Source organism: Phoenix dactylifera, chromosome 11 (assembly GCF_009389715.1).
Source record: "Phoenix dactylifera cultivar Barhee BC4 chromosome 11, palm_55x_up_171113_PBpolish2nd_filt_p, whole genome shotgun sequence".
Taxonomy (NCBI): Eukaryota; Viridiplantae; Streptophyta; class Magnoliopsida; order Arecales; family Arecaceae; genus Phoenix; species Phoenix dactylifera.
Genome location: NC_052402.1, coordinates 3,804,131 through 3,942,961, shown reverse-complemented (window position 1 = coordinate 3,942,961; position 138,831 = coordinate 3,804,131). Strand labels below are relative to the sequence as shown.

General features: G+C 39.8%; 14 protein-coding genes across 29 annotated transcripts in view; 9 read left to right on the top strand and 5 right to left on the bottom strand.

Annotated features, from left to right (window-relative positions):
• LOC103721236 (tRNA (cytosine(38)-C(5))-methyltransferase 2) overlaps window positions 1-1,880 on the top strand; it is a 5,755-nt gene extending 3,875 nt beyond the window's left edge. For 2 of the 4 annotated variants that reach the window (XM_008811391.4, XM_008811359.4), the window contains exons 10-11: window positions 567-756; window positions 970-1,880. In XM_008811391.4, the coding sequence (XP_008809613.2) occupies window positions 567-592 (26 nt within the window). In that variant the 3' untranslated portion in view covers window positions 593-756; window positions 970-1,880. The remainder of the gene's footprint in view (window positions 1-566; window positions 757-969) is intronic. The other 2 variants (XM_008811375.4, XM_008811401.4) reach the window with 1 other exon arrangement.
• Window positions 1,881-5,217: 3,337 nt separating this feature from the next.
• LOC103721202 (transcription initiation factor TFIID subunit 7-like) lies at window positions 5,218-10,448 on the bottom strand. 6 transcript variants are annotated; one of them, XM_008811342.4, is made up of 7 exons: window positions 10,230-10,448; window positions 9,618-9,790; window positions 6,500-6,633; window positions 6,309-6,428; window positions 6,176-6,239; window positions 5,661-5,832; window positions 5,218-5,555 (listed from the first exon to the last, which is right to left on the bottom strand). In XM_008811342.4, exons 2-6 carry the CDS (start codon window positions 9,730-9,732, stop codon window positions 5,669-5,671), a joined length of 597 nt encoding a protein of 198 aa, XP_008809564.1. In that variant the 5' UTR covers window positions 9,733-9,790; window positions 10,230-10,448; the 3' UTR covers window positions 5,218-5,555; window positions 5,661-5,668. The 6 variants fall into 6 exon arrangements, with proteins under 6 accessions (XP_008809564.1, XP_008809541.1, XP_008809558.1 ...); XM_008811319.4 differs by having other exon boundaries at window positions 6,176-6,428; XM_008811336.2 differs by having other exon boundaries at window positions 5,218-5,832.
• Window positions 10,449-12,246: 1,798 nt separating this feature from the next.
• On the bottom strand, window positions 12,247-15,159 carry LOC103721195 (subtilisin-like protease 4). The gene has a single exon (XM_008811298.2). The coding sequence runs from the start codon at window positions 14,859-14,861 to the stop codon at window positions 12,528-12,530; it is 2,334 nt and encodes a 777-aa protein (XP_008809520.2). The 5' UTR covers window positions 14,862-15,159; the 3' UTR covers window positions 12,247-12,527.
• An 11,090-nt stretch (window positions 15,160-26,249) lies between these two features.
• LOC103721181 (potassium channel AKT1-like) lies at window positions 26,250-34,249 on the top strand. Of its 2 annotated transcripts, none has more exons than XM_008811269.4 (11): window positions 26,250-27,064; window positions 27,679-28,044; window positions 28,222-28,279; window positions 28,363-28,680; window positions 28,779-29,024; window positions 29,129-29,227; window positions 29,392-29,424; window positions 29,530-29,718; window positions 29,860-30,057; window positions 30,154-30,229; window positions 32,738-34,249. In XM_008811269.4, exons 1-11 carry the CDS (start codon window positions 26,871-26,873, stop codon window positions 33,652-33,654), a joined length of 2,694 nt encoding a protein of 897 aa, XP_008809491.1. In that variant the 5' UTR covers window positions 26,250-26,870; the 3' UTR covers window positions 33,655-34,249. The 2 variants fall into 2 exon arrangements, with proteins under 2 accessions (XP_008809491.1, XP_008809499.1); XM_008811277.4 differs by having other exon boundaries at window positions 26,252-27,064; window positions 29,533-29,718; window positions 32,738-34,012.
• A 160-nt stretch (window positions 34,250-34,409) lies between these two features.
• LOC103721173 (boron transporter 4) lies at window positions 34,410-40,789 on the bottom strand. Its single transcript, XM_008811256.3, has 14 exons — window positions 40,574-40,789; window positions 39,710-39,844; window positions 39,531-39,613; window positions 38,982-39,174; window positions 38,732-38,870; window positions 38,480-38,645; window positions 38,227-38,393; window positions 37,851-38,024; window positions 37,575-37,670; window positions 37,361-37,480; window positions 36,477-36,799; window positions 35,840-36,140; window positions 35,454-35,597; window positions 34,410-34,934 (listed from the first exon to the last, which is right to left on the bottom strand). Exons 2-14 carry the CDS (start codon window positions 39,811-39,813, stop codon window positions 34,899-34,901), a joined length of 2,046 nt encoding a protein of 681 aa, XP_008809478.1. The 5' UTR covers window positions 39,814-39,844; window positions 40,574-40,789; the 3' UTR covers window positions 34,410-34,898.
• Window positions 40,790-43,161: 2,372 nt separating this feature from the next.
• LOC103721163 (A disintegrin and metalloproteinase with thrombospondin motifs 7-like) lies at window positions 43,162-49,756 on the top strand. The gene is made up of 6 exons (XM_008811246.4): window positions 43,162-43,421; window positions 44,684-44,842; window positions 46,025-46,192; window positions 46,417-46,574; window positions 48,313-48,482; window positions 49,263-49,756. Exons 1-6 carry the CDS (start codon window positions 43,328-43,330, stop codon window positions 49,315-49,317), a joined length of 804 nt encoding a protein of 267 aa, XP_008809468.1. The 5' UTR covers window positions 43,162-43,327; the 3' UTR covers window positions 49,318-49,756.
• Window positions 49,757-52,135: 2,379 nt separating this feature from the next.
• Window positions 52,136-54,489, top strand: LOC103721157 (EG45-like domain containing protein). The gene is made up of 3 exons (XM_008811234.3): window positions 52,136-52,366; window positions 52,454-52,754; window positions 53,976-54,489. Exons 1-3 carry the CDS (start codon window positions 52,255-52,257, stop codon window positions 53,980-53,982), a joined length of 420 nt encoding a protein of 139 aa, XP_008809456.1. The 5' UTR covers window positions 52,136-52,254; the 3' UTR covers window positions 53,983-54,489.
• An 8,814-nt stretch (window positions 54,490-63,303) lies between these two features.
• On the top strand, window positions 63,304-70,828 carry LOC103721143. Of its 2 annotated transcripts, none has more exons than XM_039131305.1 (6): window positions 63,304-63,802; window positions 65,809-65,894; window positions 67,708-67,854; window positions 69,067-69,190; window positions 70,085-70,245; window positions 70,467-70,828. In XM_039131305.1, the coding sequence occupies exons 1-6, from the start codon at window positions 63,628-63,630 to the stop codon at window positions 70,557-70,559; spliced, it is 786 nt and encodes a 261-aa protein (XP_038987233.1). In that variant the 5' UTR covers window positions 63,304-63,627; the 3' UTR covers window positions 70,560-70,828. The 2 variants fall into 2 exon arrangements, with proteins under 2 accessions (XP_038987233.1, XP_038987232.1); XM_039131304.1 differs by having other exon boundaries at window positions 63,314-63,802; window positions 70,085-70,371.
• Window positions 70,829-73,767: 2,939 nt separating this feature from the next.
• LOC103721128 (protein YIPF1 homolog) lies at window positions 73,768-79,957 on the top strand. 2 transcript variants are annotated; one of them, XM_008811195.4, is made up of 6 exons: window positions 73,768-73,949; window positions 74,030-74,069; window positions 74,170-74,250; window positions 74,380-74,587; window positions 77,999-78,266; window positions 79,485-79,957. In XM_008811195.4, exons 1-6 carry the CDS (start codon window positions 73,797-73,799, stop codon window positions 79,698-79,700), a joined length of 966 nt encoding a protein of 321 aa, XP_008809417.2. In that variant the 5' UTR covers window positions 73,768-73,796; the 3' UTR covers window positions 79,701-79,957. The 2 variants fall into 2 exon arrangements, with proteins under 2 accessions (XP_008809417.2, XP_008809425.2); XM_008811203.4 differs by having other exon boundaries at window positions 73,769-73,949; window positions 74,398-74,587.
• Window positions 79,958-81,489: 1,532 nt separating this feature from the next.
• Window positions 81,490-99,726, top strand: LOC103721104 (structural maintenance of chromosomes protein 3). 5 transcript variants are annotated; one of them, XR_606271.4, is made up of 31 exons: window positions 81,491-81,633; window positions 82,273-82,307; window positions 82,436-82,511; window positions 83,733-83,771; window positions 83,909-83,976; window positions 84,078-84,149; window positions 85,513-85,592; window positions 85,690-85,768; window positions 85,884-86,001; window positions 86,080-86,255; window positions 87,529-87,774; window positions 87,861-87,982; window positions 88,079-88,223; window positions 88,766-88,938; window positions 89,027-89,126; window positions 89,546-89,682; window positions 89,774-89,975; window positions 91,511-91,598; window positions 91,679-91,828; window positions 92,683-92,834; window positions 92,960-93,151; window positions 93,249-93,432; window positions 93,515-93,585; window positions 93,660-93,811; window positions 95,606-95,774; window positions 95,864-96,010; window positions 97,767-97,862; window positions 98,567-98,741; window positions 99,095-99,288; window positions 99,362-99,482; window positions 99,612-99,726. XR_606271.4 is itself a non-coding variant. In XM_008811162.4 (30 exons), the coding sequence occupies exons 2-29, from the start codon at window positions 82,293-82,295 to the stop codon at window positions 99,283-99,285; spliced, it is 3,615 nt and encodes a 1,204-aa protein (XP_008809384.2). In that variant the 5' UTR covers window positions 81,491-81,633; window positions 82,273-82,292; the 3' UTR covers window positions 99,286-99,288; window positions 99,362-99,580. The 5 variants fall into 5 exon arrangements, 3 of the variants coding, with proteins under 3 accessions (XP_026666016.2, XP_008809384.2, XP_038987231.1); XR_606269.4 differs by having other exon boundaries at window positions 99,362-99,500; XM_008811162.4 differs by lacking the exon at window positions 99,612-99,726 and having other exon boundaries at window positions 99,362-99,580.
• A 725-nt stretch (window positions 99,727-100,451) lies between these two features.
• LOC103721099 (probable N-acetyltransferase san) lies at window positions 100,452-112,898 on the bottom strand. Its single transcript, XM_008811151.4, has 3 exons — window positions 112,501-112,898; window positions 110,976-111,098; window positions 100,452-100,993 (listed from the first exon to the last, which is right to left on the bottom strand). The coding sequence occupies exons 1-3, from the start codon at window positions 112,637-112,639 to the stop codon at window positions 100,776-100,778; spliced, it is 480 nt and encodes a 159-aa protein (XP_008809373.1). The 5' UTR covers window positions 112,640-112,898; the 3' UTR covers window positions 100,452-100,775.
• A 1,506-nt stretch (window positions 112,899-114,404) lies between these two features.
• On the bottom strand, window positions 114,405-122,125 carry LOC103721092. The gene is made up of 7 exons (XM_008811145.4): window positions 121,453-122,125; window positions 119,885-120,192; window positions 118,778-119,500; window positions 117,744-117,872; window positions 117,153-117,356; window positions 115,440-115,640; window positions 114,405-114,798 (listed from the first exon to the last, which is right to left on the bottom strand). The coding sequence occupies exons 1-7, from the start codon at window positions 121,718-121,720 to the stop codon at window positions 114,676-114,678; spliced, it is 1,956 nt and encodes a 651-aa protein (XP_008809367.2). The 5' UTR covers window positions 121,721-122,125; the 3' UTR covers window positions 114,405-114,675.
• On the top strand, window positions 121,719-130,423 carry LOC103721663 (GDP-fucose transporter 1). The gene is given in 8 exon segments (XM_008811959.2): window positions 121,719-122,026; window positions 129,615-129,708; window positions 129,710-129,784; window positions 129,787-129,839; window positions 129,841-129,903; window positions 129,905-130,121; window positions 130,123-130,188; window positions 130,190-130,423. Coding segments are annotated over 8 exon segments (1,110 nt in total).
• Window positions 130,424-132,598: 2,175 nt separating this feature from the next.
• On the top strand, window positions 132,599-138,343 carry LOC103721087 (ADP,ATP carrier protein 2, chloroplastic). Its single transcript, XM_008811132.4, has 5 exons — window positions 132,599-133,562; window positions 134,184-134,450; window positions 134,534-134,677; window positions 134,813-135,160; window positions 137,601-138,343. The coding sequence occupies exons 1-5, from the start codon at window positions 132,711-132,713 to the stop codon at window positions 138,033-138,035; spliced, it is 2,046 nt and encodes a 681-aa protein (XP_008809354.2). The 5' UTR covers window positions 132,599-132,710; the 3' UTR covers window positions 138,036-138,343.
• The last annotated feature ends 488 nt before the right edge of the window (window positions 138,344-138,831 follow it).

Below are 138,831 nucleotides of genomic sequence, written 5' to 3'. Positions count from 1 at the left end.
TTTCCCTCCATGCCAAAAATATCAGTTGAACATGAACTATTGTTTGCATTGGGCAATATATTTGATAGAGCTTTGTTTTATGAATGAGTGTTGGCGGTTGCAATTCATTTTTTAAGCTACAGTTGTTGCCTCTAGAGCTATCACAGTACTAAAACTTTACAACTTTATAATCCTCTTAAATAATTATACCATATCAAAGGGCAACTATGAGAGAGAATGGGAACAGCTTATGACAATGCAATACTGAAAGCTAAAAATAATGCAAAGAGATATACTAGGTGTTGTGAAAAATATGCACTTTGTACAGAAAAAAAAAATGTCAACTTTAGGAGCAACTTCCAAACCGGAGCTTAAATGGCCTTGTATCTCTAAAAGAATACTGATCCTTGGTTTGATTTCAAATATGTACTACATAATAGGTGCCACAAAAAAATGCCCTTTCACAGCAGCATGCTGTGCATAATTGATAAAAAATTGGAAGTTTGTGTGTAAGAATGAAAAATTAATAGGAATACAGACTTACTGATATAGCATTGATACATGGCTACTCACAATTCTGTCTGCAGGTATGCCTTGTTGGGGAATAGTCTAAGTGTAGCAGTCGTGGCTCCCTTGCTCCAGTATCTATTCACTGAACCTACATAAATTGCAAAAAATGCCTGTTTTAGCAAAGGGCAACTTTGAGCTTGTTTGTCTCCGGAACATTGATGATGAGTCTCTTCCTGAAATTTAATATCCTAATGACCAAGCCGCAAGGTTCGTTTTGTTGTTTAACGAGATGTTGTGTTTTGTCAGTTTATTATTTTCATTTTTATCGTTAAATTCGTTTCTTAGCAAGAATCTTACCACCACAAGGCTATGAACAAGATCAGTCAGTTGGGCATGCTGTCCTGTATCTTTATTTGTGTTATATTGCTTGATATATGATTCTGGCAGTTTAAATTAATATTTATGGTGTAAACATTGCAGGATAAACTGAGACAGAATTTTGCAGACTATTTCTGGATTATCTTTATGGTAAACATATAAGTGCTGCCCCTCAGATCCGCCAATAAGCAGTTAACTGCGCTTGTCTGACATCCATGCAGGTTTAAGTGCAGTTCGATTGGTATCTGATAGGCTGGCCGCCATATTGATTTGTAATGTGATCTACAGATGCATACTGCTAGACGAAAAGAAAGCTACATTTGATAGATACATCTTTGAGATAGTGGCTAATAGTGAAGATATAGGCAAAAAGTTTCTTTTTCCTACGTCTACTGCATGGAGTCATGATTTGCTGATTCAGCTGACTACCCAACTTTCTGATGGAAGAGGTTGTTCAGAATCCATCTATCTCTGCAAATTTAAATGTTAAATTTTGCTGAGAAGCTCTCTCTAGGAGCACATCAAGAGATGTTTGAGGTTCAAAATCATTCATACTGTTGGAGGCAGCTATTTATGTTTTTGTATTCATTTAACTAGCTATTGTGACATTTGTTGGATCCAAATCCAGTTGTGGATAGGCCCCTTTGCAGGAGATTTTCTGTTTGAGCTTCTTGTCGTATCATCAGTTGTCTGTTTTACTTGGTGAAGATTGTGTGCATCTGTGCCCGCATGTCAACAGCATGTGCTTTCCATGAATACAGGTCAGAGAAAGGGTTTGGGACTGGGTCTTTGCGGGGGTTGGGACCGTGGAAGTATTAGTTTTCCTTGGAGACGAGACTGCACTCCGGGATGTTATTAACTTATTATTTGAAAGCTACATTTGCGTATTTAAAACTTTTTAACTGTTTGTTTTAACGATCATCTGTTCCACTGTAATTGGATTACATGCAATTCAAATACAGGCTGTAATTGACATCTAGTTGGAAAAGTTATTCATGTTTAGTTGTTTGTAATTGAAACCATAAATGCCGGTGGTTGTATGATCCTGAAAGAGAGATGATAATCCTGTAAACAGTAAGGTTACCCTCTTGGAGGTAGGCTGTTATAGTATTGTAATTACTATTTTGTAATAATAATAATAATATATTTTAAAATATTTACAATATTTAAGTATTATATAAATTGATATTAAACTAATGAAATATATTATTGTAATAAAAATGTATCTTCGTAATATAAATAAATAATTATTATACTATAATTTGGCTCTTTTTATAATATTATTTAGATTATAGTAATAATTATTATTATATAATAGTAATAATAATGATAATCATAACAGCAGCAATAATAATAATAATAATAATAATAATAATGCATAAGTACTCTGTTCTGTTAAATGAATATTATAACATTATAAAAAAAGTTATCATGATTGTATATGTTTTCACTGTAATATAAAATTATCTTATTATTTCATCATTTCACTATGAAATATAATAATAGTGAAGTATACTATGATCTTAATTATAATAGTTATATTACTAAATGATTATCTTAACGTTATAACAATAGTTATTTTGATACCATATTTTTTTCTTACAATACAGAATTATCATATTAGATGTAGAATTTTAATAGAGCGGGTAATATTATTATTAGATTATAGTAATGTTAATTTGAAATATTCCATTATCATCGCCAAAATATTCCAGTTTTATCCGTCTAAATCCAACGCTGGTTCAAACTAACCGATGGAAGCATCTGCGAGTCTTGTGGGGTTTATCGGCGATGGTGAGGAAGTATGACGTCAAATATTTTTTACTTTATCGCCTGTAACTATAAACCGTGGGGACCGTGGGGCGTGGGGTGGGTCAATTTGACGCATCGTTGGAATGGAGGCATGCAATCTCTCAAGCCCTTGTCCTCTCCGCCGCAGCCGGCATCCAATCCACCGAGAAAAAACTCCCGCGAATCCGGATCTCGGTCGCACGAGTAGATAAATTCATTTATAAGCAAAAAGGCAAAAGGAAACCCGAACTCACAAGGGACGCTGGCCCCAGGCTGATGCAAGATTTGCTGTCTCCTACCGCCGAGGTCGTTCCTCGTCGGTCTAATTATGCAATTTTAAGAGAACAAAACTTTAAAGTTTGTAGAAGCAACACTCCCTTTCTACCTCCTTCCAAATTCCAACCCTAAATTTCTTCTTCCTTCTCATCTTTACCACTCACTCCCCTCGCTCTTGTTCCTCTCTCTTTATTTAGCAAGGTAGAGAAGAGAGAGAGAGAGAGAGAGAGAGAGAGAGAGAGGAGATGCAGCGATCGGGAAGCACGTCAAGGGCGTCGGAGGAGTACTACACGAGCATGACGGCGAGGGGAGGAGGGAAGGGGCTGTCATCGTCCCCCGGCCATGACGTGGACCACCTCCCCCTCTCCGATGCCGCCAAGAAGGAGGCGCTGCCTACCCGGTTCGCCGACAACATGGTCCACCTCATCCCCCTCGTCCTCATCCTCTGCGCCATGGTCTCTGCGCCGGAAAACTTGGGAGTTTCATTTTAAATATTGCGAATAAATCAATCGATCAGCCATGTCATCTTTCTCGGAGCACCTTTTTCTTATTTTCACTTCTAACTAGAGGATGTTTGAATCTTGCAGGTAGTTTATGTGATTATGGTTTCTTTTCTCTTTAGTTATTATTGATTAGCTAGCTGCCGTGACTGGTGAATTGCGATGCACCTACTTGACCCCTTTTTTCTCTTCTTTAATCTTATATTCTCTTTCTTTTAAGCCCCGTTTTTTTCTCTTTTATCTTACTTTTTTCTTATATTTAAACCCAGCTTATAATCACAAGAGAAGGGTGTCGAGTGACTCTTTTATCCTGTACGGAACGGTGCAATTTAATCCTGATTAACTCGTGAAAATAGAAAAAGAAAGGAATATCACATCATGCATGCTTATAGATATCTATGTGGGGCTGATGAGTTCATTTTCTTCAGGCATCTCTTGGTACTGTAATAAGCTGCCTGTGTAGATTACTCATCCACCATGATAACGAGGAACTCAGCATTGCCGCTGTTTATGTTGATTTTTTAATCATACAACTTTTAGACTTCCTCTTTATTCTAATTATGCCATTTCTTCAACTAAATTTCCCCAAGGTAACTGCAAGGTTTAAAATAATGGTCATCAAAAGTTTATCATGTTATGATTATTGTTCAAGTGATTTGGGAGGTCCCTCGTTGCATTCCATGGAGTTTTAGATAACAACTGCTATTTAGTTGTCATCGTGTTATAGGGACTCATATTATAGAAACGGCCATTATTTAATAGTTTTTACTTATCGTCTAATTAGATAATTTTAAAACTCGAGCCTTCAAATCGAGTCAAGAAAATGAGATTTTATTCTGCAATCAGAGAAATTATAAAATAACATCACCACTTTATTGTTTATCCATAATTTTCTATCATGACAAATGATAACTCCTATCGTAAAAGAAATTATTTTATTTCTCATATTATTCACCCCAAGGTTAAGACTAAGCAAGAATTGGTCATTATTTTGACCATTACGGAAGATGTCAGATGGTATAGAAAATTGCCCAAGAAGATTGATAGACATATAGACACCCTTTGAAGAAATACAAAATTACCATTGCATAGGCATGAAATAATGATTTTTTTTCCTTTCCCGACGACAGGTTGCATAGATTTTCTGAGCCTGGCATCTCCTATGTAACCACAGGCAATTGAACTTCAACAGCACAAAGGCAGCACAAATGGTTTCTAGAATGCAGTATATTCATCTCCACATGGCTAAGGATCAAGACATACTTTTAATGGCCGAGGTCTTCCACATCTAAAATTCAATTCCATTGATGATATGGTCTACTCCCTGAATTTGCCTATATGTTAAACCAGTCCGTCGTGGATGTCTGAGAAGAATGTACTTTAATTGTCAGCTGAAGCAGGGAAAATCAAGATTTTATCAGGACAGAGGATGGAAGTTTTACTAATCTCTCACTGCCCTGCATTGCAGAAACTATTGGTTAAGCTCCTCATCAGAAACTCCACTGGCAACGGCAACTATTGATTAAGCTCTTCAACAGAAACTCGAGTCTGTAGGAGATATCAAGAAGGCTAAATAAACATCACGGCCAAATTTTGAGGAAATTGCATGGCCATCATCACCCTATATAGCTTGAAAGGAAAATTACTACCAAATTTTGAAAATCAACTAGCATGAATATCAAAAATAAAATATCCCGATAATCAGATTTATTTCCCTTGCCTTTATCACATAGAACACATGCACAACGTGCGCTCGGATCTTGGTTTGAGCTAGTGCAGCTACTTTGACAACAAGCATGGCACAGCCTCTTTCTTTAGCTAAGCTTCATACAGGCAACCAAAAAATTGGCATTATCCAATGCAAAAGGGCTACAAGAGAACTGCCTTTGAGAAAATGTAGGATTGTAACAAAAAAGCGACCCGGGACCAGTTTTATTCTCCTCCAAAATGAGGTTTTTGAAGTTCCAAGACAGGCCAAGAGAATTTAACGCGAGTTTTTTTCCATGACAGCATAAGCACTTGTAAAACCTTATAGAAGTTAATGGGCCAATTTAGCATGCTTCTTTTAGAGGACAAGCTGGGGGCCTTTTCCTACAACCTCTCGGTTGTTGCAGCCAAAGTCTGCAGGAGATCAGCACAATTTGCACCTCTATCATGCACTTCAGAGGGCTAAAGTAAAGCTATGAGAAGCCTTAGTAATGCACATTCTACCAACCAAGTCAGTACCTGCTACCCTAACTTTCAGGCTCCAGCGAATCATCAGAGTCACCTCTTTCGCGTTCGCCGCCCCCATTAGTAGCAACCTCCAAAGGAACATCTTCTGGCTTTGCCACAGGCGTCGGAGCATCTTTCTTGCGCTCACCACCTGCCTCAGGCCCAACCATTTCAACATGCAAACCTAGGAAGCAGTCAAGGAGCCATTTCACCATAAATAATTGATACATCTGCGTCTTACATGGAAAGAAGTGCGTGGAAATTTCAAATCTAACATATAACCGAGCTTAAGACATAGAGGTGTTTCAGATAGGGAACAGGAATCAAATTGAAAAGAAATGCACTGTTAGTTCACAGTTCATTACTGCTGGAGAATAAGAAGGTGAGAACAACACTGGAAAATGAATACAAATGGTCACATGCATGCATGCATGAAACGACCTCCCAGGAATTCATCTGCACGCACAAGTTCCCAGTTGCATGAAAAGCAATGATATCTCTGCAACGGTATCATCCAGAAAGGATATTCTCTACTGTCCCACCAGACATGATATTGAGTAGATCTTTTTCAACCCGCTGGACAAGCTCCGGCTGCACATGCAAAAAGATGTGAGAACTACCAAAAATATCATAGACAAAAGTTGCACCTAGGTACAGTACATTAAGATCAGGTTCTCTGCGGAATCGCCTTCTGCGAGCATCCCTCATTGGTGGGGTAAGGCCATGCTTGTACTCGATCCCTTCTGGAGCAGGATCGCCTTCTTCTCTTAACGTAATAATCTGTTCCATTTAAATAGCTCAAGTACTAATCCACCTTTAACCATGCAAAACAGTGGACGGTCATCAATTACCTGACCAATATCAGCAGTTTTGATTAACACACTATCATCATAAGTTTTATAAGATTCAACTATGCAAGGAAGATCCAAGAGGGAGGCAGGAAATCTTTCATTGCCAATCATAAAAGTACCAGATCTTCCATCCTCTGCATGAAATAGAACTTATTAGAAGTTCACAAAAACAATCAAGAGAAGAAACATATGAACTCAGAACCAAACATCATACAAGAAAATGCTTGGTGCATGCAAGATGCAACATAAACAACATAAGATAAAAGAACAGGTAGGCATTAGAACACCATAGAAGGAACCAAATTTTCTTTTTAAATTATGAACTACAGGTCACTGCATCCAGAAGAAAAACCAGATGGATAATTACATTAACAACATTAATAGGTTGAATCTTCCTTTACATTATTGGAAGGTATTCCCTGTAAAAGGGACACTTAAGTGCCTGGGAGGGCTCATTATGAGGTTAAAGTAGAACCACTCTGTAGTTAAAAATATTTATCTCTACCCGTATCATGCTCAAGTAATAGGTCCACAATCCATCCGCACTATCTTCCCCCACAACTTCACCCCTTAAGATATCTTTCCTCTTTTAAGCTCCACTCCACAAACAGTTTTTCAAGCACATTCTATTATAAATTGGATAAATAGAGAGAATCAAAATGCTATTATTATATTTTCGTGCTATGACAATGATAATATTATTTTGAGAAAAATAATGATATATCATCTCGTAGGAACCTTGGAAAGGAGCTGAATCAAGCACTCTGCTCTTTCTTGTCAATTTTTTATTTGGCTAATTACCTCAATATAATCTATTTAGGAGTGAAACATAACCTTTTTTGATAGTTTAGAATCACTTCCTTTGCTAATCAAGTATCTCTCCTTGTGATTTAGTTGGAAACCACATCACTTCAAAAAAAAAAAGCAACAATTTCTACTTGGAATTCAAATAATATAATATGCACTAGAATTTAAGAACATGGCAAAGCAATTATTAGAAAATCAAAGACAAAATCAATAGTAACCATGAAACTTTAAGATTAAGATTAAAAATAATAATTACATAAGTAAAACTTTTTTTTTTAATCCATTCACATACAATGATACTAATAAAATGTAAACACTATGCAATTAAACAAGTTCAAGCCATTAGCGAAGTTCAATCACTGGGCATCATACATATCTACTTCTTAGAAAAAAATAATAAAACAAAACAAAACAAACCAATAAGAAGAAGAAGAAGTACATATAAGAGGGAGCACCATATTATCTTTATCCTGTTATAAATATAGACTTGGACGTAGTCAAAGAACTAGGGCAAAGGTGATGCATAGACTACCCTGTTGCCTTCCTAATGTGCCAATGATGATGGTCCCATGTGGGGCATTGATGGGATGATGGGTTCAACTGTCATGAAGCCTCACTCGTCTAAACATTCTGTGAGTGGCGGTCCTGCTGTGGAAAACATTGCCTATCTTGGGTGATCACTGATGGCCTCAATCAAGGGTGACAAGGATGATGGGTTCAACCTCTGTCACGGACATCTTTTACCATCCAAAGATTGCAATGAATGGTGGCCTGATGTCAATGAGAACGGCGTCATTGATCTCTGGTGGCAATCACAGATGGCCTGGCTAATGCCATGGCAGAGAATGAAGACATGGCCAATGATGGTGATCCCTTTGATGAGGGCACTAGAGTCATGCTGCAGAGGAACCTTTAGCCAAGGGGATCAGCAAGGTGGATGTTGGCGGGCAAAAATCTCGAGAGAAAGATAAGTAGCGAGAGGGAAGAGGGATTGTGGGTATTTTTGGGATAAGTAATGGGCCTTGATCCTGGAATAAAGGAATCCACCTCTCCTAATAGAGTAGTTTATTCCAGGTTTACCAGGGTAATGGAAAGTTTGACTGGAGTAATTTACTCCACATTAACTAGAATAAAGTTCTCTTGTTTGGCAAAATAGTTGGTTTAGTTGATATTTATTCCACGGTATTTTGCTTCCAAACATAGCCTAAGAAATCAACAATATGCAAAGCAATTAAAAAAATGATCATATATTTTAAAGATGGGGGAAATCCAAATTGCAATGTCTAAAACACACAAACTGCATCTGATGAATATACTACCATGGTATCAATAATAACGAAATCTTCTGAATAAGTCAAGATGAACTAACCTCATTTAACAAAGGAAAATAACTTGGAACTACTTTAGACGAACATGACAATCAAGTTCTCGTGCAAGCATAACAATGTGACATGCAACTGTCGACAGATTGCAACTAGCAATAGCTTTAAATTGCCAGAAGCTAACTCCCACACCATCCATTATTTCAGAGAGCAACCTTATCACCTCCTCTGAACTGAAGCTCATACCAAGATTCTATAATTTATCCCATCCCAAACCCATGACTAACATATTAACCTCCCTATTCCAATCAACTATCCAATTGCAACGCCTATATCTTGATTTATAATGCTTGTGCTTGAACTATAATCATATTTATACATCATATTGCATAATTCTCGACAAGTTTTGAAATGCATGAGCTACAGTTGACCTAATATTCTGGCTAAGAAAAGTTCTAATATATGAGAAAAGATGAACAGGATTTCAGAGCTCTTGCACTCAAAGAGGTATATATCCTGGTTAAGAAAATTCGATCTCCTAAATGGTTTATTCGCTCTCTCCTGTACATTTTTTAGAACTGGTTAGCATTCTCCTAGATCTGTCTAGGCAAAACTTCCAGAACTACCTTCTGTGAGGTCCACACCATTGGCCCCACAATTTGTCGTAAGAGAGTGGTAGTGTGACAGATTTTCTTACAGGAAACCCCATCAGCCCTAGTCAACTAAATAGGAATTACCATCACCTTCACACGCAGGTCTTGTGATCTCCAACTATGCCTTCATGAAAAGTACATCATAAGACTACAACTTTGCATGAAAAGTAGTGAATCATGGGTAAGGAGAAGAGATTGCCACAAGCGCACCATTACAGTTTGCAACGCAACTCAAGCCATTCAACAATTATCAGCAACAATCAGGTGTGAGCTAGATTACCTTGCAGGACTATTTTAAAAATATGGAAAATAAAAGGCATAGGCACAGGGAAATACCTGAAAAGGACAAATCCAACGAACCGTCTTCTGAAGAGGAAGCGTTCTCATTGAAAAGGCGTTCTATTCGTTCAGACACAGAAGGGGGGACCCGGAGTATGAATTGTTCTTCCATCTCCCAGACGCTCCCAACTCAAGCGGTGCAAACTCCTTAGGAAAACAAATCTCCAACCCTAAAGATGAAATGAAAACAGCATATAATACCTCTCAAAAGGAATTGAATAATATAGCAACATATCCATGATGCCGAACCCGACACTTCACCAACTACTATGCTTAAATTTGCCCTGAATCCCATCAGAATTCAGCAAAACCCTAGCTTGCACAATGAGAATATCGATAGGTATAGCCTTGCATCCCAGAAGAACCACTCGTGCAACCCATCAATTATGAAACCCTATAATAAATTAATCAGAAAAATAGAATATAATGGGGTTGGGTGGGGGAGCGACGAGATTACGACTATATTCGATCGAAAAATCCTCAATAAGGTAGTCGTGAATTGCAAATCAAAGATTAATTTATTAAAAAGAAAGGGATGCATGAAAATGGTTGAAAGAAAAGCATCAGGGGAAATTCAAAAAAAGAAAAAAGAAAGGAAGAAAGACGCACCGAGTGGATCCCAAAACCCCACAACGATCACAGAAAAACCTGTCCCTCGTGAGCGGATATACAAATCGAAGAATACAAAACCCTAAAGAACACGGATATTAGGAAAGGAGAAAAAAAGCCATTTTTTGCGTCGACCGGAGGAGGTTAGGAGAGGGTTCTCTCTCGCCCTCCTTCCCCAAGAGCTCAGGAAGGGTTTCGAATGGGACGAGGGAAGAAGGAAACCTGGGGAGTCGGGGTATTTATAGGCGCGGCGCTTAGCATTCATTTAACGCGACCATTTGGACCGTTCGATTTAATCGCGCTCTGGCTCAACTGTATGAGCATACACGTGGCAGGTAGCAGCGGCGTCGTCGATGGGGAAGGGAAAATCCATTGCTTTGTCATTTATTATTTCTAAACTCTGTTGGCTTCACTAAACTAGTGTAAACAGTCGTTCTAACTAAAATAAATAATAATAATAATAATAATAAAAGTTCTGCTTGAAATTCTAAACACCTTGTCTATTGATTGGAAAATTTTTACTAAAAAAACCAGTGGGTTTTTTCTTTTTTTTTAAACTTGCAAAAACGAGTGGGTCAATCTAAACTATAGAATAATAATAAATATGTAAGTTGGAGAGAGGGATGTGAATAGTATCAAAAAATTTGATAACACGGTTAGATTATTTTACAATATTCATATATATATATATATATATATGTATATATAGACACACACACATATTCAAATTAAATTTTTGATAATCTTATGAAATAGAACTTGGATTTTATATTTAGGATTCAATTGCCTAACTCGAATTTACAATGTTTGAATATGAAAACTTGATAACTTGAAAAACTGAAGAATATAGATGTATGTGGTATATGTAAATACATCAATATAACAAAAAAAATCAATTGTTCATCTCCTATGTCATGGTTATTTTCTGATGCAATTTCTATTGTAATAAGAATTCTTTTAGTTTTGAAAATTATTAACCTTCATAAACTTGGCACACTAAAATCATATAACAAATTGAACATCAAGAAAAACTTGAATCCAATTACTAATCAAATTTGGATGAGAGTTTTTGTCTTACTGTTTTTTATGAATTCAAACCGGGCCCAAACTTGATCTCTTAAAAGTTGGCGCACTAGAATCGTGTATTACATTGAATACCAAGAAAAAAAAAACTTGAATTTGACTGCTGATTAAGGTTGATGGGAGTTTAAATCCTAATCTTTTTTTGATGGATTTGAATTCCAATCCCAACTCAATTTTTCTTATTAAGTTCAGATGCGTATATAATATGGATCTTACCAGAATCCTACCCATCTAAAACCCTAGTTTTAGGGATAGTATTACGTTGGATCATGTCTAGGTTTCATTATTCTTGAACTATACCCGCTAGGACCATGGGCTTATTCTTTGTAGCAATATAGTTGGACCATCTAAATCCATTAAGCAGTTATATTACCGTGTTATTATCACATGATGGCTGCTAAGCATTGTCCTTCTTAAATAACACTTCTCTAATTCAACTCGAGGGAGAGAAAGATATCAAATCCCAAGACCACCTATCAGCCAAGCAATTTGGAGTTCCAAGGGTGAAGAGCGATCCGGACATCAACCATTAAAGAGTGTGTTTTTGCTGCGTGCATAGAGATATAATTATACATGTGAATGAACAAACATATGAAAAAAAACGATCAGGGCAATGGCAAGTACAAAAATCTTGATTCAAAATCTTAAACATCTTATCAATTTTAATAAAGCGAGGGTTTATGGGAAAGCAAGGAACCAGCAACCCGACCTTCTCAGCGACCCAGCCCATGAGAACAACCTGTACGCTTGTCAAAGAGCAGGGCTCGTAACATGGCTGTCAGCTTGACACATCCAACCGTTGCACATACATGGACGTGAAATAATCAAAATCGGCCAGTAAATATTATTACTATTATTGAGGGGCATGATATAACAGCACACAGATCCGAAAATCAAGAACCAGCCAATTTAAAGAGCGAGCGTTTATGTATGCTTGAGTGAAGGGTGACAGGCTCCAAAGTCGGAATTTTCTTTCTTTGGAGGGTATTATATCAGTGGCTGAGGCCATAACATATATTGTACGAAACAACTAACCGTGCAAGATTAAATTAGCCAGCAAGCCTCAGCAAGATTATATTTATTTTCGCAACAACGATCATTATATATGTATATATATATATATATATATGTTATATGTTATTGTACCCCAGGAAGTAGAAGAAGATGGAGAAGCAGCAAGCAAGCACACGTCGGTCGTAGCTCAGGCATCGGCAATTAAAACGCGACAGAGATGGGACTCCTGACGACGTGCTTCTTAGAAATCCAACGGAGCTGTCCTTCCGAGTACCGGCCTGGAGACTTTCCGTTGGTGCTAAACTCGACGGTATAGCTCTTCTCTTCATTGAGACTGGAGAACTGAAGCACCTGAGGAGTTACTTTCACGCTCACCCCTTCTGGTTGATCAACCTTCGCCGAAAAAACTGAGTTGGCCTCCCCAACGTTGGTCGCGGTTCGACTTACGGTCGTCGTCGTCGAAGACACTCCAGGCTTGTTAAGGGGCGATCTTCCAAGGTTCACCGAGATTGATGGCAAATTTAGCTGGTCAGCTTCGATCTTCTTGACAGCGGAACACTGGATTCGACGTCCGACGACCGTAGAAACCTGGGAATCGGAGTACTTCAAGCCGCCACAAAGGTAGCCAATGTACTCCTCTGGCTGGATGTCGTAGATCAGTCCTGGATCGTTGGCTTCGGATGGATCGACATGTCCGGCACCCATGGCGAAGACGCTAGCGGGAGCCATATTGCCGGATGCTTCATCAGCGATGGGCTTCCCTTCACGATCTACCGTGTGCGCCGTCGTCATGATTGCTGATTTAATTGCAGCTGGCGACCAGTCCGGGTGGGAACTGTTGAGCAGCGCTGCGACTCCAGCTAGATGAGGCGTGGCCATGGAGCAGCCAAATGCAAAGTTGAATATCCTGTCCGTCTTCCCAGAGGGGTTCGGTCCGACCTCCTCGTGCCATGCTGATAGAATATCCACACCGGGACCGATGATATCGGGCTTCAGAATACCGCCGTTCACCAGGCTCGGCCCCCTCGAGGAGAAGGAGGCAACTGCTGGAGCTCGGCGGGCTCCGTATAGCGTGCCTTTGAAAATTATGGTGGCCGTCGGGTTCTTTTCCGTAGAGAAGTAGTTTACGACCTTCAGAGAATCTTCGTGGTTCAGATGGGCAGCTGGGATGACATGAGGATCGGCTCTAGTGGTGAAATTGTCCCACCTCTGGTTCAGAACTATGAGGGCAGCCCCTCCGGCGGCCTTCACGAGCTCGCCCTTGTTCACGGGGTCGTTGAATCCTTGCCCGCACAGCACGATCTTCCCTCTTATGTTCATGCCGGCGAACGCCCCCTTCTGGCAAGCTTTCTTGACATCTGTATCTACGACCCCAGGGTAGGCGATGGGCATCATCGTGGAGCCGCTGAAGTTCCCCGGTTGGTAGGCAGATTCTCCGTCAAATTCCATCCCGTTACCGAGCCTCACGGTCGCGCTCGCTACCCTGTCCATGGAGCTTGCCCCCACGGTCAGAATCCACGGTGCATCATTACCTGTGCTGCTGGGGTAGGGCCCTTCATTTCCAGCGCAGCAGACGGAGATGATGCCCTTCTCCATCGCTCGGAACGTGCCTTGGGCGATGCCGCTTTTGTGAAGTGCGTCCCCCTCCTTATAGATGGACATCGAAAGCACATCGACGCCGTCACCGATGGCCTTGTCGATGCCGGCTAATATGTCGGTGTCGCTGCAGCCGGTTTTGTGGAACAATGTGCGGCACACCTTGTAGACCGCCAGGTGAGCTCTAGGGGCCACGCCGGCTGCGGTGCCCTTGGCTTGACCGAGTACTTGAGCACCATGGACGAAGCTTCCAGCCGCGATGCCGGCAACGTGAGTCCCGTGCCCGATGTCATCGTCCGGCGTGCGGCTGAACCCGAAGGCCGCCGCACCGATGAGCTTGTTGTTGCAGGGCTTCGGGACCCACCTGTTGCATCTGGTATTGTTGAACTCGCAGCAGCCACGCCATCTCATGGGGGGTTCCGGCATGCCCTCGTCGTCGAAAGAAGGATGAGTGGGAACGATGCCGCTGTCTAGCACCCCTATGATGACCCCCTCGCCCTGCCTGGACTTCTTCCAGAGGCTGCTGTATTGGTCCAAACCCAAGAATTTTGGAGTATAGGTCGTGCCGAGACGAAGGTGCTGCTCGGGTCGTGCGGACACGAACCCCTCCATCTTCTCCATGGCCTTCACTTCGTCCGGGGTGAGCCTCCCTGCAAACCCACTGATCGCACGGTGGTACGAGTAGACCAGCCTCGGCTCACCCGAGTCGAGGGTGGTGTTGGGCAAGAAGGATTTGTGCCAGTTCTCAAGTTGTTCAGCGCCAAGGAGCTCGACGTCCTCGGGGGGGTAAACGTGAACGATGTACGTCTGGAATATTTGGCTGCCATTGCCGCCAACTGGATCGACTATAGGAAGAAGCTTGCTGCAAGTGGGGACCAGAACATTCCATGCTAAGAAGAAGGCGAGCAAGGAAAAGCCCGTACCTCCTAGGCTCGCCATGATCAGAAAGGATGGTAGGGGACTGTTGATTGGGGAATATTAATTGTACAGAGGAGAGAGGGAGGTTGGCCTTCTGAACTGATGATGAAGCTTAAATAAAGGGAGACGCGCGGGAACTTTGGATTCCCTATAGTATCCAAACAAGCTTGAACGTAGAGCATTCGTGGAAGGGGGCAACTCCAGCTGCGACCGAACAGAACGGGCGGCAATCATGGACTGCCTGATGGACAACTAGTGGCAATCATGCACTACCTGATGAACAACTAGTGGCAATCATCAGAGCTTCTTTAGCTCTGAACCATGAAAGGGCTAAAGTTATTGGATCAGGGTTTATCTTTAAAGGCCCATTGTTTAATGGATGAATATTATGAAAATGTTGATCAACTTCTTTTTTATTAATCAACTTATCCATATTATTATGCTTCCCTCCATGGATAAATTATTTTTTCTATAGGTTGTATTCGCCCATCGGAAGGAAATCTTATCCACCAAAGAGAATGATAAGTCATTTTTCCATCGGCCAGAAAAATAACTTTTTATTTATTTTCTAAAATATCCCTAACTCTATAATAATAATATATAATAATATTATATATTATATTATACTATACTATATATAATATAATACAATAGTATTATTATATAATAATATGTTATTATCATATATGATAATATTATTATATAGTGAAATTTATAAAATAAAGGATATTATGAAAAATATAGATAGATCTCAGCAACTTATCCGGAAAAGAAGTAATGAAAAGAACATGGGTAAGATACTTCGGAGTTTTTTTTTGTATGCATAAAAGAACATGTGTAAATTATTTTTTTCTCTCTAAATATTATCAGAAGAATACTTACATAGAAAAGTATAAATCTTCGAGTAAATTTTTTAACCTCTAATTAAAGAACAAGTCCTAAGTGACTTTGCTATGAGAGGTCTTATCCAGATTTCTCATTAATAATGGTGTACCTCATTATTCATTATGATAAGCTTTTTTGAAAGAAAGATTCTTTTCATTAGTTGAAACAAAAAAAAAAAGAGAGTTAGCTAAATCTTCCTGAAGAAATTGAAATCAACGTCCGACAATACGATTCTATCTTTCTCCAAAGAGCTATCATCCCAATATCGCCATGTTTAACTGTCGTATTAAAATTGTGATAAGAATCATTCTCATTTGTCGTTTTCGTCCAACTCGGAGAGGGGCCAAAAGCGGGGCTCTTTCTTTGAAAAGGGACCGAGCTTTTATTTTGTCTTCCTTTGATTTGGAAGAAGGTCTGGGTAAGAAAGAATAGAATATGAGAGCTCACCAACGAACCTATCTCACATAGATATTGGAGAAGTATGTATTGTGCATGATTTTCTAATATGTTACAATAGTATAGCAATTAGTTTAACAGTTTTGAATCCAATGCATGATTTAAGTTTGGATAGATGGTGCATATTCTGTTATAAAAGATAAAAATGGATGTTCAATCTCAAAATGCAATTTTTTTGAAGTATGTCCTTTTTTTAAGGAAATTAAACATACCTCTTTTTCTGGTAAATATAAGCATAACTTTTTTTTTTAGTGAATCATAATGTTTCATACATGAAACATATATATTAAGGTATATGGCTCCAAAAAAAGTCTGCTCCTACTTTTATTATGCAGCGATAAGCAGCCATAATGATGGTGTTGTCAAAAACCTCAGTCGTAGGCTACTTAGGGTTAACAAGAGAACTACGATGGGCGTCATTTTTCGTTAAGAGAAAAAAAAAATCTTTCCTTGGGGCCTCGTTGATATTTTTCGTTAAGAAAAAAATATATTTTATGTAACAGCTATTTTCTCAACAAACCGATTTATCTTTTTGGAGTCATGTATAATTATGCATTGGTGTAACATGTTCATTGGCTTCTACTCGCATGCTGCGCAATTGTTGGGTTATTACTATCTACAACTTGAAGATCTAGAGCGCTGCATTAGGGTTCTGAATTTTTGGCACACTGAAGATGTTGCATAAAGTCATAAAGATGTTTTAGATGATGTTGCATTTGTAGCTCTACCATATCTCATTGTAGATGGCAAAACTACCAACTCTAATCGAACAATTATTATAGGAGGATAAGTTGTACATGTGAATGTGCCAGATTTTAAAATTTGAGATTTTTTTTTTGATCTTTTTACTTAGATTTGTGTATTTTATTTTCTAATTTTTATAAATATTTTTTTAGTAATTTAAATCATCCGTTTAAAAAAAATGAGGCTATGTGTAAATGTGAAGAGCTCTGCCAAAATTATTATTACTTTTTGAATGAAAAGGAAGGTAAAAACCATCCAGCATTCACTGAATTTAATAATTTAAGGTAGAGAAAAGAGATGCCACTGCAGACAAAGGTTTTCAGCCAGCAAAGTATGGAAGCAGAACACGATTGAGGCTTCCAGGTAAAACTGACACCGAACCAAGTTTAATTGATGCGTAAGAGTTATATGAGAATTAGTGCTTGCCTTTTCATACCTTTAGTTTGTAATACTAAATACTTGTTTAATTTTAAAGAATTTTTTCTTCCTTTTAGGTAGACAAATGAGGGCATTGCCCCCACAATTACATATGCTCAACACAACTCCTAATGGATCTACCATTATATTATAATGGAAAAAAATTACCTTCATCCATCATAGTTACCAAGATAAATAGGGAAAGTTTTGTGTTCATTTGCGACTATCTTTTAGCCAAGTCTTGGTGTAACAAATTTACTATACTCTTACAAGATGTAGCACTACTATCTTTAGTGCAAATACTCCATCCCTCCACGAACATTCATCACCACTTGTGGATCCACCAACTTGAGAGCAAGGGATCCATACCTTGGTAATCAAAGAAAAGAAGGCAAAGACAGGACGAAGCATAGTGGGAGGGCAAGGGGAGGGTCTTGGGGAGGTAAAATAGCATTCAAAGGAGAAGCATGGTAGAATGGTAATCGGGAAGGATGACGAGGCAGCCAATTAGGATATCATAACAATTTGACACCCTTCTAAGGAATAGGCTATACTTGTATAAGAAAATTAAGTCTATTCTTAGCCATGTTTCTATGCTTGAATGAAATAGGATAGATTAACTGGATTATTCCATCCCTATTCAGCCATCCATATTGGAGCTAAAATTTCCCCCATTTTTTATTTGAGCATATTGATGGAGCCTAATTATGTCCAACTATATGGACAAATTATATCTTATACTCACTGTACCAGCTTAGCAGTACATCGAGCCAACAATATGCTGCCGCGTGGATATTCTAGCCACCTCAATGCAAGGAAAAAAAGGAAGTGAATTTGGCCGAGTGCTCCACCCCATCTCTCGAGCCATTGGAACCCTAATCGAGCACTCCATCCTTCTCTTCCAAGCAAATGACCTCGCAAGAAATTATATCCTCCCTCACTTTCTATCCTCCATCGAATCAGATTGCTACCAACCCGTCTTTACTCGATCCAACGCCACATATCTTCCCATATGTCCTTCCACCTCCATCTCTGCTTCCGCCTCTGCTCCCCCACAATGTCGTCGTCTACCCTGACACGAACCGTTTCATCCCTCCTATTTCCAGCACCTTCGTCGCTGTTGGTGGTTGTGGTTTCTCCATTGATTCTAGTACCTCCCTTTCGACATCAAAATACTCTTTGATGGGACGGTACTCTCTCTCTACTCTTCTGTCGGCTGAATTTCCTTACCATACCAGAAAATCGCCACAAAGCCCCTCCAACATCCTTTCCCCTTTCCCTCCTCTGCTGCCACCGCCCTCCGCTACTCCCTCCTGCACCACTCTCAATCCTTGTTCAACATCTTCTGGAAGCATGACACTTTCAACGATCCTGGCTCTAACCCTGACACCATAGACTTCCTTTTGCCACCACCTCCACTACCAATGGCAACCTTCTTTGGGAAGATCTAGATGTGTGGTAGTTAGCGGGAGCTCTGGCCATCATAGCTAGAGTGGTGGATATTGCCGAAGAGGCTGATGATTGGGGGCTTCACCTTGAGATTAGTACAGAAATGCAAAAAATTCAAAGCCATGCATGCAGATTAGCATGGTTGGACTTGGGCTTGGTGCTTCCCTTGGTAGAGTCCTCCCGATCGTATATAACATTCATGTTCATCCATTCGATCTCATCCTTGATTGGGACCACGAAGGTCTCCGCCAGAAATTTTGGCCCCTTCAATGCTGCTGGAGATAAATCCAACGACCGCTTTCCTTTGCCGCTGGCTTTTTTCCTTACTTCGAGATAGTCAGAATGTGCACATGGCAACATATTATTGGTTTGGTATACCGCTAAGCTAGTACACTGAGTGTAGGCTAGATTTTTCTAGCTATGTGGGATAGCTTGTTCGATACCATGAGTTGGATGTCTCGGTGGAAAAATAATAAATGAAAGAGGAGTGCATTATTGGAATAGTAAAATAAGCATGCTTTTCCTTCTTCTTTTCTGTCCTTATAGAGACGACCAATCTCGATAGTTGGTTACTGATTGAAATCCATTGGGCATTTCTTCCTATCCATTTATTCTTGTTTTATTTTTGAAGAACATAGAGGGGGGAGGGGGAGAGAGAGAGAGAGAGTTCTAATTTGATCTTTCCTCCTTATAAATTTGCTCTCATGATCATTTAAGGTTTTAGTAGGATGCAAAAGGTCTCATACAATTATCTTCAAAATGGAAGTATAAACACATTCATGATTATTTTTGTTTTTCTTGTTGGACAAGTTAAAAAGGGACACTAAAAAAAGATAATATTGGAAAAGTATTCTAGCACTTTTATTTCTCCGTATTTTGGAGATGGCTAATGTCATTGGGCTCTTCGAACCAAACTTGAAAACCTATTAGAATGCCATTCAACCTCTAGCACGCTCCTATCTAACAGTGCTTGATCTCTCCTTCTACAAGATCATCTATAGGAAGTTCCTCTATAGACTGGGCTCTCCATTCCAGGCAGTCTTGACTCATCCTACATGAGAACCTGTGTGGTTGTATTTGATACCATATTGATTGTGCATTGGGTAAATATTAAGTACTTATACAAAATCAAAGAATTCAAATAATATTTTTCAACTAGTTTTTTCTTACAAGGTTTTAAATTATAATAAAATGGTATTAGAGTGGATCCAATCCATTGCCCATGCAGACCAACTAGCCCTTTTGGATGAGGTACATAATTGTTACATTCCAAATCTCAGTTAATTTTTTTAAGAGTTTGTTTGGATGATTGAGTTGAAAATTCTATAAGATTAGTAGATTAGGCGAGTACAACGAATAAGATCATAAAATTACAAGCTGAGTTTGGTATGTATTCATAAAACTCAAGAATAGCTATGGAGTGGGCAAGTCCGAGCCCCTAGGCAGAAAAAAGAGAATTGTTGAGTTTTTTTTTCTTTATGGGAGTCGAGCATGTCTATTCCAAAGCTAATTCTAGGTACTTATGAATATAGGCTTAGTTCAGCCGGCAATTCTATGATTTTGCTGATTGTACTGGCTCAATCAACAAATGCAGTAAAATTTTTAGTCCAATCAACCATTAGACCTCGAACAAGAAATTTGGGATTCAGATCTAATTTTTAGAAGCAGCTTCACCCTTGAATTTTGGGTTTTATGCGATTTATCATTCTTTTTTATTAGAAGTCGGAACGCGGGGACCCTAGACACCGGGCCTCGTAGAAGCCCGATGGCGATCGAGGCTCAGGAGCATGGGACAAGCAGGGCAGTGCGAAGAAACTCAAATGTCAAAGCCCCTCGTCCAAATGTGAAAAGATGGAAATGACTTTGAAAGTACGGAATATGGAATAAAAACTTCTTTTGTTGTATAAAATTAAGTCCTCCCTTAAATCCGCAGGAAGAAACGTCCAGGGGGTTGGTTTCAACGGAAGTGCAGGAGGAGGCGGAGGGGGCTTTAGGTTTTTTTTTTTATTATTTATTTTTTTTTTGGATAAAAGCAGCTACTCATCTCATATAGATCGAATGTGAGTACAGCTATCCCGATCACAGAAGGCTTTGGGCTTCGCTAGAATTTATCTTTCCCCAAAAAATGGATTCAATGGATGGACGACTTAAACCATTTAATAAACTGTCTCACAATTTGGTCCCATAAGAAGGTTTAACTGCTTCTCTCTCTCTCTCTCTCTGTCTCTGACATTTTATGCGCAGATTTTATCTCCAATATTGAGCATCAACGTCTCGCCTCGCGAAGAAAGATGAAGCGCAGCTTGTGCCAAAAAAATAAATAAATAAATAAGGATAAAGCATAGCACCTAAAATGATGAGCCCTAAAATGATGGCTGGTTATTATTGGGCCACCCAATTTGCTAGAAAGTGATTGGAAGCTCGAGGCAGAATTCAATGTAATGATAGGCTGCCCAGACACCTCGATGCAGGCCATCATGCCTGCCCGGGAAATGGGATGCATTGGCTTTAAAGGCTGCAACAATGAAGTGCAGGCTTTGGAAGACCGAATTTTGGGGCGCGTGAACATCTAGTGACTGACGTCCCGGAAGTCCTACAAACTGTGGGACACCCATGCCAAAGCCCGTCCCTGCTCCAACTGCAACCAATCTCTCCGGCGCTTCACATGCATACAGTGAACGGTGTTTTCGAGTCGGTGCATCTTTATACATTTTTGAATAGCCATTTCATCGTCTATACAAAAAGGTCAATAGCTAGCTATTGCAGCTCTTCAAAAAAAAAAAAAAAAAAAAATCACATCTTAGGTGCTAAATGTGACATGTTGCAGTAGCCATCTATCTTCAAAATAAGTGATATAAAAGCTATAGCCGTCTATCTTTAAGATAAATGATATAAAAATAACTCCACAATTTCTGAGGACCCAATTACGCAGCATAGATTCTTTTTTTGATCTTTTTCATCTACAGCTATAAAGTGTTCCCCATATTTATGTCATAGCTTGGGGAACTAAAAACAAAATAAAAGGTGGTCCAAGAATGGCCCCCACCGCCTAAATAATGGCCCTTCGCATCTAGATCTTAAATAGATATATAGGTAATATAAATATATCTTTTATTAAATAACAAAAAGAAAACAAACTTTGCTTACATTTTGACCTCCATTGGCCAATTTTGTGGGCAGGGACAGAGTATCAAAGTTTACACGAGCTTAATTTATTTGAACAAAATTCTGGAATAGGAAACCTGCCCACCGAATCCAATGCAGCGACTTGGAGGTCATGTGATGTGATCGAAATACACCACCTTTTTGGATCCACGCAAGTATCGTGTGCAACTTGCACTTATTTTCCCCTTTTTTTCCCTTTCTTTTTTGACCCTTTTGGAATTTGCGAGTGCTTCCGTGCCTTAATTATCTTCTTTTCACGTTTTAAAAAGGCTTCGTGGGTTTAGTGGGATCCAAACTAAAGACGTTCGTGGGTTTAATTTGCTCTCTTGTGAGCCCTCTTTTCTTTCTTTGGGGCGGCCTCTGACTTCCTTTTCAAAGAATCCCAGTAAAATGACCTTTCTTGAAGGGATTCATCCTGGATCCTGTCCGCCATCGCATCGGACTTATAAGAGTTATGCTAACCAGACTCATGCTTACACGTGGACCGTCACTGCCGTTCAAAACTTTAAATCATGCATGATTCCTTTCTCAAGGAATCATGACAAAGATTTGCTTAAAGAAAAAACATACAAAGGAGGAAGAAAAAAAAAATCAAAGCATGATAGGCGCAAGCCTCATGGGACTAGCGGAGGCCACTCTTTCCAGTGTTCTGGCATGAACATGTAGTTGCACCCACGATGAACTTTGATCCCTCACAAATCTAGTCTCCGGAAATTTTGAGAACTCCGTTAGAGATTCAGCCTATCTGCCTGATATGTAAATAACTCGTTTTGAACACTCTTAAGAACAAGTACTTTCGTTGTTCTACCTTATTTATTTTAGTTATCCGTTTCCTGCTTTGGCAATTCTGTTGTACTAATATTTAGGAGAATTATTATAAATTTAAATTGCATGCTTTAATTTAAAATCCATACTTGGTAATAGAATATAATGATAGATGGCGTTGCCAGTGGACTTTGTTATTTTAGAGGGTGGACCATGGTGAGCAGAAAAAGGGTGATACCTCCTCAAATTTTTTTAAAACAATGTTGAGTTTGTTATTTTAGAGAGTCTGAAATGAAATTTTCTTTTGATCTTTCTACAGAGAGAGAAAGAAAAAGTTATTGTTTAATCAAAAAAAGAGAGGAATAGATAGAACATGAGGAGTAATACAGTATCCTGAAAGTGAAAAAAATTGGAGAAGCAAAGATTGCATGCAATGATAGTAAGACAGCTCTATAACCTTAACCTTAAGGTCTTGATCGAATTTATATGATTAAATATTTCCTCATGTTGAAAGCTTGTAATATACAGTATAATAGATTTTTTTTTCTTTTGACTGAAAGGGAGATGTTAACCACCCCGGCATAATAGGATATTTTATACACAAGGGAGGAGTTGGGTCCATGCAGAGCAAAGGTCATGACCTATTTTCCTGAAAATGTTGGAAGAAACTCAAACAGGACGCTACTGAATATTGAAAGGATATTTCATCCATTTCATGATTGGCACAGCCCACTTACTAGGGACAAGCTTGTTAGAGAGCTTAATAACTTGGTCCTTGTTGAATTGGTTGTGCCTATCATGAATGGTTGTTAGGACCGATCCTTATTAAATAGGTAGTCCTTATTAAAGCTCATGACTCGTTTTTTTAAAAAAATGATGGAAGAAACTAAAAACAAGATGCATGTGAATATGGCAAGGGCAGATCAATCATTTCACGATAGGCAGAACCTATTTAATAAGGACTAGCTGCAATATTGGGCGATGTCTTATTCTTTTTATCTAAAATTTACATATATGACTCAGAATACCAAAATTACTACAAGTGATATCAAGACGGAAAGATATATGTATATATATATAAAAGAAGTCCAAGGAATAGGCTCTTCCAATTCAAGTACCATGGCATATTCTCAGAATTGTTGGAAGAAACCCAATCCAAACGTTACGGGGATTTATTTATATAGTAACCTGATCAAGTATCTGAAGGCGCCAAGCTATTGTTTTTGGTATATATGTCCATATTTACGAGGTTAGTTATGAATCTAGCTTGGAGGCGTATAAGGATAGAAAGACGGACACTGTTTGGATTTTTCTTTTTTTTTGATGAAAAGGAGGCTAAAAAAAGCAGCCACCCGGCTTTTATTAAGGATGATAATATATTTACAAAAGGAGTGAGATCAGGTGATAAGTTACACGGGCGGAGAAAGGATGAATGGAAGATGGAAGCATCTCAAGCATCATTTAACATCAAATGTGTAAAGCCGCGAGCAATCTCATCATTCTCCAAGAGGTTTCCAAGTCAAGCTCTACTTCCCTCATAGCCCCCAACCAGTTGAAGATTCTGTTTCACAAGCATCGAGGAACCAGCCGGGTTTGTTCAGATCTAGATATCAGGGAAGTGGAAACGGGAGAGTTATGGAAGTATGAGAAGCTATCCTCAAACACTGACTTGCCAAGAAGGCCCGGAGGAGTAGCGTCACAACTCGAACTCGACACCTAGATTCGAAACAAGACATAGCTACATACTCTCTAAAGTAGACCTCTAGAGAATATGCTAGACTTAAAAATTTATCACAACTTCAATATACGTAAACCAAAAATAATCTCAATTGATAACATATAACAAATCTATTTAAATTACAAAATTTAATCATCTAACCAATATTAGTGATGCTCTATCTAATCATTTTTTCCACCCATGATTTCAACCATAGCCATATACTACGCAACCTGCAACTTTGAAAAAGAAAAAGATGAAAAAGGTTGCAAGCTTTATAGCCTAGTAAATATCCGAAACTGCTATACCATAAGTAATAAAAAATAATTAATTAATAATGCTAGATGAATATTGTATCAACGGTCAGAAAAACTCATAAATATTGTGCACATAAGTTCTTATTATCATCTTTTCAAGTAGCATATATATATATATATATATATTACTAATTGTTCAACTTATGTCATGTTATTTGTTTCTCATTAACTTGATTTTCAAGTTTCTTATTAATTTTTTTTGGTTTTGGACTAACTAAGATCATGACCTAGCTCGAAGCTGATACCATGCATAAGCTCGTGATGGCTTTATGACCCAACTCGAGGATGATCTCACATGTAAGCCCATGGTGGTTTCATGACCCAGCTCGAGGCTGATACGACACATAAGCTCATGATGGCTTTATGACCCAACTCTAGGCTGATACCGTGCATAAATTCGTGGTGGCTTTATGACCCAGCTCAAGGCTGACACCACACATAAGTCCGTAGTAGCTATCCAACCCACGTTATAGCTCATGGTGGCTTCCCATGTGTTAGCAAGAGTAGTCAAAACCATATCTCATCCGTCTGATTTGTCTGTTACTCTTGTCAAATCAATTATCATATATACAATAATTTTATCAATATAGCACCAACTTATTTTGTATCAGTCACTCTCGCCATATTAATGAATCAATTATTCAGTAATTACCTAATTTTATAGTTCTAGTATTATCCATATTCTCTACTCTCCTTTAGTTTTAAATTAAGATAAAAGGTTGGGGCCTTACCTCAATTAAGAAATTAGGGTATAAAATCTTGTTGGGCTTCTTCTTGCCCGGATGACTGCATATATAAAAAATAGTTTTGTATAGAAAGATATACTAGGCCAGTTAGATGACAACGACCAATTATATGAATCGGTAAGCACAACGTAACTCAATCCATCTAATAAAAAAATTATGGATTCAATGGTAGCTGACAATATCCGAGTACATGACGGACATGGTCGACTAGGTAGCACGGTATGATGATTCAGGTCGGTTCGCTTTAACCTATCAAGCCAATCAACTCAGGAAATAAGAAACAAGAAACGATAGGGCTATCTTATGAATATATCCCCCAAGAAATGGGATTTATGTTTGAATTCGCCTAGCGGTGCATCGGGCCCCCTGCCCCTTGCTCGTAGTCCCAAAAAAAAAAGCATGGCTCCATCCTCCAGCCCTTGTAGAGCCAAGGGTTCAAAGTTTTGGGCCATCCAGGTAAGGGAGTCGGAGAGATGATAGCAAGTCAGATTTCCAGCAGCGGAGCGAGGAATTCGGAGGAGCCAACAATGGCAGCTTCAGTGCAGCTGAAAAAGAATTCAGAATATAGCGATGGTCAGCTGCTGAGCACAGAAATGGACAACTTAGAATGAGTCTGGCACGCAGCTCATGCATAGACATCGACCTTTTCCAGTCTTGACAAGAAGAAGGTCAATTTCGGATCCTCTGCGGTCACTGATACCCGCCACGGCAAGAGTTGGAAAAAAAAGGGCAGCCGCACGTCTCTAAAATTATTGATGCGGCGACTATCCGCGAAGGTACACCACTGCGGTGCAAAAGTACCGCCAGGATCCCCATTCAAATTTCACGCTTGTTTCGATCCTAGCCCATGACAATTCCCACCCGTAGCCGTAGCCGTAGCCGTAGGGGTAGCCGTCTTTCCTATCGCAGGTGAGCTGGGCCTGCCAGACGGAGAGACCGTTGCCTGCGTGCGCTCTCATCCCCTATAAAAGAAGCAAACCCCTCGAAACCGAGCGCCAGCGAGCCATGGCGGAATTTGGGAAGGACTTTTGCTAGGGTTTCCAAGCTCTTTCGAGCGATCTATTTCGTATAGCAGACGGGGAGAGAGAGAGAGAGAGGGGGGAGGAGTGGTGATGGGAAAAAAATCGGGAAAGAGGGATTACGAAGGGTGAGATCGAAGGGAGACTTCCTTTAGCGTCGGTGGCGGTGGTGGTTGGAAATAGATTTATTGTTCTTTAGGGTTTTCTCTTATAAATAATAATAAAGAAGACTTTTTTTTTTAATTATATATAAAAGAAACAAGGGAGGCGGAGAGAGAGAGAGCGTTCAGAGAGACGCTGGAAACAGGGGATAGAAGAAGGGTCTGGACTGCGGAGGCGGAGAAGAAGAGATGGCGGCGAGGAGGAAGAAGGGGGTGTTCAATATGCCGGTGATGATGTGCGGACGGGAAGCGGAGACGGAGCTGTCGAGGGACGGGAGCCATTACAGCTTATCAAGCGGGATACTCCCCTCCCTTGGGGCCATGAGCAACCGGAGGGTCAAGCTCCGCAGGTTCATCGTATCCCCTTACGAGCGGAGATACAGGTTATTCTTTCTATCCTCTTCTTGTTCTTGCCCTTTTGCTTCGCATCGTTCGAGAGAGATCATGGGCTTTTGCTTCGCTTAAATCTGTGGAAACTTGTTTGTTTCCGTACTTGGCCCCCCTGTTCTTGCTTGGGCTGTGGACATTTGGAAAGAGAAACGGGTGTTTTGATGAGATGTTTTTCTCTATCTTTTTCAAAGAACGGCGGAGTAGAAATTTTGGTTCAAAACCTTATTTGAATGGGTTTTTCACCAAAAGAAACTCTTTTGCATTTTTTGTCTCATCGAGTCGTTGATATTGCTAATTTCAAATATGTTAAATCGTTTTTTCTTGGGAGAATTTTTATGAATTAGAAACGTGCTGACATGGGACTGCAAATAATAGAGAGCCAATAAATTTGATGATTTTTTCCTCCCTTCCCGTTTTCTTGTCTTTACTGTTAATGGATTTTAATTTTACTTGCGTTTTACCGAAGAACGAGCCATGCTAAGTGTAATGAGTTTTGATTTTTGGAAAGCGATAGAGAGGAAACCAAGGGAAGCTCGGGTACCAAGATGACATATTTTTGATGAAAAAGATATCATGCGAATGCTGATGTTAAAATTGGTTCATGCAGATATTGGGAAACATTTCTGATCATTCTGGTCATATATTCTGCCTGGGTATCTCCGTTTGAATTCGGGTTCCTAGTGAAGGAAAACGGGGCTCTAGCTATGATTGATAATATTGTTAATGGGTTCTTTGCAATCGATATTATTTTGACCTTCTTTGTAGCCTTCATCGATAGAGCAACATATCTTCTCATAGATGATCCCAAGCAGATTGCTTGGAAGTACATGACCAGCTGGTTTGTTCTGGATGTTGTTTCCACCATCCCCACAGAACTTGCTCGGAAGATTCTGCCTCCAAAGGTTCGGTCCTATGGATTCTTCAACATGCTTCGGCTCTGGCGTCTCCGAAGAGTTAGTGCGCTTTTTGCTCGGTATGATTGCATGAGCATTCTCTAGCGTTTCAATCCTTCATTTCAGGATATTTAAATTCTCTCTCTCCTTTTCATATTTCTGCTAAAAGGTACCGAAGGATGCAGTTTCAACTCTCGTGGCAAACTTTTCATTTTTGTACAAATTTTTAAATTTATTTTTTAATATCAATTGTCCAGGTTGGAAAAAGATAGGAACTTTAACTACTTTTGGGTTCGATGCGTAAAGCTTATTTGTGTGAGTATCTTTACTTGAAAACTGGTCCTTTGCGGTAATTTCATAGAAATACCTCACTCATTCATCTCATAATGATCTTATAGGTGACTCTTTTTGCTGTCCATTGTGCTGGGTGCTTCTATTATCTTCTTGCTGCAAGATACCACAATCCCAGCAAGACATGGATAGGGGTTTATATGCCGGATTTCCATGAAAGAAGCTTGTGGGTCCGGTATGTAACCTCTATGTACTGGTCAATCACCACTCTAACAACTGTAGGGTATGGAGACTTGCATGCAGAAAATACGAGGGAGATGATCTTTGACATCTTTTATATGCTCTTCAACCTTGGACTAACAGCATATTTGATTGGTAATATGACCAATTTAGTTGTTCATAGGACAGGCCGAACTAGAAAATATGTGAGCTCTTTTGACTTGTAGTGCAATCTTATCTTTATAAGCATGGAAGTGAATGCGATAAATGTTTTGTCTGCTTTGTGGTTGATGTGTTTCTTCAGAGGGATACAATTCAAGCTGCCACAGGTTTTGCGCAAAGAAACCAGCTCCCAGTTCGTCTGCAAGACCAGATGATCTCACATCTGAGTTTGAAGTTCAGGACAGACTCCGAAGGGCTTCAACAGCAGGAGACTCTCGATGCCCTTCCCAAAGCCATCCGATCCAGCATTTCGCACTATCTATTCTACAATCTTGTTCAGAAGGTTTACTTGTTTCGAGGAGTTTCCAATGATCTGCTTTTCCAGCTGGTACAGCAATACGAATGTTCTCTGACCTTTTTTAACTTTTCTTCCTTTAGTGCTACTTGAGCTATGCTCTCACCTGTGTGCCTTGTTTAACTAAATTTTTGGAGGTCTCTGAGATGAGAGCTGAATACTTTCCTCCAAGGGAGGATGTTATCTTGCAGAATGAAGCACCCACAGACTTCTACGTACTAGTGACTGGCACTGCTGTGAGTATAAAGTCTTTGTTCATGAAGTAATTTTGGCACAACCTGTAACTACATCACATGAATTAGGATTTGCTTAACTTGTACACAACAAGTTTAAAGAACTTCTTCTGCATCTTTTAAACATCAATCATGTCTTGAGGCTGATGCATTGAACTCCCGTGTAGGAACTGATAGATCACAAGAATGGAATTGAACAGGTAAATTTTTGATTGATTTAAACATTTGAGAGATAGGCTATAGTGGAATATTTCACATTAGAGATTTGTAGGCAGACAATTTGCTCAAAAGTACTGATCATTCAGCAGATTTTGCGGGTGGCCAGGGCAGGCGATCTTGTTGGAGAGATCGGAGTTCTTTGTTACAGGCCCCAACTATTCACAGTTCGAACTAAATCACTGTGCCAGCTATTACGTTTGAACCGTACCACATTTCTTAGTACCGTTCAGTCAAATGTTGGAGATGGCACAACAATTATGAACAATCTACTTCAGGTTCATAAACTTGATAGCCTTATGTTGCATAAATAAATGTGTAAAATTCTGATATATTTTACACCATTCCCTTATTTTTATTATAAACAAGCCACCTGTTTTTCGTGCTTTGCTCTCATATGTCGTTCTGTTTTTCTACAGTATCTGAAAGAGCAGGAGGAGGACCCTGTGATGGAAGGAGTCTTGAGAGAGATAGAGAACATGCTGACTTGGGGTCGACTGGACTTGCCTCTTACTCTATGTTTTGCAGTAATTAGAGGAGATGATTTACTTTTGCATCAGCTTCTGAGACGTGGTCTGGATCCAAATGAATCGGACAACAATGGGCACACGGCACTGGTCTGGAATCTGTATATCATGGCATCTGTAGTCCTTACTCCCATCTCAAATACATGAAAAAATTTGACTCCCTTCTTTTCTCTATTTGTTAACCAGCATATAGCAGCATCACAAGGAAGTGAGCATTGTATTCGTCTGCTGCTAGATTATGGGGCAAATCCCAACTGCAGAGGTATGCTAAAAATGTATCTATAATTTCACAAAATGCCCATAATAAGCTGAATCCATCTTGCTATATTTGAAGGTTCCTTTTATTCACTTTAGCTTACAGTTAACTATTTTACCTTACCAATAGGGTGTTAGTGGATCTATCAGCTGCCTCTTGACTACCTCATAGGCATGTACGGGCTCATTGCAGATTCCATTTTCCACGAAATTGTGTAGAATTAGATTAGTTACTCACCACCACGAGACAAGCTACAAGATTTTTGAGTTGAGATTAAGGTCATTATCAGGTTGCCCTTATTCACTCTTGCTTATAGTTATTTATTTTACATTACCAAAAGGGGATTGTCAGATTCTATTAGCTTCCACATGACTACCTAATAGGCATATACGGATTTATTTTACCAAATTGTGCAGAATTTAGTTCTTTACTACCACCAGACAAGCTGCAGACTGTTGAATTGGAAATATTAATGCCATTATCATGGTTTCCCTTGTTCAATTTTGCTTACCGAAAGGGTATTATTAAATTCTGTTGGCTGCCACTTGACTATCTCATAGGCATATTTCCACCGAAGTGTAGAATTAAATTAGTTAATTTTCTCCATCTGACAAGCTGCAGACATTTGAATTTGAATCACTGTCAGATTTTCCCTGAACTAATTTTGATCTATTGAGATTTTACTTAGATCCTTTCTCTGTGTCGTCCATTTTCAAATATTTATTACTCCACAGAAGCACTATTCCTTATCTAGATCAGGAGCAAGACCGCATGCATCTATTGATTTATGAGTCTGGAATTGCCATAATATTTACATTTTATAATTTGTTTTAATGGCATCCTCATTTCGTTTTTGTCCTGGTTCCCCTCTTAAGTCTCTGAACAACAAAGTGATGCCCCTGTGTAGTTACACATGCTAACTTGACTTACTGTTTTAGCTGCTTCGTATCTATCATATTAAACAGCCATGGCCCAATTCAGCTTTATGGCTCATGTGGCTATGAACTTTAAAGTGGTTTTGTTGTGAGACTTCATTGCTCAAATAGGTCTTTAAGCAGCTTAGCACCTTTGAATAATATTTGGACTGGTATTAGTTCGGATGCCCATGGAACCATCATATTTTTCTGATTTTCATCGTTTAATCATGTCAAATCAAATTACATAAAATATAATATGGAGAATTAGATGTAGCATGGAGCTCAGTGGTACATTTTGAGTATGGTGGTTATCATGGGGAACAAAATATAAATGTTTTCACGTGGGTCCAATATGCTGGTTTTTATACATAATCACAAGGATAAGCGATTCGGATATGGGCTTTAAGATTTCTTAAATGCCAATTTATCTACTTATCTCCATGATTTTCTGAGTTCTTGCTGTGGCTGGTTATTCATTTAGTGTAGTTCTTGTTGATGGCTATTACATGCAGAAAGGTAGCCCATGTATCGTATTAATGTCTAGAGTGTAAGATAACCACTTATACTGAAGCCTGACAATTTGCCTGATTTTTGCCACTGGTGACTATCATCACGCAAGGGTTATTTTATTGACATATTTATATCAAATTATTAATTATTATGCTAATATTACTGCTTAACTTTTAAAGAGGGGAGGACCTAAACTTACGTAGTACTATTATGGCTAGTTGTGTTGCAATTTGAATGCGGACAACATGATTTCATGTAAGTTCAATCTGTCTATTTGTTTAAATGGCTCCTGATCTGAATGACTTCTTGCATATGTATGATTGCTTGTTATTGATCAATGTTGCTCACATGATCAACTACTATAGGCAGAATGTTACTCACTACGTAATATTGTGCCATAGAGTGTAAAATATCTGCTTTTGGATAGTTCACTTGTATGGAAGCACAACTTGCTCTGCTTTTACCAATAATGGCTTCCATCATGCAGGTTTTTATGTATATTTAACATCTATATGTACGTTTTTTTTGTGAGAGAGAGAACCTAAGCTTGTCATGGATGGAACCTAAGCTTGGAGACTGCTGTTTTTGGTATTCTTTAACGGATCGGTTGGCTAAATAAGGGTTCATTAAGCTGATCAAAACTAGACATCCTTCTCTTAAGAAAATGGTTGTTGGGATTCCCCATCTTTTCATCAAAAATAGAAACAACTAGATATTGTTAGTTTTACTTTATGAGACGACTTCCTGAGTTGTTTAATTTTCCCCTGTGATTCCTGATCATGTGGCTAAATTTAATCACATACTTATCCGTAGCAATGTTATTTGGAAAATTGATCTCCTGGATCTTTAGAATGTCATTCTCTTTCACAGGGAAGATATCGAATGCAAATACTGTTTTTCTGTTTATTTTTTCTATAATTTATTTTATGCATATTGGCATTGAACCTTTATATACAATCTGTCATCTTCGTGCTGAATGTTATGATCTGACACTGTCCTATCTAGCTAGCTATCTAATTTCAAGTCCATCTCTCCATTCTGTTCCATAGAGCGGTGCTAACGTATCATTATATTTTGATGTGCCCAGATTCTGAAGGAAGTGTTCCCCTATGGGAGGCTATACTTGGGAAGCATGATGCTGCGGCCAAACTGTTAAGAGATAATGGTGCAAATCTCTCAGCCGGTGACATGGGCCTGTTTGCTTGCATAGCCGCTGAGCAGAACAGCCTAGAGCTGCTTAAGGACGTCATTCGTTATGGGGGAGATGCAACATTGCCCAAGAAAGATGGGAATACTGCACTGCACCTTGCAGTTTGTGAAGGGAATCACCGAATAGTGGAGTTCTTACTTAAACAAGGAGCTAACATTGATAAGCCTAACTGTCATGGTTGGACTCCCAGGAATCTAGCGGAACAGCAGGGGCATGAAGAGATTCAGGCTCTCTTTGAAGCCAAGAAGGCATGCGAAAACACTTCTCCTATAAACAACTCCACACCAGTCTCTCGTCCCATTGGAAGAAGATTTAGGAGCGAGCCTGTAATTCCACATGTATCCCATGAAGGCGCACCTCTGTCTGGAGATGGGTCTTTGGAGGAAGGCCGCCACCCCAGGCGGAAGAGCAGCGACTTCCACAACTCGTTATTTGGGATCATGTCGGCTGCTAACCTCGAGAGAAAAACTGGACTTTTCTCATCTATTGGCCCTCCAAGGACCATGATGTCGTCGGGTGCTGCCCTGCATTACCCCCACACCTCGCAACTTCGGGTGACCATTAGCTGCCCAGAGAAAGGTGACATTACTGGCAAGCTTGTGCTTCTGCCATTATCACTAAAGGAACTCCTTGATATTGGTGCTAAGAAATTTGATTTCTTGCCCGCTAAAGTCCTTACAAAAGATGGTGCGGAGGTTGATGATGTAAAGGTTATAAGAGATGGTGATCATCTTGTTCTGGTCAGTGATGATTGGATGAGACAAAGGAATCCCCAAGAGGCGAGATATTCATGAGTTGATTTTTTTTTTTTTTCCACCTTCATTGCCAGGCTTTGTTGTGGACCACCACCATGTGGTGCTGATGGTCAGGGGTATGGAGAACGTCCTTGTGGCTGGTCATCTCATCATTGGATCTTAGTTTTTTTTTTTTTGGTATGAAGATGCAATTCAAGCATCAGGATTGGTAACGTTTTGAAAGGCGAAGCCACAAGCGCAGAGTGCGTTAGGTCCGGTCCGGTCCTCTTCTGGAGATAATATGTACGACTTGAGTGGAAAAGAGCAGACAAAGTTTTATGAGAGGGAGCAGATTGATGTAGCAGATAACAAGAGGATAAGCAAACTTGTTACAAATTACGAAGGCATCTTCTTCTTTCTCCTCCTCTTTTATGATTGCCGCTAGTTGGCAGTCATGTTATGACATCTTCCAAGGCGCATCTATGGACATGATGAGGGTACGAAAAGCGAATGAAATGTGGTATAAGCACTGTAAAAGCACAGGTTGCTTCATTTTTTTTCTTGAGGAACCATGAACTTTGTTATAAAAAGGAAAAATGCTGGGTAAATGGTCCAAATAATTGGAAACAAAATTGATAAGCAAATTTTTTTTATATATTTATTTTGCGAGGGAAATAAGCAGAAGTACCATGCCAGTCCAGTATCTCTACGAATCGGATAGAGCCTGTTTGATTGTGAACAGACCTTAACACGTCCAATTCCTGATTAACAGCGCTCAAAAGGGAAAGAGAATAAGACAGTAAAAAAGAGCAATATCATGCACTAATAATAGTATAATAAAATTTTTAAAGCGTCCAACCATCTTTTCTGAGGCAATATACAACTGTACTGCTGTATCGTCTTAATCGATCAATTCTTCCATATTCATGATCCTCGTAATATCTAAGCAGTTCTTTAGATAAATAGTTTAGACTCTCGGCATTCTTCTACATTTTCCTCTTTCCCCATTTATCGACTGATGTAACAAAACCAAAAAAGAAAGAAAGGAAGGAAGGAAGTGGAATGAAAGGGGAGAAAAGAATGAGAAAAAAGAAATCATGCACACATTATAGTTGCTATTTTCTTTCCACCCTCTTTCTCTCTTTACAGATGCACTGCATCCTTCGATGAACCAACTAATTTTCTGGTGCAGTGAAGAACCAGACCGCTTTCCATCTGAAATTATTATAAACAATGACAATGATCTGCTCACAGCTGCCCCAGAATTCCTTCAGATTTTGCTTAAAAGTAAGCACATTCTCTTTCTACAGATCTTGAGGGCTCCCCTCCTCCGGATAAACCTACAATCAACAGCGTAACACGCACGTTAAGCAGCAAACATATTACAGGGAAAAATGATGCTCTTCATCCCAAGTCCCAACCACTAAAACTCGAACCATCCGCCATTTCTTGTCGAAAAGCTAACCAACCAATACATGACATGGCTCCGAGGGCAATAGGGCAGGCTTGTCATGGTAAAACCGATGCTTCGCAGTGCCACCTACTTTCATCTTTAGAAATGAGATGTTTCAAGTCTATGGCCATTCCAGGAGGGAATCTCAACCCGGTTGAAGAAAAAAGACACATGAATCTCTGCTGCACGGCTGACTGGTATCCCCTCTCGAATTATATCCGGCCCGGAAACCTTTTATTAGCACGTCGAATCTTGGTTTCCACTGGGTTTGGATACCCCGATTGCTAAAAAATTAAGCACATGCAGGAAGGCTACAGTTCTACGGTTTTCCATGCATGACCTCCTAGCTATCAGCACATGTATACCTATCTGATGCTGCACAATATTCTTGGCCAAGTATTCTTACCTGAAGGAACTTCTCATCGGTGAAACTTTTGGTCCTAATTTTAAGCTCTCCTCTGCTGGTCGTGAGTTCATCCAAAATTTCGGCATCACATAACTCATGATCGCTGTCCGCACCTTCTGACGGAGAATATTCCCCCTCGAGGGCCTGCATGGGGGAAAGCATGTCGTTGAAAGCCTAAAAATATTTATCACGCGGGTGCAAACAGGTACGTACGGCACAATGGTGGCGATTAATTAGGTACAAAGAGGGGTTGGAAGTGTCTGAGAATACGATCAGACGTGCGAGAATCCAATTGTGCAGCCCACGAAGGAGCATGCCTCACAAATTTATCAGGGTTTCTGCACCAACTACAGCACGAGCATACCAAGAAGCAGGAAATGGCTTACCCGAAGTGCGATGCTTGGGCGGTGGATTGAGAAGCTGGGATGGCGACGAGGGGCTCCAGCTACTACCTCATATTCGGCTGCGTCCAGTTCCCACAAGTGATGCGGGTGAAAGAACTTTGGGAGGACGTGCTGTCTGATGCTAATTAGCAAGAAGAATGGCAGCGGAAACAGAATTCCGGCTACAGGTATCCATGTCAGGCCAAAGCAGAGCAGGAAATATGCTAATTGGAACATCGTGAAGCAATTTATTGCTCTGAAGGGGACGGACTCGACAAATGGAGCATGTTCGCCTTCCAGAACCCTGCCAGCAGTTACAGGAAACCCAAACCCGATGGAATTATATAACGCTTCTAACGAAGGGTGGATATGAAATAAACAGAGTTTATCTTCTGGAGACTCAAAAAGCTGACAGAATCTGGTATTTCAAAATTTTGCAGGACGATACTTATGTTTACTACATCAAAGATGAGGCCTGGTGAATAAGATTGCATCGGACGAACTCATAGTTCATGCAAAAGCAGGGCAGCAAAAAAGTTATTCATCCATATATTCATGCACTCGTACAACCGGGCAGGATGGATGATGAGGCTGCTGCATGCTCAGGGTCAGGGGAGGGGAGCAAGTGCAGGAAACTTACTTGAAACGCCGACCAGGAGTGACAAACAGAAGCTTTATCCTCTCCCAGAACTGACTCCCAGGGAGGCTATCGACGGCCATGTAAGCAAAATATCCCCAGAGAATGGACGTGGGTATCTTCTGGATGACAGGCATAGCTCCAAGACAAGCGCCCACCAGGATGGACTGGCACAAGTTGGTTACTCTCTGCTCGTTGACCCGAACAGGCAAATGAGCATCTACGGGTTTCTCAGGGTCAAATTTACCTTCATGTTCTCCTTCACCAGCTTCATTCTGCATAACCGCGTCCTTCAAGTCCTTCAACTCCCTATCTATCGACACGGCCTGCATAAGAGGTGGTCATATTAAAATTCATTAAGGGATTGCTGCAATGTCAATCAACCGGAGATCTCAGTTTACATTCCCCCGGCACATTACCTTCTTCTTCTTCTGCTTCTTCTCTCTCTCTCTCTCTCTCTCTCTCTCTCTCTCTCTCGTGCCAAAAATCAGGCCGAGGCTGGGACGGAACCCAGCGACAGTGCCTTTACCAGCTCAATCAGTTTGCACGCTTGAGAAACATCTATTCTTAACTCATTAAAAAGAAAAATAAACTAGTTTTGCTGATCATTAAAGGTCGGAATATAGAGGAGCACGGAAACTAATCCCGCTATATTGATTTATAAGCGGATAGAAAAGATATGGACTGGGGGGAATTCTGAAGATATATCAAGGAAAGTAAAGTGGAAAAGCGCGATACTTTCAACAACAGGTCTAATATCACTTTTAACTATAGCTCCTGAGACTGAATCATGAGCCATGATATTATCGCAATAACTGCACACCTCACGGGGCAAGGATTAACCGGAGACATGTTTACGGCCTTTATCATGGGATCTCATTACTTACATGTTTATGACCTTTGCCCATTTCTATAAACACGTCTTGCATCTTGCCATATATCTCTGATCTGCTAGCATGCTGTTTTATGCCTTCCCTTGCAGTCTTGACCATCTTCTTGTGTATCAACTGCAAGTCCGTAGTCATAAACGGTAAAAAAAATAAAAAAAAATAAAACAGAACGATGAAGCTGCGGGCATAAATTCTTCCAACGTATGCACACCTGTCTCTTGAGTACGGCTAGGCTCTTGGTATGCATGGGTGACTGCGGCAGAACCCCATTTGAAGGAGGGATTCCAAGCAACCCACAAATTAAAACCTACAATTACAAATTTAATGAGGCGGCAGTCTGACCATCTTTTTTTTTTTTTGTTAAATAAGTCTGACCATCTTTACGCGAGAAAGAAATAATAAGCTTATAATAAGCACGCTTCTGATAAGTGCTGCCAATTTTGAAAGATACAAATTGATGGAAAGGTACAAGAGAGGAGCCACATGCCATGAATCCGAGAACCAAGATGTCATAATGGTAAGCTGAAGGATTTTGGAGGTTGAATTCTTTTTGCTGAGCCATCTGTGAAGCCACACTGTGGTCGAAAAAATAAAGGCCCGCAACCATCACGGCAGGTACTATGGCGGCAAATATGTAGACCAGCGGAACCGACAGCAAATCCTGCAATTATTTACGAAACAAATCATCTCAGTTTACGAAACAAATCATCTCAGTTTGCGAAAGCCGGAAAACCCGAGCATGGTATGAAATAACAAAGCATATGAAGGCAGTCTGTGGAATGTATATATATACACACACACACAAATTGAGTACTGAAGGAATTAAACGAGACATATGAGGACAGGGATCGGCATAAGCATACCTTCGCAACGGTCCAGTGCTGCAGCGATTTGGGTTCCCATGGAAGTGGACTAAAAAGCCTCCTAGGAACCCCAGAAGGAACATCGTTCGGGACCGCATAGGACAGTGCTGTCCACACCAGAACCATAAAGGTAACCCCATACTCCGCCATGAAGCTTCTAAACCAGCCTGCATTCAGCAGTGACGAACTCTTCGTACGTATATGAGGAAAACTTTAGCAGGAGGTAGGAAGTCCCGCGGGTTGTTTCACAAACCTGTGCCGCATCGCCATGTCCTTGCCCTTCTGCTCTTTAAAGCAGTATACAGCAAGCCGATTGAGAATATGATCCCCAGCAATCCATTCGTGTATCGCCATTCAAACTGCTGCACTGGTACCCTCGGGTCTTCGCCTTCCGATGTGCTAAACTCACTCACTACTCCCTGCGACCATGAAAAGATTTTCATTTTTATTATTCGATTTGATGTGCTGAAGTACGTACTTTACTTCTTCTGCCATTATACTTTACCTTGATGGCTTGTTGGATGAAGAGAACCGAGATTAGCATCCCAAAAAGTTCATCTGCAATCCTAGTAAATCTAACAATAACAGCACCGGCATTAAAAATAGAAAGAAGAACCAAGATGCACGCTGTCCAGATACAGACCCTGCATTAGATAAATGTAACCATAATCAAGTAAGCGAACAAGAAATCTTGAACGAGTGCGCGTGCATGCGTATGTGTGTTTGCATCTGTGCTTCGAATTTATTCGCATTACCATCCGCTCCAGGCTAAAAACAGATGCGGTCCAAGATCTGGACGGCCTTTGGCAAAATCGTACAAATAAGAATACATTATGACGGTGGGCTCTGCAACTCCTAGAATCAACATGGGCTGGCCACCGAGTATTGAGTGGATGATACCACAAACAGCAGTAGAAGTTAAGGTTTCCACCGTGCCAAGCGTTCCATCTACAAGAAGTTACCAGACAATTTTCTCAATATCAAGGCATCATTAATTCTATGCAATCTACGAGCAACTAAAGTTAAGTTTGCGTTTTTGGAGAGGTCATTCCATGCACCATGTGGCTGTGCACGCAGCCAATCTCAGCTGCCCCCCATTCATCCATCAAGTGCTCGATTTGGTGCACCGCTTGTAATTACCGCTGTGCATGCAGGGCCGCGTGGTGCACACGGTATGGGGAATATTTTCTCATATTTCTGGCTTGAACGCCCGCTGGTGTAGGATATATTTGAGGCTATATTGGTTCTATCAAAAGATGTCTGGCTATATTGGAAATTTTACTAGTAAAATGTAGATTGTTCACCTGTGTCCTTCATTAACTGCTCTCCAAAGGCTATGACAGGAAGAGCAGAAGCAAAAAAGACATACAAAGTAGGGGCCAATATCCTGATGGATGAACAACCAAGTTATCATGAACCAAATAAAGGTTAGAATCCTAATCATCGGAATGTAAAGAAAAAAATTGTTATCTATTGGACGTACCTGCAGCCTGAATTGAACCCACCAATCCAATCTTGCTTGTAACACGATACTCTTCCTTTGACGTCTTTAATAACACCTCTGAATGGAGCTCTAATGGGATCCATCTTTCTGGAGAGAAGAACGAGGAAGGACCAGCTTTGGCAGCATACATATTACAGAAAAGCGAGAAGTAAGAAAAAAAAAGAAAGAAAGAAAAACCTAAGAACAAGGCCTCTCGTACGTAGTATAATCTGTTAATAAAAATCAGCTTCACAATGACAGTAACCAATGAACTGCGTGCAGAAATTTTGCAGTTACATGGAGAAACTTTGGCAATTAAAAAAATTAAAAGCTTATTTACATATTTCTATAAGATTAAGCTAAAAATTCTGTAAAAATCGGACTTATTGGCCTATATAGCTTTATTTTTCAAGAATCTGTCCAAACCCGACTTAGATCCTAGTCTTTGAGTTGCAGGAGAAAAAAAATCTACTTGTGGGATTTAGGCTAGGTGGCATCTGATTGATATAGGGCGATGCTTAAATGGACGGCCTAGTTCATGAATCTTATAGAATTTTCAGTCCAATTTTATAAAAATAGCTAAACATGCTTAATTTTTTTTTTTTTGAAAAAAAAAAACTTAGTCAATTGCTTCCACTTTATCAATAACGTCAACAAAAAAACCAGGATTGCAGCAAATTGCATAAGAAGCAGCAGAGAGTTACTCTTTGATATTAACCCGTTCCATCCTAAGGCAACAACCAAAACATCAACCCCAATGAATAAATAAATAAATAAAGACAAACTAATAAACGAAGGAAACGTAGATTTGGAAGCAGATATATTTAGATTTTCGAAACAAGAAGAAGATTCCATCAGGGCTACCTGGTACTTCAATGCCAATCCGAGAATCGAGATGGATGACTTTCGAGACTAGATGACGAAAATCGAGATGGAGAGGTTGGGGAGGAGGACGAAAAGTTATATGAAGACAAAATGGATGCGTTGTTTTCTCTCGTCTTGAAATGATGAGTATTCCTGTCGCCGGCGGCCGCGCGGAGAACCACGCGAGACGGAGCCGGTTATCGCCGGAGAAGGGGCGGGTCCCCCTCCCTTCCCCCTTGGTCCTTGGTTCCGGTCGGTTCCGAAGCAAGAGGGAGGGGAGACGCATGACCCCCGCCTGTTCAAAAAGGACCCCAAACCCGGGAGACGTGGTGGGTCCCGCGTCCTTCGCGGCAGTTTTTTACGACGGCGGAGTCCCGAACGTAGGAGCCGTTTGATTTAACTGAATCCACGGGGAGCTCAGCATGCAGCAGTTCACGTGCTAGGCTGGAGGAATCGACCAGCTCCGTCGATCGAAGGTTTGTTTCTCCTCTACTTGACCTTCTTATTCTTTTGCACATGTTTTTTATGGATTGTTAAGAGGTTTATTCGGTTACCAACTCATTGCAAAGAACAGTATTTGCCATTCGCTTCAAAGAAATGGGTGGTTCCAAAAAGAATGCTTCATCTCCCTCTCTCCTTTCTTCTATATGTTTTTTCTTTAGTAATCAAAGTTGATTGAAATGCCTATTGTCTTGCGAGTTAGGCATTTTGATTTCTCAGAACCATTTCTTTTTTAAGAGATCCCATTCTTTCAAATTTTTGTTGTCATATATATATATAGTGTCAAAAATAATTTTAGATTTATTTATTCATTTATTTGATACTAAGATAATTCATATAAAGGAATAATGTGCTTGAATTATATGATCAAGCCACAAATGCGGATATTAACTAAAATTACATATATGTAGGGATACACATGCATGAGAACACATGTACATATTAATGTATGTATATATGAAAAAGAGTCCCAGTGGTCCCCGAGTTTTCACCGGATTTCATATTTGAGTTGTTCATAAAAAGCTCAAGTTTGACTTAAATTTAATTAAATAGGCTGATTATTGCGGAACAGTCTAAGATGGAGCAAGAGCAGTGCTACGGTAGCTCTGGAGGAGTCCATCAGAGTAGTTACTCAGGTGTCTTGCACCGATCACTTTGCTGCATTGCGACGCATTCAAAGGGCAAGGCTTGGCTTGGGTGAGCTCTACTCACCCAACTGTAGAGGTGATCACGGGTCTTCTGGCCCGCCCAGCCCGCCCGGCCCGGCCCGAAATTTTTCGGGCTTGGGCATTGAAAAAGGGCCCGTTGGTCGGGCCTGGGCAGGAAAAGCGGCCCGACCAAAAAAATCGGGCCGGGCCTGGACACTTAAAAAAAAAAGCCCGATTCGGCCCGGCCCGACTATAAAATACTGATAATATTTTTTTAAAAAAATAAACCCTAAAACTAAAACTAAATCCTAAACCCTCCCCTCCCCTCGCTGAGAGCCGCCGCGACCAACCCCCCCACCCAACCCCCCCCCCCTCCCCCAAACCCCCCCCCCCCTTTCCGTCGCTGAGAGCCGCCGCCGCCCCCCTTCCTTCGCTGAGAGCCGGCGCCCCCCCTTCCTTCGCCGAGAGCCGCCGCCCCCCCTTCCCTTCGCTGAGAGCCGCCGCCCCCCTTCCTTCGCCGAGAGCCGCCGCCCCCCCTTCCCTTCGCTGAGAGCCGCCGCCCCTCCTTCCCGTCGCTGAGAGCCGCCGCCCCCCCTTCCCTGGCTGAGAGCCGCCGCCCCCCTTCCTTCGCTGAGAGCCGGCGCCCCCCCTTCCTTCGCCGAGAGCCGCCGCCCCCCCTTCCCTTCGCTGAGAGCCGCCGCCCCCCTTCCTTCGCTGAGAGCCGGCGCCCCCCCTTCCTTCGCCGAGAGCCGCCGCCCCTCCTTCCCTTCGCTGAGAGCCGGCGCCCCCCCTCCCTTCGCGGAGAGCCGGCGCCCCCCCTTCCTTCGCCGAGAGCCGCCGCCCCCCCTTCCCTCGCCGAGAGCCGCCCCCCCTTCCTTCGCCGAGAGCCCGACTCGGAGAGGGAGAGGTGGGGGGGGGGAGCGGGAGAGCTCGGAAGTTCCGAGTCGGAACTCGAAGAGGGAGAGGTGGGGGGGGGGAGCGGGAGAGAGGGAGGGAGGTCGGGTCGGGCCTATCCGGTTGGGCCTGTCGGGTCGGGCCTGGGACCAGATTTATAAGGTCGGGTCGGGCCTGGACAAAAATTTAAGCCCGACAGTCGGGCCGGGCCGGGTCTGGGCATAGCCATCGGGCCTAATTTCTGCTGTGGAGCCCGGCCCGAGCCCGGCCCGACCCGGGTTTTGATCACCTCTACACCCAAGTAAAGAATAACTAAATCAGTGTCCGTGGCTGTTGTCTCATTTGGGCTAAATCAGTTGCCCGTAGAGCAACCGACAGTGACCGATGGACTGATGGGACCCTTTTGTGGTTGCCCATTCAACAGCCAGTGGCCGCCGGCGTGCACTCAATTAAGCCCACAAGTACTGGGCCGGGCAACCACCAAAGTGCTGGTGGGCCTTAACAATTCGCAGCGAATCATCAATTTATTCCCGACTTCGCATCAAATCTGATCCTCCTTCGTATCATCAATTTAACCGGCGCACATTTGGATTTTTTCGTGTAGGAGACCAACGCCGCAAAGTTTCAGGATCCAGCTACCCGCCTCTAAGATCGGCGATCGCGGCCCGTCGGTCGGTCGCTCGAGAGGGGAGAGGCTCGATAGATAGAGGGAATGGTTCCACCGCGGCTTCTCCTTCCATTTCTTGGTCATCTTCTTTTAATCTCCCACCTTGCTCCGTCGATCTCAGCCGATCTCTCCTCTCATGGTAACGTTGAAGGAGACCTAATACCTTCTTCTTCTTCTCTTCTTCTTATCTGGTTGGGAATTCATCTGGTCCTGGAGTCTCTCTCTCGTCGCTAGTGCGATCTTGTAGTCAGATTTGTAATTTTGGGTTTATGATTTGGATTTCTTTCTGACGATCTTGCTCTTTGGCTCAAATCTGTTCGGCTGTTTTACTCTTTAGCTAAAATCTGTTCGATTATGGCGTAATTCAACGGCTATTCTGGTTTGACATTCCCTTTTCTTGTCTCGCAAAAAAAATTCCTTTTCGTTGTATCAAAAAAAAAAAAAAAAATCATTTTCTTGTTCTTCTCAAACCGTGAAGTTGTCTGGGCCTTCCCAACTTGGTATCTTTTATTTCGAGTGCGATCATGGAGTTAGTTTCGACAATTTAGGGCTCATGATTTGAGCGTCTCGCGGCATCAAGTTTGCTGGCGATCATGCACTCCCGTAGAGGAAGCTGTTATTCAGTTGTGGATGCCTGTTTCTTGGCTCCAATTCGCACAATATTGTGTGAATCAAGTCTTTTCTTGTTTGTAATGCCCTTTCCTCGTTTTTTTCTCTTTCTGAGGGTTTTCCCTGGTTCTCTTGTTTTGATATAGCTATTTGTCATTTTAAGTGCGATCTTGTTTTCAGCTTTGTAAAATCGAGGTTCATGATTTATTTCTCTCGACATCCTCTTTTGCTTGTGACGTGTCCTACAGGAGGGTAAACTACGGTCTTGTTTGTAATTGCTTTGTTCTTGGCACAAATTTGTTGAATCATCGGGGAACCATATAGTGTTCTTTTTGTTTTTAAGTTAGGGATTTTGATCTGTGGCACCTCGTGTTGTATGATTCCGCGAAATTCAATATATTAATTGATCATCTTATCAAGTAAACATCAAAACTATGCTTGAAACTGGGTATCATGTTCATATGGTTTATTTTTTTGTGGGTTGTTCTACTACTAATCTCTCAAGATGTGTCGGGAGCAGAATTCTTACTTTATTCCAATTCATAGTTTTTTTTTTGTGGGTTGTTCTACTACGAACCTCTCAAGATGTATCAGGAGCAGAATTCTTACTTTATTCCAATTCAACTGTATCTCTTGTTTATTTTTAAGAACAATGACATTGATCTATTCCAAGGAAGCAAGCATTTCATTTCCATATATTTGTTAAATTTGTGATAGTGGACTTAATGTTTCATTCGATGTTACATTTTTTTATGTTAGTTACCTCATGGATGTTGCATCCTCAAATTGTAGGGTGCTACTGGACTGAATCATGTCAAAGCAAATGGCTTGGAGGATGTGGTGCAGGTTATGTCATAGCTGATCAGTCAGACAACTGCAATGGTCTTTGTGAAGAGTCCAGTTACCCACCATGCCTTCCTTTCCATACCCATTTCCATTGTTGCAAACCAGGTGCGCCGAGACTTATTTGTTTATATGTGTTTAAGTGACACAAGATGGCCATGCTAATTTATTAATATTGTTAAAGTATGTGCAAATTAGTATTGAACTTTAGCAGATTAACATGTTTGGCCTTCTATGACATGGATGCAATTATTGTTGGAAGACGATGACTTTAAAGTTCTATAGTTGGAAAGTTGTATATGTTGCAAGGAATAAAGTATGCATCTTTTATCCTATAATCCTACCTGCACTTTCACATAATTTGCATAATATAAATCATTCTAAACCTCTAATATTTGCTAAAAAGGATGCCAGCATTAACAATTGACCAATGGAAAAAAAGGCATTCATTTATTCAAAAAAATATGCTTAGTCTCCTTGCCTCATGGGTTTGATCGTTTCAATATTTTGTTAATCAGAATGTACTTTCCAGCAATATTTGCTCCAAGATTACATCCCTTTACATTTTTCCTATTGAAGATGAAATCAGAGTCTTGTATAACAGATTGCTTAATTAGCCAGCACTTCACTCTCTACACGGCAAGATGTGATTTTCTTTCTCAATCATGTTTCAACCAAAATTTGGACCAAGATATCTTTTTAATGATTTGATATCATAGATTGCCTTTTCCTTGTACCTTTAATGCCATAAAATGAGGATTCATTGCATTTACACATCACTTTCCAATAAGTTGACGTGCCATGATGAAAAAGTTTGAGACATCAATGAACCATTCTTTTATTTGCATGAACCCTCCTGAGCATGTTTTCTATGTGCATTTCCCTTTTTACGTACCTTCAGCCATTATATCAAGTTCTTTTTTCCTACTCCATACATGAGTCTGGTCTAGTATTTTTTTAGGACTAAAAGTAACCAGACTTGCTTTAGACAACTAAAAGAAGAGATCATGGTGTAGAAAACAGCTTTTTTTTTTCATGTTTGTGTGCGTGCATGCACCTTAATAGCAGTTATCAAACTTTTTCAAGCATGCCATTATATTTTTGTATATGTGTGCTAAATGTAATTACCATTTCTAATTCGATTTTTTTGTTAATTGTATGTCTTAAAATTGTTTAGCGACCTTGAATACAATAGGTGAAAATGGGATTCCTTAGTTCAGATCCCTAGAGCCCCAAAATAAACCTTTCTTCTTATATGTAATACCTTGTCTTTTGCTTTCTTATAAGCAGAAAGTCCAAGGGTAACAAATAGGTGTGCAAGATGCCAGATCAAGTTGGACTTTGGCAGTGAGTACATATGTTGCACTGATTGCTCAGATCCTTACCTAATTGACAAGAGTAGCAAATTGGGTTATTGTAAGAGTGGTGCAGAGTTAGCCAAGCAGTTAAAACCCCAAGGTAAATATCATATGCATTTTTTTTTCTATGCTCCCGCTATGTTGAAAATACCTTCCTTTCCTCCCAAACTGACGTAATGCAAACATTTTTACTTGTTATCTTGAATTTAGAGCTTCATGGTGTGTGTTACCTGTTTGTCATACATGAAATCCATTGAAAAAATTATGGCAATTTTATCTTTAAATGCAACATTTTTTTTATGCAATACTTTTTGACCCTTGCAGAAATTTTCAAGTGGGTTGCTGGGCCATGGATGAAATGCTCTTCTCCTTGTGATGGTGGAGTTCGTTATCGAGATGTGGGTTGTTTTGGATCCATTGATTATGATGCATCCATCAAACACTATCCAGTAGATGATAGCAGATGTTCTGCAGAAGAAATGGTCAGTCAAAAATGTGTTCATGTTCATTAAGGCTTTGTTACATAGTCATAATTTTTCATTTTTTTTTCATGTCATGTTTATGAATCTAACAATTCATTTACTTATTAAAATTCATCAAAAGTTCAGACAAAACATCATATAAACTTGACACAATGTTCTGGAAGAATAAGAGGAAGTAAATGAGGCAAAATTGATGGAAGATCATGAAACTCATTCAAGAAAAGCCAAATTTGTGGTAATTTATATTGATAACAAGCATAATACCAATTCTATTACTAATATGAATAATACTAGCAATAGTGATGAAGCAGAAGAGATGGTTTTGACATGCTGCCAGCAACAATTGGATTTTCAGTGGCATATAATAAAAGGAGCTGATGGTTGATTTTGAAAGGTTGTAAGACTCATAATGTTTGAATATGACAGGATTTTTCAAATTCCATATTGACATGCCCAAGATGTTTTAGATCTAGAAAATCATGAAATCTATCCTGGGCAAGGAATAATGACACTACTTTATCTCCTTTATCTATTGTTTTTTTTTGGTTTGATTCTGTGTTGTGGCTGGGGTTTTGAACTTTAATAGCAAGATTTTTTCTACAAACATCAGACATGTAAGTGAAACTGACAAGTTTCTCCATCTAGATGGGGATAATTGCCAGCATGTGAAGTATGTTCCTTTCTTGAGATTACATTGATAATGTAATTGTAATCATAGTCAACATGCCTTGTTTCATCCATTTACAACCAATTTCACTATTCTCTTTTGAGCTCTACCCTTTCTTCATTCATAGTGTTAAAACTAAAATAGGTCATTCAAGATTCTCTCATATGTTCTACAGAAATTCCTTCAGTTCTCTCTTCTGAGAATTTTTCCTGGCTCGTTATAAGAAATCCGGGCTATGTTATTTGTAATTTGTTTACCTGATCTAATATCTTATTTCATAATTCTCAGAAGAGAACTGTAAACGTCATTTCTGTATTGCACAATTCTGGTGTAACATCACCAAAGAACCTCTTGCACATTTCTTTTTCCCATCTTAAGTGTTTATATAGATTAAGTTTAGATTCCTCTTGTTAAAATAAGAACTAGGTTTTATGGTTGACCTCATCCCTTGCAAAAGTGTTTAGTTTACTAATATCTTTTTCAGTCAATATTTTTGAAGTTGGAGCTACATCTATATCTAAAGGACATTATCATCCAAAGAGCCTCAAATTATGGCAGAAGTATGTTGCATTCTTGTATAGATGCAATTGATCCATGAATAAGAAAATTTACATACTCCAGATCCTCAGTATTCTGGGCACATCGATCATAGGTTGGACAAATTAGAAGGATATCAACAAGATAGCTTGCTTCTTTTGGATTTTCTTTCAATGAATATGGGGTTGTGGAATTGCTTTCTATATAAAATCCAGAAGATTCCTTCAAGTATTCTGTTACCTTTTATAAATGCTTATAATAATCTGATACTGGTGCAGAGTGGAGTATAGACAATGAAATTAGATTGCTTCCTCTGCCTCATCTCAAAATTCATTCTGCCTGTTGTTTCCCAGCCTCATATCTGATGTAAGACTTGGTGTCCTGGTGTAATAAAATAGGGCACTGAAATCTGTAAGGGTTCCATAAGGGTGTGTAATTCATGTATCCTCTTCTTTAGGTGCTCCGTCATATACCAAGCTCCATCATACAATAGCACATGTTCCTTGTCTCATCATTCTCTTGGTTGTGTGGCAGCCTGCTAGACAGGAACCTTGCAATCTGCACAGCTGTGCAGACTTCAGCATCAGTGATTCAAATAATGGTGAGCAAAGGGGGATGTCAAGATGGTTGGTTGTATTATTTGTTCTTCTTGGACTTCTTTCCATCGGAGGGCTTGGCTTTGCAGGCTACACTTATTACAAGCGGTATGTATTTACCGAGCTATATCTTTATCTCTATAAATTATTGAATATTAGAATCTTCTTGTTATGCAGAGGTTTACCTTTAGTGGAGGGCCAGCTACTTCTTAATTTTACTCCACTTTACAAGCAGTCTGTTGCTCATTAACTGACAATTGTAATTTGTATGGAACATTAGCTATATATTCTTTTTAGTATTCTTATTAATTAATTATGAGGATGCCCCCAACCTACCCCACCCACACCCCCCCCTTCTCTCCTCAACCCACCCACCAAAAAAAATAAAAGAGATGGGAAAAGGGATAAGAGTAAAAAGATTTGCATGTACCGGGGAGCATCCATCCAAAAAAATTTAAATGGCAGCCCTTGGATCAGAAATGGAAGTAAAACCATGAGGGACGTTTTTCTTTTCCTGTATCACATGCATCAGGAGTGGATCAGGTTTTTGACACCTTTCCACTTGAACTCATTTTGGAAGTGGCCTATGATCTGAAGGCGTGGTTATGGTGTCATTCATCTGAAGCAATGCAATGACTTGTAATCTGATGAGCAGGTGGGAAGGCCTCTCATGAAAATGATAATGGCCACCTGATAATGTTGCATGAGACCACGCTGGTCATTCATTCATTGCAAGATTGTATCAACTGGTTTGGTACTTGGATTGATAGAAGGTTCTAGGATGCTAGAATTGAAATAAGTAGCTCCAAACGTCTGATGTGATGCATCATTTCTTTGATCAATTTGCTTACAATATCTCTGAGCCTTTTTCTTTGTTGTTTGCAACAGGAGAACCTCAACCCCAAGCGGCTTTGTGTATATCATGCTTGAAGGATATTCTTGAAAGATTGATTCATTTCTGCTCAAGGGGAGCAGGCATTGTTTGTTCTTTGTTGTGTCATATTCGGAATATTCGTGTAAGTGGTTACAAGCTGGAGGATGTGCATGATTGTAAAAAGTTTGATTCTCATATCCGAGCTCTTACGTCTTATCAAGCTATACCTTTGGAGCCAAGCTTTGTTCTTTTCTTTTTTTTTTTTTGTTCGCTGTTTTATTTCAAAGAACCTGGGAAGGGTTTACCATGACGAGAAGGCGGCTTGTTAAGTCCGTCTCTAAATTTAGAAGGTTTGACTTGCAGGCCATATTTGCTTGCTGCCAGCAGTATGAGCTCGGCTGATACTCCAGTCAACAGATTTTGTGCCGATCTTTTCCTCTTTTGTTAATTCTCTTGTAACAACCAGCCTAATCCGCATTTGAAGAAATCGAATCTGGTATCGTTTTCATCTGCAAGAGGCTCTTGTTTAAGTTGTAATCGTTAATCAGGAGAAAGTCTCTTTCTTTCAGTACTGTCTGGAGTTATGATCATGACTAGAGTTGTCTGGTGCTCGAGAATGCAATGGTCTCCTTTCAGTCAATGAGAAAGAGTAACTGGGCTATTGTAGATTGGTGCTGCCTTTACATGCCAGCCAAGCTGACCAGCTTAGCTCTTAGGTCGAGCATTCGTAACATGTCCGCTCATGGCCTGCTTTTGGACAGCAGAGTATATTATCCGGCAGCACTGCGTCTGCTGTGGGAAAGAGCTGAAACAAAACTGATCGGCTAAACGATGTTTTAAGATTCATCAAAGGCCATTGAATCCATTGACTTTTAAAAAATTTTACAGATAAGATAAAAACACTTTTTTCAGTCTGGCTCGCTGCACATTCTCTCTCTCTCACACACTTCTCCTCCGTGTGATAATCTCTCACTTCACCTCCATGCGGTCATCTTCACTCTATTTCTCAAAGGTGGTTTGTGAGAGCGGATCTTAACATCGGCATTCAAGTAGGCTCGAGCAGATCTTAACATCGGCATTCAAGTAGGCTCGAGCAGATCTTAACATCGGCATTCAAGCAGGCTCTTGATCTGGTCTTTGGCCCTTGCACATTATCATTAGAAATGTACGGTGGTAGCTGCATTCTGGTACAGCAAATGTCATGGTGACCGATTTTGCATCAAACATCAACCATCCTTTCTTGGGATAAGCCTAAAGCCCTGGAGTACTGGTAAGCTGGGGTTTCTGATGCTCGATGGTGACTCCTGGCAAACAAACAAGGTGCAATTAGAGGATGTACTTTTCTCCAAAGATTACTTGACATGCTGGTCTACTGGGGCAATTGGAATTCTACGACAGAAAGCAGCTAGTTGTTTACCGTTATATGCGGAGTTCACTTTCCATTGGATATGACGATGTTGTGGCACATTCCAAGCCACATGGATGGAACGAATAAGCGCGCCGGATGCAGCGGCTCCGGCGGGAATTTAGGCGATGGACCAGCCGCTAACCGTGACAGGATGTATGCTCTTGTCACACATTATGCCGCTTGGCACGTTCTATTTCTAGAGGGATGGACCAGCTACCCACTCTAATCTCTATCTTCCATCTTCCATCTGTTTGCACACATCGTGCGCGAAAAGTACGACCCGAACCCTTCAGCTGCAGCACAAATTGGTCTCTTTCTTTTTGTTTTTCTTTTTCTTTTTTATATAATTTACATTGGCTCCTCACACACGACCGATGAAGATGCAACCCAAAAAGTTAGAAGGAATAAGTCTGCAGAGTTTCACATGGGGCCCAACACCTTTTACCTGTCATTTTTTATCGTGCCAATGCCAGACGCGATGCACATCGCACATGAGAATCCCATGGATGAAGTCGGATCCTCTAATGATCCCAGCTTTGAGGATCCGATTCTGCAATCACGACCATCTGTGTACGATGCAATGGTAGTTGTACAACGGGTCTTTTGTATCGCATGCTAGTTGTTTCATCTACAGCACTCGATCTTGCTGCATTATGATCATCATATAATATATGGACGATTATGATTGCAAAACCAGATTGTCAAGTTTAGGATCAAACTTGAGAGGATCCAAACTTTGAGTATTGTAAACTTTTTTGATCTTGGATGGATACATGCCGACTTCGAGCTCATTGTCAAGAAGGTGTGGTGTCGTGGACAACATCACTTGGTAGAGATTGCAGGGATATATTTAAGCTGGAGAAACAATAATTTGCAAAGCTATTAAACCCTGGATGAAACCAACTAGACCAAGAAACAAACTCACCAATCGTTAAAACATTAAAAGTTAAAAATATATAAAATAGTTATAAAATAAGAAAAAAATATAAATATTGAAAAAAATTTGTTTCACGTATTACTCTTTTGATCATATAGATGCATATTCTAAACTGGTCTTTAATTGGAATATTAACATAAAATATTATCCCCCATCTATATATCTTCTAAAAAAATTGCAACGAGTACTATATATAATATAGAAAAATATTTAGGCTTTATTGATACTTTATTTTGATTAGAATAGTAAAGTATAAAAAAATATCCAAAAATGAAATGGAATAAATTAACTTTAATAAAGAATTCGTTAACTTTTTTTTTTTTTGATGGAAAGAAGTAGTTTTTGAAAATATCAAAATCTCGAACTCCGGTAATTTGTTGCGTCATTAATTTCGGAGGGATCCCGGTGGAACCTAGTTGCGGTTGCTGACTGGTCAAGCCAAATATATTGAAAAAAAATACAACCAAATCCAAGATGGTATGGATCGTTGGCAGGACGGTTGGCAACAATTATGACTGAAACTTATAATAATGCTCGCAGAGAAGCCATCTCGATCTCTTCCAAGGCGACTCTCTTTCGTCCTGATAATAATAATAATAATAATAACTGACGCATCCGAAGCAATCTCCGGGCATCTTCTCTGGAAAGGCCTCGGTCGCCGATGTGGACGCCTCCGCCGCTCCTGCTCCCATGGCTCCTAACCTTCCTGCTGCTCCCCATGCCATCCCTTGCTGAAGTCGGCACCGCCTCCTTCTACGGACCACCGTATCTCCGTAAGTGCCACTGCCGCCCGTCGCCACCATCGATTCCTTCGCCAGCTGCTGCCCTTTAATCGTTCTAGCTCTGTCTCTCTCTAACAGCTACCGCATGCCACGGGAGCGACGAGGGCCAGTTCCCGGCAGACAATCTCTTCGCGGCCGCCGGGCAGGGGATATGGGACAATGGCGCGTCCTGCGGGAGGGAGTACTTGGTGAGATGCCTCAGCTCAGCCACGCCGGACGCGTGCGCCGGGGGCCGGACCATCCAGGTCGCGATCCTGGATCAGGCCGCCGCACTGAATTCGATGCCTTCGAGGAATGGGACCACCATGGTTCTATCAACCACTGCCTTCAGGATGATAACCCAGCAGTCGGTAGATGTCATCAACATCGAATTCACCCAGTAAGATTCCTCTCCTCCTCCTCCTCCTCCTCCTCTGACTTCTTTTTTTTTCAGAAAAAACAAAACAAAAAAAAAAAAACAAGCTATACAAGGCCTCGCAGTTGGTGCGGATCTCCAGCGACCCCTTCTAGCCAAGAAATAATTAATTAATGTTAATCTCCTCTCAAGACTGTACGTACGCAACATCTAATTAACCAACCACTTGACCAATATGATATATCTAAATGCTTCACCGGACGCTGTGAAATGAATTTCCATATCCTCGGTCATCGCATAAGCAGGTGTTAGATATATAAATATATGTGATCTAATTACTTGTCATCGCTTAACATTTATAAAAGCAGTCGCCTAGGTACTTTTGGCTAGTCTTTTAGAATGAGATTATAAGGTTGTGATAGAAGGGTCCTTTGGTTTGGATGGCATCAGAGTAAAGTTGCCTAGGTACGTCAAAATGAGACTGTCTTGCTTCATTGTTCGAAGATTTTTGTTTTTCAAGCGCATGCGGTGTTCTAAGATTGCGCGTGCTTAATGGCATGCAACACTTCGGCTTCATGGGTTGGCATAATTATAGGAAGCATCTCAATGCGAATCTACGTTCAACTCCAGCTGTCGCTGTTTTTCGTTTGAGTTGGCACATATATATATGATGCTGTTAGATCGCTTGTGCATGCTGATTCCAGGGATGCGAGTAAAACTGCTTATCGTACTAGATGCGAACCAGGCAGTGGATCTCCATTGCATCTTCTAGCACTTTTATGATCTCGCTGCTGAACAATCTACGTTCCCGAGTAGCTTGAAGGATTTTTTTTCTTTTTTTAATCATGATCATTCTTAAGGAAGTGGATCTTGAATTGTAATGTCTTGGAATTCTCAAAACAAGCGAAAAGCCAAATCCAAGTAAACCACATGCGCGCAGATGGAGAGAAGTACTATATAAGGCGGCTCAGGAAAGCTATTTTAGCTAATATCATACAACTAGTTGTGATTCAACGATCTGATATTCCTTAATAATATCTTATTGTAAGGCAGCATATATACTTGAATGCGGTGCATCAATCGGAAAGTCTCAAACAGGGTGCTGCATGCAAAGATTCAAGAAACCCTGTTTTTGGAAATGTTTTTTCTTTTTTCTTTTTTCTTTTTTCTTTTCCATTTATTTGCCCTTAATTTTCGATATTGTGGTGTTATATCTGCTCATCTGAATGTTGTTTTATTTTGCAGGGTTTGACATGGGCCGGAGATCGCAGGACCAGACCAATTCTGAAGCATCAATGAATTCATTTAGTTTTTCAAGAAAAACAGCTGTCGATTCTTCTACTCCCCCCCTCCCTCAACTGTGCCATTTATTCTTCCTTTGTTTTTTTTGAGATAAAATTATTCGTCTTCTTTACTTTCTTTTCCTCCTTGCGCCGGCCAGGACTCAGGAGTGAGCGGGATATACTTCCCGGTAATTAACCTCACCTGAACTCCTAAATCTTCCCCGCACAGCCCTGCGAAAGCAAGGACTCCGTCCGTCCCAAGTCTCTGAAACGGGCACAGATTTATTTACCAACAAACTTGCTTGTACCTTGAAGCAGATCTCCTGTGCTAATTTTCTTAATTAGCGTAAAGCAAAGCGACGCCTCTGTATGGTTGAAGGCAACCTGCAACTCTGCGAACCAGACGATAGACAGCAACGTTTGACCCGTCTCGTTGAACCCCACTAGTCTGAGAGATTGTTTTGTTGGTTTCGATTCTGGCTTTAGCTGAAAACTTTGGTGCCTAAAATACAGTATTTTAACGTGTTGAGGACCGAGGTATGGAGCTAGAGACCAACCCTGCGTTCCAAGTTCCAACCAAATTGTCCAATGCTAATGTCAACCTTAATGTTTGTTTACCAATCATTTATTGGCGGTGATTGGGATGGATTTGGTTATATATCCATCCAGCTGAAGTAGGTCGACCAAACATTTAAGGGGATCGATCAGCAAAAGCATGCGCGCATCTTGAAGAGGATTGTTTTATCTGATGCGGTCCCTTCCAACCCTCGAGGCCGTATCCATCACGTTTCCCTGTCTTCCAGAATAATAAAAACCATCGGAATCAAATCGGTTGGCCAGTGCCGCCCGCCCGAATCAAGTCGGCGGCATTCATAAGCAGGCCTTTTTCCACGCGGGATGAGCAAAGGCGTGGTTGAAACGGCTGCATCCTTGGCCCACACGGTTCTGAGCGGACGTTGAAGAACCAGGGGCAAACGCTCCCCGTGCCATTATAAGCGGAGAGGCTGAGGGAATGGCAGATCTTTGGATGCGCCTGTCCATTTCTGCCTCCCTCGGTATCAATAGAATTATATATACACGCACACACACAGGAAATCGTAGAGTTTTTCAAAAAGCTAATAATCAAGTCATAAGTAACTAAAAGGAGATCGAGGCAGGTCTCACTACAGAAAATATGGACTATTCCGGCATTTATATACCGATGCTAGATAGAAGCATCGGTAATTTTGGTTCCAGTGCCAAAATATGCCGATGCTTTTAAATAGCATCAGCGGTCATGATATTAGTATGACGCTACATAGCGTCGTCAGAGGCCAAATAAAAACGGTGTGATTAGACGACATCTAAAAGCATCGCCGGAGTCCAAATACCCCAACAACGCTTTCTCTAAAGCGTCGTCGGAGTCCTAATAAACCACCCGCCCCTGCCCCCACGACGCTTTCTCTAAAGCGTCGTCAGAGGCCCATTTTTCCGCATCCACCCACAAATACTACATAAAAAAATCATGCATCAATTGTATTTTGACTGACTTTATTTTTATGATCTCCCCCCCTCCTCTCTCTCTCTCTCTCCCGATCTCTAACCTCTCCCCCCTTCTTGTCCGATCCCTAACCCCTCCCGATCCCTTGAGCAAAGAGAGATGAAGAACTTGTGCCGGCGACAAGAAGCTTCGCGATGAAAGGGTAAGAAGACCCGCCTCGAGATGGACTTCGCAGCAACAAGCTTCTTCCGCTGCGGGGCCATGGGTCCTGATGACGAAGCATGGGGAGTCGTCCATCTGAGCGGCAGCCGCCGGTGGGTCCTGGGGCGAGGAGAGAGCCGAGAGGCGGGGGATCGGGATCTTGAGGATAGATCGAGGAGATCGGGCGTTGTTCCTGGGGTCTCGAAGTCGGGCGAGGGCTCCTGGCCTCAGGTACCAGTGGAACCGCTCCTCAATATTGGACGGCGAGGCCTTGGTGTTGGAGCTCCGAAGCCTTCGATTCATCCCTCCCACCGCCCTCCGCGAGATCTCTCCCTACATTGTCTGGTTAAATGCTTTATCTCATTTCGATTCAAGATCTTTCTCTTCTCCCTTCCTTTTCTTTTTTTTTTGTTAATTCAATTTTGTTTAAACCGGGCACAAAAGATGAATTCCGCTTTTGAGTCCCCCTTTTGCTCAATTCCTATCATACTCGGATAAACGCGTCAAACTCTTTTCATTTTTGAAACACAGCCCCCGTAAACACAGGAATGGAATACCTTTAGTAGACCCTGGAGCAAGTAGCCCGCATCTACTGCAGCTATTGCGGCTATCTATGCCGCTACTTTCGCTACTACCAAAAAAGTGGCTGAGTGGAGTTCTTCTGTGAATGGACCATTTATTTTCTTTCTTTCTTTTTTAATGAATCAGCCATCCCTGCTTGCGTTTTCGGTGAAGTTTTCCACTTCGTTCAGTTACGGACTTAAGCAAACTTCATCTTTTGGTCAAAACGACAGACTACAGACCCGCCTCGGTGCGGGAGCCGCTCCCTAACACCTTTATTCCTTCCAAGAGCCTGGTTCGAGAAGTTTCGTTTCGGTCAGCCTTGCGCTTTCTACTCGTCTTGGCCGCTTTTCACGCTAACACATCATACTATCTCTATCTATCAAAATAGACCCTTTTTGAAGCGGAGAAAGATCAGTCCAGTTTCGTGGGATTCCCCCCGCCAACTTAATTACGTGTTTTCTCTTATATTTTGATCTAGATGAATTTGATTTAGCCATGTTCGAAGTTTTTCCTAATTCGATTTCCTTTGTAGTTCACAAAGAGGGAGTTCACATCAGTACTTCGCAGGAAGGGTAAAAACCTCTTCAGACCCGAATTCCTACGGGCACGGGCATCACCTAATCAGTAGGTGATTTTGGATTAGCTCCTGGGATTTCGGGTCGTTTTACTCTCTTTCAAACAGTAGACTTTTCAATCATTTTTGCTCGACGCAATTCTGGTCTGCTCTTTCTGAAACTCGGAAAAGGTCGGACACTTCGGCTCGTTCATTGACCAATCAGAATTGCCTTCCAGGACCTATAACTGTCTCAAAGGGTCCAATATACATACATTATCGGACCTTTTGAATAACAGTCAAGAAGATCCCCCCAAAAAATGCTAAAACGGGGGCGTGACGGCTGCGGTAGGATCAGCCGGAGATCAGCTTAACTCCTTGAATCAGTCAGCAAATTAATCTGTAGTGGAATATCTCAAAAGCAGTCTTTGGCGGTCGAGGGGAACAGCCTTGGAATTGGTCATTTTTGAATGACCTTTCCAGTCAAAATATCTCTTTATTTGCCAACAAGAGCTTAATGATAGCTACTAAGGATCAATAAGGCTTGGATGGGCTGCTCCAAGGGAAATAGCACCCCCTCGAGTAAAGGCTTCTACAACTGGTTGACCAAAATGAGGATAAAAAATTGCATTCCACTTGGGATGAAAAGCATGATTTTCGATCTTGTTGAAAAGGCCTTCAGGATGGATATATCCACTTTCAAAAGACCTCTATCTCCATATGGAAATTGAAGTCGAACCCTATTCTCCAGGTCACCGACATTGCATGTGGAATCTCCGCTCCAAAAAGGGGAGTCCCGCCTTAAACTAAGAAGTGAGAATCGGCAACCCTAGAATATAGGTTTGCCAGAAAGACCGATTAGCCAAGAGTTCACCCTAGCTTTCACTCTTTGGGCTTCTAGTCTTGGATGCCGATAGGAGGTGAAGCTCTGACCAAGGATGTGTATCCAGTTCTGAAAAGAACTTCCATTTTGATAGCTACAACAGTCTTTTTGATCGGTACCGTAGTAGCTCTTTGGTTAGGTATTGGAGCAACATTACCTATTGATAAATCCCTAACTTTAGGTCTTTTTCAAATTGATTCAGACGGTAGACCTCTCGAAGACTCGGCTTTCAAAATGACAGTCGAGCTGAGATAGCTTTATTGATATTTGGAATTTTAAGAGAACGTGAAGTCTAAGATCATCGAAGGTGGGTTCGGCTTCCTTTTATATAAAAGTTTTGTTCTCCTGAAAGCGAACGGAAGAGGATCAGTGCCCGGGCGATGCTCAAATTCCCTTCGCCTACGGTGCCGCAAATGCTCGTAAGCCTCTTCGAGAAAACTGACTCAAGAATAGGAAATGTGAGTCCCACCAACTAAATAAAGGATTACTAGACGCAATCACCAGAACCAGATTAGATTCGAATGATTCATCCGAGCTAGGTCCCAATGGCTTTGACTCGATTAACAGGAGCTCTACTTTCGGTCTATCTGCTAGAATGGCGTTTCCACCAATCGATATAGGATTGGGGAATCTTTTCTTGTCTGAAAAAGCTCAAAGTTCGGACCTTAACACAGGAAAAGGATAGAGAGATGGATGTTCACCCTGAAATGAATCTGAGTATTTTCCTTGGATTTTACATTTTGGTTTCTAGATTGCTGAATCTTGGACAAGAACGGGAAGCCCCTTCTTTACCTAGTATTCATTGATTTCCACCGAAAGGGCCCAAATCCCAGGCCTCTTGTTGGCCCGCGAGGCTTTGCAGTCCCAAACCCAACACCAAGGTCCAAGGATGAAGATGATGATGGGACGTCTTTAATATGGATAACGCGCTCTCTTCTTGCTCCCTTTGGAGCCACGCCTATGCTACTCCAATATAGGTGCTCGGCGATGAGAAAGAATCAAAGTGTGGGGCTCAATATGAAAGAAAGATGACTCTATTCCAATAAGCAATAAAATAACAAGGACTCTTAGCAAGATCAGGAAGGGATCATGCTTTGCCTAGAACAATCTAAGGGGAGTTGGTTTACCCCACCCTAGCCCAAGCCTTGCAGCCGAAATTTCCACCTAGGGGACCTAAGGGACAACCCTTTATAATGAAGAAATATGATAATTGAAAGATGCCTTGGAAGGGCCCTAATGGCTCCTATATATAGGCCTAATGCCTATGGCTTATTGGCGAAAACAATTCAAAATTGAAAAGCTTCTAAGTTAACCGCAAGGGGCTCCAACTAAGTTTGGCCCCTTCGGCCATGTGTTGAAATCTTTGGATGCACGGGATGCATCGCCTGGTTGGCTGGGGGCCGCGTCCCGTGCGTGTGCTGCCACTTGTCCGCGGTTGGCCTGATATGGGATCTTTGTTGGTTGGCTGGATTGTGCTCCCGAGCTAGCTGAGACATGGATCCTGGTTGGCCGGGACGCTGGTCTTGGTTGGCCGGGACGCGGATCCAGCTGCTTGCTCTCCCGCGGATCAGTGACTTGGCATTCTGTCCTCCTTTCATCTTGCGGCCTGATGCATCTTAACCGCCCATGCCTTTGCTCACCAAATCTCTATGGAAGAGTCCGCGGACTCCTTTGATTTTGCACACCTCCTTCCTTGTTTGGCCCTGCGCTTGCGCTGGAATTTCTGCCATGTGGCTCGGCCTGCTGTCTTTGGCCGAGTGCTGCCTTGTTGGGCCTTTCCTTGTTTGTTGCTGCGCGCGGATGATTGACACTTGGCCCCTGGCCAAGCCTTTGGCTCGGTCGACTGTGGCTTTCCTTTCTTGGCCTTCGGGCGCGCATGTGCTGGCTGGTCATGGTTCAATGTGCGCGGGCTTGGTCTGATTGGGCTTGCTTTGGCTTGGCTTAGCCCGTGCGCTTGCCTTTGACCCGATTAGCTTGATTGCGCTCGGCTGAATGCAGTGTTGGCCGAGCCTTGTGCTTGCTGTGCCATGCCGTGCGCTTGGACCTTCCCTTGCGCACGCGCACTCAGGTGCGCGCGCATGGGTTGGTGCCCCTTGTTATGACCCATGTCCATGCCCACTCTTGGCATGCGCGCAACAGGTTGCTGCGCGTGTGCCAAGTGCTAGCGCAGCGTGGGCTGGTGGCCTGGCGGCCTGGCTGTGCACCTGCCCTTTCTGGCCATGGTGAGGTTCAGGCGCTTCATGCAGGCGCGGGCGTAGAGTGCCGGGCGCGCACTGGTGCACGTGGCGCCAGGTCAGCCTGGTGCCTGGGCGTTGGCTGGCCCGATTGCTGATCATGCGTGCGGAGGGCCGCGCGTTGAGTCTGGTGCGCACGAAGGCCCGTGCGCTGTTGAAGGGCGCGCAGGCTGGGGCGTGGTCGGAGGATCACGTGCAGGCTGTGGCGTGCGCGGGGGGCCGCGCGCAAGCTGGTGCGCGTGTTTCTGTTGTGCGCACGGAGGGTCGTGCGCCTACGGGGGGCGCACACAGTTGGCCGCACGCCCCTGAGGCGTGGGCATGTGCTTGAGACTAGATGGGCGCACGAAGGGCCGCGCGCGCGGGGGTTCGGGCACGGCTGTGGCCGAGCGGGTACGCAGTTGGCCACGTGCTGCTGCTATTGGCTCCGAACCTCACGCAAGCGCTGGGCAAGGCCTGAGCGGGGCTGAGCCGGCTGTTGGCGAAATGGGCCACTGCTTGGGCAAGCCTCCAAGCAGTAGATTTGGCCTGCTGGTTGGTCTTAGCTGACGTTAGCCTCAGCCAATTTCTCCGAAATTTGACTTGCCGAGCTGGGGTTCTCATCACCTCTCCCACCGTCTATTGTTCAGGTGTATAGTATCTTTTTATCTTGTGATTAACTTGATATTTCTTATTATAATTTCTCCAATAGGTTGAAGGGAATGGAGAGCATGGACAGTGATTCGGAATAGAGGCCTTCTCCTCCGCCTCTTCCTCTTTTTCTTCCTTGCCTTCGGACGATCAGGGACCGCCCCAGGAAGCCATCCTCAAGGTCTCTAGGGTTAAGGTTTCCAAATAAATTATTTAAAAAAATAATAATTATGCCGATGCTTACAAGCGCCAGTGGACTCCAAAACGGGCCGACGCTTATAAACATCGGCACAGCTTCCGTTCATTGCGTCGGCAAAAAAACTTTCCACCTCCACCTACACGACGCTTTTGCGATATATTTAGAAGCGTCGATGCCAAAATTATCGACGCTTATGGTCGATAGAGACTCTAAAATGTGCCGGAAAAGACTAAATTTTTTGTACTATCTCCAGCATCGGAAAGATACGTAATTAGGTGGGAGGTCGTCCAAGATGATAGAACAGGAGGATGGAGCCTTCAATGCTCCATGCTCCATCGAAGTTCATGTTAATAGAACTTGGTGGAGGGGGAGTCCAAGGTAATAGAACAGGAGTTGAAGACGGCGGATTAGCTCCCACCAGAAGAGACTCCCCTGGTACGGAAGCTAAAAACTCTGTTATGCATGGAAGCTAACATTAATTGTTTGGATCGAATAACATTTCATGTTTGAGTTCAAGGCCCCCCAAGTTACCGGCCAATCATATTCTAGCACATCGACCAATACTTAGCCCTAGTAAATTGTTTGTTAGTTGTAACAAAAGAATTAGCTTCGAATCCCATCTTCCCCGAGGTTGAGAGATTGAGGGTGTAGTCTATTGTCCGTGCTTTTCTTTTGCCAAAACATAAATAAAAATAGTAATAATATTTAGTCTTAATCATACACGTGCATATATTTGATAAGACAGACATACTTGAGTTCAACGAGCAAGCTAAGGTGTAGTCTAACTATCAAAATCCACAAACCTAAAAAGTCATCCGAAAATCTAAAATAAGTATATATCCTAACAGAAATTTATAAGACATTATATAACTTAAAATATCCTATAATAAAATCCAGTCGATACTACTGAAACTAATTTAACATCCAGAGGTCTTGATTATCCTATGGATTAAAATCTAAATTTTACAAGAAAGTGGTGTTCATGGTTACCTAATACAAAGGAACGGTCTCGATCATGCCTCCTTGCTATCTAGATTTGGATTTCCATCCGATCAAATGAAGGTTTCTGGATTAGATCGTATTTATCTTCTAAAGAAAATTAGACTAATTAAAAAAAATTAGACTCGGTCTGGATCAACTGATAGGGATAAAAAGAAAAAAAAAATTCTCGATTTGGGTTTGATCAAGAGCCGAATTTTGATTCGTTGACGATGTGGCTAAAACATTACATCCGATTCATAGATTAACCAACATAGGAAAGAGAGAGATACCTGATCTAAGCCCAATAGGACTTTTGGGCTTGATCTATTTGATTTAGATCCAATTGGAGGCCTAGCCTATTCGGTCTGGATCGACCAACATAATAAAAAAAAAAAAAAAGGAAAAAAAAAAAAGAGAGACTTGGCTTAGGTTTACTCGGATGTTTGGACTAATCGGGCGAGGAGAGATAATAAAGAAGGGATGATTTCCTTCCTTTTTTTAAAAAAATATTAAATAAGGGAAACATGGGTTGAAAATAAAGGGAAAATTAGAAGAAGAGAAAGGTGAAAACAGAGAGGAAGAAGAGAAGAGAGGAGAAGAAATGAAAGAGAAGGAAGAGTAGATGGTGGTGGTTCGGCGGTCGCGCGGCTTGCGGCGAGGTGACGTGGCTAGCGGCGAGGTGGCCTGCCACATGCATGGAGGAAACGGAGGAGGAAAGGGGTGCTGCCCAAAGCTGCCTTGGTGCCAGCTTTCTTGGCTCGAAGGAGCGGCGAGGGGGGTGGGGAACTCACTGGTGATGGCAGAGGTCGACAAGTCTCCGCCGGCGGCGGCCGGTTCCCGCGGAAATAGAGCCGATAGGTCTCGAAATAGAGGAGGCAAAGGCAACCGAAAATTTAGAGAGAGGTGGAGTCGGAGAAGAAGATGGACTCCTTCCAGTAGTCCTCTTCCGCCCATCTCACGTGCCAAGCATGCGGGAGTTTTTTTTTTTTTTTTTTTTGGTGCTGCGCTAAAATTCGTGGGGCTGGTCAATGGACCGGGCCCCTGCAATATACAGCTTAACTTCTTAGCAAGGTCTCTTGGAAGTTTTATTGGAAACGTTTGATTTGAATTGCCTTCGCTCTGAATTGGGAGCATTACAGTTGTTTCGGGGTGTTGGCCTCCCGGGACCAGGAAGAAGGTTGCCGCGAGAAGAGGAGGGAAAAAAGGTAAATAAAAAAGAAAAAGAAAACAAAATAACACATACCTTGCGTCGCCAGAGAGCTGCATACGCATGTCTTGAAAGAGTTCAGTGTTTGCGGCCTGCAGCCGATCCGTGCACTCAGGAGCGGCAACATCTGCGTGGGTCCCAGGCGACAGGGCCAGCATGCGTCGCTACATTTATGATTTATCTCCGTCCTCTGCGTTGACCCAACTTTATCTTGGCCTCGGCCAGCACAGCAGCACCCGCCCAACGATGGGGCCCGCTTCTCTTTTAAAATCCGTCCATCGTAACCGTCCAAGAAGGACAACCTCCCTCAAATCGTCCGGTCGGCGAGCCCCACATCGCTGCCGCGTCGCGGAGCGAACTCTACGGATCTCCACGTCACCGTTAGAATTCTATGTGCGACGCAGTCCTCGTCTCCATCTCCATCCCTCCTCCTCCGAGAAAGTCTTGTTTCCTTCGATTCTCCTCCATTTTTTTCCACGAGAAAGTCTTGTTTTCTTCGATTCTCCTCCATTTTTCTGCTCCAACATCCGATGCGAATTAGGGGTGGAATCTGGTTTTCTTTATCCGCCGCTTTTGGATAATTTAAGGGTCTCGTGGGCTTCTGGTTTGATGGTTTTTATGTGCCTCAGGATTGATGGTTTATCTTGTGGTTTCCAGGGTGTTGGAGTTTCCTGGATAGATCGAGATGAACGTGGAGTCGGAGGTGGAGCGGGAGGGGGAGCCCAATCCGAAGGATTCCGACCCCCTCCTCCAGAAGAAGGACGACTCGTCATGTAGTTCGGATGAGATAAAGGACGAGGAGATCGAGGCTTCTTCCGCTGCGTGCTGCCGAATCTGCCTCGAGCACGACTCCGAGCCAGGTGACTTCATTTTTCTGGCTTCTCAGATGATCAATTCTTTTGATTTTATGTGTTTTCTTTTGTTTGTTTTTTTGGAGCTTGTGCATTAATTTCTGACTTCTGGAACAGAGAAAATTCTTCTTCTTCTTCTTCTTCTTCTTCTTCTTCTTCTTCTTCTTGATAGATTTTTTAAAATATTCAAATTTCAGTTTGAAGCATATTCTTGCCTAACTCAGAAATATGTAGTCAATTCCAGCATTCGTTAGGTCTGTGCAATTCAGCGGTTGTCTTCTATGATTATGAAAGTTTTGGTACGACTTGTTAAAATTACTTCCATTTCCAAACTGTTTTCGTTGGAGTGCGTAAACCGAGTGCATGCCCCATTCTGTATGCTAATGGGATATTATAAAGGGAAAAAATGCAAACTCTATGAACTTTGAATTTTTATGGCCTGCTTTCCTGCATCACTTGTATGGCTGATGAAGGATGAATACAACACCCCTCAATTCTGTAGCCTGTGTTCATTTGGGCATCTCTTTGCTGGCAACTTTGAATATATGGATTATAGCATTAGTAAAGTAATATTTGTATGTCATGTCTTTTTATTATGTAGCAAAGAATAATAGAAAGAGCTTGTTGTACAAACCAACAATTTACATCTTTTATCATCGATGCCAGCTAACTAGGTTTTTAGAAGTTAATGCCTTTTTACGACAGCATTGATCTTCTGCCATTTTGGAGCGGGGGATATCAATTATTTTATCGTGATCTGTTGATGGCAATAACCTCTGCTTTTGAATAGGACCCTATACTGGGTTTGTATCTCATTTTGAACAGAACATTCTGTGAACAGAGTGGGGCCACTAGGTCAATGTGTGCATGGAGAACAATTAGGGAAATGTGATGTGAGGCCTAACCCCTACATAAGCAGGCCACTGGGCTGGAAACTATGGGAAACATAAACCAATCTAGAATTTTGACTGAACTCTTAAATTCACTTTAATCATGTGTTAGTAACTTAGTATTGTTTCAGTTTTCTGCATCACCAGATTTTGGTATTTCATGCTTCTTATCCTTGTCGGGACCAGTAATAAAGTAATTATGGATGTGCTGGAAGAATCTTTCTAAGAGCTATCTTGTGATCCAGTCGCCAAATTTAGATTTTTATACTTATGCACTTTCATTTGCCTGAACTATATTATTTCTGTTGGTAAATTGTGTAAACCTATATCTATCCTTGGAAAGAAACCTAAGATGTCAGAAAATAAATAAAGCCTTTTAAAGCTCATCAGTGTGTTCTGAAACTGCATAAAATATGACCTTGACTAAATAGTTGATCACAGAGGGCGTTTCATGTGATTTTGCTAGGTCTTCCATTTCATAGTTGTAATCAATCCTTCATGAGAAGCGTGCTTATTTTCATAACTTTATGAAGGTGGAAGTTAGGGCCTTTACAAGTGAACATTTATTTCAATTTTTTTATAGCTTTTTAATTGTCAGATCAAACTATATGCATGTCTCTTTCATGCCATTTTTTCACGCATTTATACTTATTTGGTTTTTACCTTTTATTTAGTTTTGTTGGTCTTTCTGATGGTTACCTTAAACTGAAGCGTAATTTGGGACAGATGAAATAGAAAATAGATTGTTAGTTGGAGAGCAGTTAGTGGCTCGCATCTCTGTTACTGCATTCAACGGTGTAGATTATACACATAATGTAGCAGACACTCCATTATTTTCTGCACAAGCATGAGATTAGTCATATAGGGTAAGGAAGAATCTTAATATGACCTGTATTGCATCGACTACCACTCTTGAAGCCAGCCATGTGTAGAGCTTTCAAAGGTTTGCCATCTTTTTTCCCCTGCTGTGACCAATTTAGGCTGAGAACATGCTATTTTTCCCTGTTAAGTGACTGCTTTGCTTCTGAAGAACTACATATTCTGTAAGATTGACAAACTGTAGCAGTTGGCAGTTCATATCATCATTGATGCATGATGGCCTATGGTATTGTTACTTTGGTGTAGGTGATGAGCTAATATCTCCATGCATGTGCAAAGGCACTCAGCAGTTTGTTCACCGTTCATGCCTTGATCATTGGCGCTCAGTGAAGGCAACTTTCCTCCTGGCCTTTTATTATGTTAAAATACTTTGTATATAATGGTAGATATCAGCATGTCGTTACTCTCCTGTTTGGCCACTTTGCACCTAAGGTCCTGTACTGGTGATATGAGGTTGTAAGCCTTGTATGGCTTGAGTAGTGACTATGATTAAATTATTATTAGAAATGCCTTAAAATATTTTTAGGTAGAACAGATTATGATGACAGCTACACAATACCAGAGGTCCAACAGATAACAGGGTTTTCAACCCATATGATAGAGAAAATTACTTAAAACCATAAAGACGAACAACTAATGCAGGGTTAAAGTACAGGTAAATAACAAATGATTAAGGGAATCTGATGTATTTAAGTATTGTATAATATTGTTTTCTTAACATCAAAAGTACCAGTAGATCTGTATTTTCTCATAATGGTTGTATAAAATAGCAATGGATTATATACGCAGGTAGCAAGGAGCTAATAGGAATGTCTAGAAGGCTCTTATTAAATAGTTAATAGAAATATTATAAAAATATTTTATAATATTTTCTCTTATAAATAATGGTTGAAGGCTCTAAATAGAAAACCAATTATAGTAAATATTATATTTGAAATGCACATGGAACTAATAGAAATGTTTAGAAAAGAAGGGTTAATTTTTGCAAATTCTGTCACTGTCTCATGGAACTACCAATAATGTGTACACTGGAGCAACTTATTCTATCTTGTTTCTTCTCATCTCCATGATACAAAGAAAACAAGGGCTTGGTTGGTTGCATAACTATTACAGGAAGGGTTGGCATAATGGGATTTGGAAGTTTGTTGATTGATAGGTATAGCTCATGCCTAAACAAAACATCATATAATGGTGTTTGACATTATGTGATTCTAAGATGTTCCAGTTCTTGATTAAACTTGACTATTAAATGGCATGATTTAATGGCGTGATCTCTCTCTATTTGCCTCCCCTTCCTGTTACCTCCCCTCTCTACCATGGATGTCCTGTTCCCCAGACCCTTGGATAATTTCCATTTTTGATAAAACTTGACTTCTAAATGGTTTCCATTCTCATTTGTCTCTCTTTTATACCCCTAAGTTTCTAAAATCGACCATCTTAATTACTTTGTGTTACCCGAGTTTAGAGATGGCAGCCTTCCATCAGTCACTCAACATACCATGTTTTCTCTCAGTCAACCCCATTTCCACATATAAAATCATTGCCTTGATCATGTAGGTTCTGTATTTTATTGGACATGCACATGCCCACTTTACTAATACATATTTGCGTGTGCGCAGCTTTATCATTTTTTTAAGAAAAAATACATGGGAACAGACATCCAAATAGATCCATCAAATCTATGGTTACCTTGTTCTCAAACTAAATTTCAATTCCCAAAATGAGCTGGAGTTATGGTTTCCTTATTCTCAAACTAAATTTCAATTCCCAAAATGAACTGGATTACGACATCTAAGAATGTAGCCAAACTTTATTTGAGCTTATGGGCATAAGATCAACAATTTGTCCGTGCATTGTTTATCTCTCCTTCATGAATAGTTTGGTCATGTCTGCCAACCAGTGTATATGCATCTATGCTTATGCTATATAAATCGAGACAAGCATCTATTATATCAATGCAAAATTGTTGTTGAACTCGAAATTAGCCAGGTTCTATTTACATTTTGTCTAGGTCATAATGCGTACATGATCAAGATGTTTATGTTCTTTTCTCTTGTAGAGTGATTAGTTACAGCATGTTAATTTTTATCTGATAATACAAAAAATCTGCTGATGATTCCTTCGTCTGGTGGTTCTTTTTTGCAGGAAGGATTTGCCTTCTCTCACTGCACAACATGCAAGGCACAATTCCATCTTCAAGTAGAACTGTTCGCGGATTACTCTTGGCGTAAAATAAAATTCCGCATCTTTGTAGCCAGGGATGTCCTTCTTGTATTCCTTGCTGTTCAAACTGTAGGTGAAGGCTTTTAATTGTTCACTTTTAATGCTTCTTTAGGTGGTTGTTTTAAGTTTGAAGCAACATGCATAAGATTTAGTTTGCTGGATATAGTTTACTAATGCTGAACATGCTTGATTGGTCTGTCAAACATATTTAGGATTTAGTTCATTCTTATAACCTTCAAATAACAGTTTTAACAGGCCAAATTGTCATATGATATCTATCAAAATTAAGAAAGGATGAAATGTAATCGCACAACTGGCTGTTTTAGGGCCTGTTTGGATGCCCACACAAACTATCCGAGGATAAATTCCCCACATCTAAATTTTGAAAGAGAGGCAGTGATGGTAGATTAAAATCAGGAGCAATGAGAGATACTGGATTCCTACTCAGATTGTATGTCCAGTGTCCCATATTTTTTTGGGATTGCACAAGCCAAAGTTTCGTTTCGGATCTAACCTCTTCCCACCATCTACCATTCATGGCATATTCTCTGGATATTTTGTGTGGGCATCCAAACTGGCCCTAAGATTTCTCATGCAGCTAATAATGGCTATCTTGAGGGCCTTTGCCTGTTTAAACTATTCATAGTAACAGTCACCTGACACAGAATGTGGATTCCTATCAGATGGCAGCAGTTCACTTAATTAAGCATTACCGCTAGTTTGCACCTTACTATAATTTGGCTGGAGTTTCTCAGAATGCTTTCTGTTCTCACTTTCAGGGATTTTTATTATTATTCGAGACCTTCCATTTTATATAAATCTTCACTTTTTTTTTGTGTGGAATCTGTTGATCCACTTTGTAGTTCATCAAGACATGTTTTATCAACATTTGGAAATGGTGCTTTATGGTGCTTTGATGTGCAATTACCATTCACATACCATATCATGGTGAATATATTATTAACCATACTATATTTAGGATGCTTTGTCAATTAATGCTGGAACTGCTGCCCCGCTAACTTCAGCTAAATAATGCCTCTGCAACTGATCTTTGAAGGTCTCAGAATTTTTTTGATGTATTTCTGACCAGTATCTACTGAGAGCTTTCAAAGATGGTTCTCTGTGAAGTATCAGAAATATGTGAAATTAGGATTTCGTGCCCTCTTCAACTAAAATGATTATGTTGATTGCATCACCGTAGCTTTTCCTCTAGAATAACTTGTGGTGTCAATATTATGATTGCTGATGATTGTATTTCGCATGTCCTACATTTTTTTGCAGATTATTGCTACCATTGGTGGATTTGCATATTTCTTGGACAGAAATGGGAGCTTTAGAAATTCATTCAGCGATGGTTGGGACCGCATACTATCGAAGCATCCAGTATCCTTCTACTACTGCATAGGTGAGTATTACATGATCTATTGTTGAGATTAATTTGCCCCATTTTGCTGCAATTTGGAAACTTTAGCCTTGTTTATTAACAAAAGACATAAAACCAAGGATTGTTGAGCCGGACCAAACCAGCTGATTTAGGGCGTACGAAACTGGACTAGTCAGTTACTAGCACAGTTCAAGCATCCCATTCGGTTCGGCAGCCTGATTGCCACGTTCTATCGCCGAGAGGTGGTGTGGAGGAGAGAGAGAGAGAGAGGACCGGCCACGAGGTTGTCCTCTATGGAACAGGGGAGAGAGAACGAGGTGGAGGATCACAACACGGGCCTTTCTTTTGAAATCTTTTTTTATTTTTAAACTTTGAATTGAAGTCGGCAAGTCATATACTTTCTTTTGCCGAACTTGGCAAACCGTCTGGCGACTTCAATTAGAAATTGAAAAATAATAATAAAAAGAGTTCGAAACATCTCAGAATGGCACGGTACGAATCTGTATCATGCCAAACCGGTCGCTGACCGGTGCACCCAAAACACATAATTTTGACTAACAAATTATTCTTTACGTGGAGCTGTTAATTGGAACGTAATAATTGGTTGGCTGGTATTATATATGGTTGTTGAGCCAGCTGTGTAAACAGCAACAGTTGATTCTTTGCTGCAAATTTTGTACTTCAAGCTGCAAGATGACGTGTTGATATTGTTATGATATCGTGTGCTTTGGAGTGTTGGTAGTCTCTGTCTAAGAACAGGACTTTTCTTTCTAATGTACAGATCTGTAGTACTCTCTTATTGCTTACTGTGCCAAAATTAAGATTACAATTCTGATAGCATAAATAGCAGGAAGTGGGAAAATGTTTATGTGAAATCGGTATTAGTTTTTACTTGATGATAGTTTTCATCTGCAGGTGTCTTGGTATTCTTTGTGCTGCTGGGTTTTTTCGGGCTTATACTGCATTGCTCATCTTTCAATGACAATGATCCCTGCATGGCGGGATGTCGTAACTGTTGCTATGGATGGGGCATCCTGGACTGCTTCCCAGCTTCAATGGAGGCTTGCTTTGCACTGGTAGTCATATTTGTCATTGTGTTTGCCATCCTTGGCATTGCCTACGGCTTCCTCGCAGCGACCATGGCTATCCAGAGAATCTGGCAGAGGCATTATCACATCCTTACCAAGAGGGAGCTTACAAAAGCAAGCAAACCATATAAGATGCATTTTTTTCTTCCATGTTTGGGTTATCTTTCTTGTTCACTTTGTTTATCTAAGTTTATGCCCGTTTGACGCAGGAATATGTGGTAGAAGACCTCCGTGGGTGTTACACACCACCAAAGCTGGATCCTGAACATGAAGAGCGCCTGAGAATGCTCAAGCTTATGTAGAGGTAATTGTGTTGGATGAAGTAGGAAGGAAGAGCATCAGCGCACCTTTCTGAAGTTGGTACATCAACCTGGGTAACCGTGAGTGGAATGTGGTCTCTCTTTCCTTTTTTTTCCCCCCGTTATGAGGACTTGTGCGACAATCGTCCTTGAGTACGTGTAATGAATGTTCCATATCTTGACTCCTGAAGGTCTAATGTTTGTGTGAAACAGCGTATATGTATAGCTGAGCTGGTAAAAGCCATAGCAGGGCTTTGCACGTTTTATGTACATTGCATGCTGGTGTCTCGTAACCTGTGTGTAACTCCCAAACATGTATTGGAGGTCGATGCATCCAATCGAGCTTGCTCGCATCCATCAGATGTGCTTCGTACGAGCATGAATATGGAAACAAGGACCAAGATGACGAACAGGGGATGCTGGTTTTTGGTGCCCTTCTTGTAACAACCTGAAGTGCTCTGAATTAGAAATGTAGATATGAAATCTGCAGTGCTCTATGGGGCCAAAAGGGACACATCAAGTGATCTTCCAGCATGCTCCTGCTGTCAGCCGTGGTGATAATGCGAAGACTTGATCGAAATTCTGACGAGACCCGCCAGTTAAATGGTGCACCCATCTGCAGGTCATCCGGCCTGAGCTAATCTGATGCTGTGGTGGTGGGGCATGCTGGTTTCCCAAGTGGCCAGGAACGTACATCTAAATTTTGTGGTCCAGTGCTGCCTCCATATTATCTGAATCGTAGTACGTGTCACATGATGAACTCTTCCATGGGTGGGGTCGACGATACGCTTTGGATGCTAAAAACCGTGGATGGTTTTATATTTCAGGTTCTGATGGAACCAGACATAGGCCTATGATGGGATGGCTCTGGAGCCGGTCTTGCTCAATATCGGCGAACTCCCTGATGGCTGATGGGTCTGTCATGACCAGGCTGCATTCTCGATTAATGGCCCGTGCATTCTCACATGTTGCATTTACAGGCTCATTCACTCGATCTTTGATCAACCAGATAAAATATGGGAATATGGTTTGACTGGTCTCTAATAAATTGCCTGCATGAGAGCCACCTAATATTGGTTCGGGTGTCCCACCTTCGGTCATTTATTTTAAACGGGAGGTCGAGGTTGGATTCCGTTGGGTGGTGTTGATCCTTGCTTCCGTGCTCAATTAAGAAGAGCTCTGGTTTTACTTTTGCATGCTCGACATGGTTTGCCCGGCGTTTGGGCCTCAAGCTGGGTGGGGTTTAAGATCGAACGAACGCCCGCAGATTGCTTTTTGCCCCTATTTTCTATGCCATTTCTCAAACATATTTCTCGTGCGCTCGTATCAATCTAGCTTCTTTGTGCTTCTAAAACTGTACGTTTATAGGCCTATTATTCATTGTTCCATGTCATGTACAAACGCCTGGTGATCATGCAGCCATGCTGGATCGCTATTGTAACAAGATGTCTCTTCACTTGGGCTGGCTAAGGATGCTCCGGTTTCATTTTAGTATTTTATCAGTGTCATAGTCATATGCTCAAATCCGGGATTGTGTGAGCAGTGATCCGGATATTGGGATGAAGTTTGTGAGGAAAACGATCGAAGGGGATGGAGAAAACTTGACAAATGATGAATGAAAATTTGGCAGATGCAAGAGAGCGCAGAGCCTGCATAAAGGGCAAAAATGAGGAATAGAAGATCAAAAGTTTACAACAGTAACTACAACCAACAACTTTTTGATGGATTTGTTTTTTAAAAAAAATGGAAAGCGTTTTTCTTTTTTCTTTTGGGGTAAACCTCAATTTCTCTCATTCCCCTCCAGATGCATGAGAAGAAGACATAACATATGGACATTCGATCTCAAACATAAGTTTTTTTTTTTGATGTCTTTTTATTATTTATTATTTTTATATTTTGGGTTTTTGGGGTGATCGGCGGCGGGGCAGGCTTTGAATGAGTTCTCGACGGGTTTCTGCCAGGAATTCCGTTGGGCTTCTCGTTTATTGCGAAAGTATCGTACCGTTGCCGCTAAGATGAATGATCTGTATAAAGCTTTCAATGCTGAATCTTAGCCTCCCCTCCCTAATTCCATGTTTGATTTTTTTTTTCTTCATAAATTGATCCATCGGCAGATTTTACGTTTGTTTAGAAATTTCTCAAATAGGAGTTTGCCTAACTAATCGTGACCTTTGTCAAGCAAGTGGACAGTTCTTTTTCTTTCTTTTTTTCCCATGAGACGAGGGCATATTGAAGACAACTATACCTTTTACCTCATGCCCATGCAAGTTGAACACCAGGGGCTTGTTTGGTTCGCGAAAAGTATTTTTTCTTCTATAAATATAATTTTTGAGAAGCAGATTTTTAAGAAAAAGATGTTCGAAAAAGTACTTTTGGCATGTTTGATTGACCATAGAAAAGTGACAGATTTTCAGAGTGCTTATGTTTGGTTGACTATTCATTTTTCTGAAAAAGTTATGTATAATTTCTATTATACGCTTAATAAAAATTAAATCTTTAATGCCTTTTTAATATTGAATGACCTTTTTGAAAAATAAAATAAAATGGAATAATTTCTGGCTCATAGGAAAGTAACTTTTATATGTTTCTAATGAGAAAAATTTTTCTATGAAATGTGAGAATCATATTTTCATGGAAATACAACTTTTTCTTCTCTCTTCTCTAAAAACTCAAATTAAATAAGAAGCATCTTATTACTTTTTCGTTGGTCATACTTTTTCTCTTTTTTTTCCCGCAAATCAAACGAGTCCTAGGTTATGCAATTTAAATAATGCCTCAAGCCCAACTTCCCCTAAAAACAAAATTTGAAAAAGCAACAGGAAAGCAAGGATGGCCTCGAAGAGCAAATAAATGATAATGTTTTGTTGTTATTTATATGGCATGACATGTATGATACATTTGCATGAGAACAAAGTAGTCCATCTATGTTGTGAACGAGTATAGCCAGTATAATTATATAAATATAAAAAATTTATGATCATGTCGTTTAAATAAGTGAGCCTAAATGTGAAAACTATCTCACCGAGTAATAAAGCTCCACACGAGCATGTTGACTGGACACGCTGGTAAAGTTTACTAATGTAGATGTAAAAGCTGCTTTCAAAGGATGATGAAGATCATCATCTATGGATTTGCTGACGGTGATGAAACGCTGCTTTCAAAGTCCACGTGTCCAGGAAATACACTACACGGCAGATGACCTCTCCGAGTCGCTTTTGATGGCCGCGGCCCGTGTTATTTATGCACCTCCGTGCACCGCGTGCGCTGTTAGCGGGAGAAGAAGAAGAAGAAGAAGAAGAGCGCTCCTCCACCGCCGGTGGTGGAAGAAAGAAGATGATGTCGAGCGGTGGCTACACCTCCATCGACAACCAGAAGGTCTCCGGATCCGTGCCGGTACGCCACCATCTCCTCTCCTTTCTCTCATCTCGCTTTTAGATCTCTTCTCACTCCCACCCTTCCTGCTCTTCTCGCAGGCCGTCTCCGGTACGGATCACGTCACCGTCAAATTCGCAGGTTAGGGTTGGGGTTACGATTCGGTTTTTTTGGATTTTCGGATCTGGTGTTCTTTTGGATCTTGGGCGTGGTCGCTGACGCTTGATTTGATGCGTTGCAGATTCCAGTCTCCAGACGTTTCCGCCTGCTGAGGCCCAGGGCAAGATCTCCGCCGTCTTCCGCCCCCCTTCCGATGCCGACGGTACCAGATCCATCTCTATGATCCCCTATCATGGAATCATCTTGCTTGATTCGATATCTGTTCTCGTCTTTGATTCGTGTTTCTCCTCTTTTGCTCTTCTTTAGGATTTCTAAATTGAGATCTGATATGGATTTGGTTTCTTGATAGATACGTTCTCGAAGCCGGCACGGGGGAGCTCCGATGAGTCGCAAAAGACGGAGTGGATGCACAAGTTCACGGTGGGAGCTTACAAGCCGTACTTCGATGTCGATACGTCGGATGTCTTAGAGAGGATCAGAGACTCCCTCTTCCCTTTCAAAGGGAGTTTTACTGAGAAAACTGTTGACAATCCGGACTTGTATGTTCTTCATCTCCACCTCATTAGCTTAATTATTCTTATATAGCAGCCGTGCGATTTCGATCTGATCGGATGTGTCATGTTATGATCCTTTCGGGAGGAACAGCACCGATTATCTTCTATTCTGTTCATCTTTCTTCACTTTGACCTCTCATCTGAGCATATGATGCTTAATTGGTTACGAATTACTTGTGTTTTTGTAAGATATCCGAACAATAATGCTACAATCCATTCTTATCCTCTCCTTGGAATTAATTAGACGCGTCAAATCTGAGATTTTGATCATCCTATAGTTTTTTTTTCCGGAGTTGGGTGGTCTTATGAAATTGATGCTTGATTGCACAATCATTAGTAGAAACTGGTGGAGTAACATTAGTCAATTGTGACCAGCAAGAAATATGTGATCGAGAAAAGGTTGCCTTAAATTTTGGGTGCAACATTTACAGAGGAAAATTTTAAGGTTTATCTGTTGCAATATTATCAAGTACAAAGTGCATTTGGTCTTTAACTATCTTTTGAAAGACCTTCCTTCTTCTTCTTCAAAGTGTGAGCTCACAAACTTTAGCGGTGAAGAAAGATTGTTAGAATTTGCCATTTTTTGGATGAAAAATTTTGGTCATAGTTTCTTTTTAGATACATGGAGATTGAAGAAGACTTGTGGTTTTCAGTTGTTACTTTGGAGAAAAGGGACTTGAGATACCAGTTGTCATGTAACAGGTTTTTGAATAACCTGACTCAAGAAGGCCTTCTGGAGTTGGTTGTATGGTTCTGCCTAAGTCTGCTGACATACCTTTTATTTATATCGAACACTTCCACACACGAGATCTTTGAGCTGGGAAGCTGGCATTGAAGGCTGTGGACTAGTACAAGCCCCATTTGTGCGCTATACATCCACATATTATTGGTTTCTCTATGAGAGCTATATTTAAGTTTGAGGAGTAGGACAAAATCTTCTTGGAGAGCACTAAATGGTCTCCTCCTTGTACCATGAGATTAAAAAGGAAATTTCATTATGTGGAGATGAATTTCAATTCGAGGATGAATGTGCTTAGAAGTGCAGTTTGAAGGACTTCTCAAGAGGTAGTGACGAAATTTAAGAGGGCAGGATCAGGTTAATGGGAGCCATTTAGATGGCTTAAACTTCTACAAAGTTAAAAGCATATAACAATAATACAAGTATCACATGCAATAAACTGTTATTAATTGTATATAACATGCCTCCTGGATAAGCATGCTTTTGGTTATCGAATTGTATGGTGCAAATGCCTTGTCTTTCAAGGTGTACCAGTCCTTAGAGTTATTGATGCAGTGCAAATTTCTAATTTGATAACCCATAACCCTCAGCCAGGGCCATCTAAGTTCAAATTCCCAATTGTGCTAAAATCAGCAGTTGCATATCAAATTATAACAACGTTTCATGCATTAAGTTCCTTGATCATTTTATTGTCAGTTAAACTTGCATTATGACTGCATCTATTGCTGCAAGTTTACTTCTTATTACTCTAGGGATCTTCAAATATGATAACGGTGTCATCGTATAGACAAGTACCTAGTAAAAGTCAAAATTTATCTGACCTTAAATGTTTGTGGCTCATAATTTTGGTAAATTTCAGTATGGGATTTGGAGTTCTAGCAATTTTTCTAGCTTCTATTAGGTCCTAACTCATCCTGAGATTGCCTGTGGCACCAATACTAGCCCTTCGTCGTTTCTGCTGACCAAATCTGGCCAAACTGGCTGTATGGATGCAAAATAATGACGACTTGAAATGTGAGACAAGAGCCTTAGCTCCATTTTAACTAAAGAAACAATTATTAATAATAGAAATCCATTACTGTTCTCAACACTAATGACACCAGATAGCTGAGTAGATCAAAAGAGATCCCAAATAATAAAAGTTGCTACAGATTTGGTCTGGGATTTGTTATTTCCATCTTAACTTCTAAATTTCCTTATTGGTTGATGAAACATGTTTTCTGCTGAGTAAGAACTGCAAGATTTTATCATAATTGAACCTGCATTAGGTCTTTTATTCTGGCTATCTTGAAGTGAAAAGCAAAAATGTCATCTGCTGGAAAAATGTTGGTAACTTTGTCTAATAGCAGATACCAATATAAGGTTCCTTAAAAATCTCATATCGTGCGTTTACTTATGTCTTCAAATCACTCTTAGAGGGAATCCTCCTTATTTATGCTTTGCAGGAAAGCTTGTTAAGGAAGCTAACATTAGGTGGAAAAAATATGAAGTTCCGCTGCCTGTTAATGATATAGAATGAGTCACTGATCTGTCAACTTTGCTTCTGTAAATGATTGTTCTCCTGCCAATTCTTTCCATTTTAGTGCTTTCTCTTTTTCTTACGAGATTCTTATCAACTGATGATAACATTTCCATATCAACAGGAAGAGGCAACAAAGAGATCTGTAATGATAACTATAATGCATTGGTATAAAAGTATTCGATAAGGATAAATAAATAGTTAAAAGTAGATATGCAAGACATGTATATGCACATGTATGTGTATGGCGCACAGATATGCTTAATTCTTTTGATATTTGATAATGACGAAAGATAGTCTATTTACCTTGCTTTCTTAATGTGCGTGTCTTATGCCCTTTGTTCCATCTTTATGCTTTATTTTTTGCTCCATGATTGTCTTGTACATTGATATTTCTCCATTGCTCCATATCAATGATACAATACAGTCAACAAAAGAAGTCATGTCCATTCTCTCCATATCAGAGTTACAAAAAAGATTTAGAAAACTGACTAGGGGAAAGCAAATAACCTCACACCAGTAATGCTTGGCATCTTGACATAAATTTGTTACTCAAGATGCAACTTTTTTTTTTTCCAATTCAACAGAAAAGTATCTGAATTAAAATAAAGATAATTATTTTTTTGGAAAGCAATCGAGAAAACCATAGATGATGTGTAGGTATAAACATAAATAATTCTTCTACGATCAATTTGGTTTTGGCTTATAGATCCTCCTTTGCCTTTGGATACTGTCCAAGGGTAAGTTTTTCATGATGAAACTCTCTAACATCATTTGCAATAGCCACCACCCATTATTTTGCTTCGAAAGTGAATCATGTAGATCTTTGCATCTCTCAGTTTTGAATAATTTTTGCATGTTTGTGTGCATGAATTAAAAAAGCTAGTGCATCAACTTCTCATTTTGGTTAAAATTTCTCAAGTCAATCTGTATTGCAGCATGTAGAGTTAAATGTCCGTACTTGCTCTGTCTGAATTGTTTCATTTTCGGAGCATGTTTAATTCCTTCTTTTGCTAATGAAACTCATTCCTACATGCAGAACATCTGCATTTCTATATGGCGCAAATCCTAGACTTCATGCTAGATATCTTCGAACTTAAAATATTTTGTAATGAATATGATCATATGTTTTGGGCAGGTATGGTCCATTCTGGATATGCACCACTTTGATATTTGTAGCAGCGGCTATTGGCACATTTGTTACGTACCTGGCACACAAGTTGCGGAACAAAGAGTGGAACTATGACATTAACTTGGTTACATGGTCTGCTGGTTTGTTTTATGGCTATGTTACCTTTGTTCCTCTTGGTCTGTACATCATTCTAAAGTACTTCTCAGCACCATCTGGGCTTGTTCAACTGTGGTGTCTATATGGATACTCTCTATTCGTATTCATTCCTGCCTTGGTAAGTTGTACAAATTTAGTTACATAAAATGAGTTCCTCATATAAGCATCCTCAGAGTATGTTTATGTAGTTTGGTGGTTCAAGAGGCATACACCTTGCATAGTATACATTTTGTTGAGTTTATTGTATTAAAAGAATCAATTTCTTGCATCTATTTATTCATTTATTACTGACCTCTTGCATTTAATGCATCAAGAAGCACTGATCTTCCTACCAACCAATTGGCACTTCAAGAGTTCATGGAAGGCTTCTCCTTGCTTAAACTTTTCTTGGACAGGACTTTTTAATTGGGTTGCCAGTAGGTTCAGGACTGTTTGTAATCTGTTGTCAAGCTTTGATGGATCAGACCCTTGATCTGTAAAATCTACCAGGGTGTAGATGGTTGAAGGCTTTTGTTAGTTAAAATCATGATTGATTGCTGTAACTTGGTGGAAGTGTCTAAAAACTTAGTTCTTGGTTTTTTCCATTTTTAATTGGAAAGGGTACTTTTCTAGCTTGGCATGTCTTGCTAACATTTTTTCCTCGTATTCCTATACACTGTATGGATTTCAGGGAAATGGGTTCCTCAAATTTTCATGCAATGTTACTGTATGTTCAAATCAAATTACACAAGTTTTCTATTTGGGAGACTATTTTGGCCAATTTGGGGTTTTAGAAGCATCATTTAGTTTGATTTCAGCAATTCTCGACAAATTTGGTCATAACCAAAAGAATAGTTACTCTGAAATTAGAAAAACTAATTTCTGAAATTTACCGCAAAAATATTGTTTTGAGCCTTCTTGCTTTGAAACAGAGTTGAAACATCTTGACATGGACCATTCCATCAGGGTTGATTGCAAGGCCTTAGGAACCAGTTATATTCCACCGCATATATGAGACACGCAAATTCCAGTACGACTAATGTTAAAATAGCACAAGATGGTCTTATAAGGTGGGATGTAGAGATGGATAAACTGAATGACATAAGACAGAATGTAGAGATGCATCAATAAACAAGATGAACGTGATAGATATATATTTATGTAAAACACAAAAATAATTTGTTGTATTGCTTGTTAAGCTGGAAACTTGTTTCATTATTTTGATTATCTGTCTTTCTGGTAGAACTATTTATGTTTTATCAAGTTTGGTTGGATGATATCTGTTTGGTTTCTCAGATTAGGTCTCTGTGATTTGGTTGGTTTGGTGAATCTAATTGACACTTTTGCATTGTGGCAGTGCCTCTCTATTGTACCGGTAGAGATCTTCAGATGGGTGATTGTTGGTGTTGCGGGGTTCATGTCGGCAACTTTTGTTGCTCTTAATCTCCGTACCCACATTAAATCAGCTGGCGAGAGATGGTTTTTCATTGTGGCTGGAATATTTTTGTTGCAATTGGCCCTTGCTGTCATACTGAAGCTCTACGTTTTTACAGTAACTGTAGGAGCAGAGTAGGGTTAGATTCATGATATTATACATACAGTATTGAAAGAGATCCAAAGAAGCGAGGAATTCTTTTTTTTTCTTCTCCCTTTTTGCCCTGGTTGTATTTTGTGTATTAGTTCAAGCACACAGAACATGCTTCTGCAATCCATTCGAATTCTTTCATCTCTACATTTTAGTAACTTTGTCAGCTGGCCCTCGCTAGGCTGTCTTGTATTATAAGTGCACTACTCATCTTGGAGGCAAAACGGTTACTCTTTTCTTGTTAATCCGTATGATATGCTCCACCATCAAAGGTTGTTAACGCGATGGAGGATACGAAGGAAATGGATGAAGGAATAGAATTTTAGAATAAATATTTCAGGGTGTAGCATGCTACTTTTGTTTTCGAAAGTATACCATGTGCTGGTAGGTTTTTATCTTCCTGTTTGGGTATTTATGCAATACATATCATGATAGAGGATCTTTTCGAAATGCTGCGTTGCATATGAGGCGATTCAGTCAGCGGTTCTATTCGTCTTTCTATAGAGAAGTTCCTTTTTAATCCAACTGCTTACTAGCATTTTTGATGAATACTGCCAGATTCATGTATATCTCCCAATGCATTCTCCACCTTTCCCAAGTTCCTTAGCTACCTTCCTCCTTGTCTTCATCATCCCCTTCATTCATTGAACTCCCCACTGCAATTTTTTGGGTCCTTCCTCTTCACCCGACCCTCATCTTGAAAGGATAATTTGATCCAGCATGTATAATGCACGTTCAAGAGAAAATAAATACAAAATTTTGTGCTCTATGATATTTGAATTGTAAAGGAAATAAGTGGATTTTATCTCATTTTTTTATTGAGGTCCCGCTCTTGAAAGAAAAAAGCGATTATAGTTGATTTAGATTTGGATCAAAGAATAAACGAAGGCATTAGAGACTTGCCTCACTGATAGGAACTAAAATCCATTATGTTCTTTCTTTGTTTCCTTGATAACTAATTTTTTTATTTAGAAATTAGTATTATTTAAATAATTATTAGTTGTGTATTTTTTTTTTAAATAGAAGGGATATTTTCTAAAAAATAGCTTGGAATGGGAATTTCTTAATATAATTAAATGCAGAAGATAATACAATCAATAGCTTGAAAATATGTATTTTGTTTCTCCAAGAGCACGTGATATACCACGTGGAGAATGATGCTACAGATAGCATTTGAGTGCCATTTCTTTTAATCCATATTTTTATTTTTATTTATTTGAAAATAATAAATTTTTGATGCTAAAAGCTTTAGAATTCATGTAAATACGTTTAAGGATAAAGGATAAAAAATTTCATCATTTTAGTTTTTTTTGGGAAAAAGGATAAAAACAATACTGAACGGCCGTTTGCTTTATCACCATCACCATCCTTTTCAAGCTGCATTCACCGTCCTTTTCAAAGCTGCATTTTTTTTTGGGAGAAAATTTGCAAACTGAAATTCAAAGCAGAATTTTGAGAAAAAATATGCGGCCATATTCATAATTCCTCTCATATTTTTCCGTGTACCCCATAGTCATGGCGCCTTCTGCATTTCTTTTCTAATCCGCTGGGTCCATCCGGAAAAGAGCGGCCTCTCCCAGAACGGACCACGCGTCTTCTCATCAGCGGGAGCGATAATAAAGTAGGATCGATCGTTTGTTACCATTGACTGCGACCCGCGACCAGCTCAAGCTTAAAAGAACGCCATTATTTATTATTATTTATATTATTATTATTATTATTCCATCCTAAAACGTAAGCTTATACAGCACGCTACGTTTTCGGTACCATCTTACCCCTTAAATTATCCATATAAACTCTGTGCACGCAACCGGGCAGAGTGTTTTTCGTTTTTCAGGTTCACTTCCAAGCGGGAAAAATCCCGTCCAACTGGCTGCCATCATCTAATCTCTCTCTTCGCCTCGAGGGATTTCTTCTCCAGGTATCCTCTTCTTCTCCCTCCTCCACTCTCTCGCCCCTACGCCCCCTTCTCCCTCGCTCTTCCACAATTGGGGCAGCAGCGGCGTCGTCTCGCTGCGGCAATTCTCTCCTCCTCTCCTGTCGCCGAATTCTCGAATCTTGGCTTCCAATCCAATCCGGCCATTTCCTCGCATTTAGGGGGTTCATTTCGCTCTCAATCCGCCATCTCTCGCCGAATTAAGCTACGTTCTTCCCTTCACTGGAAATCTCCGGTCCTCATCCTTCTTCTTTCTTGCCCTCCCTCTGTTCTCAAATTTCTTGCTCCATAACAAATCTTGATCGCTTTCTTGCACGAGAACTACATCGGCGGCTACAAACAGCTGGGTTATGAATGCTTCTCCTCCGCTGATGCAGTGGTGAACGAGAAACCCTAGCTCCGGAATTAGGGTTTTGGCCGTTTATGATTATAAGACTAGGGTTTCTGCAATCTGATTTTCCCGCCCAAGTTTTCTTTTCCCACGCTTCCCCCACTTTTCCTCGTCTTAGAGATTCAAATTAGCTGCAAACAGCTAGAGTTTTGATTTACCTGTACAATATTAAATTGGAACCCAAAATCACAGTCTTTTTGGATGCTGATTCTTTTCTTGCGCTGTTTTCTTAGGTATTGCATGGTGTTTCGGGATGTACATCAAGAAGGTAATTTCTACTTCATAAACTGTTTCTCGTGGTCATGGCAGCAGGACTTATTTTCTCATTTTCTTGAAATCTTGGTGTATAATTTGAGTTTTCCCTTTTCTTTCTGCTTTCTATGAATTCTTGATCAGGTGATCATTGAAGGGTTCAAGAGCTACAGAGAACAAGTTTCTACAGATCCGTTCAGCCCTAAAGTAAACTGTGTTGGTAATTACTCCCCTTTCCATTTTTGGGCTTGTTTTTTAACCCCCGACCCACACAACCCCCCCCCCCCCCCCCCCCCCCCCCCCTCCCTTCTTTCGCTCATACGAACTGTAATCAGTACATTTTCTAGCTTCAGAAGAACGTGCTTACAACATTCATCTGACCTAGTCTCTGGAAAAAGGGAAATCTTACTCTAAAGGTTAATTAGGTCCAAGTAAAAACCTGTTACCAAACCTTCTCCATTGGTCAATTTTAACACCACCCTAGAACTGATCAACTCTGTCTAGAGGTTCTAGGAAAAATCCAGACTAACAGTCTGAAGAACCAGCAACTTATTCCAACTAACATGCATTTCTGTTATAACTGTCAGCTCCTTTTCTTATATGGGATTTTTAGTATCTAAAATCATGTGCACATTTTGGTGCACTTGAGCATGGTTCCAAAATTAAGCATGGTTCTCCTAATGCATAAAGCAGGAGACATGGGCTGAGCACATTTATGTTAGCTTTTGAACCAAATTCCTGCAGTGAAAATTTTTAACCTTTTGTTGAGAAACTATCATTCACTTGGATGTATGACAACCATAATCTTCATATTTAAACTACATTAATGCCCATATATATATATGTGTAATATATGTATATATGTATATATATGCGTATTTCTGTGTGTCTCTATATATATATGCTTATATATGTATGTCTATGTAGTATATGTATACATATGTACATATATATACATTTATACATCCATGTATGTATATATATATATATTTATTTATTTATACATAAATATATCTATGTATATATGTATTTATGTTGCATGTATGTATTCTATGTATATGTGTGTCTGTGTGTCCACATGCATTCCTTAGCTAGGATGAAGGATTCAATTCAGGTGACATCCTATTGTTGAATAAAGAAACTAATCTAGTCCAAGCATGACCAGCCAGTGCTTCTTGGTAAAGTTTACATATTTCCTTGTATATTAAGGAAATATGCATCTTATTCCTTTACATCCTTTTATTACATAAGGCCTATAAGTTTTAATGCATTAAGTTCATCAAGCTTTAATTTGATAGTCTTTAAGCATTTAACCATAACTCATGCTAATAGTTCACTTAAATAGATAGTTAACATTAGGATTCATGAAAGATAATAAGATATGGAGTGCGAAGTTTGATTTATGTGTAGTAACACATGTTGTTTTTTGTGTTCTTGGCAGTTGGTGCAAATGGATCTGGAAAAACAAACTTTTTCCATGGTAACAAATGTCATCTAAGTATTATGTTGAAGTCAAATATGATGCTTATTTGTTGTATCACATGGGTTCAGTTCTCAGCATGCTTACTTTGACCTTTTCCCCCTTTTTTCCAATATTTGTGATGGAAACAATTTTAGCCATACGTTTTGTGCTTAGCGATCTGTTCCAGAATTTGCGCAGTGAAGATAGACATGCCCTTCTTCATGTACGCTTCCTTTGCTTGGATTTTGTGCTCTGCATCCCCCTTTCCAGAAGAAACAGAGAAGTTTTTCATGCTGACTTATTTTGTTGTGGCAAATTGAACAGGAGGGTGCTGGGCACCAGGTTGTATCAGCCTTTGTGGAGATAGTATTTGACAATTCTGACAACCGCATTCCAGTAAGTTACTGTATTTGTTTTTTTATTTGAAAGAAAACGTTTTTTGATTAATTTTTTGACAATTGCATACAGACCACTATGTTGCTTTCAGATCTTTTTTTAGCAATTTGTGTTATGCTATCTTTTATTATGGAAAACAAAGTCTTCTGTCGAAGTTGGAGTCACGGTCCCAAAAGGAACAAGTATGAAAACCTAGGCTAAGAAATTACCAATGTAGGTCTCTTTCTCACAGAAAGAAATACAGGGTCATTTTCGTATATTTTTGCAAATGAGCACTGGCATTGGATGTGGTTCAAGTATTGATGAACACATGTTGCAAATTTTCTTGAACATGGTTCATGCATAACCTTGTAACCTCTTGGTAGCTCATAAGCCTGGTCATATTAATCAAGGTATGGTTTCTGGCGTACTACCCTTAAAATCGGCCGATAAGTACATTCAATTGGTCTCAAACCATCTAAGCCAACTAAGCCATATTTGGGAAGTTCCTCTCTCCACTCTATAATTTGCAGACTGAGGATGAAAAGCTGATCCCAATTCTAATTTAGAGTGGGCTGTAATACATTTGGAAGGCATGTTGATTATATTATTGTTGTCCCTTGGCATAGAAGTTCAGTGATGCAGGTTGTTGAGGTGGCACGCACAAAGGAGGTTGCCCCCCGACATGGAAATTGGTTGCTATACGTTGCTGCACTGGTGGAGGCAACATCCATCGAGTCGGTTGCCCCCAGCCCTTGGTGTTGGGCCGTTGGCATGGGCTACGCTGGAGGCTGAACACTTTATGAACCTTCATTCACCCCTATGAGACGACCAACCCTTGTAACCATAACTAGGATTGGCGAAACTCCACTGATGTTTCTTTGAATAAAATTATAAGGATCAGGGTGGCTAGCACCCGCCCTAGTCTCTAATGATGGCTGTGCAGGAATCATAGTGTCACTTGCTATGTGCTTGGTCTGGCCATTGGGAGCACTTGTTCTCATTGTAGTTTCTTCATAACCCAGGTCTTGGAGACCCAATATTTCACCATGATAGAATTTGGCCTTGCCTTTCTCAAAAGCCCAAAGCTTCAAAAAGTCAGGCCTTTTTGAGAGCTTGACACTTCCGTTCTGTAAAGATTGAGGGGCTAGAAAATAAGTGGTCGAATTAGCTGTATTGCTATAAATTCATTTCATTGACAGATGGAATACTAATGCCACAGCTGAGACAATGACCGTGGTCCACAAATTGATTGCTAAAATTCAACTTGTAGGTGATTTCAGGCTATGTGATATTCCAATCTTATGCTTTGGCATCTTGAAACTTAATTACCTCTAATCTGTGTAGAGCTGAAATTGTAGGATAACCTGATGCTTTACTGCAGGTTGATAAGGAGGAGGTGCGGTTGCGGCGGACTATTGGTCTGAAAAAGGATGAATACTTTTTGGATGGGAAGCATGTCACGTATGGTGTTTCTTTTTCTCTAAAATTGCTCATGGCATTCTCAAAATATCATGACGTTTTGTAAACCAAATAATGCAACTGGTGTTTTCTTTTCCAGTAAAACAGAAGTGATGAATTTGCTGGAGAGTGCTGGTTTCTCTCGCTCAAATCCATACTATGTTGTGCAGCAAGGGAAGGTAAACAAATGCATGGCTGGTGATTTTTGATTTTCGTTATTTCTTTTTTTACTTCTCGATTCCTTTATGAAGTTAAATGACAGCCCTTCAAGATTTTGTTTGTTATTGATTGCAGATAGCATCTCTCACTTTAATGAAAGACTCTGAACGTCTGGATCTTCTTAAGGAGATTGGGGGTACACGTGTTTATGAGGAAAGACGGCGTGAGAGCTTGAAAATTATGCAAGAAACTGGCAAGTTCGCCATTAGATGTTGAAAGATGCTGGTCTTTTATGTATAGGTTGTCTTACATGATCTTTGTGTGCCATCAGGTAATAAGAGAAAGCAAATAGATCAGGTTGTTCGCTACTTGGAGGAGAGATTGAGGGAACTTGATGAAGAAAAAGAAGAGCTGAAAAAATATCAGCAGCTTGACAAGCAACGAAGGTCACTAGAGTATACCATTTTTGATAAAGAACTTCATGACGCGAGGCAGAAATTAGGGGAGGTCAGTTGTATTAAAAAAAATTAAGGTGTAACCTGTATTACTCTTTAATTGCCAATATTTAACTATATAATATGAACTGGCTACTTTTTTGAATTGTGATATTAAATTTGACAACAGCCCATAAGTTGTTAGAACAAGATGTTACAGATCATTTTTTGTGTCTGATCTTCAAACAGTCCATTGAAAATTTCCATGCTTTTCTTTGTTTGACTTCCGTACAGCCATATGTAGGGACAAGAATGGTGGATATTGACAAAAATAAACACGGTATTCAACTGTGTGAGGACTCGTGAGGAAGGAGAGCGGCATGGGTTAGAATTCAACACAAGATAGTTAATGTTAAAGGGAACTGCCATACAGGTTTTCCAACTGTAAAATTGTGTGCTTTGTTAAAAGAAATAGACATAACAGAGCCAGTTATGATAAGTCAAAATTTGACACATGCTCAATTAAGAAACTTTATAAATAAATGACAACAAGGATTTACATGCCAGTCCATATTTGTTTCTTAAAATACATGGCATGGTGCATGGTGACTGCCACAGTTGTAGGAGTGCATTGACACTAGTGTTCACCAGCACAACACACACCCGAACACAGGTGTGTACATGCATATTAGCGTATCAATATTCTATAGTATAAGGAAGTTTGGGTTGACATGTAGCTGGCCTGTGCATATATGCAAATCAGACCTACAGATGCTAATTCCTCTATCGAGGTCCTCAAATATATAGAGCTAATAACCTCTTTAGTTTTGACTAAATTGTTCGAGTATTCGGTGGCTTATTGGTACTGTTGTTTTCATAATTTCCATTGCGCCTCATGAACAGATGAAATCCATGGCATTTCCGCGCACATCCTTTAGATTTCCTTTCAAATCCTGCAAAAGAAACATGCAGTTGGAAACTTACGTAGCATCTGTATTAATGATAATCTCAAAATCACCCCATTGAACCCCATTTATGAATCCCATCAATTTGAACTGCTCATTGTCCTTGCTTGCTGTTTACCTGTGCACATTTGTATCCTCTCTCTCTCTCTCTCTCTCTAAATTTCCTGTAGCAGACCGAATGCTCGTCCTGGGATTTATATTTTTCCATGAGGAATTATCATTTTTCAGTCTGGGCATTTACCTTCATCATGCATGATACAGTCCCATGCACATGGCATGCATAATGTAGAAGAGATTTAGTCCTGGTACTTTATCAATGTTTGGCTGGCTATTCCATCTCCTTATTTCTGATGAATGCTTCATGCTGCCTTATTTTTGTAGATAGAAGAAGCCAGGAAGAAAGTTTCTGAGAAGTCAACCAGCATGCACAATAGTGTGCTAGATGCCCATGAAAAGCTTAAGTTATTAGATAAGGAATTCAAAGTTTTCACAAAAGAGATACAAGGATTGAACAAAGAGAAAGAGACAATAGAGAAGAAGCGAACCGAAGCACTAAAAGTGCACACACAGATTGAACTTGATTTGAGAGACCTAGAAGAGAGAATTTCTGGGGATGTCCGAGCCAAGGTTTGTTTTGGGTGATGGTATATAAAGGTTCCTTGATTTCTAAACTTATGTTATAATTCCCTTTATTCACTGAAATATGTTGTCAGGAGGAAGCTGCAAGGCAGTTGGAAAGCCTGAGAAAAGAGATCCAGGAATCCAGAGATGAACTCAATACTATCAGGCCCTTACACCAGTCAAAAGTGGCTGAAGAGGAGGAAATCGCTAAAGGGTAATTATTAAGAGAAATTCTTTTTGTTTTTCAATCACTATTCTTTAGAGGGGTTTTTTTTTGTTAGAAACCAAATGATATTTGTTTTGAGAACAGAATAATGGATCGTGAGAAGCAGCTGAGCATTCTGTACCAAAAACAAGGCCGTGCTACCCAGTTTGCAAGTAAAGCTGCTCGGGATAGATGGCTGCAAAGGGAAATTGATGACCTTCATCGTGTTCTTTCATCAAATATGGCACAAGTAATTTGACAGTGAATCCTCTCACCCTCTGTTTATAGAATTATTGCTTGCTCAGTTAGCCTTTTCAGCAGGGAAGAGTATTGTCTTTATGAGAACAGATTTCCATTCTTTCTTCTACCCAAATATAAAAAAAGGGAAACATGTTGTCATAAAGAAAGCTACTCTGCTGTTGAATTTTTTTGACATATTGCCCTTTAACCTAGGACTATAATCTGGTGTTATGTACTTCAACCTGTGTATTCTATGTATGATATTCTGATGATAGAGATCCATCATGCTCAAAATTCCCAGATAAGATATTTCATCCATTTATACCACTCAGGTCCACATGATATGTGTTGAAATTAGGTTCAGATTAACAATTTCAACCGTATGGCTGGGAAGAACCTGATCATGATGGCTTGTTACATATTCTTTATAGTTCTGGAGAGTCACCATTAACTTCTAATAGTTTTCTCTGTTTCCATGTTTGTCAGTATGTCAAGCAGATGTATATGATTTTTCCTTTACACATGCTTCCCTTTTTTTCTTGAAAATATTAGGAGAAAAAGCTTCAGGATGAAATCCAGCAACTTAAAGATGAGGATAGTAAGTTGGGGGCATATATTGAGGAGCGAAGAGCTGAATTGAAAAGGCAGGAGCTGCTCATCACAAAGGGCCAAGAAGATTTTAACAGTTTAAGAGGACAGAGGGATGAACTGCAAGATACAAGGAAGTATGATTTTTCATTGTTCAGCTTAGTTTTAAAGCAATTCATTTTTAGATATTCTTCTATTTTTTTATGGGGAGTGATCATGTTTCAGGTCTTTGTGGAAGAAAGAAACGGATCTTTCTTCTGAAATTGATAGGCTTAGAGCCGATCTTGTAAAGGCACAAAAGAGTCTGGACCATGCTACACCTGGTGTGAGTAATTCTTTCCCTTGCTGCTTTGTGTTTCCATGCTGTTCAACACACAAATTTTAAAGAACAATTTACCTGCCAACATGACTAGAAAAGGGCGGCCCTCTACCTGCCCGCATGACTCATCTGATAAATATCTTGTTATCTAACGATGTACATAGTTCATCGTTAATAATTCTTGGTTTATCTATTATGTGTACTGAAGAGTACTATCCAATTATCTTTGCCCTTTTCTTTCTTGTTAATGCTACATTTCCTTAGATTCATAAGAAATTTATTTATACAGAAACAGTTTCTTTATATTGAGTTTTATAAAGTTGGCATTTTTAAATAATGTGCACTAATCTTATATAGATAGAGGCTCAGTTGTTTCACTTATTGTTATTGCAAGCGATGATGCATCTTCTTCCTTCTGTGCTTAGGATATCAGAAGAGGACTAAATTCCGTCAACAGGATCATCAAGGATCACAATATCAAAGGAGTATTTGGTCCGATACTAGAATTGATTGAATGTGATGAAAAATTTTTTACTGCTGTTGAAGTCACTGCTGGAAATAGGTCTGTGTGATCAAACTTTACATCCATTAAGTCCCATTGCTTAATGACGTAATAAGTTTCTCGTGACATTATTTTATCATACTATGTGCAGCTTATTTCATGTGGTGGTTGAAGCAGATGAGATATCAACTAGGATAATTAGATACCTAACTGCAGAGAAAGGTGGACGTGTGACTTTTATACCACTAAACAGAGTGAAAGTCCCACACATAACTTATCCACAGAGTCCCGATGTAGTACCTTTGTTAAAGAAATTGAAATTTCGTTCTGACTATGCTCCTGCTTTTTCACAGGTATGTCATGCGTATGTCATTCTTTTTCATAAAACATATTTATGATCTGCCTTTTATGTTGAAATGGGCACAACTGTTTAACTATGCATTAAAAATTACTTTTTCCTGAGCAATTCATATATTCAGGACTGTCAATATGTCACAGTGCAAATGCCATAAATAAAAATGTGAATCACAAAGTCAATGGTTTTTACTTGGATCAGAATAGCGTCATCTGCTGCCTCTTGTTTTTGACCTTGCCCCCCTTCCTGAATGTGCTCAGTTTAAGTAGAATATTTTTAACTTGCATATGTGATTTAACATGCACTATGTCTTTCAGACGAGACTGTAATTGAACATGTACTGTCATTCCAAATGGAGCCTTTTGGTTTGTGCCACCTTATGCTTTGAGGCGAGCCTATCAAGGACAGGCTTGAAGTTTGTCATTCTGTCAAAATAGTTTTCCCCCCTTCTTTTTCCTCCTGGTTGAAATTGATTCTCAGAACCGATCCTGAAACTGGTGTCAGTCAATTTTGCCAACTTCAGTCAAAGCTGACCAATTTCGGTCTGTTTTTGGTGCTTTGGAGATTGAGAGATTTATTTCCCTTTCTTTTTTTTTGCTTATTCAGGGGCAATCGTCGAGCCTTTAGTAAGTTTTTTTTGCAAACATAAAAGATTTCTTTGAGTTTTAGCAAAAATGAAGCATGCAGGTGTGGGATTGCGAAGCCATTTAAGGAAGCATGATTTTCAGATATATTGTTGTGCTATTTTTTAAAATTGCATAAATTAAGCAATACTTATAGACCTTGCTTACATTCATGAAGTGCCATCAAAGCTGAAATTCAGAAATCAAAGCTTGTTTTAGCAACACATGACTATTTAAAAAATGAATATGTATACCTGGTTGAGAACATTTTGATTTTGAAACGATATCTAATTTGATTTTCTGACTTGTATTGCTTTTCTGATTTATCTTCTAGATTTCAAGGTTTCATTTTATTTCTTTATTCTTCTAAACTAATTGTGATCCACACTTATCTTCTTTTAGTTGGAGAGCTGATGATAAAATCATGATCAGGAATCTGTCTAGGATGCACTTGAAGTTATTCTTTACTCTATTAAATTTACTCTACAATTTCTGGCTGGGCATATATTGTTTTGACTTGGCTTAGGGTTGGTAGGTTCTTGTCTGACCTGATTTCATTGCTTGAATAATCTCTATCAGCCATCTCATGCATCCATCTTACTTGGAAAAGTCTTAAATATAAAAAATTGGGTTGACAACCAGTATCCATTTCCACCTGCTATCCAGCACAGTCCAGTTCATAAATCAATATCCAGTTAGTTGGTTTTTGGAGTTTATGTGCATTCATTTACTTGCTCTGGTGGATGTATTTTTGTATGCATCCGTTCATTTCCTGAAGCATGCTTTGGTTATTTGGTCATCTGAAAGTTGTTGAACATCAAGTCAAGTCGTTGGTACACATGGTAGTTGACATTGGCTGTTGATTTTGTCGACTCTTGCATTCATCCTGAACTTTTTATGTTATAATCAGGTGTTTGGCAGAACAGTGATATGTCGGGACTTGGATGTAGCTACAAAGTTTGCTCGAACTAATTGTCTTGATTGCATCACATTGGAAGGTGCAGATCAGAACTTGTTACTCTTTTATTTACTCCTATTTTTGTGTTAATTGTTTTCCTGATTTTGAGCAACATACCAGGTGACCAAGTAAGCAAGAAGGGTGGTATGACGGGAGGATACTATGATTTTAGGCGTTCAAAGCTGAAATTTGTGAACATAATTAGGCAAAATAAGTTGTCTATCCATGCAAAAACAGCGGAACTAGATGAAATTGAGAAGAAACTTAAAGATATCCTTAAAAAAGTTACTAGATTTGCTTTTTTATTTTGTGTGCGTGTGGAGGTGGTGACAGTTCACCTGTATTGGATTCCAAGTTTTGCCTGTCTGGGAAGGGATTGCAAGAAAGCTGCCATAGTCCATTTTTTCTCAAAATTTTCTGCAATTTCTGCAACTAACATTTTCGAACTGCGTGCAACTCAAAGATATGCTTATATGCTTTTTATGTATGTGTTTCAGTATGAAGCACACAAGATGGATGTGAAATATATATAATGTATGGCACCAAATGAAATCTGGATGTTGAGAAGGGAGTAAGCGAAATTGAAACTCAAGGATAAATCAGATAGTTGAAAAAGGTCAAATGTTGATCAAGTGAAAATAGAATTTTTATTAGAAATATTGTACTGGACTTCCAATCTTCATCAGGTTGGACAATTTGAGGAATCTTGGCAATTTCTACCCCAGTTGAGCTAAAACACAAATGGTATATGTGATTGCCTATAACTTGAAGTGTCTTTATTTGTTTTGCGTGCACTGCATATACGTTAGGGCATGTTAAAATCATCAAAGATTAGTTTATTGAAATAGTATAAATGGATTACGTTGATAGGCTAGATCCGTCCCCGGGGGTCTCTTGAGCTATTTGACAACTGCAATTCTCCATGCATCTTAAGTGGCCTAGCCCATATATGACCCATTTTTTGTTTATGCACAATACATTGTTCACGATATAGCATGGTTACAAATGCTCTTGGGGAGCGAGGGATGTGCTTCTTGTAAACTGCGCACTTGCCATTTCCTCTGTGTAAGTATTATTACTATAAGACTGCAGAAGGATGTTGGTTTTCCATTAACTTCCCACACAGATAGAACAGGAAATTAACAAGTTGGTTAGCGAACAACAGAAAATGGATGCACACCGTGGCCACATCAAGTCAGAGTTGGAACAACTTAAAAATGACATTTCTAATGCAACTAAGCAGAAGCAATCAATTGCCATAGCTCTTGAGAAGAAGGTGCTTATCAAGTTCTTTTGCTTAATCTGATTGTTTCTTTGCAGGTCTATCATCTATTCTTTGTTGATGCATCTGTAATTTGCTTAGACTTATTCTTCATTGAAATGTATTTTGTATTCTTACAGGAGAAATTGCTTGCAAATGCCCATAACCAAATCGATCAGATCCGAGCTGGCATTGCAATGAAACAAGCTGAAATGGGCACTGATCTTATTGATCAACTAACACCAGAGGAAAAAGATCTTCTTTCTCGGTTAAATCCTGAAATTACAGAATTGAAAGAAAAGCTTCTGTCTTGCAAAACTAGTCGAATGGATGTCAGTAAACCAGACATGTTGCACTAGGGCTTGTTACCATGGATGCATTATAAAACCTTCATACCTTGTTCTAATAGTTTGATCCTTGTTTTGGTAGATTGAGGCAAGAAAAGAGGAGCTTGAGACAAATTTGTCCACAAACCTTGTGAGACGACAGCAGGAGTTGGAAGCCATTATTTTATCTGCAGATTCTGACAACTTGCCCATGGAAGCCGGAGCGAAAAGGCAGGAATTAAAGAACTCTAAAGCAACTATTAATGAATTGACACAGCAGCTCAAAGGTTGGCCTCTCGTACCGATTTCATGCATATCTCTTTTGTATAACTTGGGCTCATATCTAACTGATAATCATTCTTTCTACAGCTGCTGTGGAAAATATAGATAGTCTTACAAAGAAAACACGGGAAATAAGAAATTCAAAAGAAAAACTAAAGGTACATGCTAGTGTATATAGATGTTGTATTTGTGGGTTTTATTTTTATCATCTTTATTACTGTTTATAATGCAGACGCTTGAAGAGAACTATGAGAGGACACTTCAAGATGAAGCAAAAGATTTGGAACAGTTGTTGAACAAAAGGAATATACTTCTTGCCAAACAAGAGGATTGCATGAAAAAAATTCGAGATTTGGGTTCCTTACCATCTGATGCTTTTGAAATGTAATGCATTCTTCCTCACAAAATTCTACTGTTATGAACTGGTATATAGTTTAGTTTTGTGTATTAGTTGAGGGTTTTTTTTGAAGTAATGTAATAGCAGTTATATTGTGTTATTTGTAAAAATTCAGCGTTTGCACACTTCATTATTGAATAGCTCACAGTGCATTATTACTTTCTGTTTATCTCGGTGACTCTTATCTTTAGAAAGACTCTTATCTTTAGAAATGGATTACGACAACTAGACTCTGCATCGTATATGTTCGACCTCTTTGGCTTTAGTGGTGGTTGAGGGGATGAAGGTCCATAAAAGCCCTGCATGTTTTCGCATTAGGTGGCACAGGCTTTACTTTAATTTATACAATTGAAGTTTTTTTATTTGATGGAGTTTTAGGTGGCTTCTTGGTCTTTCTGTTTCGCTCAAAAAATTTAATAGACTTTAGAAATGCTTGTTTAGAGCATTCAGATTAATAATGTCATTTATATTTTGTACTTTTTTTCTTTTTCCAGTATGAATTTTGTTATGGTAGTAGAATAATTCAGTTATTTATTTCCAGATGTACTCCGGGGAGTCTTTTAGTGACTGATAAACAAAGTTAGAAGAAGTGCTTTCTTTTCCTTTTTCCAAGTTTTAATATGCACAATTTTAGCAGATAATCTTTATTGTTGAATATGGCTGTCATTGATGGGAAATGCTTGGATGAATGTGGTGTTGGAAAGATAATGAATGTTTCCATTCAAGAGTGACCTAACCAAGAGGTATTTAACATTTGTGACCCCCTTTGGCTGTATTGCATGTTTATCTAAACTAACTAGCTTGCTTAAAGGTTAATAGGATTTAAAATCCATTTAAAACCTTCTCTTATTAACATAGCTAAAGTTGCAATGTGATGCTTTTGTATAATGTTTCATTTGTATGCGCTGGACAAATACAATGCTATCTGACTACTTACAAAAGAAACAGACAATTATTAAATTCTTAAGCTAAAGCAGAATAAGTTCACTTGCATCGCTTTGTGGAAAGTTCGGTTTCAACTGTAAAAATGATCTCCTTACTAAAGTTGCATATGAAAAGTTTTTTCGTAGTAAGGATCAACAGCAACTATGGTCCACCCTAGACCAATTGAGTTGATGGTCTGAATTGGTGGCATTCACAGTTTGGAATGGTTCGAGGGTTGATGATATGTGATGGATATTTCACATAGACATTTGGATGTGATGGATATTTTTGGGTTTTATTCTCTGCAAGACATGAAGGTTATGGGCTTTGGGAAATGGTAAGGTCGCTCCATTGTGGCTTGGTTTCCCTAGGTTCGAAACATAGAAACAGTCTCTCCGCACATAGAGGTAAGGCTGCATATAACTGAACCTCATCAGATCTTGCAGTGGTAGGAGACTTGTGCACTGGGATGCCCTATCCTTTGTCAGGCATGGGTTTAAATTTTTTTTTGCAGTATACATTACCATCATGACGAGCTAGAGTCATTTTACATTCGTAAAGTGGTTTGCTGAAAAGAGACTAGGATATAAGGATGTCAAACTGATGTATTTAAGGAATCTTGTGAAATATAGAGTTACTGGTTTCTATTTCTTTCACTTGTTCATCTCATATATATTTTTTACTAAGATCAGAACATTCCGAGGTTCTTACATTTTCAGATCAGGCTTTTGCCGCGTCAAATTTTCTCATAAGCCCATTCAGCTCTGGTTACAACTTGGAATAATTGTTTGACCTATTTGCTGCTGCTTGCAATTGTCATCAAATTATATATATATTTTTTCTGGACAAACTTGTAGATATAAAAGGAAAAGCACGAAAGAATTACAGAAGATGCTTCATAAGTGCAATGAGCAGCTGACACAGTTTAGCCATGTCAACAAGAAGGCTCTTGACCAATACATGAACTTCACGGAGCAACGCGAACAACTGCAGAATAGACGAGCTGAACTTGATGCAGGTGACCAGGTATTGACTTTTACTTGGTCCAAGCTACATGCAACCTTTAACTGATTCTTGTTACACCTATATTATTTCATGTCATTGCTATATTGCAGAAAATTAGAGAATTGATTTCAGTTTTGGATCAACGGAAGGATGAATCTATTGAACGCACATTCAAAGGTGTAGCAAGGCATTTTCGAGAAGTATTTTCTGAACTTGTGCAAGGTGGTCATGGCTACCTGGTTATGATGAAGAAAAAGGTTTGTTTATTTTTAAAATTGTTTTCATATATGTTATACATGGAGTTTTTTTTTCTAAAGTTGAGTTTGTCTTCCTGAAGTTTCAGCATATTTTCTGTGTTTATATGCATATTGTTATTTGCTATGTCGACATATGTTGGTTATGGGAGCTTTAGCATTTAAAATTTGGGCACAATCATATGTATTTACTGCACATGCTTTGCTCACAAAAGTTGCTGCTGAGATGTTTGAAGGACTTACATTTAACTTATGAAAATTTGCTTTTCCTCAAACACCCTTGTGTTTCGAAGGTGATTCCTGTTCTGAAAATTCAGACTTGAAACTAGCTTCCCTTTTTGTATTCTTTACCTCGAAAATTCAAGGAACATAGATTTACAACGGGATTCTTGTACAATTTTTAAAATTCAATTGGAGGGTTTTTAATATGTCAGGTTCCTTCCATTAGCATTAACTTGGATTTCTCTTTTTCTTGACACTAGGATTTTCAAAATCAACTGTCTTGTATGTAAGAAATTGAACTCAGATGATTCTTTTATCCAATTACAATTTTATCTTTGGTTTGTGATGTTTGTCTTAGCAACTTTATTTTTGTTGGAAAAGAGTATATGATGTTTTATCTTAACATGAGGAGTATGAATGGACAAACAAGTCAACACTATAAAAAATACTCTGGAGACATTATAAATCATTATTTATTTGAAGTGAATTAGTGCTGAGTTATTTTGCACCCTTTTTTAAGGGCAGATGTTTTACTTATTTTAATAAGTCAGTGTGGTCCAAAATGAATGGCAAGGACCAGAAAACTTACACTTCCATCTTTCAGAACTTATTGATGATAATGGGTCTCGAATTTCAACATTCAAGTCCAGTCTGCTGGCAAAGATGACCGCCTCAAGTTCAATAGTGATCCTGTGAGAGGTGCTCACCATGGATCTTGTCATAGAGTAAGAGCGTTATTATATATATATATATATATATATATATATATATATATATATATATATATATATATATATATATATTCCATGATGCTCTAATTTATGTTTTGCTATAAAAAGTTTGTAGCAAAAAACTTTTATTTCTCTCTATGGAACTATTATTTCCATCTCTCAAGGAGTCTTCAACGCATCAATGTCTAAGTTAACTAACTTAGGACACTTTGATTTAATTTTTAAAAATAATGATATATAAATATATCAAATTATATCTCATACCTGACTAAGATGACTAGTCAATTGTACTTCTTAATAATTAAAAAAGAAACTTCCGTCTATGCTATTCTACATTAATGATAAAGAATAAAAATATCTGCATTTCATAATTAGTGTCTGATTTTTGAGCCGGTTGCTTGGACTCTTAAAAAAACTTTAAGAGTTAACAAATGCAATAGCATGCTCCAAACAATCTTTTGATAGTATACTCCAAAAGGCTATGCCAAGTGTTGAATATTCTTGTTGAGAACATGCAGGCTCTTTTTATGGGTTTTTACATATAAATGGCACTTATGATACATGCTCTTGTTTTTATGTAATAAGAGGGGTATTTATATTTCTTAGTAATATTAAAACTTTATTGATGGTAGCAGATATGATTTAATCGTATTGCATTAACAAGCTCATATTGACTTTTCTTGTATTAATCATATGTCTCATGTATCTCTTTTTTTTGTTATAAGCTGATAAGGGTAACAATCAATGCATTTTCTGTACATATGACCATCTTGACTAATGGATTTGAATTCCTTACCTTTCAAAAGGATGGTGAACTTGGTGATGATGATCATGATGAGGATGGGCCCCGTGATCCAGATCCTGAAGGAAGAGTTGAGAAATACATTGGTGTTAAAGTGAAGGCACGTACTTGTCTTTTTCTATGCATGAACTTTTTCTGGTTTTGAAATTTAAATAAATTCAAGTAAAAGTCATTTTTCTTCCTTAGCAAAAGCTGGTATAAAACACGAAAGGCATCTTGTATCGTGGCATTACAGGTGACCACAAGAAACGTCTATAGATTGTGAGACATCTATAGGCCTGCCAAGTTGCATTTCCTATGAATAGTTAGTATCTTCTATTTTCCAGACCATGTAATGTTGTATATTAATTAGTTGTTTTATATTACTCAGGCTAATGCTGATTGAATTTGTAGATCTCAAATCTCAAGAAAGACTCAAACCTTTAAAAGTGGAATAATGTCATTAGTAGGACTCATCAGGGTAAAATTATGAGATGATTTGTTAGGTACTAGTACAAGGCAGGTGCTATGCACATGCCTGGGCCGATAGCTAATTTGGAGTCCGAAGTTGAGGCATGAGGGAAACTTCGCATGCGGAGTCCGAGCAGGAATTCTTGTAAAAGAGATATGGAGGGCATCTTGGGAAATAAAAAATGGAGCTGAATGACCCAGTCTCATGGATGGAAGAACTCAGGAGTTTCGATTTAATAGTAAAATAGATTGAACATTAGAGGACAAAATGCTCTCTTGACAACTATGCTATTTTTTAGTTCCTACCTGAGATAAGTTTCTGATGTGTTGCTCTGTGGCCTTTTTTTTTGTTAGGTTTCTTTTACCGGCCAAGGAGAAACTCAATCAATGAAACAATTGTCAGGTGGTCAGAAAACTGTCGTGGCATTGACACTGATTTTTGCCATCCAACGGTGTGATCCTGCTCCATTTTATCTGTTTGATGAGATTGATGCAGCATTAGATCCTCAATACAGAACTGCTGTTGGAAGTATCCTCCTGTTTAACTTTTGTTTACTGTGAGCAACACATACCCACTGGTATACGCACAAGTTTGATAATGCATATGTATGACCATCATTTGTAACCATTGGATTATTACAAGGCACCTCCTCTTGTTTCTTCAAAGGGATTTTTACTTAGCAGGGGCCTAATTCTTGGAACTTAGCAGGTCAGGGATCGTGTGAATGTTTGTCTAGGAGTCTGCCATCTTTCAGTCCTCTGATCTTTAGTGGTTTTCATGAATAGACAATTTCCTACATGATATACCTTGTTTACCATTGCTATCACGTTTCCTGGTCAATTAGTTTGCCTTTTTGTGGAATCTTAACTCTTATGTTAAAGATATGATCCGCCGTCTAGCTGACATGGCAAATACTCAGTTCATAACCACCACATTCCGGCCAGAGCTTGTGAAAGTTGCAGACAAGATTTATGGTGTGACACACAAGAACAGAGTTAGCCATGTCAATGTGGTTTCAAAGGATCAGGCTCTTGATTTCATTGAGCATGACCAGACACACAATACTGACTAATCTGTAAGCTCTTCCAATTGTCCAATTTCCGTTTTTGAATCCTGTTCTCTTGTTGACCACAGAACTTGATATGCAGGCTTGATCCAGTCACAGGCAGGCTTTCTGAAAGCCGAATTCCACGACCTGGAATGCTCTGTTTAACTGCATGTTTGCCCATGTGCATGTTGGTGGCGGTTGACTGTTGTAAGATTAAACATGTATGACCTTTAAGGGAAGTATGTATATAATACCGAAAAACTGAAATTTCATTGTCCATCTTTATGAACGTTCTATCATGTTGGTGATTTGTGCTTGATGTATATTTGTGGTGGTTGATTTGTCTGCAGATCTGTGGTTGTGAGACATCTTGGGTCTTACCTGGCTTTTGGCATTGGAAGTTTTCGTGGATTGCTAATTTTGATCTCAGCTTTTTATTCAAGGATTTATAATATGTTGGGCCTCTGTTGCTGGCTCTTATTAGAGATTATCATAGGAAGTTTCAGTTTTTGTTTGTTTATTTTGCTTTCTAGTTTTCTGGTTTTTGTCTGTTTGAGAGAACTCAAACAGCTCTCTCAAAGAGAAGAAAACTATCCCGCCCCCAATACCGTCTGATGGAACATGAATTTAGCAGATGTGACCTGTGATTATGGCTCAAACAAATGCTTTCTTGTCAAAAAAGAGTATATTGTTTTCAATGTTTTCTAGTTCAATATATCGGCTGGAGATAACTGCTATATCGTGCATCAAATGACAATTAAATTAATTTTTAATATTATGATATAATATTTCTATTTGATGTAGAATTTAGAAATATTCAAATTTATAAAATTTAAAATATTTAGATGACGATTAATGGCTTGAAAGTCCAAATTGTGTAGTTTGGCTCATTGGTGGTGTTATTGGTACAAGGAATGCATGGATAACAGATTTTCATAAGAAAATTTTAATAACTTGCACGTCTCATGACATGATTCATAATCCTACTTTTCATTTCATGAAATCTTTTATTGCTTTTAAGAAAAAAAAACATTTAGGGCCAACATACTTTCGAAAGCATCCTAATATGTATGTATTTTTTAACCATTAGCCCATGCAATATTTGCAAGGACCTATCCAAATATTTATACACCCAAGCATAGGCTAAGGGGTAAATAATAATAATATAAAGATACATGCATACACGTGTGTGATCAAAGGTTCACAATATCATTTTGATAGAAATATAAAGTACAAGATACATCAGCACCATTAAAATAAATATGAAACACGTAAGTAGCCGGAATTTGGGAATGGTGGTTGCAACCAACATTGTTTTAAATTTAAAAAAATCAGACAGCCACAAAAGAGTGCTCAGAAATGGTAACAGCAAGATGATGTAAATGCATGGTATCTCAATCTGCCAACTCATGATTGGAAAAGTAACTCGAGCTGCATATCATTTCAATCTCCTGAACCTCAAAGCCAAATTGTTTGACCTCTGGGCATTTTACAAAATAAACATAAAAAGTCACTCATTTCTTTGGATGAACCTGAGCAATAATCTTACTGAGAACATAGCAATCAGGTGGAGTGATGTTTGTATAGTAGTTCTGTATCGTATCTGTGATTTCAAACCCAAACTTCTTATAGAAGCCAATGGCATCATCGTTGTTTGTCTGCACATGCAAGTAGATCTCTGATATGTTCTGCTTGGCAGAAAGATCTAATACATGAGTTAACAACTTTGTACCTGCAAAAGACAAGCGAAGTTTCAAGTTGGCCAAGATTCTTAATTCATACCATAAATGTTGGCCCCGATAAACTGATTTAGAAGTATAGACTATTCTACAAACTAGTTAAAATTGGCACTAACAATAGACCAAGAGAGGTCTACAAAGCTGAAAAGCTTATACAATTTAAAGATACGAAAAATTATGTCATCTTTACGTAATCTTACATCAAGAATAAACAGCAGGTGATGTTATGACTTATAAGCTATTAAATCTTCACCCTAGAATAGAACTTGGATAGACCAGGATTAACATAAGATTAATAAAAACAGTTTAGGTCTGTCATATAGTCATGGATTAATAATGGAATACACATCTCCATTCTTAAGTATGTTTGGCTAAGCTTCTAGCTATGCACATTGAAAATCAGGATCAATAATGCTCAACACATAATGCGTAGCATATTATCAGTCAGATGTGGGTCAGGTCAAATATCTTCGACCTAAAATATGACCCGAACCAACCCACATAATATGTTTAATAAACAGGTCGAATCCAGTTAAATGGGTTAATGGGTCATAAATAGGTTAAACAAGTCTTAAACAGTTTAAAAGAATTTTAAACGGGTAGGGTCATGAACCAACTAACTATTAAATGTCAACATAAGAACAAGTCAGAACTCTAAACCTAAACCTGACTGATTATGATCTGGACCTGTTAATGTGAAACTTGAATCCAATAGAGCTGGGTTAGTTGCAGGTCCGGCCATAAATTGCTACCCTATACATAAATCATTAGATTTAGAATGTAGAATGTTAAATTCAGTAGCAGCACTCCAAAAACCTGCTGAGTATTAAGGCCAGCAAGTCAATGAAACAAAAAGCTAAATGACCTCAGAATTTTTCTTTTCTTTTTTCTCAAAAAAACTGGAATGGTCTCTACTCAAATATATTTATCTTGCTTAATACATTTGCAAGAGCCAAGCATTTACAAAACAGATGATGGGGTCAGAGATTGTATCAAATCATTGAGCAGCCACCCAAACCGGAACTAGCATAAATATAGAGTTTGGGCAGAGATGAAACAATCAATGAAAATGGTTCCTAAAGAAAACTATGCGACACACCTGATATGTCGTCTTAGAATTTTTTTTCTCTGAGAACAAAATCTACAACTTTACCTGTCCAAAATCAAGAAAAATCCATTTGAACAGTTGGAAAATCAATCTAAAATAATGTGATAATAAGAGACGGTTCCCTAAAAAAATTGCTGCCTTTATATAATGCATGGTTTTTAGTGCATATGGTGAGTGCACAATCACCTCTGAGCTCACTCAATCTGGTTGATGGGCGGGTGGTCAGAAGGAAGCAGAAGCGGTGGTAACCAAGCAGCAGTATACAGGGACAGTGACAACTTGGTGGATCCAACAAGGGAGCTAAAATTCTGGGGAGGTGCCTATGCAACAGCACCAGAGTCATGGCAATAGAAATCTTGGTTCCAAACTTATCATGGGGGTGAAACTAATGAATTTTTGGCTTATCTTCTAAGCCAGCAGTACTAGGGCTGCATTTGGTTTGAGAATTAAAAAGAATCCAGAACAATTGGGTTAAATGGATCGAGTTGGAGGAGAAGCGTCAAAGTCCCCACCTTTCTGTATGAGTAAATTATTCTGAGGTTAAGTGAGGTAAATAAATATATATAAGAATTATTACAATAAATATACATAATTATAATAATTACTATAAATAAATATATATTTATATATTTATATATATTTATATCATAGCATTTTGTGACTTATTGGTAAATCTACTTTAATTCTTTATCAACAAATAATATGAGACCATTGACATGGTTAAAGCTAAGCTATTTGAAGTCCGGGCAAAAATTGTACTTTTTCTACTGCTAGGTAAGTACCAAAATGGTTTAAAAATAAATAGTAGGTAATTTATCTGATATAGAATATTTTTTGATATATTTTGTACCTTTTGTTAACTCCATGTTTGATGTTTGTAAAACATTTTTTTCATGATTGGTCATGCATTTTGCATTTCATAATGAACTAGTGATGTCCATTGTAATCTATTGGTGTGCTTAAGAGAGCTGCTACTAATTGTGCAAGCAGCCCAAGTATGGGGAAGCAGGGAGCTTCAGTTGATCCAAGCTTGCTCATCAGAAATTGCAGTGATGATGAGAATGCTGATGTTGAGAGTGCAGACCCTCATGAGGAAGAAGACCTGTCCAAAGAAAATTATGTGAAGAACCAGATGAAGAACCCTGTGAAGAAGAGCCTACTGAAGAACCAAGTGAGGAACAAAATGAGGAACCTAGTGAAGAAGATCCAACAGAAGGATCCGAGGCTCAGTCATCTCCTGACAGTGACAACGATGAAGAACACCATTCGAACTCTGCTCTGTCAAGTTCAGAGAAGAAGAGAAGATCAACAGATGCATTGGAAAAGCATGCACGGAAAAGGCAGAAGCAGGATCAGAACTTTCAGCCAGACTTATATGCTGGGTCTTTAGGCATTGATCTCAGGACAAACCCAGTAACTTGAACATTTAATGTGGACCATTTTCTTCTGCGCTTTTGAAAAGTGATTGATCTAGGAGGATCCCCAGATTCAATGTAGACTACTTTGGCCACTTAGAGTAGGGATGGACAGGATTCAGAAACGAGATCAGTCACATCGAAAAGCCGAATAGTAAGCCAAGTTTTTGAAGGCCATAACTTGGTCATACGATGTCAAATTGAGATGATCTTTTTGTTTATCAAGTAGTTTTTCAAGATCTACGACATGATGCCCTACCCTTTAGAGGGCGGCGCTCCTAAAAATAATCAAGCGAAATTCCATCATTTGGGGTATGAAGTGGGCCAGTCAAACCAAAAATTTTTCTTTCAAGTAAAACTTTGATCAGGCAAATCTCTCCATCTGGAAAAAAAAATCAGATGGAGCGACAGAAGGCAAAGTTGATGTATAAGTCAAGATCTACCTCCTATAGAAGCTTAGTTTTTTTTTAATTATTTATATTAGTCATATTTATTTTTAAACAGCTCGTTTTATTAGAATTAGAAAGAGAAATCTAACCCGAATTGTAAGGGCAAACCTCACCATTATAAATAAAGCCTGTGTACCTCGTTTTTTATCATCAATGAAATAAAAAGAAGACTTAAGCCATACTTTCACAATTCTTTCACCTTCTAATTTTCTTTTGAGAGATTTGAGTTGAGCGAGTTGAAGAAAATCTTCCTTCTCTTCGATCAGATCAAGTTAGTACTATAGCGTCGATTCTCTGTGGGGTCCTTAATTCATGATCCAAACACGTGAGCAATACAAACAATCAAGAGAGAAGCTATCCGTGCCTCAAGTACATAAAAGGACAAAGACGAGTATGGCTGCTAGATTTTCTATATTAATGATGAGACGAAGGGACGTTTCTACAAGTAGAGAAGATTGCCCAACTTACCGAGATCATCTCCAGATTGGCGATACTTTCAGCACAAGCATCAGCAACTCCTGTTGCGAAGTTGTCTCCTATGTCTGGAGATGAAGATCCACCATCCAACGAGGAGGATGAGCAACATATAGGTACACAATCTCTCTCTTCAACCCTGTAAGTTGAAACTCGAATCAAGATCCTTGTATACGACAGGACTGTTGATGTAGAGAAGCTAAATAACTGGTTACATTAATTAAAGACCTACTTTACTATCTACGGATACTCCAGTGTCCAAAAGGTAGCTTTTCCTCATCTCAAACTTTCTAGTTATACTCTTACTTGGCGGAATTCCTATATGAGGAACGACGTTTCTAGTTTGACATGGAGCAAATTCAAGAGCCTAATCAAGAAGCAGTTCTACCCAATCGACTATGAGGAGAATCGGTGGATGTATGATCAGTTTGTCCAGGACTACACCACTAAGTTCCACAAGCAAGCAATCTCACTCAACATCTCCATTGACGATCATGCAGTTTTCATAAAGTACGTTGAAGGTCAACATGAGAGCATCCAGAAGAAGATGAAGCTCTTCAAAGTTGAAGGCATCAGCGAAGCCAGCATGAAGGCTATGGAGATTGAGGAGAAGAATCGACCTAGGGAAGACAAGAAGGGCGACCAGTTCAGACAAAATGGTGGAAAATCAAGTCAGAAGGGGGAGCAGGACAAGAAGTAAACCAATACGGCTTGGAAAAAATTACTATGATCACTGTAACCTCCATGGACACTAGAAAAAAGTGTTGGAAACTTCATCTCGAACTACAGTTGAAGAGAGATGCAGAAGGATGATAATTCCAAAAAGAAAGAAAAGGTGGTTCTCAATGCTGTAGAAGTTTGAGAAGCTGCTTAAGCAAGTAGACTCCAAATTAAGCTTTGACGGCAAGGGAACCCAAGACAACAACTGAGGCAAATCTAAGGCGCAAGAGGAACTCTTCCATTTAAAGATCCAGATAAAGCAGAGCATCATCGAGGCTATTGTAGATACTGAAAGCCAGAAATACCTCATATTTGAAAACCTAGTTTAGAAGCTGGGCTTGCAGACCAAGCCTCATCTACATCCTTACCCTCTTGGTTGGATTCAAATGAACGTCGAGTTGAAGATCACCAAGCAGTGTACCTTCAAGTTCGCCATAACTGAGAGATATATTGACGAGGTAACTTGTGAAGTATTCCTTTGGATATTTGCCAGGTTATACTTGGGAGCCTATACCTTTAGGATCAAGATGCAATCTTCTACAGACAACAGAGAAAGTATTATCTCATAAAGGATGTAAAAGAGTTTATGATCAATGCCTCAAGAATATAAGGTAACATTGACCTTGCAACTACTGCTCAAGCGAAGCAACTTGTTAATGTCTACAACAAGTTTATGATTATGGTACAACCCGAAACTACTTATAAGAGGCCAAGCTCTCGCCCTTTGGTTGCACTGACTGATCTCCGAGATCGAGATCGAGGAGTCGTAGTCATCGTCGACAAGGAAGGACAGCAAGGAGCGTCCCTACCACGAAGTCCATATGCAGGAGCCGAGCAAATGATTTGCTGAGACCCGAGAGCAAAGAAAAACTAGAGCAAAAACCATCTCCGAGCAAAGTCAGATAGTTCAACCGCAAGACAGAAAAACAGATATTTCCTCACCTTCGGTACTGATTTAGCGGGAGCTACATCTCTTAAACACCCTGATCTAAGAGGATCCCTAAACTCGATGTGGACTACGTTGACCACTAGGAGTAGGGCTGGACAGAGTTCAGGAGCAAGTTTCACCACATCGAAAAGCGGAGTCGCAGGCTAAACTTTCGGAGGCCATAACTTGATCATACAGCGTCTTATTAAGATGATCTTTTTTTTAAAAAAAAAATCGGATAGTTTTTTGAGATCTATGACGTGATGCCCCACTCTTTAGAGGATGGCACCTATAGCGATCGAGCCCAAATTTCATTTTTTGAGACCTAAAAAGGGCTGGTCAAACTGAAAATTTACTTTTCAGTCAAGACTTTGATCAGGTGTCTCTGTGAGAAGAATCAAGTGAAGCGATAGAAGACAGAGTTGATGTAGATGTTGAGATCTATCTCTTATACAATTTTTATTTTTTTAATTATTTTTATTAGTCATATTTATTTTTGGAGAGCTAATTCTATCAAACTTAGAAAGAAAAATTCGACTCGACTTGTGAAAGGGTGGACTTCACCATAATAAATAGAGATTGTGTAGCTCATTTTTTTTTATCATCACTAAAAAAAAAAAGAAGACTTGAGGCCTACTTTCGTAATTCTTTCTTCTTCTAATTTTATTTTGAGAGATTTGAATTGAGCAGTTTGAAGAAATTTTTCTTCTCCCCGACCAGATCAGTGATTTATCTAGGTGTTCACATATGCCTTTGGCTGAATAAGGAGGAATAAATGATTTAACAATCTTCCAAATTATCCCCTAACTAAATGTAGTCTAAATGAATATACATATATGGAAGTCGTTATAATATACATCTGATGTAAACAAAAGATTTTATGTACGTCCACCAGTTCAATGTTGGTGATTCAAAAACAAAAAGGCAACTGTTGGATGTGATTTAGAAGGCTAAAATACCTTGTCCATAAAATCATATGTTTTGGAAAACACCTAACTTGCGCATCAACTCAAGCCACATGTATGGTTGTAATTGAATGGTAGGCTAGAAGTTTAGAAAAACACATGATTGTTTATAAGTAAATATTTTTAGGCCTTAAAAATCATATCCAGCAGTTTAGATTTCCATTTTTCGATCATCAATGTTGAATTTGTGGGTGTAAAATCTTTTCTACTCCCTATGTGTACTTCACACGTGTATATATTATGAAAACAGTAACGTTATGAGCACCATCCAGATACACATCAAATGACAATTGGTGGCATGGAAAGGCTAACCAGTGATGAAAGCTAATGACTAGCAATATTAACAGCCAAAAGTTGCACCAAACTAGTCAGAGTAACGAAGCTATCAGGACACATTCAGAAGGCTTTCCATTGGCTACCATCAAGCTCTACAAGCATTTGAGCGTAGCAGCTATCAGTGAACCAAGAAACCAAGGCAAGGAAAAAAATCATAGGCACATACTTCCAGCAGAATTAAGACAGTCATGAGAAAAAGAGGAAAAATAAATAAATGCAAAAGTAACATACCAGTAAAGTAGCCTGATATTAATCAAGTTACCTTATCAACATTTACTTGTGAAAGGCACATGGAATTTTCTAGTCACATGCTACAGCTGAAGAAATTTGATATTTACAGACAAAAAAACTTTCAGAATTCATCTATAAAATCTCATATATCCATGCAAAATGCAAGATAGCAGGTGGCAGTTTTAAGAAAAATGCTGTAGATAGCAAAACAGCTACAAACAAGAGGCTTTACAGATGAAAAGTCAGGGATAGTGCGATTAGCACCTCGTTATGAACAATCAGGCTGCCAGTGCAGTCTAAACTCGATTACCCAAATTATGTGAACCAGATTATCAACAAAATTTATGAAAAAATCCATATCAGCAGGAAAGTGTGACTAATTGCATCTGCCACAGTTTCAGCTTTATATCAGATGATTGGCTGACCATATTGCACCAAAAGTTTAGCCTGGAAGGCTCACATTCACTCAACTTTTAACATTACTATATTGCAGAAGATATATCTAACAACCCTACTGTTCAGTACTGCAGTTCGGATATCGATATTGATAAGGTTAGTGCTAATATCAAAAAAAAAAAAAGGCCAGTGCTAGGTATGGTGGACACAAAGTGCAATCAATATAGTAGAAACAGAGTAATGCTATCAAAAGCATGTGTAGTATCACAAGTTGGTGTCATATAAGTCCATCTTTTTATGACAAGCACACAAAAAATGGCAAACTCTAAATATATGCAGCAACTTTTGTATGTCATCTGATGGTATCGTTGAATGTGTTTTCTTTTTGATTGAGAGGAACACTGCAACTGAGAAATTAAACTTACAGAGAATTTCTTCCTATGATGTTAATAGGGAAAATAATAATCATAATATCTGACATGTTCTATCAATTGATCAAATTCAATAGGAAATAAATTATTTAGACTGACTTATCTAAAATCTTCATGCAGGATTTTCCAATAAATTTTCGATTATTGCAATTATATCAAGAGAATTTATAAAGAAAACTTAATAGCTTTTTAAGCAGAGTGAAAATACATCCAAAAATGATGGAGCACAATGATACATGTATGACATGACAGTTCACACTAAGTCAGTTTTACTGTTTCAATTCTTTACCACCACCAACAACAGCAACAACTATCCCACCTAGAAAAAAATATAAAAGGAAAGAGAAAAAAAGAGAGAAAAAATAAATCCAATTATGCATAATATAACTTCCTCCATTATATTATTGATGCTTATGAAGTTCCTAGTTTGGATCATTCAGATATATCTATACCTGAATAACTAGACCTATACCCATGCCAGCAAGCCCTTGGAGTTCAACTCCATTTTGTTAATTGTATTATATAGACTTGTCTTTGATAGAACCTCACAATCAGAGACCTTTCTTCTCTTTCCCTTGCAGGCATATATTGACATATAAAGTCTTGTACTGCATCTTTCTTCGAGTCATCATCAGCAATGGGTCTACCTCTTTGCTTTCTCTTATCATTTTTTCATGGTTCAATTTCTCGAACAAGACCAAAGTTGGTACCAAAAGAGGACTCTTTCCTAGTAATATGGAAGCAGGCAATTTGCACTACTTGCACATAGCATTTATAGAAGCTGATGCCTGTGGGCTTGTCATGGTGTGCTATCTTGTAGTTCATGTGTCGTGTCAATGATTGCTTAATAAACTCCTTTAATTGCATAAGCCATAAAGAGCTCATGAAATGAAGAATTACACCGCAGCTCTGCAACTTTATCAAAGTCATACTACTTGCTTAAAAAGGCTTTATGTTAAAACGAAATCTGATAATAGAATGACAAGCTTGCAACAGATCATACTTTTACATTAAATAAACTTGTAAGCTTCAGGCCACGAGATGTGGTATCACAATTGAGTTACTTGTATAACAACAGACCATGCCAGGCTTTTAAAACTGCTTATTTAGAAAATTGTTGCACACTAACTTCACATGGTACTTGACACAATCAATGACAATCACTGTAGGTGAGGCTAAATTTTCAAGTTAACATGTTTGACCATTTTTTTTTCTTTACTGATGATAACAATGTCTTCTCAGAATTTTCAGGCTAGGCCACAGCCAGTTTAAAAATGTACCTTGTATGTGCTTCTTCCCAAGGACCTTTAAAGTAATATAAAAGACAACATATACTCAAATCAAAGGCTAGGATGACAATGAGGTACAACTTGGCCCAAAAGAATGAACTAACTTGAAATATCCAACTAGATCTACGTGATCTCACAAGAAATCAGACCCAGCAAATAACATTACTTCCTAGAAGATATGATGGATGCCAAAGTAGAAAAAAAATATTGAAAAGAGGCCATGCATTATGGAAATTAAAAATTGCCAGCCAGAAGACATACAATTAAATGTTGGAATACAAAGGTAATCTATGTCCAGTTTACATGAAAGATTTTCATGAGGGCTACTAAATTGGGGGAAAAATTGTTCAGACTACACATTATCCAGGAATTTGGCTTGGTTGGATATTATAACATATCCCAAAATAATAAATTTCATTGCCTTCCTTGAGGAGAAAATCTATTCGGTTACAAGAACATAACTTGGTGATCATACCAGATCCCAATTTGAAGAGACAGGCCGTGTAGTTATCATCCTTATGTACAATACTAATGCTACAATAAAAAACAGAATGCAGAAAAAAACCAAGCAACTATTAATGAATTTAAGACAACAACCACAGAATCAAATCTCAAATTTTAAGACAGCCATAAGGGCTACAAAAAAGGATGAAGTTTTTGGTTCAGGGTACCAGTTAATCATAATGATATCATAAGGATAGTGTCAGTTACAGCCTCACAGCAACACAATTGATTGTTAACAGGAGGAACAAATATTTTTCATTACAAGAACATCACTTTTTACATTTTACTTTGGTAAGCATGACATAATCCAACTTGAGGCGCAAATTTTTTATTATACAAAAAGGATAATGGAGAGATCCAGTTCCATGGAACTGAAAAATCACTTCATATCACGATTTATTATGCTACGAAAAAAAAACTGTAACTTGAGATATTTGATGTTTAGTCTGGGCATGAGAAAGCTCAATTAATTAAACCATATGTCTATTAACTCAAGAAGCTGAAAAACAAGTCGTCATATGTTTAGGTTTTCAGAATGAAAGTTGTCTCTTTCAGCAATGAAAAGTTCCTTTTCCTTTGAAAAAAAATATTCTACCAAATATACATGCACATTATGTCCACATATGTTACTAGACAAAAATGATGACATGGAAAAATGCATTAAACAAAAGGTGCTCTGCAGCATTTTGCAGACAACAGATATAATACAAGAGGAATCCATCTGCTTACCAATTCCTAGGCCACGGTATGGCGCCAAAACTCCCAATGTCATAATGTAAACACGAATGGCCCCTCCTTCCTTTTTCTCAAGGCGACATGCAATTGAACCAACACATATGTCACTGTAATAAGCTACAGAAGAGTAGAACTATGTCAAAGAATAGGACATCTCTATGCATCAAAAAAAAAAGAAAAGAATACGACATCTGTAAAATTTAAATAAAAAATATCAAGTTTTCAATGGCAACAATTGAAACTAAAATCCACGAAAATGCCATTGTAACTATACCATGATCCCAGCAGGACACTGCAACATTTGATTGTTAAGATGTCAGTTGAAAACAAAAATGACTTCCAACATTAAACTTCTCAAGTCAACACCATTTTAAAATAGTATTATACCAAACATAGACTTAACACATTATAAATTTTGTTGGAATTTTGCACCTCAAGAAGTAAGCCATATTAAAATATGTATTAGGCATACATAACAATATAGCCAGTGTTGAAAGAGAATTGTTCTTTGGTGGGCAAAGAAAAGACAATATATTTATCACTTAAAGTTAATCAGTACAAGTTATAATTCCATTCTAGAGCTTAATCACAAAAAAAGTAAATGATTGTTATAATTACTTAACAAATGTATAAACTACAATTGTCAGCTGACAAAATCAGCAGACGACATTGCAATCATATTGATTGCCTGTTGACTGCTCCTCATTTGAAAAAACAGAGCTTTTTAAAAATTTTAGCAAACAACTTGCCAACCGTCAAGTCCAGTTTCTAATAAATTCTAAAGGACAAACCATAACAGTAATTGCACATATAGTGATATGACTAAGTTAATTAAGAAAACCAAGGTGATTTGCAAAACACCTGCCAATACAGGGGAAGGAATTACAGCCATGAATTTATTGGACCAACCATAATGTTAATACAAGGAAAGACAAAGAATGTATACTAAGCAGAAACAAAGAGGGGAAAACATATTAGCTACTAGTACTACGCGAAAACCATCCAAAGGACCAGTTTATCCAAAACACTAACATAAGCAATCATCAAAAATAAAAAATAAAAACCCTAAAAATGTACATTCTCTAGCAGAAAGTATCGAAAGCTAATTCGTACAATTAAAACCCCAAGTCACACCAATGTACCGCAACATCTCGCTAGGTAAAAACGCTAGTAAAGATAGTTCGGGAAATCTCGATTCTAGTTCCTAGAAAACAACAAAGAATGTCATGAGATAAGCCAAACGCTAGAATTATATTTGGATGAAGCAAGAAAACAAAACAAACCCATCAGAAAACAATAATACAAGAAAACCTCGAATGTAGATCGAAAGAAGAGAGAAAACCAGACCCCGAAAAAGGATTAAGATAAATCAAGAACAACCAACCCATGTACAAAGTTCACCCGTCAAGATCGATCGCACGTAGCAACCAATCAAACAAGAACAAGATAAGTATCCACATCTAATCTATTGACCGAGAGCTAAAGAGAAGAAGAAAGATCATGAGGAAGAGAAACGGACCGAGCTTGGTGAACTCGCCGGAGGAGAGGGCGTCGGCGTAGTATTTGTCGTTGTAGCGAACGGGGAAGAGAGCGGTGTTGAGCTTCTTGAGCTGCATCACGTTCTTGTCCCGAACCCCATCCAGCGATATCACCCCCATCTCTCGCCCGCTCCCTTCGCCCTCCTCCGCTTGCTCTCTCGCGCTCTCTCTCCTGTCTATCTATTTCTGTATCCCCACCTAGCAAAATATATGTACGAACCAAGAAGGGGGAGAAGAATAAACGGAACCCTTAAGTAATATGATCGACTTCTTGTTATGGAGCGGGCGAGCATTCGTCGATGCCCTCCCTTCTCGACTTCTTCCTCCAGGGATGACTCCCATCCCCACTTCCAATTTATATATTTTTATTTAACGTAAGTTGCTAAAATTCTTCTCCAAATCTTAAGTTTATCGCATTTGAGCTTAGTAATTTATAAAATCTAAATAGAGAAGAAAAAAAAATGCACATATTTTTTTATACCCGTAGATGACTGTTTATATAATTTAAAATTATTGATTTATTTTTAAATTTTTTTATATAATAATTAGATTTGTTTTAAAGTTAATAATTTGACTAATATTTTATTAAGTCATGAATTAAAATGTTGAATAAGAATAAGCTTCAAGGGAATAAATGTATATTTTTTAAAAATATGAAGTATAAATATTTATCATATCTCTAAATATAAAAATATTTTTGTAATTTATTTATTTATATTAGTTCAATATTAATTACAGATATGCAGCTTTAGGGATTCGTAGGACCCACGTTGGTTGGTGGTGGGTTCGGACCCATCCTATTCCTATTGGGGCTCAATTTGCTGAACGCACACCAGGCTTGGGCATACGCGCGTGAAAGAAAGATTACCGCCCAAGTGGGTTCCAATAAAAAAATACTGGAAAGGAAAGGTGTGAGACCTCAGGGGGAAACCCCAGTTCGTGTGATTTTCCAATTAATTAAGAGAATAAAAGATGCGAGGAAATAGCATCTCAAGTCTTCGGGAGGCGACGGCTCTCTCTTTAATCAAAAGTCGGGACGGTGATGAATGGTCGAAGTGAGCCACTTCCTCTTCACATCCGGCAACTTCCGTGCGGTTCACGGCCTGTCGCTGACTCGCTTCTATCAGCCGGCCAGCAACATCAGAATGGAGCGGCCATCTATTCGAGGAATGCGATAGCAGCACGTATCTGAATACGAACCACCCTCGAGGAAGTAGGAAGTAGGCTTTCTGAGTCTGCAAGTTCGCGGGAGCGATGCTGAAGGATGCTACAGAAGAAACCAAAAAGAGGCATAGGAAGGAGCTTAAAAGCTACATTGAAACAATGGCACGGGCGTGCGTCGACTTTCGCGCGAAAGAAGGATTCTCGCCTTCCTTCGCTCGAATCCTTGGCGACATGTTCTCTTGCTTCTCTCAGCAAGAGAAGCTTTCTACTCCCGCATATTCCCCGTCGATGATCCATGGGCTGGACCCTGGCTCAGTACTTGCACCGAAAACCGCTCGGCCATTCTCATGTAAGAAGTCCACCGATGCAACATCCCCGGACATCGCCCTCGAAGGAACACTAAGTCTAGGGAGGCACAATTAAACACGCCGGATTCCGGGTTGGTGGTTGTACGGTGCACGGCGGTAGCATAGCAGATACGTGAGCTGGAGTGCGGTTTAAACCCACCGGAAGCAGCAAAAAGAAACAGAGATGTGGGCTAAGACAACTTATTGGGCTCCAATGTGCGGTGACCCACGTCAGTTACTCGCAGTCAGGTCGTAGATTACATAAACTATAGAACGATTCCTCTGAAACAAATAAAATAACAGTTCAACCCACTTCGTCGTGGGTCGACCAAGTTTCCTATTAATTTGACCTTTTTTATAGTTTGATGCACGCGAAAGGGAACCATAAACATTTTTTGCTTCGGAGTATTAACCCCACAAAAACTGTCGAGAAATCATGATTACGATTCCAGAAAAAATTAAATATAAGCAGATAACGACAAAAAAAATATATATGGGAGCTCTAGTAACCCTGAGTATTGGGTCTGGCTCCAACAACTATACGCAACCCGAAACCGCCCCCCTCCTCAACAAAATAAAGAAGGCATAAATAGGTTAGACCTCTAGTCCTTCCCACGAGAAGAAAATAAACAAGAAATAAATGTGCTACTCTTGCAAGGTGCCTGCCGATGGCAACAATCTAGTAGTAAAAGGTATGAGAGCCGCTAGTAGTGCCTTTGGGCACTCTTCATGCGGCAGATGCCCACACCCTGATATTGCAACGAGCCTCTGCAAAACGATCATGGCAAGAATTAATAAAATCATTTTGAAAAAAAAAAAAAAAGCTACATTAAACAGTTCCCCTTAGCCCCCAACCATCTTCTGTAGTAGAATCACTTGCTATTATTACACGGAGATATGAACGTATAGAAGGCAATACTATTCTTAGTAGCAGTGTAATGCCTGAAGGTGAGCTAGGTATTTAAGTGCTGCTTGTAAGGGCTTAAATCCAAAACAGTAGGCAAGATAACAGGAATGGGCATGCAAATAAGGGGAAATCAAAGAGACGAGATTTTACACATCTTTCAAAGTGGAACAGGGAATTGTTCAGGATCAGAAACAGGTGCATAATCAAGCAGTCACTACCTGTATAGGTCAAGTTGCACTCACAAACATATACTTGCTACTAACAAATTAAGATATGCAAGCACAACACTACATATTTTTTAACGGAACGATAGGTCAAACTTCCATCATTAACGACATTACATTGATAACTACTCGCTTCAAATGACACATAAACAGGAGATGCGCAGCAGTTTCAGCATAACCAACAGGAGATGAGAACATAATATAGCAGTTTCAACATCATATAGTAGATGAGGACATAATGCTGTTCTCCAAAAGTATATAACAGTGGAAAAGCTTACCGAATTTGCAAGCTGTGAAGCCATGGCTTGAGCTGATTTAAGAGAAACGAGTGCATCCTCAGCACCTGCTACCACCAAAACAGGAAGGTCTTCTACTGATTTCAGCAGTGTTGCTGCATTTTGTGGGGAGAGAACTGTTGCAAATGACAGACGTCCCATCTCATGCAGTGCTTCATCCCAACCTTCCACATATAATGGGGCCTGTAAAGGGATATCAGTTTTAAGCTAAAGCATGGCGAGCCTCATTTTTATGCAGAAACAGGAACTACAACTTTAGTAACTAGGATTCTTTTGCGCACCCCTCAATAATTTCTTAACATTGTATCTATCCGACAAAAAGCAGACTGTGTGTACAAATGACCTCCCAAAAACCAGAAATTTGCATTTTCACCCTTCCACTTATATTACACTTCTTTTCATAGTTATAAATTATCGTATTTGCTTTACCAAAAAAATTATAGTATTTACATTTCAGAAAAGATTTTGGCAGTTAGATTCCAATTTGCTCTATTTAAGGTATAGCATAACTTTGTGGACTCTAGAGCACAAAGGTTATCACTTATCAGTTGATCACTCCCCTATCTTTAACTTTAGATTGGCGCAAAAACAAAAACACATGAATTTAGTTATGAAATGACCATTCTAACTCTCCGCTCAGAAATGAAGTTACACTACTGTATGCTAAAGATCACTCAGTATTTTCAAGCAATCACAAAACTTAATCAAGTTCTTTAGAAATTTATCTGATTCTCCACTAAGCTTTTGAGTTGGAACAGGAGATTATGTTACTAAAATATCAGCTTCTTTACTTATTTGACTAATTCTGAATGTCAAAAATTATCATACGATCTAGACAGTCCTAAAACATTAAACTTCAAATGCTCTGACACATGTTGGAGGATGTGCTAGTAACTAACATTTTTGTAAACAGACAACGTTGTGTTCTAGCAAATATTAACATGCTACACACAAGTTGGTACTCTTCATTATGGGAGACTCAGAATAGACAGGCTCCCAGATAAAAATTTGCTGAGCAGAATAGACATATTACTTAAAGAAACCACATGTCATGAGGATGCAACACTCACGCATGTACACAGAAGTGGACATGATAAAAAGATACTCAGAATATAATATTGCCAATTAATGTTTCATAACATCAAAGAGCGGTCAATTTCAAGAATTTAGATATATCAGGAGCGGCCTCTAGTCGCTAGATACACGATACAATGAATATGGAAATTTTGACAAAAAGCATTGCTTTAGTAGTACATGCATGTACACACGCAATTACTGCTTCACCATATTCGACATTTAAAATGAAATATTACATGCTCGACAGGAATAATATGCAATGCAACAAATTCTCCACTCCAATTTAAGGTGATTAGGGAATTCATGAAATTTTTTGTTGCCAGAGCATTGTACTAGAACCTAACACTCTTGCAACATGAGACACATCACTGTTAAAAACAAATAAGTAAAATCGCCGATTTTTTTTTTCCTTCAATTATTCCCATTCCCCAAGGATAATGTAAAGTTTGAGGGAGGAAAAAAGAAAATTTATCCTCCAAGGAATTTATGAAAAAAAAAGGGTCAAGCATTTAATCAATATATTCTTGATAAGAAGAAGCAAATAATACGCTTTTAGTTCGGGACACATTATTCTTGTGGAAGTAAAAGTGCAACAAAAAGAGTAGGTAGTAGTCATACCTTGTAGAGGCTCAAAACTTCTGTTGTTAGCTTGGTAGCGTCATACCATGCATGGCGATTGATGACTTGAGTAATTTCAGCACGCAGCAAAGGACGGACCATGTGCTTCTTCCCCAATGAAGTATGCAAGAGAATTCGGGCAAATGCAGGAACAACTTCTCTTGTTAAGCTGACACTAACAAGTACCACACCCTTGACTTCAATCTAAGAGATGCAAGCATTAAGTTAAAAAACCTAGTGGACCCAAAAAAAAAAAAAATGAACCATCTCTAAGCATGGATTTGTAAGTAATCTGCATGGGAATGTTTTTCGTATGTTTAACCAAAAATAGCAAGAGCAATTTTTTTAAATTATCAAATGCAAAAGCTCAGCATGATTTAAACTATAAAGTGACATTACACAGACATCCAAGTACTAAAAAAGAAAAGGCTTTTCAAAATAAGGTAAATGACATGGCACCATATACACTTACAAATACCATTCACATGATTTCTACATGGAAATTTTCAATACAGATATAACAATATAGCAAAAAGGTTAGATCACAATAATATCAAGATATACCATCAAAGGCAAAATTCAGTCACTTACACTGGCAGATTTACCAGAGGCAAGGATTTTCTCTGCAGCCTTCAAAGCAAGAAGGCCTCCATCATCATGTCCAACCAAAACCACAGACAAAAAACCCATCTCCATGCAGAAAGAAATAAGGAGGTCAACCTGCACATGTTTAGAACAAAGCATAGGCTTCTTCAAGATCCGTAACATGATTAAAAACAAAGATAATCAGAATAACATGTCAAAAAACTATTGGAAAGAATGCCTTGAAGAGCAGTCAAATGATGCAAAACCTGCAGTAGTGCACATACAGCATATGGCCCTCAACCATCCTGGATTTCATTATATCTCATGCCATGGCACTTTCCACTAGGACTTGCCATTACTTTGCATGTGTAATTAAGAAAGATGTGCATTATAAACAAATGGAAACTTAAGAAGTATGAAAACAAGAATATAAGATAGCACATCAGGCAACTGATTGAGAAATTATGCAAAAACAAAGGCATAGTTACAGTATTAAAACACATGCAGAAAGTGTCTCAACAAAAGAGAACTGATAAAGTTTTCATCCTATACTCAAACTGAAAATACAAACAAGTTACAGAAGCAAAATTAACAAATACAAGTTTCCAGCATCAATTGATAACCTCTGACTTGTGAATCAACTAATCAAGTAAACCATTCTGAGGGCAGGAGGTGGAGACTTCTTCAAGAACTAATGAAAATTCATTGAAGCATCATGCAAATCAGAAAGGAACAGTGTAACAGTACCCAGAGAGAATTGGATGGCAAAACAGATTAACAGAAATTAATTTTCTCCTCCCAAAAAGGCATGAAATGAAAATATATGAAAAAGCTTTAATGACTTAAAAACAACAAAACAAGTAATCAACTTTTCTTGATGGAGCACTAAAGCTACTGGAAAAGAGCGCCCGCCATATGTGCTGAAGATTGTGTGTATGTGTGTGTATGTATGTGTACATACGTACATATACATACCCCTATGCAAAAGACTTGAAAGAACAGCAATATGTCGAATTGGACATGAATTGTAGAAGAATCACCTGGGATTCTAGCATGTATGGGTTCGGCGATTGCTTGCCTTCCCAATCTTTCCTGCTTGGGCGAGATGTTAATCCCCACCCAGGCCGATCAAAAGCCACAACCGTGCAGACAATCTGCTGAGCCAACACACCCATCACATGCCTCCATGAGAACGCCCCTCCCCCAAACCCATGTACCAGGACAACAGCAAGCTTCCCCCTATCCTCTAGGCAGGTTCCAAGAATAGCAGAGCTAGATGAATATTCATCACTTTTGCCATCATCAAGACTCAGAGAAGGAATTTCATCTGAATAGAACAAAGGTGGAGTTGCAGAATCTGCTAATAGTGGTGCATACAGAGACGAATTTTGGAATTGGTTACTGAAGCTTCTGTTAAGATGATAGTGGCTTTTAGGTGGAATTGTCAAAGGCCTATCGAGTTTAAGCCTTGCAGAGGAAAGGCTTAGTGGGTTTGCATCCGGACCAGGTTCATGGAAGAGCGAGGAGGCTAAAGAATGAGAGCATGGTGAGTCAGACAGACTGAGCTTATAATGAACTGTAAGCCCATGGCAGGCAATGAATAAGCTATCAATATCTGCAAGAAAGCTGATTGGAAGGTCACCCTCTTCATGCACTATTGCTTTTCTTTTCATTTCACTGTCACTCTTTGAACTTCTTCCACAGGGTGTGGGAGATCGAGGGATCTTATGGCATCCAGAAAAGACATTCTTGCATGTGAGCACCTGAAATGTAGAATGAGAGGAAATTAACTATATATGTAGGATATTAACAGCATTCCTGAGTTCTACAAGATAAACACTTCAGAAGTCAAAAAAAAATGCAGACAACAATTCTTCTCTGGAAAGTGATATTTTGATGACTTGGTGGCATTAAAAATAACAAATTTGAAGTGCCGCTATGTTTATATACCATATATTTGCAATTACAAATGAAATTTTGTGTATGTCCTGTGTAAAATAATAGCACAGCAGTCTATGAAAATAAGTTTGCAAAGGATAATAGTATATAAAATTTAATCCCAAGGTACTGATATAGGAGATATAGCACATAAAGGCATTTGAATTGAGAAAATAACAATTAGAAAAATGTAAATGAAATGAACATACTGCTTCTGGATCTAAACAGTGAAACAAGAGCTTCCTCCGCGCTCTGCAGCTTGTCCTGTAAGCAACTACAAAATGACCAAGCACAAATACCAATGAAGAAAGGAAAAGAACAGGCATCCCCCAAGATTTTCTTAAATGCAGTCTCTCTCTTCCCGATAAGCGTGAAGATTCTGGTTCTAATTCAGAGAGAGGAGTGAAAACACAAGCCTTAACTGACAGGATGAGCACTGAAGCTAAGGAACAGAGCGTTACTGTTCCAACATATGGACCATGAGAAAGCGCAGGACCATCGCACAAAGAATAAACACCTGCAAGCAGAAAATATGATTATGCATTGGACATAAATACTTTGAAAAACCAGATGAACTGTCAAGGTATTTGAGTATGAACTTAACTAGAACATTTCTCTCATTACGATCAATCATTAATATACAAGTAAACAGAGAAGAAGAGATGGTTCACAGGTCAAAAATAATTGTTTTCTTTTTTCTGTTCATGAATAACGTGTTTTAAAACATGTTTCCACTTCATATAATTTTACAGAAACTTGATGAATATCATAACAACCAAAATCATTGCAAATATTATAAAAAGAGAAGGCAATTCTTAATAAGACTCAATTCATCACCATTCGTGCAGCACAGATAAATTAATTTCACGAAAGCACTTCATGTATCCAAACTGAAAGTAACATGAAGATTGTTGGTTTAACTAAAAATATAGCTAATGATTCATTGAAAAGGGATTTTTTTCAGTTTATTAAAAAGACACAACATGTTCCTTATTGAAGGAATGGAACAAATGACAAAATAGAGAAAAAAAAAAAAAAAAGAGGAAAAGAAAGAAATGCGAGCGTCGTTGAGTAATACATTAAACAACGTCTATGTGAAAAAATGAAAAAGAAAAAGTCCTCCTAACTTTTCAAACCTACAGATAGGTTTTATTGGGAGTGAAAATTTCAGAACTTATTTAATACATGTTAAAAGAAATTAGGGTTTAGAATACTTGAGAAGATGCAAATTTTCATCTTAATCCTATCTACAGTTACATTCGATGAAAAAAAAATTGAAAGTGGTATTGCAGCAGTGTTTAGCCTTTTCAGGAAACATAAAGGAGAAAATGATGACAATGAAGGGAAAAAAAAGTTTTACACAGCTTTAAGATGAACGAAGAAAAAACAAAGCTCATGAAGAGCAAAAGAACAAGAGGAAAAAAGACCAAAAAAAGGAAAGAAAGAAAGCTTTTGGTCAAAGCTCAAAAATTATTAAAATTCTAATCGTTTACAACAAAAGGCAAAGATGATTACGCTCTCAATTTTGAAAACTAGAAGTCATCTTCTCTTCATGATAGCAAAACAACAACCTAAAAAAGTAAAATTAGGAAGTAATATCAAAAATTCCAAATTCGTCCTCGGCTACGCTACGGTTGCCGATATCGCGACATATCATCGAGGAATCAGCCAACAAAAATTGGACAGAAAAGAACGAAGAAGGAAGGGGGGAAATGGAAAGAAAACAGCGGAAAAGGAAATAAACCGATCCAAGGAAGAAGGAGGAGCAAAACTATACATGTGATCACAAGAGATCGGGCGATGGAAACAAGAGGTATATCCATCAGCGAGCTCTTGAAGCCGTATCTCTCCAGGTGGCCCCTCACGCCGTAGCACCTCGCGCATGCGAATCTCGACGCCAGCACCAGCGACACCGTCACGTCCCCGACGGCCACAAGCACCGGCGCCGACGAAACGAGCAGCGACGCCACCATTGTCAGCATGAAGAATGCCGTCCGGAGCCCCCTCCGGACCCTCTCCAGCTTCCCCTTCCCCCCGGCAGCCATGTCCGGAGCTCCCGCCGGAACGTCGCCAGAGACCAGACGCGCTCTCCGGGATCCAATCGATCACTCCGTCGTCGTCTTCTCCGTCGAGCTTGCGAGAATCAGCGGTGGCGTAGGAGAGTACGGCGCGAGAGGAGGGGACGAAGCTGCCGAAACCCTAACCGGCAATCAGAAAAGATCGGAGGTTCCGTATTTCCGCGGCGATCCGGCCATTTCCCGGCGGCCTCTACTCCGGTGGCGGATCGATGGGAAGCACCATGGTCTGGAGCTCCAGGAGACGGGAAGGAAGAAAGAATCCAACAGGAACAGGTGGACGGGAAAAGAATGGAGAAAAAAAAACCAAGTACAAAACCTACAGTTAGAGAGAGAGAGAGAGAGAGTGAGAGGAGAGGTTGTGATGGTATCTGTTGCACTATAGTCCCCATTTATTCTATGATTCTGTAATAATTTGAAATCTTCGTGCTATCGTTAATGTCGTATGGTGTATTAAAATCGAATACTTAGTAGTTTAAAGGAATTTAATCAGCTCTTTGTTTTCATCTCACACGCGCCTGCCGCTCTCTCGAGAATGACGATAATGCCCTCGGTCCCTTGTCCTGGACCGGCCGCCCAGGAGTGAAAAAGATGACGAGAGCTCGACCGTTGGATCAAAATCCGAGTGGTTCTTCTTGTGAAAGTAAAAATTCCGCATATGCGGGGGCCTCGCCCTTTTCTGACTGACAAATTCGAAGCTGGAGCCATGGTGGGGCCCACTGCTTCGTGGTGACAGCGTGGAATGATCCGACGGTGGGGGCGTCAACGAGAAAGAAAAATAAAAGGGCAAAGCTGACAGTGTGAATGTGGTCCCCAGCTGTAGAGCTTGCTTGCGCATGCTCCCCGGTGCCAACTAAAATATGAAAATCCAAGCACGCATCTCAAATCCGAGGTCGGTGTTGTCATTGAGCAAGATGTTTAGGGGTATGATTGTAATTCTGGGCGCTGCTTCCGAGAATGTGACCGTTGGCGGGTGGGGCGGATCGTGGTCGGACCGGAAACCGAAGCTCGGGAAGCGAGAGCAGAAGGAGAACAACATCAACGAAATATGCTCCCCCCCAGTGTCAAAACCATTCCGGGAATCTGGCCGTCTTGTAACTTTCTGGGGCTGTGATTTGCGGAGCGTATCAGCGCCTCCAAGGAAAGCATGAGACTAGGTGAGTGAGGTCACATCAGGCACGGTGGGGGCTAAGTTGACAGCATGGGACCCCGGATGAACGCCGTGGCCGGATGCACGTGGGAGGCGGCGAGGGGGGCGAGCGTGCTCAAAAGAGAGATGCCTTGCTGGCTTGGGGAAGGTAACGGTCAGATGGGGCAGAAGGCGCGAGTGTCGGCATATAACGTGGACGACACGTGTCGATGATTCGGCGAATCATCCACCTATCGTACCGAAGAGGAGGATGAGGGCTCACGGGCACGGCGTTAGGGCTATGAGTTGGGCGCCCGAGAGAGGGTCGCGATGAGAGAAATAAAAGCTGAGGGAGAACCAGATAATGTCCATCCGAACTTTTGAGCATCCAGATCTGAGAAAATACAGATACAAATTTGAGTATCTGGCCGACAGTTGTAAACCTATTTTTTAAAAAAAAAATAGATGGGCAACTACCTTATCTATATTCAAATATCTGTAATTCTACTTAATTTTATATAAATTTATAATGTAATCCTACTTAAATTTTACTAAGCAAATCTACTAAACCTCAGTCCAGTAGCTTTCTCCGGCCTTAATTTTCAATAGGTACAATGCTAGAGAATGGCGAGTTCGAAGGAATAAAAAGAAAGAAAAGAGAGAGAAAGAAGAGAGAAAACCCCTGCTTCGGATGGAAAAGCAAACTCCTACTAAGGGTTCACTAATGCTCATTGTGTGCGACGCATGAACGAGTCCAGCATCCAAGTCCGGTTGGTCAAATAGTCTGGGCTCGGACCAGGCTATCGCAATATTTGAATAATGCGAGAACAAAGAATGTGGTTGGAGTGCTGATTTTTCGATGTGATGAGACCAATGATCAATTTATTAATATATAATACTTTTTTTTAATGTAAGAGAAGAGACCTAGGATGAACTTAAGAAAGGAGCACTTGTAGAGATGGCTCGAAAATGATCAGAGAGCTCGACAGGCTAGCCTATAAGTTTGTTTTTCTTTTTCTCAATATATTAAGTTTGAACTATTGGAGAGCTATAGAAAATTGTAATTTTGATAGAGAAATTGTTGTATGATTTATATTGTGGGACCTGGAACCGCAAAACTCCATTTGGCCCTCCTTTAGTGTAGCATCCATGAGCCTCAACTCCCCAGAGCAGCTACAGCCTTTTTTTTTTTGCCCTTTTTGGTGAGAAAAAGCAGTTGCAATTTTATCTATGATTATTTTTAAACTTAAATTCCTTTTTTTTTATCATCATAGGAAATTGACCCTAGTTATAAGAGAAGAGAAAGTGAACTTTGACTAGATCCAAGTTTCATTTAGAGCTAAAAATTATGTATATCCAATATTTATAACAAACAAATTAATTTGAGAGGAACAATTAGTGCAACTAGATTTATGACTATGTAAAATTAACCTAGATTTTTACATACCAAATTGATTATGTTGGTTCTATTGAGATGCATTGCTAGGTTCTAATTTTATGTTTAGCTGGTTATTAGTTTTAATAACTTTAGGATTCAAATCTATGTTAAGTTTGGTTGGGCTTAATATACTTGTGCTTCTTTTTTTTTAAGTTGAAGTGGGATGGTGATGTTTTTGTCTTTTAATAGAAGTTCTTGATATTTTTGCTTTGCAGTAAAAGAGAGATGTGGTTTTATTAAGAGAGGGAGAGAGTTTAGTGGCTCCCAGTACTTAATCCCTAATGATTGTATTCCTATATACACAGAGGCCAGGTACAACCTTCTTGAGGATCCATTATTCTTAAGAAAAACATAAAATTATAGTTGGCTCATAATGTATACAAATCATAGTAAAATATTGGGCAAAAACTTTAATGAAGAGTCTAGCTTAAACTGTGTTCTTTCGCTGAAAATCACTTTTTTAACCCTTTTGGATGAGTTTGGCTGAAGTCCAGTTTCCATTGCTGGGCAACTAAACAGCCTCTCGTCCATGTTCATTGAACACTTATATGCCTTCACGTCTAATATATAATTATTAAATTATATTACTTAGCTGTTTTCCCCTTTAGCGAGAGGAATGGGGGCCAAATCATAACTTTTATAATTACTTGGGTCTGTATTCTTCAAAATGTATCATCCAAGACTCAAATCCATGGGTCCGAGCTGATATCATATTTGGTGCCGAGACCTACTTTTTGAACCCTTTCTTGAAGACCAGCATTCAAATTCTGGCAACGGTCATGAGAAACTCTTATCGTGTCGTCCTGGAGGCTGCCCTTAACCCACTGCTCGGATCTCGCGTCTATCTGAGAGCTTGGAGCCGGCCATTTAGCTTTTCAAATTCTCTGTCTGGGTGAGAAAGATGGATCTTCTGACAGGAGACAGGTTGTACTTTGTGCGTATTAAAGTTTGAACTTCTCTTCTATAGAATATTTTAATGGTTTAATTAAATTCGAAGAGCAGAAAGAAAATTTGACCACTGGCTGCTTCTTTTTCAAGTTCGAACCACCTAAAGACTCTGTAACATATATTAATTTTATAGGACAACCGGCGTTTCATATATTTTAACTGGAGGAGAGAGCATGCTACAGTTTACTGAGTGGCTAGCCGGGATGGAAAGAAGTAGACAGATCGATGTTAGTCGATAACTCACCATGGATTGAGAAAAGAGGTAAAAAAAAGTTAGAATTTAATAAAAGATTTTGATGCCTTTATTAGACATGATTATGACCCTTATCATGCAAAATTAACATTCATATAAATTGTAACTGATGATCTTGAAGAAATACAAAAAATATAGATATTTGTTACAGTTTTCGCACTTGACAAAACGAAGGATGAAGCAGGGCTGGGTGAAAACGTTTCTTCGCACGACCATCATGCTCCTTAGGAGAGATTATGAAATACCATGCAAGGCTTTGTCCTTTTTTTGCTTAGCATCCAGGGCTTTGTTTTAACCTACACCCTTTATGCCGGGTAAAGTGAACTTCATGGCATATGCAGCTTCCAACTAGATCTTTTCTCCTGGAAAGTCTTTTGTTTCTCCTACTGCCACATTCCGTTCTCAAGTTCCAAGTTCTTTCTTTAATATAATAAAAAATAATAAGTGCAGAGAAATAGTGAAGCACTTGCTTTAAAGCATTTCACCTAGCAGAGAGTTTACAAGAATTTAATAAGTTTATGTTGAACAGCACTCATCATCTGTCCTACAACAGTACAACTATACCTTCGTCATGGTTGATTTCACCAAACTGCATAATATTTCTTTTTTCAGTGCCTCCGCCAATCCCTGCTGAAAGTTTCTATCCCCTACAACGTTAGTTGCATTACTAGGAAGGTGCCTTCTACACAGCATTCAACAAATCCCTAGCTACATTAATTATGAGCAGAACCCGCAAGTGAATCAGTGATGAGAATTCATATTCTGTACGTTAGAATAGGCCTCTTCCTGCCCTCTTGTGGTAACATAACAATTCTTATTACCTATAAATTATAGAAACAATTTGTTCTCCGAAAAAGCATCTAATGCATATTTTTTCCAATAAAATAATTAATAATAATATGCATACGAGTGAAAGAGATATTGCACGTTATAAAGTTAGTTGGAATATATTTTTTAACTTTTTTTAGTCCTACATAAATATCCAACATCCCTCGGATAAATAGTCGATATGCATGCATGATGCTCATATATTTCTCAATTTATAATTAATTCAGAAGGACTCGTGTGGTAGTATTCTTTAGCCTATATAGATTATAAATCGAATCCACTCTAATATTATTTTCAACAATTTAAATTTCATCTAAAAATAGTAGTCGGAAGATATTATTTAAATTTTTAGTCTCATATAAATATTTTATTTTTTAATAAAATAATTAATATAAACCTAAATATATATTTGTATAGATTCTCTTATTATGACTCACAACCTAGCACCAACAATATTCACCGGTCCGCTCAAAATTGCTATGAAGCACTCTCAAATGGTTGAATACATGGTGGACAATGTTTTCTAATTCCAAACCACAAAAGCCTCTTTGTCCTAGGGGCAAAATTGAGGATAGCACTGGCTAGCATGAGTTACACTCGGCGGGCTCTGTAGGCTAGAGCAGTTCAGCTCGAGGGCGACTGTCATTAATTGGATCCTGCAGTGCGCCGGTAGGGTGGGTGACTACCATTCGCTACTTAGAGACATTCGAGTTATGGTCCGTGGTGGGATGGCCTTGCAGACAAAGCATGCGTATAAAGAGGTCAATGGGACAGCGGATTGGGCGGCTTCATATGTGGCCAACCACTCTAGACATACTAAGTGGGGGAGAGGGACTTACCTAATGCACTCCTGAACTCATAATTTTTTTAATTTTTTTGATTGTATCCATATCTGTCATATATGATATATGGAAAAAAAAACTATATAAAAGCTAGAAAGCATGCTTCATGAAATTGGAGCCCAAGGAAAGCGCCAATTGGGAACACCAACTACATAAGAAACGAATTATTTGAAGGACAGGTGGAGACAACAACCTATGCCATCCATTTTAGTACTAGAAATTAGGAACGAAGTAGTGACAAAAACAGTAGTTGGTGAACAAGACACGACCGCACTTGCCCTTCTCTTAAAAAAAAAAAAAAAAAAAAACAGAGAGAGAGAGAGAAAGAAAACCTCAAACTGACCCCATCTTTGGGTGTCTTTTCTCTCGGTCCTCGGCGTTTCGGTATGGTCTGCCCTCATTCTTCTCCTTATCCTCGAGGCTTTTAGCATTTAGTTCCCATTACCCATGCTAGCTCCCGCAACCGAGACAAAGCGGTGTTGTAGATTAGACGAGAGTATTCTATTGTCCTTTGAGGAGCATCACCTGCTGATCTGCCATAGGATGTAGAAGTGTGAAGACGGACTGGATTCGGCACAAGTCCAGCACTCGATGGAGGCCGTAGGATCATGCCATGTGGCAAAAGGACAGCAACGCAGTCAACAAGGACAACGTGAGACTAGAATATGGCTGGCTCTAAAAGAAAAGGGCAGTGCAAAAGCCGTTCGAACAAAATGAATGAAATGGTAGTAGTAGATGAGACGATGCCGGGCCACGGGCCACTTCCATATATACTCGAGAATCAAATTTGAACGAGTTCTACGTTTGTTGCTTTCAGGCGGGGTTGGTTGTTTGTTATTTAATTGTGCCAAATAAGGACGGCAGTAGTTGACACGAGAAGAGGAGCACATGGCACTTGACCGCCGATCGAGCTGAGCAGCCAATGGTGCGGCAGTTGCTCCTGAGGTGGGCTAAATCTAGACATCAATGAAGCTAGAACAAGCTTCGACATGAAATGGCTGCCAGCTCGGATGCGAGGACCTACCTAATCCTCGACATCTGTGATTTTGCTCTCGCACGGATTTACCCATTAGGAAGAATCCAGACGGGCTTTATGTTGGGCTAAAATTAGGGGAAGCATGGATTAGGCTCCATCTGAAGTCCCATACATGGGCTTGATCTGTACCCGTTATTTAGGTCATCCTGGCCTTGTGCTAAAGTGTGGGTTTTCCAACGCAATGGGCCGAGCATCATCCTGATTCCTGCCTCCCCTGCGGACAATTTTAACAGGGGCAACCAGTCCGTTAGAAGTTTGACAAAATTGCCTCTCACCTAACAATAACATCAAGATATTACTATAGTTCGTGTGGAATTCCAGGATGATATTGGGCATAGGGTGTTCCGCCCTAGAACCACAAAGGACAATTCATGGACCGGCAGAAAGATCTGCCTCTGGCACTCGCATTTTGAAATCCATCTAAAAAAAGCCTGTTACTCGTCGTGGCGCGCCACTCCCTGTACCATTATTCCTTTCCCGCGTGGTGCACGGTAAAGGGCCCTCAAAACCCAAAATGCCGCTCTCTTACCCATTAGGTATGTTTGGCTGGAAGAGTTAATTCTGAAATAGGAATAAAAATAAGTAGCTCTCATTTTGACCATTTAGTTGGAGGGAGTCTCATTCTTATTTCAATTCTAGAGAAAAATAGAAATACCCCAATCTCTCAAAATCTAATCTTTACTCTCCCATAGTACTCAAATCTAATTCCGATTCTAGTTACGAACCAAATGTGTCGAAGGATATTGCTATTCGAATTCTTATTCATATTTCGATTCTGATTCCAATTCTGATATCGCAAATCAGACACTTCTCCTTGTATATTGCACCTTTCTTAGATTGAAGAGAATTGAGCAAGGTTTGAAGCAGAGATCGCTCCTAAGCTTGGCTTAGATACCTGGGCATGCAGACCAATGCTGGTGAATCAAAACTTAAATATGACCAAAAGATCTTCTAAAGGATAACGTCTGTCAAGATTCAAAACCTCCAACCTCTTGCCTACAAAATGAGAGAATGTATTCCTTTAAAATTTAGATCATTGCAGTCAAACTAAGGCTTCTTTTGGTGCTTCTATATAATAATTGGTAGGGTGCACAAGTATCTGTACAGCAAATAGTGGCCAAGACGTTGGTACAGGTAGAGAGGCTAGTTAAATTCACCACCTCGTCTGCTGAGCTCCCAAACCCCTACCCCGGGCCCTCATTATCCTTTTCTATGAATCGAGCCCTTGACCGTAATCACCTAGTTCTCACTCACGACTGCGTCAGAGTTTTTTTTCTTTCCCCCACTTCGTAATGGCAAGATCAAAGCGAGACACCTATTTTCCGAGTATATTATCAAAGGTCCAAACAATTTTTTAGCTTATTATTAAAGCGCTTCAAGACCCAAACAGATGCTACGTGCAAGCACAAGTTCGTGAATTGCACCGACCGTCGAGACCGTGGCATGCCAACGTCGATACATTTATAGTTTTCCGATCCCTGACTTCCGCTCCTGGCTGCCACTGCCGATACCTCCTTCAGAAAGCAGCCTTGTCCTTCGAAGCTCACATTCTTATCACTTTTGTCATTATGTTGAGCGGTGCGGTTGGTTACGTGATCGCTGATTCGGCGTTCACCCTCATGGGCTGTTGCTTATTTGGTTACCATCACGATAGAGATGGTTTACATAAAGCGCATGGTGAGGCTTTGTTCTCTACAATAATTTCCTCTCCTTGTTGATGGCCCTGGTGTTCTGGGTCGTGACAAGGGGGTATGTGGATGTTTTCACTGCTGCTGGGTCGAGTTCTGGGAGTTGGCTAAGGTTGGATGCTTTTATTGCAGTGACTTTGTCTTGTGTTTTTGGATTTCTAATCAGTTTCTAAAGTTTTGCGGCGAGGAGAGCAATCTCGGCCACAGCTAGCATTTACAGCGACTGGTGTTGTCGCCAAGTTTCTTGCTGTTGTCATCGATGTGTTGATCTGGGATTAAGCACGCAAGCTCAATTGGTCTGGTTTGCTTGCTTCCAACTCTTGTGGGTGGAGTTCTTTATCAACAATCGGTTGCTAACAAGCCAGCACCTTCCATCAGAGCGTGCGTCGATCTGCAGCGTCTAAACTGGCAAATATATAGTGGGGTTGAAGATGATGGCGCTTCAGAATTTCTCATAAAGGATGGTGATTCTGAAGACGAGAACCAAGATATATTTTTAGCTGTCTGGTAAGGGTTCCGAAGCATGAACCTTATATGAGAGTTTCTATTTCTTGATATGTGGATCTGTGGCCCATTCATGCTGTTATTGAGATAAGTACTATGCTATGGGGCTAACGTTTTATGCTCATTTCTTCCATGGAAGCTATCCTAGCGTTCTTCTATTAGGGGAGAGGGAAATCCCTGGCCGTTCTATATATCTTCTCTTCTTGTTTTACAAATGAGAATTCTTAGTGATTCAATGTCTGGGTTTGTGGCATCGTAGCTTCGTTTCGACTGGAAAGACAATCTCCGGTCCGTTGTAAGTGGGTCATAAATATCACTGAATATAAATGCAATTGCTTAAGTCGAACTATCTTATTTAGAATTTTGTGGGTTTCTTGTAATAAATCAAATTATGAATCGGATTTTACCTCAACTAAGCCAGGATTTTCAGCAAGTCCAGAGGTATCCCAAGGCATCGGTTGCTTATATTTATAACGAGGTCGTACCTGCTACTCTGAAAGGACTCGAGTTTTTGAGACATCAGTTGCTTGATAAAGTCGCGACTAAATCTTGATGGGTGGATTTGTTCCTGAAACAAGTGAGTCAGAAATCAGAATGTCAAATTCAGAACACAGGATATTATTCTCTATTTAGTGGGTGAAAGGTCTTGTAAAATATTTGCCATGTAGCACTGAGAATATAATGGTTTGAAGTAGTCTTGACTAAGTCGTACGGACTCGATTACGTTAGCAAAAGCCATTCAGCGCAGTATTCATGCTCGAGGATTTGTGGCACTATGTGGTTCCGCTACTTATCTCACGCAATTGAAACTTTTGAGTTTATCAATTAAAATCTAGCTAATGAGAAGAGTCTCGGCACATAACACGATTTGAAGATGTGACCCATTGCATGGCTATTACGGTATACCATGCGCGCGTGGGATTAGAAGATGTTTGAGATTCATTTATTTACTCTTGGAAAATACAGTCTTCGGTTGAAGGAAAAGGCATTTCCGCTTGCCTTAGAATGCTATCCACCTAATTACAACACATGGCCGGGTTTGAAACTTCAAGTTTCCACAGCTGCTTGCTAGAGTCAGTCTTGACCATTCAGCCACCAACCCTGACCCTGGCTAGTGCCCGGAGGAAGTTAAACCGAAGGAAACGTCGGTGAGAGTAGGTCAAAGAGGGGGGAAGGAACCAGGGAATGAAAGGGAGGGGCGAGTGGCTTGAGCTTGCAATCCAATGATTTCCTGATACCGGGTGAATTTTTCAGGATGACAAAATGCCTCGAAAGTGCAAACTCGGGCTAACATCAATAGGCCTTGCTTTGTTCTGAAATCTAATCTAGCAACACGCTGTTTCGCATCAAGTTTGTCGACTATTTCTTAGTTGGGGTGGGTGTAAGGACGTTGGACGGTCGAAACTAATTAACCCTTGCACAGCCTGGCTTGGCTCGCCGATTTGCGGACGTGAGAAGTCTCTGACTCCACTCACCATACGCGACCAGCAGAAAGCCAGCAGCTGCATCAGGTGTAACGTCGTGCGCTCCTCGATGATCATCAATCAACACGTACCGATGCGCGCCACCAAGGCCGCACTGCTTTAGGTGACCGTCCAAAACAGAGAGTCCCCGTGTCCCCCCGGCTTAGACTAGACTGAGATAGGTCAAAAAGAAGCCAGCAGTCTTAGCCAAAAAAGAAAAAAGAAAAAAAGAAGGCAGCAGAAGCAACTAAAACTAGATTTTTAGTGGGACTATTAATAATTAGTAATAAATCCATGCAGCCGCTTCTTCTCGCATGTCTCGCAACTTCCTAGCGGTATACCTCCAGAATCGCGGTTCTCGGACTTGCGAAACACATGGGCGGCGGTGATTTGACTCGAGGGAGAGGTGGACGGTAGATTCACACAGCCCGCATACGATCCGTTCGCATATGATAGCCTTTCTTCAAGGGCGCATAATATCTCGGATATGGGCGCCGTCCGATTTACCACTTTCCGCAAACAACACATATCTAGGGGTCCAAGGAACGGCATCTGCGGCCAATAGAAAGCCATCCATCCGCAAACCCCCGTCCAACAATCTCATCATTTTTTTTTTTAAATTTTTCTTTGTAAAAATCTCATCTGTAATTTTCCCCCCTAAAAAAAGAAAAAAAGAAAAAAAGAAAAAAGGAAAAAGAAAACCCCCAGACTCTCCCGCTTTAGCCCTCCTCTGATACAAAGGTACGGCTCCCTTCCTCTCCGGCTCTCCCTCCATATCTCCAGATCCTCTCTCCTTTGGAGGTGAAGCGGCGGCCTTTCTGCTGCGGAGATATGGAGGGAGTTCTTCGAGCCAAAGGCCTCATCTCTCTCCCCCTAAACCCCGGACCCCGAGCCAGAGACCTCCACCCCCTCTGGACCGCAAGAACCCATCTTTCCAGGAGAAACACCAAGAAAGCCGGCGCCTTTCCCTCGGCGGCGGCGGCGGCGGCGGCGCTCCGAGTACATCACTCCCATGGCTTCGCTGGTAAAGACAGCGGTCTCCGGTTTTCTGCTCCCACAGAAGCCGAAGAATCGCTCCTTCCTGCAGAATATCGGAGCGCGGGACGTGGCTTCTCCAAGAAACCGAAGAACCTCCAGATTTGTCGAGCTGAAGCCGCGATTTCGACCGATGGAGGCGGCTTAGTCGGGAGCGGAGAGAGGCGCAAGTTCTTGGGCTTGGAGATCTCGACGCTGAAGAAGGTTATTCCCCTGGGACTCATGTTCTTCTGTATTCTTTTCAACTATACCATTCTGAGGGACACCAAGGACGTGCTGGTGGTGACTGCCGAGGGGAGCAGCGCCGAGATTATACCCTTCTTGAAGACGTGGGTGAACTTGCCCTTGGCGGTGGGGTTCATGCTCCTTTACACCAAGCTCTCGAATGCACTGTCCAAGGAGGCTCTTTTTTACACCGTTATATTCCCCTTCATCGCCTTCTTTGGGGCCTTTGCCTTTGTTTTGTATCCTCTCAGGAATGTCATCCATCCCACCGCGCTGGCCGACAAGCTGCTTGCTGCGCTCGGGCCGAGCTTCCTTGGGCCGGTTGCGATCCTAAGGATTTGGAGCTTCTGCTTGTTTTATGTCATGGCGGAGCTGTGGGGGAGTGTGGTGATCTCGGTTCTGTTCTGGGGTTTTGCCAATCAGGTGAGCTGTGCGAAAATTATTGTGCGAAATTTGATATTTGACTTTGTTTATGATAACTGGTTATCTCTGGATCTTGATTCGCTTGCAGTAATTAAGTCTCATCAGTTAAGAATCGTATTTTGTGAATTGGATTTGTCATCATGTGTTCTTCCATATTGTCTTTGGGCATCTATATGCGGGCCTTATTTTTTCTTTTCTTTCTTATTTGCGTGCTACTCAAGGTCTTGCTGGAAGGTGTAGAAGAATATCCTTTCCATTATTTAGATTTCATAATCAAATGTTCATAAGTATAAGTTAATTTTTGTTTGATCTTGGACATGTCTTCTTTCTATTAATCAAGTTTAGGTGGTGCTAATGTATGAATTGCTATTCCATTGATGATGTCTTTGTTTAAATTGTCCCCGTATTCCTTTTGTGGTTTCTTTTTGCTACTCTTGTCTTGTTGGTGGTTGATTCTTTCTGTTGAATTTAGAACTTACCGTATGATGGCTGTTTAGCTGAACTATCCTGTTACGTTCTTCCAACCCCATAATTTGATTCCTGACTCTCCTTATCAAAAAATGATGATTCATCTTTAAATTTTCTTTGCTTTGACCCAGCACAGCTTTTTGTTTGATTCAGATTACAACTGTTGAGGAAGCAAAAGAATTCTATCCTCTGTTTGGCCTTGGAGCTAACGTTGCTCTAATCTTTTCTGGACGCACGGTAAAATACTTCTCTAACCTGCGGAAGAATTTGGGTCCAGGGGTTGATGGTTGGGCAATTTCGCTAAAAGGAATGATGAGCATCGTGGTGCTTCTTGGTCTTCTTATCTGTGCTATCTATTGGGGAGCGAACACTTTTGTTGTTAATGACCCCGCTGTACCAAGATCTATTCGCAAGAAGAAGGTAGTCGTTAAGGTTGCTTCTTCATTTTTATCTTTCTACTTGCTTCTTTCTGCTTCTGACAATTCAACATATATATTTTTCAGGAAAAACCAAAACTAGGTATGGGAGAGAGCTTGAAATTTTTGCTTTCTTCTAGATATGTCAGGGATCTTGCCACTTTGGTGGTTGCATATGGTATCAGTATTAACCTTGTTGAGGTCACATGGAAATCAAAGCTCAAAGCGCAGGTGGGCTATTTCTTCACCATCCCTTTTTTTTTATATAAAATTTGTCTTTTTATTTGTGTTTCAATTGTTTAAAACCTAAACATCTTTAATCTTTATTGTATTTGTTTCTTATCTTTTTTCTTCTTCACTTGGCAGTTTCCAAGTCCAAATGAATACTCATCTTTTATGGGTGATTTTTCAACTGCCACTGGCATCGCAACTTTCGCAATGATGTTGTTGGGTCGGGTTATTCTAAGAAAATTTGGGTGGGGAGTTGCAGCCATGATCACTCCAACAGTTTTGCTGCTCACAGGAGTTGGATTCTTCTCTTTATTATTGTTTGGTGAGCCATTGGCTCCCTTACTGGGGAAGCTGGGTATGACTCCTCTAATTGCAGCTGTTTATGTGGGTGCATTACAGAATATCTTCAGTAAGAGCTCAAAGTACAGTTTATTTGATCCTTGCAAGGAAATGGCTTATATCCCTTTGGATGAAGATATGAAGGTTTGTTTGCCCTGCTACCCTTGTGTGTATGAACATCCGTATGCCTTTATGTTTGAACTTCTGGATTTGCATAAGCATAATAATCATTCTACATTTTCGTTGTTATACCATGAGAAATTGTTTAATAAATAAGAACATGCTTCAACGAGCAACTGTTGGCCAGGGGTGGTTTAAATTTTAAATAAAGCTACAGTCCCCTTGATATGTAAAATGAAAGCTTACCTCTTGCCTGCATGCATCTCTGTTCTCATTTGTGGGTTGGCCAGAATTACTAGGGTGTACACCAGTGTGTCTTTAAATAAGAACATACTTGTACGAGCAATTGTTGTGAGGACTTGTCTAAATTGTAAATAAAGCCACAGTCCCATTTATACATCTCTGTTCTCATTTGTGGGTAGGCCAGAATTACTGGGGGTGCATGCCAGTATGTTCGGTTGTTTGACCACCACGAATACACATGCAGCATGTTTACCAAAAACTAGTACCATACAAATAGATCCACAAACACATGCATATACCTTTTTTGTTTGAGGAATACATAATACTCATGCACCATCAAACGTTTACTTTTTATTTAGGATGAGAGAATTTCATGCCTTGAGATTGGGTGTTAGTCTACCGCATACAGCAGTCGATATATGTGATCTCCTCTTGGTACAAGACTGGATCTGTAAACTAATGCATTATTTATTTAGCTAATGCAATGTATGTGCACATGGACATGTACCCTTATTATTATTTGATTGCAAAATGCATGTGAATGCAACATAATCAACATAATACTTATCATGTAAAACCTTCATTTATCCTATTTGTATTATACTACATAATCAACATGCATATTCATGGATGTGTGGGGGCGCATAATTTAAAAACCTAAAAAATTGACTAGACTCGAAAGTTAGCTGAGTTTAGTATCCAGAATATACATACTTATGTACAGGTCCCTATATAATTTATTGTTAATATATAATGTGTATATTAATTTCATAATTAAGATAAAAAAAATAAGAGACAACAATGACTACTTGGCATGCTATCAACAACTAATTGCATGTTAGTGTCAAGTGCTAGGAGGGGGCAACTAGCAGAACCCTCTCAACGCATGATGGGAATAGGGAAGAAGGTGTTGTGAGGGTGGGTGAAAGAATCGAGAATGATGGGGTTTATTATATTTTCACACTAAACATACTTGATGCGGGATTTGCACCCCGTCACCAGCACAGCCCGCACACCAGCCGAGCAGGGAAAGCGACCGCGTCCTCACCGAGGTATTGTCCGCTTTGGGGATCGGGGATCGTGACCGCTCCCGGGGGTCCGCGCTCTGACGGCGCCCCGGGTGGAACCACCCATTCCACCCCTCACGGGTTTGCCCTTCAAAAGGCGCCTCGGTGAGAAGAGGTTATTGAGCCCCCCATTTAAGGCACAGACCTTTCCGCTGATTAGCCGATGTGGGACTAAATTCGGGGAACCCCCCGTAACACAGCCCCCCCAGCGGGAAGGTCCTGTGCCCGGGTCGGCTCCTTGCTGGATAGGCGGAGGGCCAGGCCCTCCTTCTAGCGCCATCTGATGCGGGATTTGCACCCCGTCACCAGCACAGCCCGCACACCAGCCGAGCAGGGAAAGCGACCGCGTCCTCACCGAGGTATTGTCCGCTTTGGGGATCGGGGATCGTGACCGCTCCCGGGGGTCCGCGCTCTGACGGCGCCCCGGGTGGAACCACCCATTCCACCCCTCACGGGTTTGCCCTTCAAAAGGCGCCTCGGTGAGAAGAGGTTATTGAGCCCCCCATTTAAGGCACAGACCTTTCCGCTGATTAGCCGATGTGGGACTAAATTCGGGGAACCCCCCGTAACAATACTAAAAAACATCCTCCAATGGTTTGCTTGGAGTGAAAATTTGGAAACAGATGGTATTAAAATGGACTATAGTTAGTTAGTGTTTAAGACTCGATTGAGTCAAATGACTTGGACCTTAGCGAGTCAGCTGTGTCAAGACTGATCCGAAATCTAAGTTTTACACAAGCTGAGTCTCCTACTGTGTCAGTTTGAAAACCTGCAAAACTTGCAGGGTTAAGTTGACTTGGCCCAGTTTCGAGTCGACTCAATGAGTTTCTAGACGATCGTGTGATGAATTTCTTGCACACGATTGAGTCGTCAGACTATTGCATTTTTGTTGCTATTGTTATGCAATATTTAAAAAGACTGGCACTCCCTTCATGGTTGTTTATTAAGAACAAAGATTTTATCTAACTAGTATTTTCATTAGGTATAGAAACCATCTTTTCACCAAATACATATAGGATAGTTAAAATAAGGTCTGTTGATTATTACTGCTATTAGAAGGAAGTTGCAGCTAATTTTTATTGTTGTAGAACATTCCATATTCTAGAAAACCAAATTAACTTGTATGCTCATACTGTACTTTGACTTGACTGTAGGTAAAAGGGAAGGCAGCCATTGATGTTGTTTGCAACCCATTAGGAAAGTCAGGAGGTGCCCTGATCCAGCAATTTATGATTTTGACATTTGGGTCTCTTGCAAACTCGACTCCATACCTTGGAGGAATATTGCTGGCAATTGTTCTTGCATGGTTAGGTGCTGCAAAGTCTTTGGATTCCCAGTTCTCTCCATTGGCTAAGGAAGAACTTGAGAAGGAAAAGAGGTTGAAAGAAAAGGCAGAAGAATCAGCGACCAGGATGTCTGAGGAAGGCACTGATGGATCAGTAGGGAATATAAAGGTGCAGAGAATTGAAAATGGTTCTGTTCATGAAAGTTTGGCTAGTGAAAAGACATCAAATGGGTCCGCTCTGGAACCGAAGTTAGCTGCTGAGTTTGACAGCTCTCCGGAAAGCTCCACTCCTCGCATTCAATAAATTTATTCTCTGGAAGTCCTAAACGGCATAAGGTCGTAGGGTTATAAGGTTACCACTGGGAGCGCAACCTCCTCTCTAATTAGAGATAAATATAACATGACAGAGGCAGGTGTGCAATTGCGTCCTTTTGGTTAGCTGATAAGCTGGTTTGTTCTAATATTCTACTGTTGCTGTTTCCTTTATTGACAGTCAATGTGCAATTTGCCTGTTTTTGCAACTGTTATTATAGCAACCTTTTAAGCTCATAACTCTTTATAAAGAGTTCGAAGAGGAGGCATCTGTAATGGTTACTTACCAGTTCTCTTCTATTGCTTGGTTACCATTGTTTCACTAAATTTTAGGGTAAAGAATAAATAATAGAACTAGTAAGTGATCCCGGGTTCAAGTGCCATACAAATTTGGCTGAGCGAGCCAGCAGAAAGGATCCAGCAGTCAACAACCATCAAATCCTGTAAATAGTGAGTCTGACATGCAGGCCTTCAGATTCTATTCACCGCTATGCAAAACCACTCACCTCAGAGATTGACAGGTTCCAATGCCAGGCGATTTTGTTGTTTCCAAGGAAAGACAGTAAATATTGGCAGGAAAATAAAATTCTTGAGCACATCCACCTCATAGTCCACATCTTACACTCGATGACCAAACTCAAGCCATGCAAATGGCTCATCTCTGACTGATGACATCTTGGAAAAAGGATATTTTCATATCTCCTCCTGCACTGTTGTCTTTCTGCATAAACTCATGCAAGAAAACGGCTGTTTTCTGTAGGTGGAAAGTTACTATTTGGTTTCAAGAA

Bases quoted from the DNA above. Each gene is read 5' to 3' on its own strand.
- LOC103721202 (XM_039131306.1), bottom strand. From the start codon at position 9,732: ATGGAAGAACAATTCATACTCCGGGTCCCCCCTTCTGTGTCTGAACGA. The intron at 6,429-6,499 runs GTAATTGATGAC...TAAATGGAACAG, and splicing joins AAACTGCTGATATTGGTCAG to ATTATTACGTTAAGAGAAGA. The intron at 5,833-6,175 runs ATATCCTTTCTG...ACTGCTTCCTAG, and splicing joins GTCTGGTGGGACAGTAGAGA to GTTTGCATGTTGAAATGGTT.
- LOC103721195 (XM_008811298.2), bottom strand. From the start codon at position 14,861: ATGGCGAGCCTAGGAGGTACGGGCTTTTCCTTGCTCGCCTTCTTCTTA.
- LOC103721181 (XM_008811269.4), top strand. From the start codon at position 26,871: ATGGCGGCGAGGAGGAAGAAGGGGGTGTTCAATATGCCGGTGATGATG. The intron at 28,681-28,778 runs GTGAGCTCTTTT...GTGTTTCTTCAG, and splicing joins CAGGCCGAACTAGAAAATAT to AGGGATACAATTCAAGCTGC. The intron at 29,719-29,859 runs GTTCATAAACTT...GTTTTTCTACAG, and splicing joins TTATGAACAATCTACTTCAG to TATCTGAAAGAGCAGGAGGA.
- LOC103721173 (XM_008811256.3), bottom strand. From the start codon at position 39,813: ATGGATCCCATTAGAGCTCCATTCAGAGGTGTTATTAAAGACGTCAAA. The intron at 38,871-38,981 runs GTAATGCGAATA...TATCTAATGCAG, and splicing joins TTTTTAGCCTGGAGCGGATG to GGTCTGTATCTGGACAGCGT. The intron at 38,646-38,731 runs GTAAAGTATAAT...TCATGGTCGCAG, and splicing joins TCATCCAACAAGCCATCAAG to GGAGTAGTGAGTGAGTTTAG.
- LOC103721163 (XM_008811246.4), top strand. From the start codon at position 43,328: ATGGTTCCACCGCGGCTTCTCCTTCCATTTCTTGGTCATCTTCTTTTA. The intron at 44,843-46,024 runs GTGCGCCGAGAC...TCTTATAAGCAG, and splicing joins TTTCCATTGTTGCAAACCAG to AAAGTCCAAGGGTAACAAAT. The intron at 46,193-46,416 runs GTAAATATCATA...TGACCCTTGCAG, and splicing joins CAAGCAGTTAAAACCCCAAG to AAATTTTCAAGTGGGTTGCT.
- LOC103721157 (XM_008811234.3), top strand. From the start codon at position 52,255: ATGTGGACGCCTCCGCCGCTCCTGCTCCCATGGCTCCTAACCTTCCTG. The intron at 52,367-52,453 runs GTAAGTGCCACT...TCTCTCTAACAG, and splicing joins CTACGGACCACCGTATCTCC to CTACCGCATGCCACGGGAGC.
- LOC103721143 (XM_039131304.1), top strand. From the start codon at position 63,628: ATGAACGTGGAGTCGGAGGTGGAGCGGGAGGGGGAGCCCAATCCGAAG. The intron at 65,895-67,707 runs GCAACTTTCCTC...TCTTTTTTGCAG, and splicing joins ATCATTGGCGCTCAGTGAAG to GAAGGATTTGCCTTCTCTCA. The intron at 67,855-69,066 runs GTAGGTGAAGGC...ATTTTTTTGCAG, and splicing joins TATTCCTTGCTGTTCAAACT to ATTATTGCTACCATTGGTGG.
- LOC103721128 (XM_008811195.4), top strand. From the start codon at position 73,797: ATGCACCTCCGTGCACCGCGTGCGCTGTTAGCGGGAGAAGAAGAAGAA. The intron at 73,950-74,029 runs GTACGCCACCAT...CTCTTCTCGCAG, and splicing joins AGGTCTCCGGATCCGTGCCG to GCCGTCTCCGGTACGGATCA. The intron at 74,070-74,169 runs GTTAGGGTTGGG...GATGCGTTGCAG, and splicing joins CGTCACCGTCAAATTCGCAG to ATTCCAGTCTCCAGACGTTT.
- LOC103721104 (XM_008811162.4), top strand. The intron at 88,939-89,026 runs GTATGATTTTTC...ATCATGTTTCAG, and splicing joins GAACTGCAAGATACAAGGAA to GTCTTTGTGGAAGAAAGAAA. The intron at 91,829-92,682 runs ATATCCTTAAAA...AACTTCCCACAC, and splicing joins AATTGAGAAGAAACTTAAAG to AGATAGAACAGGAAATTAAC.
- LOC103721099 (XM_008811151.4), bottom strand. From the start codon at position 112,639: ATGGGGGTGATATCGCTGGATGGGGTTCGGGACAAGAACGTGATGCAG. The intron at 111,099-112,500 runs GTCCGTTTCTCT...ACTCTTCTGTAG, and splicing joins CGGCGAGTTCACCAAGCTCG to CTTATTACAGTGACATATGT. The intron at 100,994-110,975 runs GTAAGCAGATGG...TGTCTTTTGCAG, and splicing joins ATACCGTGGCCTAGGAATTG to GTACAAAGTTGTTAACTCAT.
- LOC103721092 (XM_008811145.4), bottom strand. From the start codon at position 121,720: ATGGCTGCCGGGGGGAAGGGGAAGCTGGAGAGGGTCCGGAGGGGGCTC. The intron at 115,641-117,152 runs GTATGACTACTA...ATCCCTTTACAG, and splicing joins AAGTTTTGAGCCTCTACAAG to GCCCCATTATATGTGGAAGG. The intron at 114,799-115,439 runs GTAAGCTTTTCC...ATCGTTTTGCAG, and splicing joins CTTCACAGCTTGCAAATTCG to AGGCTCGTTGCAATATCAGG.
- LOC103721087 (XM_008811132.4), top strand. From the start codon at position 132,711: ATGGAGGGAGTTCTTCGAGCCAAAGGCCTCATCTCTCTCCCCCTAAAC. The intron at 134,451-134,533 runs GTAGTCGTTAAG...TATATTTTTCAG, and splicing joins GATCTATTCGCAAGAAGAAG to GAAAAACCAAAACTAGGTAT. The intron at 134,678-134,812 runs GTGGGCTATTTC...TTCACTTGGCAG, and splicing joins AATCAAAGCTCAAAGCGCAG to TTTCCAAGTCCAAATGAATA.